General features: G+C 37.8%; 8 protein-coding genes and 1 non-coding gene across 10 annotated transcripts; 6 read left to right on the top strand and 3 right to left on the bottom strand.

Moving 5' to 3' along the window:
• Positions 1 to 2148: 2148 nt before the first annotated feature.
• Positions 2149 to 17981, top strand: mocos (molybdenum cofactor sulfurase). Its single transcript, XM_059323882.1, has 15 exons — positions 2149 to 2584; positions 3780 to 3869; positions 3967 to 4033; positions 4141 to 4785; positions 4901 to 4977; positions 6544 to 6743; positions 6851 to 6967; positions 9289 to 9654; positions 9759 to 9921; positions 10037 to 10124; positions 10495 to 10619; positions 16436 to 16532; positions 16676 to 16817; positions 16915 to 17019; positions 17130 to 17981. Exons 1-15 carry the CDS (start codon positions 2473 to 2475, stop codon positions 17226 to 17228), a joined length of 2493 nt encoding a protein of 830 aa, XP_059179865.1. The 5' UTR covers positions 2149 to 2472; the 3' UTR covers positions 17229 to 17981.
• Positions 17982 to 21180: 3199 nt separating this feature from the next.
• Positions 21181 to 35544, top strand: LOC131993939 (lysophosphatidylserine lipase ABHD12-like). Its single transcript, XM_059360018.1, has 13 exons — positions 21181 to 21450; positions 25391 to 25503; positions 25599 to 25704; positions 26420 to 26539; positions 26681 to 26711; positions 26816 to 26861; positions 27171 to 27300; positions 31002 to 31039; positions 31120 to 31199; positions 31289 to 31371; positions 31624 to 31702; positions 32838 to 32959; positions 33058 to 35544. The coding sequence occupies exons 1-13, from the start codon at positions 21359 to 21361 to the stop codon at positions 33077 to 33079; spliced, it is 1062 nt and encodes a 353-aa protein (XP_059216001.1). The 5' UTR covers positions 21181 to 21358; the 3' UTR covers positions 33080 to 35544.
• trnas-uga (transfer RNA serine (anticodon UGA)) lies at positions 34440 to 34521 on the bottom strand. The gene has a single exon. It is a non-coding gene; the product is annotated as a tRNA-Ser (tRNA).
• A 3200-nt stretch (positions 35545 to 38744) lies between the features above and the next one.
• tm9sf3 (transmembrane 9 superfamily member 3) lies at positions 38745 to 55477 on the top strand. Its single transcript, XM_059359611.1, has 15 exons — positions 38745 to 38929; positions 40281 to 40476; positions 40599 to 40721; positions 43473 to 43633; positions 43752 to 43829; positions 44617 to 44748; positions 45001 to 45167; positions 46472 to 46566; positions 46673 to 46803; positions 47951 to 48090; positions 50810 to 50878; positions 51603 to 51749; positions 52161 to 52244; positions 52363 to 52439; positions 53805 to 55477. Exons 1-15 carry the CDS (start codon positions 38837 to 38839, stop codon positions 53870 to 53872), a joined length of 1761 nt encoding a protein of 586 aa, XP_059215594.1. The 5' UTR covers positions 38745 to 38836; the 3' UTR covers positions 53873 to 55477.
• Positions 55478 to 57058: 1581 nt separating this feature from the next.
• On the bottom strand, positions 57059 to 66509 carry prdx3 (peroxiredoxin 3). The gene is made up of 7 exons (XM_059323808.1): positions 66459 to 66509; positions 62729 to 62834; positions 60885 to 61026; positions 59150 to 59285; positions 58847 to 58950; positions 57466 to 57631; positions 57059 to 57236 (listed from the first exon to the last, which is right to left on the bottom strand). The coding sequence occupies exons 1-7, from the start codon at positions 66492 to 66494 to the stop codon at positions 57186 to 57188; spliced, it is 741 nt and encodes a 246-aa protein (XP_059179791.1). The 5' UTR covers positions 66495 to 66509; the 3' UTR covers positions 57059 to 57185.
• A 927-nt stretch (positions 66510 to 67436) lies between these two features.
• sfxn4 (sideroflexin 4) lies at positions 67437 to 76457 on the top strand. Of its 2 annotated transcripts, none has more exons than XM_059359667.1 (14): positions 67437 to 67654; positions 67786 to 67851; positions 68644 to 68700; positions 68788 to 68817; positions 71232 to 71286; positions 71988 to 72013; positions 72092 to 72145; positions 72229 to 72291; positions 73339 to 73407; positions 73503 to 73593; positions 74449 to 74564; positions 74657 to 74742; positions 75596 to 75713; positions 75790 to 76457. In XM_059359667.1, exons 1-14 carry the CDS (start codon positions 67616 to 67618, stop codon positions 75865 to 75867), a joined length of 948 nt encoding a protein of 315 aa, XP_059215650.1. In that variant the 5' UTR covers positions 67437 to 67615; the 3' UTR covers positions 75868 to 76457. The 2 variants fall into 2 exon arrangements, with proteins under 2 accessions (XP_059215650.1, XP_059215649.1); XM_059359666.1 differs by having other exon boundaries at positions 73336 to 73407.
• Positions 75996 to 86449, bottom strand: dennd10 (DENN domain containing 10). Its single transcript, XM_059359665.1, has 10 exons — positions 86321 to 86449; positions 86187 to 86241; positions 85749 to 85945; positions 84451 to 84530; positions 84209 to 84357; positions 82881 to 82992; positions 81468 to 81568; positions 81229 to 81336; positions 81043 to 81137; positions 75996 to 78967 (listed from the first exon to the last, which is right to left on the bottom strand). The coding sequence occupies exons 2-10, from the start codon at positions 86230 to 86232 to the stop codon at positions 78800 to 78802; spliced, it is 1056 nt and encodes a 351-aa protein (XP_059215648.1). The 5' UTR covers positions 86233 to 86241; positions 86321 to 86449; the 3' UTR covers positions 75996 to 78799.
• Positions 86450 to 89487: 3038 nt separating this feature from the next.
• On the top strand, positions 89488 to 100393 carry eif3s10 (eukaryotic translation initiation factor 3, subunit 10 (theta)). The gene is made up of 22 exons (XM_059359645.1): positions 89488 to 89660; positions 90819 to 91009; positions 91102 to 91238; positions 91418 to 91581; positions 92033 to 92232; positions 92420 to 92628; positions 92716 to 92887; positions 93094 to 93198; positions 93315 to 93413; positions 93531 to 93647; positions 93795 to 93980; positions 94144 to 94491; positions 94581 to 94685; positions 94765 to 94878; positions 94990 to 95112; positions 95313 to 95466; positions 95635 to 95816; positions 96210 to 96325; positions 96426 to 96892; positions 97434 to 97554; positions 97644 to 97861; positions 99497 to 100393. The coding sequence occupies exons 1-22, from the start codon at positions 89612 to 89614 to the stop codon at positions 99661 to 99663; spliced, it is 3744 nt and encodes a 1247-aa protein (XP_059215628.1). The 5' UTR covers positions 89488 to 89611; the 3' UTR covers positions 99664 to 100393.
• A 2984-nt stretch (positions 100394 to 103377) lies between these two features.
• emx2 (empty spiracles homeobox 2) lies at positions 103378 to 107268 on the top strand. Its single transcript, XM_059359886.1, has 3 exons — positions 103378 to 104110; positions 105293 to 105477; positions 106765 to 107268. The coding sequence occupies exons 1-3, from the start codon at positions 103723 to 103725 to the stop codon at positions 106930 to 106932; spliced, it is 741 nt and encodes a 246-aa protein (XP_059215869.1). The 5' UTR covers positions 103378 to 103722; the 3' UTR covers positions 106933 to 107268.
• The last annotated feature ends 28976 nt before the right edge of the window (positions 107269 to 136244 follow it).

Raw genomic sequence — 136244 nt, 5'->3', positions numbered from 1 at the left:
TGTAAATACATAGAGAGGAGGTGAGAGATATTTGCAGCAAAGGGATGGTTGTAACAGCACCACTTTCACCAAGAAAGAATGACCTGAAAGAGTGCCATCAATTTCACGAATGACCACTTCCTTCCTGACCTTGTAATTTTCTCAAATTACAGTTGAAACACTACACTGAAATGTGTTTCTGAAAACATTTGAGGCAAGAAATGGGAAGAATCTTGATTCACATTTGACTGGCGCTGCCCGGTTTGACAGTTTGAACCCAGATTCATGAGTTGCACGCTGGACGCCAGCCATTGTATCAAACTTGCCCCTTACGAGATAAATGGTTGTGATTGGCCAGGCAAGGGTCAGGCCGAGTGGAAATGGCTCTGAATGGGAGCGGGATCAGACGCATCTGCCAGAGCAAATTAAGCATTAGCTGGGAAGATTCGACTGGTTTTCCAGGCAAGAACTGTGCAGATCTTACAGCCAAAACATGGACTGATTTGTTGGACCAAGTCTAAATTTTGATCAGTGCAGATACTGTTGAAGTTAAAAATATGTATCTGTATTAGATTAGAGAGGAGCCTCTTGGGTAAAATGGGAGATATTTCATCCATGGTAAATTTAATATATTTAATTTTGCAATAGCTACACAATGGCTCACAGCAGTGGGGATAATTGTAAGACCTTTTTAAAGTGTTTCATCTAACCCCTGATGGCACAAATGCATTAAATAAAGATACATACGAATGTAGAGATAATCACATATAGTGCATTTGTTCTTGAGGTATTTTCTTTCAACCACAGCTCATTGTTGTGGAGTACAGTCATTTGTAAAGTGATTTAAAAGTCAGTGGTGAGTGCTTTTTGTTCTTTGTGAACCACTAAACAAAGTCTCATCATTGTCTCATTTTAAATTCTTCATTGTTAATGTTACAACTTCTACTACAAGGCTGCGTTACAGGATGTAACAATGGAACTTCTTATATATTTGACAATCAATCAATTATTTAATTATGTGAAATTATTGGAGAAGTTGGACACATTTCTATTTGTACTAGAAAGTGTTGCAAACATCTCTGCATTGAACAGTACACTATTCATATACACAGTTGGTCGCCCATAAAGTTTGAATAAAATATATTTTTTTATCTCCTTCCATTATTCCATTAAATGATTGTGACAATGTGATTTATTATTGGCAGATAAAGTGTATATCTTCTCAAAATGTTATTTCTACCAAACATATCATAATGAAAAGGTGAAGGATTGTGTCTGAAACCAAAATTATTCAAATTTTATGGAATGTTATCGACTGTGTACTAGAAATATATAGATGCAAGACATATTATTGTGCAAAACCAAAATTCAAGTGTTGAATACATATTTGGGCATGTATTTTGACATACTTATCAAAAATACATTCCCATATAGGCTGTGCAATCATATATAGTGGGCTATTTTTTTTGCCTAGGCTATATTTTTTTTGTTTTTTTAGAAACAAGAAAAAAGAAACATGTGCAGAAAAATTGGTAATTTGTCTCTCTTTTTGGTAATTTTGTGTCTTTATTTAAATAATTTAGTGTCTTTTGGGGTAATTCTGTCTTTTTTTGGTCATTTTGTTTCTTTTTGCATCATTTTGTGTCTTTTTTTGTAATTTTGTGTCTTTTTTTGGTCATTTTGTGTCTTTTGTTGGTCATTTTGTGTCTTGTTTTAGTAATTTTGTGGGGTTTTTTGTCATTTTGTGTCTTTTTTGTGTCATTTTGTGTCTTTATTTAAATAATTTTGTGTCTTTTGGGGTAATTCCGTCTTTTTTGGTCATTTTGTTTCTTTTTTGGGTCATTTTGTGTCTTTTTTGGTAATTCTGTGTATTTTTTGGTCAGTTTGTGTCTTTTGTTGGTCATTTTGTGTCTTTTGTTGGTCATTTTGTGTCTTGTTTCAATCATTTTGTGTCTTTTTTTTATTTATTTTTTTGCAATTTTGTGTCTTTTTTTGGTCATTTTGATACTGCCTCCAGCAGCCCCCAGATAATTTGAGTTTGAGACGCCTGTGCTAAGGTTTCTTCATGTTAACTAATGTTCACCTGACTTTAGTTCACAGTTGTAGGGGGAGGAGTTAATCATAAACCAGCTGCTTGTCACATGATTACAAAGCAGCTATGACACCCAGCGGTGTCTTTGAACGCAACTGTAACAACCTAGTTTCGATATTGACCGCCCGGTGTTTCTTGTAGCTTTATAACCAGCTCACTGACCACTTCGACGATAAAAAACAAACACTAAACTTTGAGGGAGGTGGCGACATAGCTTCTCATATGTCAACATGGCTGCTTATGAGACGGTCGTAGCCGTCAGTAGTGTGTGAAGGCTACAAGGGGAGGAAGAGCTGCCGTCCAGCGGACTTAGACCCTGCAGTAAACATGTCAATGAGTATAAAAGAAGTTGTGTTGAAACGCCTGTAAACTACAGCAGCTGTAGATCTCTCCAGCGATCCATGGATTTCCAAAAACTTTGCACTTTTGACACTTTTAACCAGCTGTGGAGTCACTACGGTTATGGGGAAAAGTTACAAGACGTGATTGAGCAGGAGTTCACACGGATTAAAGGTAATGTTTTGGTTCAGTAGTGACGTGACAGGCTTCAACACTTAAACTACAGCAGTGGCGGTTCGAGACCAAACAAAAAAAAATGGCAAAGATGATATTTTAGCATTCAAAATCTTTATTTTATCTCATTTAAGTATGTTTGGAAGATACAAATACATTGATTTGAATAATGAGACTCACCAACAATAACAGTTGTTTTTTTGCATGACAATGACATTTCTCATTTTTGTGCACAATCACTTTTTTATTTTGAAAGTGCAGTAAAAACAAAGCAGACCAAAAAAGACACAAAATGACAAAAAAAAGACACAAAATGACAAAAAAAAGACACAAAATAACTGAAAAAGACAGAACAACAACAGACACCAATGACAAAAAAAGACACAAAATGACCAAAAAAGACACAAAATGACCAAAAAAAGACACACAATAACTAAAAAAGACACAACAACAGACACCAATGACAAAAAAAGACACAAAATGACCAAAAAAAGATACAAAATAACCAAAAAAGACACAACAACAGACACAAAATGACACAAAAAGACACAAATGACCAAAAAAGACACAAAATGACCAAAAAAAGACACAAAATAACTGAAAAAGACACAACAACAGACACCAATGAGAAAAAAAGACACAAAATGACCAAAAAAGACACAAAATGACAAAAAAAAGACACAAATGACCAAAAAAGACACAAAATGACTTACAAAGACACGTAAAGACATGAAAAGGGTTCAAAAATGGACAAAATAGCCCAATAAGACTCCATAGAGTTAAACTATTATACAATGTACACATTCTGTGTTCACACAGTTGAGAGTTATTTGGGATTTTTGTATCCAAACTCTCAAAAGCCAAAGAGCTAAAGTGAATAATGCAAATTGTTATTTGTTTTTTACTTTTACACTGAAGTTGTGACTCTTCCAAATCTCCTCAACCCTAAAACTCCTTCTCTTTTGTTAACATTTATTCAGCAATGGTCTGGTAACATCAATCTATATAAAGCTAAATTGAGGAAAATGGAACTCAATTCAATTCAAAGGAACTAAAGTCTGATCATGCAGTAAACACATCCAAAAATCCAAAGAATACATATTGGTTTTTAAGAAAACCGTTGTGAACAGAAAATTTAAGTTGCTTCCAAACTTTTGGCCTGTCGTGTACATGTCTGCTCTTTCATTGTAAACAGGCATTACATATCTGGATCATGCAGCAACTACTCTGTACCCTGAGTCTCTGGTCAGGGACTACTTCCAGGACATTTCAAGAAATGTGTATGGTGAGAGCAGTCACATAAAAAGCCCATCATGTGTTTATGTGTTCTTTAGCTATTTAGTCATAAAGCTCATTCACAGCATTGTTATATGTCCCAATAGGAAACCCTCACAGCCATAACCCCAGCAGCAGATTGACACATGACACAGTGGAGAGGGTCAGATACAGGTAAAGTCTATTCATGCACTCAGAGACATTGATAATGGGCCCCTGTGAGTCCTTTGAATGCTACTTTGCTGGATCAAATGAGTAAGAAACTGAACATTTTCTTACAGGGTATTGCAGCATTTTAACGCCACCCCTGAGGAGTACTCGGTGATTTTTACTTCTGGTTGTACAGCCGCACTCAAATTAGTGGCTGAGAGCTTTCCCTGGAGGCCACAGACTGAGAGCGAAGCGGGGAGTCGCTTCTGCTATCTCACAGACAGCCATACCTCTGTAGTTGGCATAAGAGGACTCGCTTCTGTCCGGGGGGCAGTTGCCCTGCCTGTCTCGCCGCAGGAAGTGGAAAACAGGTCAAAGCGTGAGGCTCAAGGTGAAGATGTTATTTGCCACACGCCGCACCTCTTCTGCTACCCAGCACAGAGCAACTTCTCTGGGAGGAAGTATCCCCTCAACCATGTGAGAGGCATCCAGGCGAGACGTCTTTACCCAGCATGTGGCCACCAAGGCCGCTGGTTTGTGCTGCTCGATGCAGCCTCTCACGTCAGCTGTTCTCCTCTCAACCTACAGGAGTGCCCCGCTGATTTCATTCCCATCTCCTTCTATAAGATGTTTGGCTTCCCTACAGGTCTCGGGGCCCTTCTTGTCCATAACAACGCAGCAGGCATACTAAAAAAGACTTATTTTGGAGGAGGCACAGCAGCGGCTTACCTTTCTGGAGAAGATTATTATGTGCAGGCGGCAAACATTTCTGACAGGTAAAGTACTGTACAAGCATGCCAAATACTGGATTTCTTTCTGAAAGCTCACAGTAGTTCTATAGCTGCTACATCCCTATTCTAAAATATATTGTTTTATTTCCCCCTGATAAAGATTTGAAGATGGGACTGTGTCTTTCTTGGATATCATCGCTGTAAATCACGGTTTTGAAGCTCTTCACAGGATCACAGGTACTGCATCAGAGCATGTTCAAAGAAAAACATTGCTTATCATTATGAAGTAAATGTTGATTCCTCTATGTAATGGCTATAGAATAATGAGACTATCAGTGTTCAGATTGTTTATAAGCCTGGTTTTCACTATGCAGTTCTGTCTGCCACCAGGTCAGCAGAATAAAGACTTAATGCACAGCACGGAACAAGTGCTTATGAGTTCTGCCTATACTTATGAAGGAAATAAAAATAATAACACAGATGCTTTGTAGTTGGAAAGCAGATGGCAAATTGTCAGCATCGCAGTTTCACAACTTGCGTTGTGTTCCTTCACAATAAAAGCTTATCAGAGAGCATATCTCTCAGAAGCAACTCAACAAAATAGCTTAAAACTAAACAAAATAAATCAAAACCCTCAAAATTGAATTCACATTTAAACTGAAGGAAAGTTTATTTTATCAGCTGATTGAGCCATGTGACACTGCGGTCACAGGTTCGAGTCCCAACACACACACACACACACACACACACACACACACATTTTTGTACTACTATAATTGTGAGGACACATTTACAAGCCTCCTCGACTGCAGAAAACTCCTGATTCTATCTGTTCACATTTAGTCAAAGCATTTCTATTAATTATGAGTGATGTGGATGATGTTTGCAATGTACACAACTTCATTAAAACTTTTCCAGAGATAATCATACCCTTAAGAAGTGGAAGTCACACTTAAAAATATGTTTTATCTGTACCCTGTGTGACTAAATGTAAACCCAACATCCCTAAACTGAATGTAAAGCTGATCCTAACCTCAAACTGAATCATCACACAGACATTTAGTTAAATAGTTTACAGTAGCTATCCTCAGGTAGCAGAAATGACAAACAACAGAATCTGAGATCAGGGTTCAAACTGGGATTTTTGTGAATGTTTCTTGCTTTATACAGCAGCCAGTCTGCTAGCTATAGCCCTGTTACTAATGCTAAAACAAACCAGGAGCTCCAAGAAAGCCAGGACCAGCTGATAATACTCGTCCAACAGCATGAAGACCAGCTTGGTGTCTGTCTCGCGGCGTTTTATTCTTACAAAGCTCTATAAAAGCCAGTCCAAGACACTTGCAGGAGCACAAATCCCTGCAAAGAGTGATTCATTGTGCACTTGCCTTAAGGAACTTTACTCCAGGCGCCGCGAGAATAAGGCTAGGAGAATCATTAAGGATCCCAATGACTCGGATAATGGCCTTTTCTCCCTGTTGAGGTCTGGAACAAGGTACCGGATACACCAAGCAGCAACTTAGAGGCTCAGGAAGAGCGTCTACCCCTCAGGCCTCCAGGATCCTAAATGAGGACACTCCCTAAGACTGCCCTCCCCTTCTCACCACCATCATCATACATATATTTATTATCAAACTATTTTTATTGCACAAATTGAATGAGGTGACAAGATTACATTTCACTGAAATTGCTCCCTGTGTGATTCATGTGGTAAATAAATGGACTGATTGATCGTTGAAATGTTATTCATGATTTGCTTCAGGTTAACAACAACAGCATCTCTTTCTTCAACCCTTTTTCCTTCAGGGGGCATGCACAACATCCAACAGCACACATTTGGCTTGGCACGCTACACTTACATGCTGCTGTCAAGTCTTTGCCATGGCAACGGGCGACCAGTGGCTCAGATATACACAGAAGGGCAGTTTGAGAGTCCAAGCACACAGGGTGCAATCCTAAACTTTAACCTTAAGGATTCTCACGGGCAGATAATTGGCTATTCACAGGTAAGTTCAATAAACAGGATAGCTTTCTGTTTCATCCCAGTTTAGTTGCTGTTAGTTTATTCATATAGCGCTGCTGATTATTAAAACAGTTCCTCTGTTGCCCTCAGGTGGACAGAATGGCCAGTCTGTACAATATCCATGTGCGCACAGGTTGCTTCTGCAACACCGGAGCCTGTCAGTCCTTCCTCGGGATCACCAATCAGCAGATGAGGAGAAACCTGCAGGTCAGAGATCAGGGAATAGGAAAAAAATGTCAAATGCTGATTTTCAATCATACAGTCAGCTTTTAGTTGCCTTAACTGTAAATATGGTTGCCATTTTTATTCACCCTATATTTTGAGTCATTAATGTGCTATTTAGTCATAGTTTTATAATGAAAATGTGACATGATCGAATAAAAGCTTGATTACAGTAAATATTAGTAAGTACTGCAGTGTGCTACTTTAAATTATTAACTTATTGTCACTTAATGAGGTTAATGACGTATATGCATCATTTTTTGGTCCAGCTCAAAAATATTTCTCCTCACAAATATCCATTTTTTGTTTTTCATTCTGGTTCATCTGCTTTTTTTGTCAGTTGTATCAATTTTATTGTATTTATTTGTAATGTTGACAGCTTAGAAAAATGTATTTTCCTCTTCACTGTCTCTAAAATAGATGCCTGCGTGCATATCAATCTAGTTCAGACTATACAGCTACTTCTGTGGCTAAAATATTAAGCCCAAAAACTGCAGTTCCTTGAATGGCCACTTGAGGTCTTGCTCTAAAAGCAGCAATCACCATAGACCCTCATGTTAAAATGTCCAGCTTTATAGCAGAAATACACATTTACAGCCTGGTGCAAAAACATTTTTTTGGTCTCTATTGCTAATTTCCCCTGTTGATGACAGCTGTAGGATGGGTGAATTTTATATAACTCACCTGTTTAAATTACATTAAGGCTTCAAGTTACACATAATTAAGGACATGGCGACTTTAGGTGACAGGTGGATGATGTCACAGGTGGCAACCAGGATTAATTTGACCCACCTCAACTGAACTCAACCACTTAGCTAATTTTTGGATTAGCTGGGTGCTAGGTGGGGTCAGTCACTGCCAAGATGATGACAGCCATAGCCACTATGCTGGGTGACATAGTTCACAATGGGTGCCATAAAGGAGACTACTTCCATGTGTCATAACTTGTATGTGACCAACACACCTGCTGCATTGTCTGTTTCTGGTTCAGGTCTTTCTCAACACCAACACAGGATAAATTAATTAAAATGTGCAATAAAACTGATATGTGCAATACAATTAATACACTGCAAAAAAGAAAAGTTGGGTGAACCCAAAATTTCAAGGCTACAAACTTCGATAGAATTTTAAGTTAGACAATTAAACTAAATATTATAAGTTTTGTTTTTTAAATTTTTGCTCAACTCTGAATTTCTCTGGCACGATTGTAACGCCGCTATGAAATGTCAGCTAATGTTGTGACCACAATTTTGAGTTAGCATTGATAAGCTAATGGCTACTCTTGTAGCTGTAACAAGCAGCGCCGCTAGCATCAGTTAGCCGCTAGCATCAGTTAGCCGCTAGCTTTCGCTAATGACCGAATTTCACAACAAAGAAATAAGAGTTAGCAGAACTATTGTCCCTTGTTTTGAACCCCAACTTAAAGATATAAGTAACAACAACTCACAAACTTGTTTTTGAGCAGACAACTGGCTTCCTTTGTTGTGCTAACTTACATTATTGCCCTAAATGTCAGTAATTTATATTTCCAAGTTTTACCAAATTAAATCACTGTTTTAGGCCAAAAAATACATGTTGGCTTTTTTGCAGTGTATGTGCAAGACATACTATCTACCTCTTCTATGACTTTTGGAGCATTTACAGTGTTTTTATACTTATTTATTACATCACACGTCCTTGTCCTTGTTTTAGCTCAGTGTACAAAAAACATATTTTTTAAATGTTTTACTCATGTTTGTTTTGTTATTATGATTGCTTTAACTTCTCAATTTTGTATAGTTGACTATATAATAACAAAGGCGATTTGATTTGAGGTTCTCACTATAGGAGCAATATTTAAATATCCCTCACGCAACAAAAATTAAAAACAGCATCACCCTTTTCCTTCAGTTTCTTTATTTTAATGCCTAGTACAACTAAAGGTACATTTGTTTGGAAAAAAATAATATGATCTAGCCATTTTCTATGTTTTTTTGATAATGATTTTGTTTATTATCAAGAAAACGGCCAGACATCAGCTCTTAAATTAAACTCTTATGAGCTATTTTTGTTGCTATCATTATATTTTTTCAAACAAATGTACCTTTAGTTCTACCAGGCATTAAAATGAACCATAAAATGAAGAAAACAAGGTCTAATCATTTTTTCCATGACTGTATTATGCTGCAAGTGACGTCAAAGGCCAATAAATAGTTTCCAGTCTTTAATAATTGTATCCAGGAGCAACCTGGCAACTGTTGCAGTCAAGCCCTTTATGGTGACAGGCATGTGTAGGTAGAATAAAAACATGTTTTTTTCTCTTCAAGGCTGGCCACGTCTGCGGAGACAGCATCGACCTGGTGGACGGCCAACCAACCGGATCTGTACGAGTGTCCTTCGGCTACATGTCCACACATGAAGACTGTCAAAAGTTCCTGAACTTTGTTGTGGAGTGCTTCGTAGAGAAGCCAGTCACCGTGGACCAAGTGAGACTAGAGAGGCTTAAAACAGCCACAGCGACGTCCCAGGGTGTGAATGAAGATCCTCCAATCCAAATCACTAATGGAGACTTATGTAAAGTAGATAAGGAGAAGGAGAAACCAACAGAAGAATCACTGAAAGTCTCACACAGAGAGGCTTATACACTCACAAATATCTACATATATCCCATCAAATCATGCGGAGCCTATGAGGTTTGAGGATAGCCCGAAACTTTATTACTTTCACAATATTCTGTCCCCGTCTGTCCTATTTCTCTCCCTCGCTCTGCTTTGACTTTGTGCTGTTCTTCATGCAGGTCCACGACTGGCCGGTGGGACCGCTGGGTTTACTGTATGACAGAAGCTGGATGGTGGTGAATGGAAACGGCGTGTGCCTGAGTCAGAAGAGAGAGCCACGGTTGTGTCTCATTCGCCCACACGTCCACCTGCCCTCAAACAAAATGCACCTGCAGGCATCAGGTATGACAGTCAGCTGCTCACTGGAAATAAACACACTGATTAACTCAAAGAAATTTCAATCAGTTGGATTTTTTTTTAAGTTGGAGGATTTGTATGTTTTTCCACTGCCCTGCAGGAATGGATACCATTTCAGTTCCCTTGGAAAACAACACTCAAATGCACACGAGCCATCGGGTGTGTCAGAGTAAAGTTTGTGGTGACAGGTGAGCCGGCAATGTTGAAAAGCAGCAGCTGCAGGAAATGCTTTGACACATGTCATTTGTTCCATATTTTTCACTCATATCACTGCGTTCTCTTTCCTTCCATTGTTGTTGACGTATCTACAGTGAATAAGATCTCCTGCTCTGTTTCACGGGCACAGCAGGACATTTCTGTTATTTACCGCTTTTAATGGAAAAACAAACAATGAGCAAAGTGATATTGATCTCGTCAAATGACAAATCACAAGTTAGAGAAAAAAAAGCTATTTATCCACTGATTCTTGGATTTGATGGTGCATCAAATAGTAAGCAGCATCAAACTGTGTAGATTTCCCTCGGGGCCTCTAGAACATAATCTTCCCCCTTCCCCCAGGGTGCAGACTGTCGACTGTGGGGATGAGGCTGCCTCTTGGCTTTCAGACTTTCTTGGACAGCCATGCCGCCTGATAAGACAAAGTCCTGATTTTACCCGAGACATGAAGAAGAAGCCTTGTGGAGGTACTAACTGTATATAAACATTTGCTTGCTGGGTTTTTTTTTCATCTCTGCACCCTGGATTTATCTGTAATACTGTTCATGAGCAACCCAAGGTCACATATCCTGCTAATACTGGATGGTTGACCTTGCATTTCCTTCTGCTAGCCACTTGCAGTTTAGATATTTCATCTTTTTTTTTGCTTTTTTTTTCCTGTGTTAGAAAACGGAACATTGATATGAACAAAGGATATGTAATAGGTTGTAGGTGTATAGGATGCACAATATGAGTGTTTTATACCAATAATGTTACTACTCATGGTTTGATCATTTCATATTTTGTATTTTACAAATAATTTCAGAACTTTTAGTTTATACACACTTAAGGGTAATAGATGTTTAAATGTAGAGTGAAGCTGGATTATTTTATATTCCATAGCTCTGACCAAACTAAACCTAAATGACATCACTATTGTTCACAATACAACAACAACAACAACAACAACAACAAGTTCTAACCCTTAAATGTTCATTTATCTTTTTCTAGTGCATCAAAAATGTCAGTACTTTGGCTTTTAGAGTGTTTTGCATTCAAAGTATTAAAATTAAATCATTTCGTAATCTGTCAAATCAGACATGTCAATTTATTAAATCTAGTGCTGCATTATTTGGAAAAAATATATCTAATTGTGATTATGTTTGACTATTTTTTATATTTTTTAAGCAATATGATGGTAGTTGATGGAGAAGTCTAATACAAGAAAAGAAGAAAATTACTAACTGTGATTAAATAATGTAATATTATTGCTTGAGATTTCACTAATAGAACCAAAGATTCACAACCTAATTTGATGTAAAACAAACAAAACCCTGCAAACTTCACTTTTTATATATACACCAATAAAAGCTAAGTTTTATTCAGTTCATCACACTCAGATGAGTTTATTGAAAGATGATCTGATGTCTGTGATGTCCGGTTGAGTCTGTCTGTCTGGCTGTGGAGGGACTGATACCTGATAACTTAAAACAATAGGGATTTATTGAACAAGACTTGGTATTTCATTAGTTTTACACATGTAGTTCTGGTTCAGAGTGTTGGATAGCCTGTGGAGTAGCTCTGCACTTCTAAGCTTTTGGCTTTGGGACAGATTTTCAACAGAAAGCCAGAAAGCTATTCTGGCGATGAGAAAATTGAAAGACGTGAGAATTTACCAGCCAGGGAGGATCTGACAAAAAGATACTATTGGGTTGCATTATGGGAAGTGTTGGCTCTGGTGTTTTTGGAGCTTGTCTCAAACTCAGGATGTCTCAGCCTGTGCAGTACAGACCAATCTTTGTGAAATCTCTCATGAGTCTACAAAACTCCCTGAACTTTAGTCCCTAGTATGAGTCAAGTTAAAAAGTACTGGATCCTACCTTTCCCATATAGATACTCTTACATCTTTAACAACAATACCTGACTGTTTTTTTGTTAAATATTTGTAGACTCCGAACCCAAGCTGAGGTAACACTGATGACATCGAGATAATTCTCTCCGCCTTTAGAAAGCTCCACAGAGCCACAGATACTACGCAACTATTTTCACAGTCTGAGTAGTACTTTTCATGACAAACAGTTCGTGAACCTCGTGTGTAGATAGAGAGAGGTCCTTTAATGCAGCTATTCTCAACCTTGGGGTCCCGACCCCAATTGGGGTCACGAGATGATTTCTGGGGGTCGCCAAATCATTTTGGAAGTCAGCTCTGTCTCCATTGTGTTAAAGTGTTCATATGTTAATGTGTTTTAGTCTTTTTGGTCATTTCATGTCTTTTTTGGTCATTTTGTTTCTTTTTTGGTCATTTTGTTTCTTTTTTTGGTCATTTGGTGTCTTTTTTTGGGTCATTTTGTGTCTTTTTTGGTCATTTTGTGTCTTTTTTTGACAATTTTGTGGTCAATTTGTGTGGGTTTTTTTGGTCATTTTGTTTCCTTTTTTTGGTAATTTTATATCTTTTTTTTGTCATTTTGTGCCTTTTTGGTCATTTTTTCTTTTTAGTGCCATTTTGTGTCTCTTTTTGGTAATTTTTTGTCATTTTGTGGTCAATTTGAGTCTTTTTTTGCTTAATTTTATGTAATCTTTGGTCATTTTGGTCAGAGAGACGTTTTAGTTGTTGTCTGCTTCATTATTTGTGAAGCAAACTGTGCGTGTGAGATTGTGTTCAGTAAGTGGGGGTCACAGACAACATGCATGTTAAATTGGGTGTCGCGACTCAAAAAGGTTGAGAACTACTGCTTTAATGTCCAGGACTGTCCTTTTGCTGCTAGTGTTGCATGAAAGAGCTGCACTGCTTTATGACATTATTACTGTTTTATATATATATATATATACTATTATCAATATGATGAACCATCTTTGTTGTCAGTGGTGGAATGTAACTAAGTACACTTACTCAAGTACTGTACTTAAGTACAATTTTGAGGTACTTGCACTTTACTTGAGTATTTCCATTTTATGTATTGCAAATATTGTACTTTTTTACTCCACTACATTTGGCTGACAACTTTGGTTACTTTAAAGGTCAAGATTAAACATAAAAACATGATTAAAGTAAAGTGATTAGACTTTTTTTTAGTTGAACCTCATAACAGTATATTAAGTAGTTAAAATGAGTCCTTCCTTGATGAATTAAAACACTGCTTTCATACATGCATCATTTATAATAATCCAATAATATATTTGGAATATATAGCAATCTGAGTAAGGCCGGTCTGCAGGATTTTGATACATTAAGTCCATTTTGATGCTGATACTTTTGTACTTCAGTAAGGTTTTGAATGCAGGACTTTTGCTTGTAGTGGAGTAATTTCACAGTGTGGTATTATTAATCTTATTTAGATGAGGGATCTGAATACTTCTTCCACCACTGTTTTCCAGGTTTCTCATTCACAAATCTTGGGACCAATTGGCTATCAGTCTAACAACAATCTAACCTCTGTGGGCAAGTGTTAGTATACTGGGATCTGGTGTAGCTGCCGGATATCCCAGCCAAGACTTCCTTTTTTTGTGCGCAGGTTATTATTAACAGTCAGTTTACCAACTTGACATGTTGGAGTTCAGAGACAAAGTCCGCAACCAGATTGTTTCACAAATCGCCAGTTTAACTAAGTAAGATAGGCTACTAGAAGGCGAAATCTTTCCCAGCCATTGGTAGAGGTGTGAATCAGTAGAGACCCCACGATACGATTTTATCCCGATACTTGAGTCACGATACGATATTATTGCGATTTTAAGCATTTTGCAATATGGTGAGTATTGCGATACAATATATCGCGATTTAACTATTTAACTGCATTTTGTGCCCACAAAATTAAATTCAATCAAGAATTGTTTTGTCAAATAAGAGAAAATTCTCAGTCTATTCATCTCACTTCAGTCTTTTTATTTTTCCACAATGAGAGTCAAACCCACAGACTGACCAACAAAGTATTCAGTTGAACTGAACTGATATCAAACATGTATGGACGACAACAACTGCAGCATTTTATCAAACTTTCCTCAACTTTAAGCTTCACTGCTCTGCATTTTTTTGAATTTTTTTGAGTTATTTCGATTATTAACCTCCCGGCACAATATCCTGACATACAGTGGCCCTCATTTATCAAACGAGGGTACGTCAGAAAGTGAGCATAAAGTGGACGTAAGATCATTTCTACTCAAGCCTCGGCATTTATCAGTTTGGACGTGAGCGGATGGTACGATCAGATCTCACGTCTGCTCTCAGCTCGTGTACCCAAATTAGAGTCAGCGTGTAGTCCACACGTCTGAGTCGGAGAATTGATCTTAGACTACAGTATCGATGCCTGGAGCTGATAAAACTCTTTGGTGTTTTGATTTTTAATGGTGACAAACCAAAACATGTTTAGACTACATCATTTATCATTAAAACATAATTTAAAATAAATACACCCTGCGATCCTGAAATTCTTTAAACAGAATACTAGCCGAGGATATTAAATGTTGTTGTCTTCTGCTGTTTACTGTTATTATTATTATTATTATTATTATTATTATTATTATTATTATCCAGCTCCGACACCGGAGCATCAGCGTCTCCTCCACCAGCGGTTCTGCCCGAATAGAAACATTTCCAATCAGCGCTGCCACTCGCTCCTCTGACTAGGACATCATTCTTAGTAAATGTAAAGAGGTGAATAATATGTCTCCATCATAATAATAGCAATATTCAGATATTATATAGATTATTAGGCTTTATATATCACGATGTATAAATGAATTACTCAAACCTCGCCGGGAGTTAAATGGTCCGCTACTCTGCTGACAGCACCACTGATTTCCTTCCTTTTCATTTTTTATGCTGCCAAATAAAACCAGCTGGTTCTGTTGGAACTGTTGGACGTCAGCGTTTCACTTTCTGACTCTGAGAAATTCCTCTTCTTTTTGAATTAAAACTAACTTTAAAACATTGTTTACCTCCCTCAACCAAAAAGCTGTGAAAACCTCTAAGTCTGTGCTCCAAATGTAAAATATTCACTGAACTTGTTTGAGTTTATCACCATAAATACTTTTATTTCATAAACCTCAGTCGCTTCGTATTTCTGTAATATGTCTATATTGCTCCTTTTGTTATTTGTGACGGTGCACTTTGCTCCTCTTTTTGGCCGTATTGTGTAAACTCTGGAGGCGAGCCTTCTGAATCGGGTATATATTATATATATATATATATATATATATATATATATATATATATATATATTAGGGCGTGACATTTAAATGACGCTCGTTTCGAGCCACCACTTTTATCAACAGCCGATCATTTTTACGCTGTGATTGGAGAGATACGATCGTTTGATAAATCACACGTGAACCCTGTCATAAGACAAAATATACACCTTAGATCTGCGCTCGTTTCTACGCTCGTTTGATAAATGAGGGCCATGGTGCCGATAGATTCCTTAGATCTTCTCGTTTCATATGATACCAGTATCTCCAGTTCATCACTAAAAGTGAGCCCGATAAGGCCTCCAGAAAAGAAAAGAAAAGAAAAACGGCAAAAAAACTGACCGACTTCCAGCCGTTGGAACGCTAAGTATTGGCGGCCAGGAATCAATATAATAATGCCATACAAAATATTGCGGTACTATGCTGTATCGATTTTTTCCCCACCTGTAGCTGATGGGTTAGTTTGCTTTTTAGCCAACTTGATTGGTCAATACAACTCAGAAGGCTTCCGATGCCAAAATCTGGTCCTGTTGTTTACAGATTCTGCTTCAATATGCAGAATCAGTTCATAAAGATTATTAATTCATTGGATGAGCCTATTCCGATCCGGCTGTTTTAACTATTAACAGAATCTCTAATTATTTTTTTTGAAAAGATTGTGACATTTAATAATATAGTGTATATTGCAACTTGACAAAGTAATCTCATCACAAGGTCCAGCAGCTGTTCTGGAGCTTTTTTTTGTATCACACAATCTTTCTCAGCAGATAGAGTTCGCCAGGTTATCATTGAATTGTAGATGTTGAAATTTACATTTTGGGAGCAATTCAAGGACTTCTTGATGGACTGAAAATTGAGATTGATATTGCTGTATAAAATTATATACACAGTGATAGAAGATCTTATCCATATTGCATATTACTGGTTCATCTACGTTCAAATGTGAGTGTGCATTTTGATTGATTCTGACAAATTTACTTGAGTCACACATTCTCCACCTCTGTGTTACAGCAGAACCTGAGTATTCATTTGCTTCGAGTATGCAGGCTGCGTAAAAGAGATCAGAATGTTTTCCCTCAAATTGAACAAATCATTGGGGTAATATAAAGTCTTTCCTTTCTAGCTGCCACGTCCACGTCCCTCTCCCTGGTGAATGAAGCTCAGTATCTCATGATCAACCGTGCCAGTGTGGAGCTCATTCAGAAACTAATGAGTAGCAGGTTTGAACCCATGATGTGTTATTCAAAATATGATGCTCCAGTGGAAACCATCAGGATCCGTCGACGCCCGTACATTTACATTACAGTGGATAATTTACGTAGCGCTGCGAAATAACATGCAATTTCCACATTCCCTTTCTCAGGCAGGACGACTCCGAGGGCGATCAGCTCCTTGACACACAGAATGTCATTAGCCGCTTCCGAGCCAATTTAGTCATCGCTGGAGTAGAACCATTTGAGGAGGATAATTGGCCACACTTGATTATTGGCAACACTCGATTCGTGGTAAGCTGACACTTTGAGATTCATGATGAAATCTTCAAATGCATTAAAAGCAGATTCGTCGAAAAAGTAACGTTCTCCCTGTGTGATTAACACAAAGGTCGCAGGTCAGTGTGGAAGGTGCCAGATGATTGGAGTAGACCAGGAGACTGGGACCAAAACAAAAGAGCCTTTAATGTCTCTGTCAGCCCACCGCAATGGGAAGGTCAGTCAGAAACAATTACTGCTCATCCTCATAGATGTGTGTGTTGTGGCAGAAGGGGGGAGGGTGAAGTGCATGAAAAGATAAATCACTGCCTGTTATTTCATTTGTAGTTCACTTTTGGTGTGTACCTGACCCATCAGCTACCAGAGGGCTCCACTACAGCCAGTGTCCTCTCCGCTGGTTCCCTGATACAGCCACACAGCTCTTGAAGTAGTCATCTGCACCCTCCCTTATTTATTTATTTAATTATCTTTGATCCAAAGTGACAATTTCTGCACTGCACAGCCTAAAGATCACCTGTCAAACACTGTGTGGAGTTTCTGTAGATGCTGCCTTTTTATTTGTCTGTGAAGCCCGGGTGCCTTTTATGCTCTCAAGTGTCCTTTTCAAACCAGGGCATTCAGATTTTATCTGTTTTGACGGTAAATAAGTGAGATTTCTGAATTTCTCCCTCAATAGTAACATTTTTAAAATGAGTGGCTGTGAATCATTAATTGCATGATGAAATTAAACTTGAATGTATTACTGTTATTAGAGTCAAAACATGTCAGGCTTGATGCAATAATAACTGCTGCTCATGTTAACCTCCCAGACAGTTCTTCCTCCTGTTTATTCCCGTGGGGGATTATATTGCTATTTATTCCAAACACACCGCTGCTGTTACTGCCGCTACAAATCTATAACATATTGCTCTCTGTAATGAAAAAACCCTACCAGACACTCGGTGCTCACTATGTGCTCTCAACGTGGTTCGCACTTGAACATCAGATGGCAGAAAAAGTAATAATGTCTTGGCCAACAGAAAATCTGTGTTTGGAGTGACATACTTGTAAATAAAGAATACGTTCTGTCAAGATGTGGCAATAAAATTATCCCTGTATATTGCCTACCTGTCGTGATAGTGAGCAGTGGGTGGCTGATGTGTGTACTAAGGTGTTGTACTGCTTGTCGCATGTATGCCAGTATACGGGGGTGTATGTTCCCACATGTCAAATTGAATGGAACATAGAAATTACATGTATAAATGTATGGACAGATTGAACAGCTCACCTGGGAATTCCAATTATAAACTTAATATATTAATGTATGACAAATTAAAGGTATACTATAGAGTATTTTTCTTAAAACGTATTTAGACAAAAGTAACCTCTTTCAATAATCACTTATGACCAAGCTCTATCTAGGCCTGATGAGTGAAGCCTTAAACCTGCATTCTTTGTAATAACCAGCAGGGGGCGACTCCACTGGTCTACATACAAAAGAAGTCTGTTTGTATGTAATTAAATGGGGAAAACGAACATATAGTAACTGTATCACACATCGGACACCATTTGTCGCTTATATCCCTGATCGGACACATCTGCAATGCTGCACTGCAATGCCGGTGTTTCATGGTCATTTCGAATAAGATCGCTACCACTAGTGTAGGTGTAATTGATTTATACATATTTAGCAGTCTACATGTGGAATCAGTGGCGGACTCAGACTGTTGAAAAAATAAAAAGGGCACATTCTGCACAACATGGGGCCCCACCAGCAAGCAAAAAGCTATGATGCATCATGTATGATGAAATATTAGCATTAAGTTAAAAGGAGATCCAGATCAAAGTAATTAATGATATGGTACTGACAATTAAAAGTATCGAACCAAAGCATCTAGGGGGGTCCGGGGGCATGCCCCCCAGGAGAAATTTTTGTAAATTTTTAAGTAAAATGCATCTATTTTGTGCATTTTGAGAGTTAAATGAGACATTATTCACAGTTGGGTGATACCGTATTATAAAAATCTCTAGAGGGCACATCATCATAATTTATTGTATAAAGGGGCACCCTAGAGGGCAATCAATACATTACAATTACAATTTTTTCATGTGTAAAGGGCAGCCAATAAGGAACTTTCTCTTATTTTCACCACTCTAGAGGGCACTTTCGCACGCTTTTTCAACCACGGAGGCACCAAACAGGAAAAAGGGCACTAGAAAGGCACTCATTAAGGCACGTTATCGAATTTTCTTGCACTAGAGGGCACATCATCATAATTAACTGTATGAAGGGGCACCCTAGAGGGAACCCTATCATTTTTTGCACGTTTAAAGGGCAGCCAATAAGGCACTTCCTCTCGTTTTCACTAGTGATGGGTAGATGAAGCTTCATGAAGCCTTGAACCTTTCCAGCCAACTGGTTCGAGAAAAGGTTCATATCTTGAGGCTTCATGTGCTCACAAACCCCCTGCTGGTCCAAATCGTCATTGACCTTTGAGCTGTTTGTGAGGCCTCTTGGTGCATGGGAATAATCACTGCCAACAGAAATAAAAACACCTTAATTTGATTTTGTGTGGACTTTATTTATCTGTTGTTTTGATTAATATGTGGGTAATGCTAATAGCAGTGTATTAGTAATTATTAATAATAATATATAATAATCATTATTATTTACTTTACCAGCATCATTTCAGTCAATGATAAAATAAATCCAATAGGACATGAGGTGTTTGTTAAAAATGTTACAGTGTTTTCAAAGCATGGGGCAGAGATTGGACATCTTGTGCTTGTGACTTTATTGATTGCAGTTTAAAAACAACAATTTCTCCACTGTGCTTGGACTCAATCGGTTTCTATTTTGGAGACAACCTCTCCAGCTTTCGAAAAAACTTGTTCGCATGGGACTGAGGAGGCAGGGGTGCACAAGTCGAACCATTTCCTCAACCACCGAGGCTTTGAACGTCATCAATGACGTCACTCGCCCTAAACAACACAAGCGTCGATACGCGCTCCACCAAAGACTTCCGGGATTTCTCGACACACGCTGCTCCGAAGCATCGGCACGATCCGACCCATCACTAGTTTTAGCGCGCTTTTTCAACCACGGAGGCATGAGGGGGGGCGGTCGCCCCTCCTGCCCCCCCTCTGAATCCGCCACTGTGTGGAATTTAGTTTATGTACATGGAGATTTACATGTCTAATTGCAATACGAAAGTAACTGATGAGAGAAAAGAAGTAGCAACGCTCCTGCGACACTAGGGGCAATCTTAAAGTACACCTGTATTTTTTTCTGTACTGTATTTTATTGTAAAGGGCAGAAGTAAAGTCCGGGCGTTTTGATAACGGTGATATTTATTTGGCTTACCAAGAAACATCCAATTTCCCCCAAAAAACTCCTGCCATTGTTTTACAGCAAAGAGATGGAAGTGTCCTATGTGGGATACAGATAGCACACAGCTAATTCACCGGCGTTAGCGTCCTTTAGCCGACTCTGGTAAACCTGAGGCTAACGTACACGGTTAAAACAATAAACAGTCTGAAAGATAAGAAGTTAGACTCTAGTTTCACTCCACTTTATTAATTGGAAACATAACATGATCATTTATATAAGTAGTTAATGTGAAATTTTGATAGAATATTAGCCAAAAGCTGCCTGATGTGGGATACAGTTACGTTACATCTCACTTTCATCATTCTCATGATGAGTTTAAAAAGTAGAAAATGACTTTAAGGCACTTTTAAGAAGTTTGTTGTTCATTTTTTGGTAACAATGCTAACTTGCATACCAAGCTAGCTAGCTAACATTAGGGTAAGATGATGTAAATTTAGCTCAAGGTCCATTCTGCACATGTGCTGGTTCCAAAAAAACAATATGGCAACGACCAAAATGGCAATCTTGAGGCTTCAAAACCGAAATCCACAAACCAGTGGATGATGTCAAGGTGAGTTTGTCCTATATATTTAATACAGCCTATGCTTATGACCCACTAGTGGTGTCTGTGTCTGCAAAGACCCTGCCCTCTGCCTGTATTATCTGTTTGTTTGTGTGTGTGTGTGTGTGTGTGTGTGTGTGTGTGTGTGTGTGTGTTTTATGACTATAATAAATAAAAACAGTTGAGATTGCAAAATAAAAATGTAATTAAAAAATGTATCTGTCTCACAGCAGACTATAATCGAGGCATAAAATTTAATAGGTACTAAATTTATAATGTAATTTGTCTAATGACACATCTGTTTAGCTGCATTGCAAACCTCCATGGATAATAATGACAGGAAACAGGCAGGCTGGTTCCCGTTTTCAGCTTACTTTTCCCTGTTTAAGGTGGCGCCAAGTGTTACCTGTTTTGTGTATTGTAACAAACTAAAGAAAATCCGTGCTACCTTAATAATCCCAGGTTCCGCCTCTTCCGCACTGTTGAAGTGTACTTTGATCAAACTTTTAGCCGTTAAACTTTAACCAAGTATCAGAACCAGAGACAGTGACAGTGCAATTAGGTTCATTACTGCCAAGCAGGGCAAGAAGTTTATATTATATTAAAGACTTTTTTCACTAAAAAAAATATACTGGAAACCGTTGCATGATGAGAAAAAGGGTCAGCAAACAGGGTGGTTCTTCCTCCGCAGCCAGCAAAGTTCAGAGGTCTGCCAGAGTCCAGAATGAGGGCACACCGTAAGTTATTTATATGCAATATATGGTTACAAACCTTAACTTCACTTTATTCAGCTTACTTTCGCATATGCATGATTTGTAATGTACTAATCTAACTTCATTAAAGTACGTGTCTGCATCTGGTATCACCAGTAAGTTCCGCATTAGATATTTTGGAGATACTGAAGTTGACCTATAGCATGACCATGCTATAATAAATAATGAGTGACCAGGTGAAAGCAGGAGTGACTCCCTCCATTGTCTTCTGTTGTGGATAATGCAATAAAAAGTTGCAGTGCGAGAGCATGCAGCACGTAGTAATAGCAAGATACAAAAGATGTAGATAAATTAGATGGAAGAAAATATCTTTTAACATTCAGATCCTAAAATACCCTTATGGGAATTTTGTGGGAAGGAATTTGTCGGGGGGAACGACAAAATATAGTACAAACACTGAGATATAGTCAGAATATTATTAGAAAAATAGCTCATACGAGTTTGATTTCAGAGCTGATTTCTAGCCATTTTCTATGGTTTTCTTGATAATGATTTTGGTTATTTCCTTTAGTTGTACCAGGCATTTAAATGAACAATAAATTGAAGAAAAGGGGTGGTCTAATACTTTTTTTCCATGACTGTATTCATTATCCTTAACCGCTTATCCGAACTCGGGTCGCGGGGGGGTGGAGTCTATCCCAGCTGACATTGGGCGACTTTTGTGGACCAAAAGATGTATCAAATTTTTAAAAATGTAAGAAATGTACATTTTTAAACAGGGGAATTACAAAATATAATGCAAACATGAATGAAATTTATGCAATGCACGTTTTTTTTTTGCCTGCAGTGTCTTTCCTTTTAAAGATTACAGATTGATTACTTGTAAAAATACTACAACAACAAAGACAAAAAGGAAAGATTTTCCATTAAAACTAAGTTTGCATTGCATCAAACTGCAGTTATACATTAAAAAAAATGTGATATTTGGACATCTTGAGAAAAAAAAAAAGAACAGCAGTAACAGCTTTATCTCTGGACAGATGAGGCAACAGTTGGATGGCTGTTGAAGTAAATGACCTCCTATATGTTTCCCTTGAGCAGTGTGCAGACATCAGTCTGCAGCTAAAAGGGCTCTTCTGGCTGATTAGAGTGTTAATGGAAGGGGTGGGATGTACAGTATTGTCCATTAATTGGAAATAGTCTGAACAGCATCCTCTCCTCTGCTGTTGCCTCGGGGGAGTCAAGGCTGACTCCAAATCACAGCCTGCCTTCTTGATTAGATTATTAAGTTCTTCTTACCCGTATTAATGTTTCATGTTCATGCTGCAGCCACAGACTGCGTGGACATGTGGGGAGCAGCTCTGTACATGCCAATGGGCTTGAGTGTGCATCCCCTTGTACATCTGTTGTTTGAATGGGAAAGTGTTCGCTCACTGAAGCACATTTGAGCAGTGAATGAACTACAGTGGATGAGTCAGTGAGTATGTCTGAATTGTGATTTGAATCAGCAAAGTGATTTGTAATTTTACTTATAACACCTCACAATTTCTAAATCATCCAAAAACGTGCAGCTGAGGTGAAGCAGAGTTCTCCAAAGAGCAGCTTTAATAGTTCCAATCCCCTTTATTTATAGAGCACAATTTTAGCAAACACAAGGTTTCCAAAGTGCTGCACAAACAATAAATACATAACACAATAGAAAGATATGTAGTAAACAATAGAACAGTAAGATGCAATAAGATAAAATAAATTAAAAATGGGATAAAAAGAAATAAAATAAAATGTAAAATGTACTTCCCGCACAAAATAAAATATGCATGAATACAATAAAAACAAAAAATCATAAAATCATGAAATCAACATAAAATCGACACTCTACGTGGTGTTAAAAGCCAACGAGAAGAGGTGGGTTTTAAGAAGAGATTTAAAATGTATCATCAATAACCAATATTTACTATTAGGGATATTGATAAAATGTATACAAATAATGGACAGAGTCCCAATAATGTCTTCTCTAACGTCCTCTTTTGAACTCTTTTGAACACAATACAAAGACACAAACTGGAACAAGGCACATTAATAAGTACAAGGCACTTGAAGACATTTTAAATATAGATGTATTAGTGGCATGTTTTGCTGTTGTGGTAACCGATTGTTTCTCATCATGGCTTAAAGGAAAGGAATAACAAAAGAGGAGTGACAAACATGTACATGCACAGATGGACTCAGAATGTATCCCACATACAGAATGCTCCAACACTTCATAACCAGTCATCTTAATGAGAAAATGGATAGATAAATAAATAAATATATATAAAAACATCATAAAATATAAAGACAACAGACTACAAAGCTGCAATGAAATCTTCCCCCTCCAGAAATTCCATAAATGTGCCCCAAATCTTTACAAAAGTGTTATATTTCCCTTTCACAACCCAGAGTCGCGATTTTGAACTCTTTTAAAGCCTAGAGTGCCGTCTTGTTTTTTTCCCCCCTATGTATAAACCAGTGTTAATCCTAGCTAACTAGCTTGGCAATCAAGAGGCTGTGGTTATTAAAAATGTACAGCCGAATCCTTAGAGTATCTTTTAGACCGACGGAATACTGAACAACACATTTTTAAGTGACCAAAATTTTACAGGGAAGGTTTATGAACTATGAACACATTGTGAAAGGGTCAAAGTTCTAAGACGAAACACAATGTGGACTGTGTTGGCGACATGTCAATTATGAGGTAGCTCCGCCCTAAAGCATGCCCTGCTTTATCTTTTATTTTTATTCTAAATGGGACAATTTACAAAATAAGCATCATGCTGTGTTAATGAAGACATGAAACTAGCTTAGTCTGTACTCAATGGCACAGCCTTCAATGCTGAAATGTGTTTGAATGGAAAATTAATCTAATCAGGAGCTTAAAATCAAAAGTTAAACTGAGTCGTGGATTTGGAGAATGATTTCGGTTGATTTCAGGGTGAATCAGACCCTGATCTTCTGACTGATCGTCTTGTTAGCTTATATAGGTCATATAAAGGCACCAGTATGTCTGTTTCACTACCAGTTAAAACTCCCTCTGGTATTTTTGAATAGTGATTTAACAAACATGGTACATTTGTGACAGAAATGATAGAAATTAGTCCACAGCTGCAGTAAACTGTCACTGTTAGGAATAGTTGGAGAGGAAACTGTTAATTCAAGCTATAAAAAAGAACTGAGGACGTTGCTCTTCCATGCAGAGTGGCCACTAACACTGCAGTTTAAATGATTGAGAAACGTACAGTACAGGCCAAAAGTTTGGACACACCTTCTCATTCAATGCGTTTTTCTTTATTTTCATGACTATTTACATTGTAGATTCTCACTGAAGGCATCAAAACTATGAATGAACACATATGGAATTATGTACTTAACAAAAAAAGTGTGAAATAACTGAAAACATGTCTTGTATTTTAGATTCCTCAAAGTAACCACCCTTTGCTTACTAGAATATAAGACATGTTTTCAGTTATTTCACACTTTTTTGTTAAGAACATAATTCCACATGTGTTCATTAATAGTTTTGATGAATTTACAATGTAAATAGTCATGAAAATAAAGTAAAAACATTGAATGAGAAGATGTGTCCAAACTTTTGGCCTGTACTGTAGGTTTTGCTGAATTTTGACGTAAAGAAATAAGAGGAAAAATTTCCAGCATCTCATTCTTCTCATTCCTCTTGTTTTCAGAGGAGAGGGACTCTCTTAATAGCTACTGTTAAATCAGCAAATGTTGAGGCATTTAGTCGGAGCGTTTTCTTGTTTGGCTTCGTTATAGAAACTGCAATTCAATAAGTATTTCAATTGAGAGCCTGGAGACATTTCAAGGGCCTTTAGAAGGTCATCTGCTTTTATTGACACAAGTTACGTAAGATAATGGACGGATGATCAGTCTATGCTCAGCTGTCACATATTTCTCTCTCTGCTCTCAGGCCCCGAAGGTGGCTGAAAAGAGGCTTATTGGCCCTCTTTGTTATCTTCATTTCTGTGCCTTTCTCGCTGAGAATCCCAGAATTAATCCAGCACCTTGTTTACACTCAGAGAAGTAAGTGAATTCCCCCTCCTGCCTCTGGGAAGTACTGTACATCTTCAAGTTGCTTACAAAAAAGGACCCATCTCTCTATATTTTCCTGTTTGCAGTCAGGTTGCCGTTCTTTGTTGACCTCAGCCGACCTGCTGAGCTCTCCCTTAATCACACCATCAACATGTACTTAACATCAGAGGAAGGAATCTCCCTGGGAGTTTGGTGAGTATTAGCCAAGTTCAACTAGGGCTGGGTGATATGGCCCTAAAAGAATATCACGATATTTCAGGCTATTTTTGCAATAACGATATTCTTGACAATATTACGAAATACTTAAAAAGATATAGAAAATATTTTTTTTTTTTTAGTCTGTATAAATAAATAAAAATCTAAAATGTAATGTGAAGTGCAAATCTCAACAGTTGCCAAATACAAAGAAATTTACTCTTGACTCTTGAGTATGAGAAAATAATAAAAAATATCCATTTAGGGGTTTCTGGGGCAAATTTTAATGACATTTTGTAAAGGAGAATAAAGGTTCTTGTATGTTTTATTTAAGGCATCTTATTTTGGCAGTCCTCTTGTAAGTTCTGTGGTGGATTCTGTTATCACACTGTTCTCTTATTTTGAAAGCTGCATGTGTTTAGCGACAGAGAATAAGTAGCTTTTTGTGATTAAAACAACTTTAATTGTTAGCTAATATTAACCTACCCCACTACATCAAGAAGTAGGAATGTTGCCATTATCATGATATGCATTTTTTGTAACCATAAAAAAAAAAACGATATTATCGTGAACGATAGGATATGGCACACCCCTAAGTTCAACATTATTTTAGTTTTCTAGCATAGATATAAGAAGGCTGAGAGCTCGTTTTCTTCATGATCCACTGATTGGTTTTGTCTCAAAGTTGGTATATTGTTCTGAACTGTTCAAGGCACACTGTCCCTGAAAAGCAGTGGAACGAGGCCCAGGGGAAGGACTTGGCATGGTACCAGAACACTTTAAGGGATGGAAGTCCAGTTTTCATATATCTTCATGGGAACACAGGCACAAGGTATAATAAATAATGCATTTGTATTTTAGTTTGCTTCCAGAAGAGGCAGAGGATAAAAGTTCAACACAGCCAGATATATTTAGGTTTTTTAAAAAACACAAATTTATTGGCAATTGTGATGTGTGTGAATCATTCCAACAGGGCAGCCGCTCATCGGATTGGAGTGGCAAAAGTGAGTGATTACCAACACAAACATATTCATCTTTTCAAGGTCTAATAAAGATATGAAAGTCTCAGTAGCTATTGTGATGACAAATAAGCGTTATGTGCCAACAGGTATTGAGCGCACTCGGTTACCACGTGCTGGTGCCTGACTACAGAGGTTAGAGAAAATTAAGATTTATGACTCGTCTCCTAAACATATTTTCTATCTCTACGCTTCTTTGCCTTCTTATTGATTGTAATACACAACCTTCTCACATTGATTTAATATCATATGCAGGCATAATATTATTATAGAGTAATGCACTTGTGCTTGATGAGGTGTTTGTTGTAAGGCAGTCAAAAGACAGCAGTTCAATGGAGGGTCAGTGTCTAGTGCAGGTTCCCCTCTGAGTGGCTGCCACCTGGTGGCCGTGAAGAGAATCTCGTGTGTCAGTGAGCAGTTTTTGATGGAAGAAACTCTTGACAGGGTTTGGAGATTCCACCGGGGAGCCGACTGAAGCCGGTCTGACCACTGATGCCCTCTATTTGTACAACTGGGTGAAAGCACGCAGTGGAAACAGCCTGGTTCTCGTCTGGGGACACTCTCTTGGCACTGGGTCAGTAAGGAAAGACTCCCAATACACAGCTTTCTCCTCAAGCAGAAACACTCTCAGTAAAATGATTCAGCTCTTTGTTGTAGCAACATTTTTGGATGTGCATTCCATGCTCCTCTTTTTTGTAAAATGATTTAAGCTACAGTTGTTGTCCTAGTCCAGCGGTTCCCAAACTTTTATTATTTTTAACTTTTATCCACGCACCCCCTTCTATGTCCCAACCGGGTTAAAGCACCCCCAATCCCCCACACCTTAAGAAAAAACACAAAATGCAATAAGCTTTTTCATAGCCATATTAAAGGCAGCATGTTAAATCATGCCAGACACACACATATAACAAAATAATCACGATCACAACAATGTGCTCTCGCATTTGAATTAATCTGAAACACAGTTTCAATATAATGTAACAAAGTTATGCACAAGCTTACACTTTTAAGAGCAAAGAGGATGATGACAGGCTCAGGATCAGAGGCAGAAAGCACATAAGTTGGGAAAATGTTATAATATTATGAGCCGCGTTGAGCAAATATTGCAGCAAGTTAAAATGAGCGTGGAGCTAAAACAACCCGTCATCATAACACAGGCTGGAAAAAATGGAAGAAGATAACTTCTACGCTTCATTTTAAGATGAAGTGCATTTTGAATAGCCTGCATTTATTTATTAATTAATATTACAGTTTTTGATTTGACATTTTACAAAGGACATTTATTTACACGTCTTTATTGTGTGGGGAAATTTTTTTTATTGTGTAATTATCAGACCGCCATTAAATTTTTCATCTCGCGCACCCCCTAGCGGCAGCTCGTGCACCCCCAGAGGTCCACGCACCACACTTTGGGAATCCCTGTCCTAGTCAATGAAACTGTCACTTAATCTTGACAGTAGTCAATGTAGTTAATCTATGAAAGGAATAACAATGTTCCTCTGCCCTATGGATGTATTAAGAACTGGGTAACAACCAAAAGATGGCGCCTATAGAGAGCAAACAAAATTACCTATTTCTGTAGGCCGTCCTGGAAATAGCATCACCATGAGGTCTATTGAGAATTTGCCTATGGGATTTTGGATTATTGCAGAAAAAAAAAAGCTCTGTGGCAAACACACGTTTCTTAATCTTTCGTTAATCTTCACAAATGAACACCACTTTTATTATGTTTTAAGCGTTAATGCAGTCGACAAAAGTAAAAAGCTAACATCATGCTTTAGTGAACCACGGTTGCATGACTTCTGTGCCACTACCGTTACACTTCAGATGGTCACAGTGGTGGAAAAAGTATTCAGATCCCTCAGTTAAGTAAAATAAGTAATACCACACTGTGAAATTACTCCACTACAAGTAAAAGTCCTGCATTCAAAACTTACTGAAGTAAAAGTACAGAAGTGCCAGCATCAAAATGTACTTAAAGTGTCAAAAGTAAAAGTACTCGTTATACAGAATGGACCCACTCAGATTGTTTTATATATTCTAAATATATTATTGGATGATGATAATTGATGCATTTATGTAAGCAGTGTTTTAATTTTGTTAATGTTGGGCTCATTTTAACTACATAATATACATTTACGTGATTTAATTAAAAAAAAATGTCTAATCACTTTTATTTTTTTTATTTTTTTTTTTTATGTTAAATCTCCTGAAAAGTAACTAAAGCTTTCAGATAAATGTAGTGGAGTAAAAGTACAATATTTGTCTTGAAATGTAGTGAAGTAGAAGTACAAAGTTACATAAAATAGAAATACTCAAGTAAAGCACACATACTTCAAAACTGTACTTAAAAACAGTACTTAGTAAATGTACTTCGTTACATTCTACCACTGCAAGCTATCCATCGTTTTTGACAAGCTAGGGAAACTGGAGCCTAATAAATTGTTTATTAACCTAATCTATAATCTACAAGAGTTTGTAACAGCACTGAAAAACATGACTAGAGGCTGTGAGGCGGACTAGTGAGAGAGTCGTTGTCCGTGTCAGTCTTGATGATGTTTAATGTCCCCGGAAACCACTGTAGTCTCATTTAGCCACTTGTTAGCAACCGCCTTTTTAAGGACGTTTAAAAAAACGTCAAAATTCACAAATGGGGGTATTTACTAACGTATTTTATGACGTTCAACCACCACACACACATTAAAAATCTTGGTAACGCTTTATATTAAGGTCCTTGTAATAACCATTAATTAACAAGTGATAAGGCCCTTGTAAGTCCTTACAAGATGCTTATTAACATTATTGTGTGTTTATAAGCTTATATAAGTGTTAATAAAGGCATTACAAACACCCATGACCCACCCATTATGTCTTTGCCATGCCTTTATTAATCTTATTTTGTTTGCTTATTGATATTAAAATATACTTTATTGCTCATCTATTATAAGTTAACTATGCTTTTTGCAACTACCGGATCTAAAGTGAGAACAGTGCCTTATTACTTATTAATTAATGGTTATTAAGGACCTTATTATAAAGCTTTATTGAGTTTAAGGGGTTAGACCCTATGGTGCTACAATGCTAATTTACTTTCGGGTGTGGCGCCCTATTCAGGCCACTTAGAATTCACAGACAATATCATGTCTCGGCTTGGCGACAGTTTTTCAATATAACATCTAAATGAGTCATAAGTTTTCGCTCTTTCCATGAAATGATTGTGACAATGTCACAATTTATCATTGACAGATAAAGTGTATTTCTTCTCAAAACTTTATTTATCACAGCCGAGTAGTCTCTAGCAGCTGTCAAGATTCTGTGACTGCTCTGCCTATTTCTCACCTCAAATGTTTTCCAAACACTTATTTTAGTGTACTGTTTCGCTGTACAATGAGAAAGTTTGTGAGAAACCATTCTCAGCAGAGAGGGGATCTGATCCTGCCCCAGTATCAGCCATAACCACAAAACACAACCTCAAAAATAAATTTATCTAAAGAAAAATCTCCCCCTGCTTCCTTTTAACTGCCTAACATACGACTCCCAGTGAAACTTTGCCTGAGAAAATGTAAACATAGACTCTTCTCATCTGCATTCTGTTTAATTATTTCATCTGATTTCACAGGGAATTTGACCCCGGGACTGACATTAAGAATAACTATATAGAAATATCCAATCTTCTCACTGATGGTCTTGTTTGCTTATATACAGTACAGGCCAAAAGTTTGGACACACCTTCTCATTCAATGTGTTTCCTTTATTTTCATGACTATTTACATTGTAGATTCATCAAAACTATTAATGAACACATGTGGAATTATGTTCTTAAAAAAAAAGTGTGAAATAACTGAAAACATGTCTTATATTCTAGTAAGCAAAGGGTGGTAACTTTGAGGAATCTAAAATACAAGACATGTTTTCAGTTATTTCACACTTTTTTGTTCAGTACATAATTCCATATGTGTTCATTCATAGTTTTGATGCCTTCAGTGAGAATCTACAATGTAAATAGTCATGAAAATAAAGAAAACGCATTGAATGAGAAGGTGTGTGTCCAAACGTTTGGCCTGTACTGTAGGTCATATAGAGGCATCGTTAATAAAACAAATCTGTTTCATCACCAGTTTAAAACTCCCTCTAGTATGTTTGAATAGTTATCATTGCCCACTTTTACATTTAAATGATTTAACAAAAACATTTGTGACAGAAATTCTAGAAATTGAAGAAGAAACTGTAAATTCAAGCTATTAAAAAAACTGAGGATGTTGCTCTTCTGTGCAGAGTGGCCACTAACACTGCAGTTAAACTGATTGAGGAAGGTAGGTTTTGCTGAAATTTGACAAATAGAAATAAGAGGAAAAAATTCCGGCGTCTCATTCTGATTTCCTCTTGTTCTCAGGGGAGAGTTTCGACGCTGTGATTCTGGAGGGTACATTCAATAGTGCTCGACAGAAGATGCCAGGTCATGTTTTTACCTGGGTAAACTCATTACTTTCTTTGTTTATTTCACGTGGCTGCTACTACATTTTGCATAACTTTACACCGTTTTATTTACTGTCCGTTTAAAGTATTACTGGAAGTTTCCGGGCCATGGATACTTCTTCCCGGAGCCGTGGGCAGAAAACAAGGCTGTCTTTCCAACTGAAGAAAAGTAAGGTTGCACGACATGTTTTATTTATTTTATTGTCTCTTGTTCTGTTTGTTTATGTACAGCACTTTGTTGCGGCTGTGGTTGTTTTAAAGTGCTTTACAAATAAAGTTGAGTTGAGTTGGGTTGAGTTAATATGCTGCTTATGCACAGTAGATAAATATTAAATGATGCGTACATCAAACACTGATGGGCTATTCATTTTGTTATCACCAATAATGTGCAATGACTTAATATGTTTTTGTTATTCTGCAGCTTGAAGAAAATGAGATGTCAAATCCTTTTCCTTCATTCAGAAGACGATCACTTGGTTCCCATTCATTTTGCTCAGCAGGTACCCGCACAGAAAGCTACTTTCCATATGATACAATGTAAACTGAAGTAGGATATAAGGTGTTTTCTTAAGGATAACCTTTTGTTTTATTCATAGGCTGAACTAGGGATGCAAATCATTAATCAATGATCGATAAATGGTCGTTAAGAATTTGGCCAATCAAGTAGAATTTTTAATCGATCTGTGTATTATTAAATTTAATCTATGACTGCATATAAGTAGACAGAATAAGCCAATGAGCTGAGAATCAGGGTGGATAAAGCTACAGTTTGCAAACTGAAAATGGCAATTACAACTATAAAACACACAGAAATACAAGAATATGAATTTGAGCAAAACTAACCTACTGTATCAAACCTTGCTAGCATTAGTTAATAGGTTTAATTTGATCCAAAACTTATTTAAACACAAAAAAAAACAACACTTAAATATGCAAGATTAGTGTGAAAACTAACCTCAATCCTCTTCGGGGGCTAAAACATAAAACATTAAACTCCTTGATATTATCTTTACAGTTTAATCTCACTTGAGTTGTCTTTTCGTCCTTTCAAAATAAAAGCGTCCGTTATCAAAAGAGGCTTTTGATTAGTACTGTATATATATATATATATATATATATGTATATATGTGTATATATATATATATATATGTATATATATACATATATATATATATATATATATATATATATATATACATATACATATATATATATATATATGCTAAAACATCTTTTTGTCCTTTCAAAATAAAAGTGTCCGTTATCTAAAGAGGCTTTTGATTAGTACTGTATATATATATATATATATATATGTATATATATGTGTATATATATATATGTATGTATATATATACATATATATATACATATACATATATATATATATATATATATATATATGCTAAAACATCTTTTTGTCCTTTCAAAATAAAAGTGTCCGTTATCTAAAGAGGCTTTTGATTAGTACTGTATATATATATATATATATTATTTTGCCCATGTATGCATGTTTTTATTCTTACTGGAGTATGTATAAAACATAGTGATTAATCGTTAACGTTATAGATGCTTGAGTTGGCAGGTTTCTTCCAAACGCCCATCCCTAGACTAAACTTTTTTGCTTTCCTTTCCCAGCTGTATGAGGTAGCAGTGAGTGCCCAGGATGCAGAGCAAGTCAAGCTAGTGCAATTTGACGGTTCTAAGGGGTATCTGCACAACGGATTATACAGAGACGCCAAGCTCCCGCACATCATACAGTGAGAAAACATGTCACTAATAACGCTTGAGGTCATTATATTCTGGCTCTGTAAATATGTTTGTACATCATGTACATCACATCGTGTCTCCTCTGCAGGGAGTTAGTGCTGTCACTGTAAAATGGGAAGACGACTGAAGCAGGAAAAACCTCGGCAGACTTCAGACGCAGAACGCTGGTTTTATATGATCACTCTCTATGTTCAGATTTTTTGCTTCACGTCTGCATATATGCTGCATAAATATGTGATTTAATTTAAATGGGATATATTATGCTAATTTTCAGACAATTATTTTGGGTTTCTACTAAAGCATGTTCACGTGCTTTAATGTAATAAAAAACACATTATTTGTCTCATACTGGATTCACCTTCTGTCTGAAACGCTCCGCTTTAGCGCCTGTCTATTTAAGAAAAGAAATTCCTGTCTGTCAAGCCCAGTCTGCTCTGATTCACTTGCAAGAAAAATTGGACGCACCTTTGATGAGCCATTCCTCCAGCTGTGGATGGATAAAATCAGAATATTAATAAGCCTAAATGTGACATAAGAAGGGGAGCTAAATCTGAATGCCTCGTTGATCGAGTCAGCCCACAAAAAACTGACTGGGTTGTTTTATTTTTCAGTTTGTGGGTTAGTAGGCACTCCAGACATCCAAATGCATGTAAAAAGTAAGTAATATGTCCTCTTTATGTTTCTGATTTTTATCAATACAAAATGTTTGTGTTTAATATTTATTATTTTGAGGCAAACTGATATTAAAGCTGGGGAAGGCAGTTTCCTAAAACAGGAAAAACCTGCAACTCTCTTAAAATTAAGATTCCTTTAAGATTATAAATCCTACAGTGGGGAAATTCAAACTCTGCATTTAACCCATTTTTTTACACACCAGTGAATACACCATGATTAGGAGCAGTGGGCAGCACATTTCTGCGTGCCCGGGGAGCTATATGGGGGGTTAGGTGCCTTGTGTAGCGGCTTAGCACTCTGTCTGCGTTGTGTTATTAAGTTGAGACCAGGACATCGGATTGGCATCCAGCCATTTATTTTGATGACATAAAAACAGGTGCATCCCTCGTTACACCACAAGGTCCGAATGCCCCACAATAAACACAAAATACAAAAATCATACACAAAATACAAAAATCATACCTGATGACATAAAAACAGGTGCATCCCTCTGAAAAATATAAAATTAAAAGACACTGTCAAGTTTCTACTAAAATAAAGTGAAATTAAAATAATATATTAAAAATAAAGACGGCGCTCATAGCCCGTAACCTTACCGTTACACCACAAGGGCCGAATGCAGCTGCCCCCAGGGTGCTGCGTACAATACCTGTGGTTATTTAAAGATGGCAAGTGGAATCACTAATTACCTGGTTAACTATGTTACACTTGCACTCAAATCCTGGGATTGGAACTTGTGATTCTCCAGTTACAAGCATGATTCATAACCTAGAGGCAATGAACTGCCCAAAATTTCGCTGCGAGCAGGGTTCGAACCTGCGCGGGAAGATCCCATTGGATTTCAAGTCCAACGCCTTAACCACTCGGCCATCGCAGCTGGTGTATATTTCCATAAATCATACACTAAGCTGTACAAGTTGTACTTCATATTAATTATCCCAGTTTTGCTAGTGATTTTAATGATGCTATATATCTGCAATTATATCAGAATTACCGTCAGGTTCAATTTGAAAACTTTGGCTTGATGACATTTTCTCTCAGTTTCTGAAATGCTTTGCAGATATCGACAAGTTTCATTGTCAAACTCTCTTTTAGATGCTCTTTTTTTTGATGAGCCTGACTACCTTTTTTGGGGGGTGTTTTACAGCGTAGGCAGTTGTTGCTAAAGCTGGAATAGCAGCATTTTTCAGGATTTTCCACCACTGAATCAAGCTGTCACCATCTGAAGGGACATGCATGAGCAGCTGCACTTGAAGAACAGCCAATAGGAACGCCCTCTCTCTGAGATGACCTGTGAAAGTCTCTCCTCACAGGCAAGATTTTCTAAAGCCTGAAGAAGTGCCAAGAGGATGTGCAGAAGTCTAGTTTTCTCTTAGACCACTTGAATTACAAAGTGCCAAAAAGCAATTATGGGATTTTTACCCAATTACACAAACTGCCTAACCCAGTTTAAAGATTACTTTCTAGATCAATTACAATACTTCAAGGTAAGATTCACTTGTTCCGTGCTGATAATTTCCCCCCTATCTGTGGGTGGTTTATTCTGAATTATCAGAACCAGAAATAGCAATTCCCATTGGAAATGCAATTTGGATGAGCCATTGTTGCAGTAGGTGCCCTCTGCTGGGAATTGTTGTGTGGTGATAAGGCTCATCTATAATACTGGATAATGAGTTTGTTAATCCCAGGCTTAATATGTCTATGTGTCAGTGACATTTCAATACAATACAAGGAGAGTGTGGAAAATGTCTGTGGTTTTAGAAAAACATGACATCTGGAAATTCTCAGTTTGACTGCAACATATATTGTTCATTAAGATTAATTTAAATAATCTCAGATCAAGTGCCAATGCAGTTTACTTACAATAAATGTGACGACTGTCTGTGTCAACCAGCAATGCATTTGTCTGTCTGTTTTCTACTTTTGCTCCAAGATAACACACACATATATGTATTGGTTTCAATAAGAAAAACTACATCTAACTCTCTCATTATCTCTCTCTAAGGATCTGTTGAACCACACACATTCTTCTATGACCGAGGAAACTTGTAGTGGCTAAAGAGTGCTTACACTCAACATTGAAAACATCCATGTGCTTCAAAATGTACTTGACTATGTGAAATGTCCACAAAGCTGTGTTTTCTTCTGAACAAAAATATTTTCCCACTCTCAATGTCAGGGACACCTTTAAGCATACTTCACCTTAGTTACTCACAGTGTATATTGAATATACTGTATTGTTAACACATTTTTATTGAAGCAAATCCTCTCTGAAAGTAATAGTAGATATTATAATCAAGGCCTTCCAACTTCATTTGTACTGATACACCTTTTTATACTGTATACTGATGCCAGCTGATGTACTGATCTCTTTTCTTTGATAAATTCCAATCACAGTAGAATTCAGTTAAATACCACATTTTTGGTCAATGTTAAATTACTTTAAAACTTGGGATGGCGTCAAAAACAAATAAAGCATTGTGATCAATTGCTAATCCTTTTGGACATGAATTTAATTGAAAACTACAAATATTACATTTTTAATCTTCAAACTGATAAATGCTATGGTTTATTGCAGTGGTGGAAAGTAACTAAGTACATTTACTCAAGTATTGTACTTAAGTACAATTATGAGGTACTTGTACTTGAGTATTTCCATTTTATGTAACTTTATACTTTTTACTCCACTACATTTTGAGGCAAATATTGTACTTTTTACTCCACTACATTTAGCTGACAGCTTTAGTTACTTTTTTGGTCAGGATTTAACATAAAACACACACATACATTTAAAGTGATTAGATTTTTTTTTTAATTCAATCTTACAACAGTATATTAAGTAAATAAACTAGCCCTATCTTTACAAAATTAAAACACTGCTTACATAAAAGCATCAATACAAATAATGTAATTATATATCTGGAACATATCTGGAACATATCAAACAATCTGTGTGGGTCCCTTCTGCATAACAAGTACTTTTACTTTTGATGCTTTAAGTAGGATGTTGATACTTTTGTACTTTTACTTCAGTAAGTTTTGAATGCAGGACTTTTACTTGTAGTGGAGTAATTTCCCAATGTGGTATTAGTACTTTTACTTAAATAAGAGATCTGAATACTTTTTCCACTACTGGTTTATTGTAACAATACACTCATTCTGTAAAAGTTGAATAAGGCGTGTAAAGGCATGATTACCACCGTGTTACATCACCTCATATTTTAACAACACTCAGTGAGAGTTTAGGAACTGCAGACGCTACTTTTAAACATTTTGATTGGATTTGATAAAGCTACAACTGAAGTTGCTCAGCAGTCACATCCATGATTAACAAAAATAATTTGAAATGTGGACTCTCAATCTCAAGATGAGCTCGGGCATTTCTGGATGTTGTTGATAAATGGCTTCCACTTTGCATGGTAGAGTCTTAATTTACATTTGTTGACACAGTGACAAACTGTCTTTGCTGACAGGTTTTCTGAAGTGTTCCCGAGCCTGTGTAGTAATGTCCTTCAGATAATCATGTGAGTCTTTAATGGCATGTCACCTGAGAGGTCAAAGGTCACAGGTATTCAATGTTGTTTTTTGGCCTTTCAACATATGTGCAGAGATGTCTCTGAATTCTCTAAATCTGTTAAAGATGCTATTGATTGTAGATAGGGAAATCCCTAAATTCCTTGAGATAAGATAGAAATGTATTAATCCCGAAGGAAATTCTGGTTCCAGATTGCTCCAAAGCCTCCAAAACAATTACAAAAACAATCAAAACATAGGATAATATAAGAAAAACAATGGAACAAAATAGGTAACAATAACAATATATAATATAAATATAATAATAAATGATATATGCAATTGTATGTTGCGATTTATTTTAACTGTTTGATTATTATTTACTATTTTTTGGCATGACATTAAGAATAAGCATGTATTTACAAAAAAGCCATGAAGTTGATAAGGCAAAACATAAATATATTATATTTGTACTGTTTTCAATTGGAAGGATTAGCAAACTATTGCATTCTGTCTTATTTACATTTTATACAGTATCCCAACTTTTTTGGAGTAGCCAAGGAAGCTGGATCAGTTTCCTTTTAAAGAGAAGGTTTGGCTTCTATTGTCCCACATTTGCAGAATGTTATCTAGGAAGATAAATAAAAGGGTAATACCTTTGAACTACTGCTGCAGATGGAGCATTGTTTAAAAAATAATACAATTTTATTATACGTGGGTGCTGTGGTTCTGATAAGAGAGTGCAACAAACTTCATTTATAACTCACTTATTGTTGATGTTTTATTTTTTAAATGTATTATTACTCTTTTTCTTTTTTGTGTGTGTTGTTTGTTTGTTTGTTCATTGTTGTCTCATTGTGACTACATGGGTGCATGTGTACTTATGTGTGTGTAAGTTAATAACAAGTTATGTTTGTTAATAATGGTAATAATAAGTTTATATACTACATTACTTTGTGTTATACAACACAGTAAGTGTTGAGTCTTGTTGTTGTTTCATTTTGTGTTGTATTTATTGTTTTTCGTTTGTTTTTAATTGTTCATCTTTTATTCTGTGTTCAAATAAATTCTCAATCAATCAAAAAAAAAAAGTTAGCAGTCACAGGTTCCTCATTATGTCCTCAATAATACATGGCTTAATGGAAGTTCTTAACCTGTGGTATTCATTTAGCCGCACTCAGAGGAAAATTATAATGCAGGCCCATGTAATCAAGTGATATCTGAGGTTGTTGTGAATGCTTTAAACTGCTCATATGAATGCATGAAAGGTGATATATTGTCCAGACCACTTCAGGCCCTTCAGGAGGCTTCGTCTGACAGTGAATAGACCTGTTTGTTGTGAACGCGGATCATGTTTCGTGCACCAGCTCTGTCAGAGGAGAGCTGAAGCTCCAGTCTTGGCAGTCAGATGACGTGGCTGAAGGTTGCGGACGAAGCGCCGACTGAGTTCCTTTCCTCACCGATTGATTCATCGCTCTCCACTGTGACTGGAGGCCGCGGGTCATGTGACTCAATCCAGCCAATCCCACGTGCGTTCGATGAGCGCTGGTGAAGCGCTTACGCCATATGCGCACGAGAGCATCCCTAAAAAACTGCCTCTGTCATACAACCAGGAAGAAGGTGGGATAGCCCTACAAAGCTAACATCCCCTATCTTTCTGCATACTTTCTCCGAAAATAATGGCATCTTCCAGGTGGAAGGTGGCAGCGGCGGCCTTTCTCGCTATAGTGGGCTATTTATTACCTGTCGACGCAGACGAACATGAACACACGGTAAGACGGCGTTTGGAGAGGCCGATTGAAAAGGGGGAGCCTTGAAAATAATGGACGTTTGTGCTCTGTGTAACATGCTAACTGTAGCTGCACACACGAAAACATTATTACAGACAGGACAGAGAGTGTGGCTCGGCCTGTTTGGGTTATTTATTAATACTGGTGAGCTATCAAACAGACAGACAGACACTCAGTTAGCTAGCTAACTTGTCACCACTTATCGGCCTATAAGTGCTTACGGCTAACTAGCATGCTAGCCTGCTAGCACGTCTTCCACACTGGGCTTCACAAGCTTTCCCTGGAAACTGCGCTCAACTTAGGCTAGTTAGCGTTAGTTAGTTAGCTAAACAAAATCAAAACCAAACCCGTAATGAACGTGTGGATCTTGTAGCCCTAAGGCAATTCACACAAACAGGATTTCCTAGAAGTGATGGCTGCGATAGTTGGGAAATCAGCTCACGTTAAACACCACCAGGGCCTGTCGGTGTTTTCTCTGTCTTCTTAAAGACAGTTAAACTTGCCACATCAGTAGCCATTTTTAAAAACAGATTAAAAACCTATCTTTTCTCTACAGCATTTGGTTGAATTGTGTGCATGTGTGGTTGTGGGAGTGGGTGCACATGTGTGAGTAAGTAAGTGTGTATGTGGTGAATATGGCATAGCTTGTCTACCTGCACTCTTCAATTCATTTGTAATCGATTTGTTTGATTTTTCTGTGTTTTTTGTTGTTGTTGTTGTTTTAAACTGTAATTATGTGTATTGTGAAGCACATTGAGTCTGCCTTGTGCATGAAATGCGCTCTATAAATAAAGTTGAATTGAATTGAATTATTTTATTACACTCAGACACCATCATTACAATTAATTACCCCTTTAAAAACGTGTATTACACTGTTTTCTCCATGTAATGCAGCTGCCTTATGAAACTGTTGAATTAGTGGAACCGGATATAGCATTGAAGTTAACATGCAAACATGGTTAACGTGCAGCACTTTTTCTAGTGTCACACTATCAAACACTTTTTATAGTGTCACGTCACATTCATTCAGTGATAATGTGAAGCAACATTTACATATGTTTGCATGAATTTAAATGCATTAGATAGTTAGTTAACGTGGAAATCTGATTACGTTTCTTTACACAGGTCATCTTATTTAACCCCCAGTGTCTGAATCAAATGTATCTGTGGCTGTTTTGTGTGTAACATGTGGTTGAACATGTAAGCTTATTTATAAGTCACTCACATTTTTAGAAAGAAATGCCTGATGGCAACATTATGAAACCAGTAAGACCAGAAGAACCTGCAAACATTCTTGAATTTTACAATAACAGTCCTTGTTTTTCCTTTGCAGTACGTAGATAAGGAGGAGGTAGTTTTATGGATGAACACAGTGGGGCCTTACCACAACCGACAGGAGACATACAAGTACTTCTCTTTGCCCTTCTGCGCGGGTTCTAAGAAGACCATCAGTCATTACCATGAAACACTTGGAGAGGCTCTGCAGGGAGTAGAACTTGAATTCAGCGGCCTCGACATCAAGTTCAAAGGTATTCTACTGTTAAGACTTTCACTTGTTGATCACATATGAACTGATGAGAGCATTGAACTAATAATCTGTTTTACACATCATTTTCTAACATAAATATTGTGGGTTTTATGATTCCTGTAGATGAGGTCATGCAGGCAACATACTGTGAAATTGACCTGGACAAAGCCAAGCGGGATGCCTTTGTCTATGCCATAAAGAATCACTACTGGTACCAAATGTACATTGACGACCTGCCCATCTGGGGTAAGTGATACTTACTTAATTTCTTTAAGAAAACAACAACTTTCTGTTGGCTTGACAGATTACCAGATGCTGAATACATGTCTGTGTTGTCAATTGTTCTGTGATTTGGATTATTACTCTAGTATTTCTTGACTGTCTGTCTCCGTTTATGAGTTACTTACTTGCTTATTAGGTTAAAAAAGGTTTGCAGTGACACTGGTTTCTGGTGCTTTTCCTGATATCAGAGAAGTTTAACCAGTTCTTATTAGTGGGCGGGACTGCCATTCATTCTTGGCCAACCTACTAGAGGTGTAACAATACACTTGTATCCTGTATGAAGCGGCTTATTGAAAGGCACTCGTTCAGTGCGTGTGGCAACTTTTAACAATTCAACATGTTCTTTTGATCAGAAATGTTGAACAATTCAGTGCTTTAGTTGATTAGCTGTTGTCTTGAGTTAATATCATCTTGTCTGGTTGTTGTTATTGTCGAGAGCTGTATATATTTTATAAATTTGAAATGGCAATTACTTTAAAATGTAGTTGAGATGTATATTGTAGGGCACTCTTTAATACTGCGTGGAGTGGATGAATTCATACATTTGCAATATAGCGCCTGATATTTCTGATTTGGAATAAGAAGAAAAAAACGACCCTTTTTAATTGGATTGTGTGCTGATATGACTCTGCAATGGTACTTGGAAGGCAAATTTTCTGATGAAATCACTTTCTTCAAGAATATCTCACATTTTATTACGTTATACAAACAATGTAATCATTATGAACTACAATAGCATCTTTGAGGAAGTAGTCAGCCTGTTCGCTGTTACTTTTCAGCCACCTGTAGGTAGTAAAGTATGGAAAGTTTTATTGGGCCTTACTGATATGCTGATATTAGGGATACCATAAGGATCATTTCCCACCGGTTCATAAACTTTTGACAACACCAGTGTTGGAGTATACTAAACATTTTACAAGAACAGAGTCTTGTCTGTGCCTCTCAATAACTGCAGATTGCTTATTTTAATATTTTATGTGAGATCTTTAGAAGTCAGACTTAGATTTTAGATTCCCCGTTTGAACAAAACTGTTCAGGAAAGGCTGCTGTGGCTGTAGATCCACCTGCGGTTCTTTTTAAGTAACTTGCAATTTTTTTTTCCTATGGGCTCTCTCCTCCTGTTTATCTGCAGTGTACTGTAGAGGATGAGCACCACTGCCTGCTTCTTGTATTATTATTATTTGTTATTATTGTTTATGATCATCATGAGGGGATGTGTTAATTTTCTTTCTTCCATTCTCTGCACAAATCTCACATGTGCCCGCCTGTTCTCATCTCCGGCTGTCTGAAGCTCTGTGTGCCACTGTTGCAAAAATGAATTAAATGTGTTATATCTTTAACAAAAAAAGTAAAATGATGGCGGTAGTAGTGGGCAGCTAATGTAATCGGTGTATGGCCTAACATCATGTAACACCAGTAAGCACCAATTACTGTGACAAGCCTAAATCAAACCTTGAATTTTATGACTAATTTTACCCCTTCAACTTTCAGTAGAAGCCTATTAACGAGCCACTGTCTTTACAGACTCTTCTTAATGCTGTTATTCTTACAAGCTGTCAGTGAAGTCACTTTGCATACGTGTTAGTTATAGTTTGTACAGTGGTGCCACTCCTGCAGTTCCTCAAACATAACTGTTAGCTGATGATGTTGGGAGTGGGTGTGGCACTGGCTTTAACTCATGTTGTATGTTGCATTCTCATACCTTAATCGCAATAAATAAATATGGACTTTGACCTCAAGTCCGGTTAGCCAGCGTGGTAACTGAACCAGTTCACTTAATAATGTCTGAGACAATGACGTGTTCATTGTGATGTTCAGTGTGTTATCCATAGAAAGCCTGCCCCAGCAGGTCTGAAGTTAATCACTTTCACACTGGCAGCACCACATACTACATTGTCTTAAATTAGATTATTATTATTGAATTATACATTGATTGTTTCTCTTTTCTCTGTAAGTCGCTTTGGATAAAAGCGTCTGCTAAATCACTAAATGTAGATTTAGCTCACCTGCTCAAGGTTGGAAAACTTGTCAAAAAAATGTGCCTGCCAAGATTAATTTTGTATCCAGAATAATGTGCATTTTGCATCAGTATATCACCCTACCTGCTACCAAAGCTATGCACAGAAACAGCTGCTCTAAAGAAGCCATATATATAGGAGCTTTATAGAAAACTTTCTCATTAATGAAACTTTTTTTCCTAGTGGCCTCACATCTGCTACAGTATGTGTTTTCACAGGGGAATAACACAGAATTTCTATCCTAACATTAAATGTACCATGTACCCATATACTGGAGAAACAGGAGGATAATTATGCATTTTTAAAGACCTAGAATAACCAGTAGCCAGTTGGGAGTAGGGTTGCAACACTGTTAGATTTTCACAGTCAGATAACCATCTGAGGAAATGTACTAAATAGTATGATACAATTATCAATTTCAGTGACCCTGAAAGGAAGGAAAACGGAAGGGATTGAATTTAATTTAATACAGTGGATAAGCAGATGTCCACAGTAGGATAATTATCAAATATTTATTGTTTCAGGGTGACAGGTCTCTGTAACAGCTAAAACCTGAATGTAACAGATGAATACAGATGTGGCTGTTACAGAGTTAATCAGCAGTGGAGAAAGTGATTTTGTGTTTGTTTCACACTGTTTTTTGAACCCCTCTGTAGGGACCAGACCTCTAATTTAATGCATGTCAATATTTTCAAAGGTATTGTTGGTGAGGCAGATGAAAACGGAGAGGATCATTACCTATGGACGTACAAGAAACTGGAGATCGGCTTCAATGGCAACAGAATTGTGGATGTAAATCTGACCAGTGAAGGCAAAGTCAGACTCGTGCCGAACACAAGGATCGCAATGTCGTACTCTGTGAGTACTGAAGGGTCCTCACACTGGTCCTTTTTATATGATATTACTCATGCGACTGGGGTCATGTAAACATGTACGTTTATAGAATAAATATGAATGTAAACCTTTCCTATCACAGGTGAAGTGGAAGAAGTCAGATGTGAAGTTTGAAGACAGATTCGACAAGTACCTTGATCCATCCTTCTTTCAACACAGGGTGAGTTGACTATTATAGTTTTAAGAGATTTGTGCTTCATTATGCAAGCCTAGAACGCCAGGCTTGTTGTAACAGCACACCTGTGTTCGACCTTTCAGAAGGTATGACTTGAGCCTTGTACCATGCAAAGCACGGTGTAATTGACCCAGTCTGCTAACTTTTGGCTGACTCTTTGACTCCACCTGCCACTGTGGGCAGGACTCCAGCTGGGCCCTCTCTCAAAGCGAAGTTTGGCTGATTTAGGAGTCTGAATTTTGGAACCCAGCAGCTACTACAGCCGGCGGATGAAATCGCCTGTTTCCTGCCCTGACTTGTACAGTCAAGCTGAGCATACTGAGAGCAAGGGCCTTAACAAACCATTCAGCAAGACTAATAACTAACTGTCTGTTCAGAATGTGCTGAGTGTCAGTCTGAGGTGCTGCTGCTTTAGTTTTCTCCACAACAACTCTTCCAAACAATGTCATACTTGGGACTGCTCTGTACATCTGGGGCCTGTTCCATAAAGCATGTTTACCAAATAAGCCAGGTTTATTTCAGTTGGTCAGACTCTTTTTTTTTTTTAAGTTTATTCAGGTCCATAAAGAAAATTCATCATCATTCAAGCTCAGTTACTATGGTAACCTATGCTGGGATGTTGAATTTATTTTATGGACTATCTGAACTAAGCCTGGCTTACTTAGTAAAGTAGCTTTATGGAACACACTTTGAATATTTAATAAGCTTTATAATATGGTCACTTCTTCAAAGAATAGTTTGTTTTATTCATTCTTTTTCTTCATTTCTTTAGATTCACTGGTTCTCCATCTTCAATTCATTCATGATGGTTATTTTCTTGGTGGGTCTGGTGTCCATGATTCTGATGAGGACACTAAGGAAGGATTATGCCAGATACAGCAAAGAGGAGGAGATGGATGACATGGTACGTATTTTCTGACTTTAATAGTTTGCTCTTAAGCATGTTGTTGTTTGCTGAATATAAAATTGTGAGTAAGATTGATAATTTTTCTCATCATTGTTTTTTTTTTTTTTTTGAGTTTCAGTGGAGATTTAGCCTTTAATTTCAAGTCTTTTTTTTAACGTTTTATTTTGTACTTGGACAGCTTGACTTTAAGATGTGCAAGGAATTTTGTGTTTTCCCTCACATTTTCATTTTGTCACCCCGCACCATCAGGACAGAGACCTGGGAGATGAATATGGGTGGAAGCAGGTACATGGAGATGTGTTTCGGCCGTCAAGTCATCCTCTGATCTTCTCCTCTCTCATCGGCTCCGGCTGCCAGATCTTCTCAGTCTCCCTCATCGTCATCATCGTCGCTATGGTCGAGGATCTGTACACAGAGTGAGTAGCTGGCAGCTTACTGCTTACATCACACAGCTTCTGCTTTGGATTTGGTTTGTAAAACAGGCAGATGTGTTAATCTCTCATCAAATATTTTATCTTCTCTCAAATAATATATAACCTAAGAACACTATTAAAATCCTTTAGCTAAAAAACAATATGCAATCCATCGATTTTTTCCCCCCACATGTATAATTCTATATAAAAAAATCTATATAGACACAATCTATATAAGCACAATAATCAAACTCGATAGAATTTGGATTGTGAACTTTATTGTCAACCAAACAATGCAACAGGTAGTTTAGTTTAGGATTGAAATTGCGTTTCCCCACATTCAAATGTGCAAGTAAAATATAACACAACATATAATATACAACAAATAGTGCAAACAGACAACAACAACAGACAAAACATATACAAACAATGGACCTATAAGTTATATCAAGAAAATTCACAGTCTGCCAGAGTGTAGTCAAATTTTGAGGTATGTTATTGACGTGCTGTAATGAAGATGCAATGTAGAATCCTAACTCTGTGTGATTGACTGGATAAAATGTAAAAGTTCCAAATTACTCCATGTGCATCACTTTTGCACCACTTTGATTTTGTGATAATTTTGGCTGTTTTAAACGGACAACTTAATGCATATTTGCTAATGATGATCAGGACTGAAGTAGGTCAAAAGATGGAAAATTCTATAAATACATATTTGATATTTGGCAGACAGATATTTTTGTCCTCTCATCAGACATCAGAGCAACTTTTAAGTGAGGCACGGGGGTAAGAACAGTTTCTGTATACAACTGGGGCAAAACACAGAGTGGATGGTGCTTAAAGGAAAGGATTTTATTTTTTGGAGTGTTTTTATGAAAAGTCATTTGCATGTGTGGTTGATGTTCAATGAAATTAAAGCTTCCTATTGAAATTTAGTTTAAAAATATACAGGTGCATCTCAATAAATTAGAATGTCATGTAAAAGTCCATTTCCAGTAGTTCAAGTCAAATAGCCCCAACCAAGTACTGAGTTTTGTACAGTGTTTCTGTATACAACTAGGGGCAAACACAGAATGGATGGTGCTTAAAGGAAAGGAAATTGATTTTTTTTGTGTGTATGAACAGCCATCTACATGTGTGTGCTCCTTTGGGTAATGCCTATTGAAATAAAATGAGCTTAAACATATATTATTGGACGCTAGCGAAGAAAAACTATCGATACCAGTTTCAAAGGGAATAAAGCCCAGACACTGCCTTACTGTGGAGTGGACTTCACAGGGCTCCACTCATATCATTTTTCTCTGCAGGAGAGGATCCATGCTGAGCACAGCCATTTTCGTGTATGCTGCCACCTCCCCTGTCAATGGCTACTTTGGGGGAAGCTTGTATGCAAAACAAGGAGGTAATAAAAAAAAATGTCTATACATCACATTCTCTTTCCTGGATGGTTTTTATTCCCGATCAGAAATGTCTCACAGGATGCTGTTTGATTTGTCTGAATAAAACAGGCAGAAGATGGATTAAGCAAATGTTCATCGGGGCCTTCATGATCCCAGCGATGGTGTGTGGGACTGCGTTCTTCATCAACTTCATCGCTATCTACTACCACGCCTCCAGAGCCATCCCATTTGGCACCATGGTGGGTTTGACACAGCAACAACACCTCCCTCAAAACCACAGAGTTATGAAGAACATCCTCTGAGTCAGCAGCTTCAGTTTATATGTGTGGATGTGCTCCACTGTGCTAAAAGTGATATGATCAAGAGTAACGGAGCTGTTAGACAGCTGAAGTACTCAGAATAGTGTAGAAAGTATTCAGTCGCAAGTGCTTAACCCATTGAGGCCTGAAAAACCGCTGGGCGATTTTAAAATAAGCCTCTAATTTTCTGGAAATTCTGGAAAAATTCTGGAAAAAAAAGTGTCAACTCTTCTACTAAATAATAGATTTTTCAGCCTCTGTAGCAGATAGAAATGATATTCAAAAAGTATTTGAGAGCTTATACAAATACTACAAAAACGACGTATCCGCTTTCCAGGCTTCAATGGGTTAAACTGCATCTCACATGCTGTATATTGTTGAATATAAGTTTTTTTTTTTACTGATGGAAAAGGATTCTTTGCCTCATCTAAAGATAATTAAAAGCAGATCACATCCTATAAAACATATTCCATGACACTGGTTGCCTTAGCTTAATGCAGTTTCTCAATTCTGTTGGTTTTACTTTTGCATTTAGTGCCAAAGTTTCCAAACCAAACAGTTAAAAAAAACAAGAATGCTTTCCAGGGAAACTGCTCAGTTACTTAATTGCAAACAGCTGAGCAACACTCCAGAGTTGTCTGTCAGCAGCACATGTGATCCATCATAAGTGTCAAGTTACCATCTTGAAATCAAACCATGAAAAGCGATGTGCCAACTGATTCAGCCAATTTACTTCTTTCAACAGACATGGGGAAACATTTGGGGCAGTTTTAGATTTTTCTGGCCAAACCTGAAGGTCATCAGTTAATAACCACAAGCTTGGATGCATTTGTTATCCATCTCATTGAATGACCACTAGTGTTTTGGCATTAGTAGGTTGAGATCCGGCTGTGAGGATTAGTTATGAAAGTCTGGGAATAGAAGAGATCCAGCACCTCTTTAAACTGCAGTTTATAAAATGCCATTGAGCTGAATGAAACATTCCTGGGACTCAGTCAGAGGACAACTGAGATAAATGATAAGGGGATCTAAAAAAACATCTCAGATGTAAGACCTCCCAGTGTTACAAATGTTTTTTTTCCTGCAGGTTGCTGTCTGCTGTATCTGCTTCTTTGTTATCCTGCCACTAAACCTTGTGGGAACAATTCTGGGGAGGAATCTGTCTGGACAGCCCAACTTCCCCTGCCGAGTGAACGCCGTGCCGCGACCGATCCCTGAGAAGAAATGGTAGGTGTGGCCTGACACAGACAGGGTCAGTTTAATCCGTTTAGTGAGTATGGTAACTGTAGGAATTTGCCTGAGGGAAACAAATTAAGTCAGAGGCAATTGAACGTGTTGTGAAGTACAAAAAATGCAAATTAAAACTGCACCTAAATTAGACGACACGTGTTCTAGTAACTACTGCATAGTAGTGCTCGGACAGACATTTATTAGTACAGGAAAGATGACTTGATAATAACAATAACTGACTAAATGCTTGTTACATAATTTAAAAAAAAAAAACAGTAACAAGCCAAATATAATAGCTTTAAACTGCATATAAAACACAATGATTTTACACTGATAAAAACAGCAAATACTCAAACAAATTTAGGTTCTTTACAGGGTTAATAAATTAAATACATTAGATTAGATTATACTTCATTGATCCCACAGCAAAAGCAAAAGGTGTGAATATAAATGACAGTAGTTTGAATGAAAAATCAAAAATATAAATAGAGATCATATATAAAAGCTATGGCGAGTAGTGTAATAAGTGCTAAGTGTGCATAAGCTACACTGCTGTTTAAAAGTTTGGAATCTCCTGCCACAAAAGCTTAACTGGGTTTTTTATTCCAAGTCTTTTTTATTGAGGTTTATGCATATGGTAGGATACAAAGTACATACATTCAGAAATATAGATGATCGGCAATAATACAAATACAATATAAACATAAACATCACCTCCCCCCTCGCTCCAACAGAGCCCCATCCCTGCAACATTACTGTACCATTCGACAACTTAGTATTAATTGAACTTGTGTTCAATTAAAAAAACGAATAATAAATAAAAAAATAAAAAAACTACACTAATACAAATATTAAAATTTCAAATTATATATATGTATATATAAATAAATACATAATAAAGTAAAATAATAACAGATACATTAGTTAAGATGGCGGTTTTTGTATTGTAGAAAGTCCTCTTTACAAACAGGTGTTATTTTGTATGAGTTGAGGCTTACGGTTGTAGTCTGTGTTGTACTGTGTTCAGGCATAGACTGATTTCATTACTTGTCCACCTCCCGCAGCATCATTTAAAAAAAAACGGAAATAAAATCCATTTAGCTCATTTTTGCCCATGTTCATCAAATACATGAAAAGAAACCCTCTAATTTGCAGAGTACAAGTGTGTTATCAACACCGCTCCAGCTGGGGTTTGTTCAGTCCTCTGCACAGCTTCATACTGCACCAGGAGAGTTTCAACGTTTTCCCTGTCTAGAGCGGCCGCGATCAGCTCCGGTGGCTGTGTCGCAGAACATGATTGCGCCTGGTGGAATTAATTATAAACTGAAAGTGTCTGCTCCCTACAGCAGCAGCAGCAGAGTAGCAGGAGTGCCGTGTTCAGATAGAGAGTTGACCAATAAGACAAGGCCAGAGGATTTCCTGTCAAAGTGATAAGCAAAAGTGCCTCTTTGGCAATATTGCAGATTAAAACCAATCGCAATGAATATCTTGTCCACAGGAGCTGATCGCGGCCACTCTTGGTAACAGCCGTAACATTTCACAATGGAAAGTGGAAACGACAACAAAGACTAAAAAAAACCTGTAAGCAACAGTAAAATAAGAAAATAATAAATAATCAGTCGAATCTCAAAGCTTGGCATCAAAATGCAGATTTAAACAGGAACAAGTTCCTGTTTTAGTGTCAGGTGCACAATAATGCTTCTAATAAGCTGGAATTAAAAAATGTGTTTCTTTCATTCAAGCTTTCTTCAGGAAATTTTAACAGAACATACTAAGAACTGACAAACCAGAGTTTAAACCTCTTCAATCTAACCACTGAGTCATAAAATGGATTACTGTACTGTGGTTCATTAATGATTGATGGTCAGTTACATTTTTATACACTGGAGAAGATTCAAAACGGAGTGAAATGGTATTTGGTGGGAAAATGGTCACGCAACACTGTTGAGACATCGACCAAATGGAAGCACGTTTGGAAATTAGCACCAGCCAAACGCTCGTAAAATATGCAAGTTGCTGCGAGATTTGCCTCGGCCAAACAAACAATGGTAATTTATTGGGTGACTGGTAGATTTTGGATTCCACCAGCCACAGTAGCAGGTGGAGAGAGAAAGTTCATTTTCAACTCCTGAGTGTAAGTTTTAATAATTAAATTAGAGAGAATAGAATAAAAAGGAAGGAAAAACAACAATATAATGGGCAATTCCAAACTTCTGAACAGCAGTTTACTGATTAGTACTCATCGGAGTACTGCTGTGCAGAAACCATTGTGCATTCAAACATGGCATGCAGTGTTTTTGTTGTTGCAGAGGGAAGTGTAATGACTCATCAGTGGGCATTGAGGAAGTTGTACTTAAAGCATGAAATGAATCCCAAGTTTTGTAGGGCTTGTGCTAAGACGAGTAGACATTGGCTTTGCTGTCTAAACAAACTCTTTGGGTAATAAAAAGCAGCAGAGAAATAAACTGAGTGTATTAACATTTCCAACCTTCTGCCAAGCACTGTGGCCAGCTGCCAACAGGAACAGTAGATGTGACTTTAGGCCACTGTCAGGCTTTGCTAGAATTTCCACTCTGTCTCATTTTTTCCCCCTTTTTTCCTTCCTATAACACAAATAGGCATGTACTCTTGCCCTGCAGGGGGGGTTTGATGAGACCACTTGAGTTCAGTGTGAAATGTATATAGTCATATTCATATGTTGAACTTTGTGTTTCAGGTTCATGGAGCCCGCTGTCATCGTCTGCCTCGGAGGAATCCTTCCATTCGGCTCCATTTTCATTGAAATGTAAGTTATAGCTGTAATACTTAGAGGTGTAAATCAGCATTGGCCCCAAGATATGATTTTATCCCATCACTTGAGTCACGATACGATATTATTGTGATTTTAAGCAGTTGCCGATAGTGAGTATTGCGAAACAATATGTTGTGATTTAACAGTTTAACTGCATTTTGTGTCCACAAAATTAAATTCAGTTAAGAATTGTTTGTCAAATAAGTGAAAATTCTCAGTCTATTCATCTCTTTTTATTTCTCCACAATGAGAATCAAACCCACAGACTGACCAATAAAGTATTCAGTCAAACTGAACTGATATCAAACATGTATGGACGACAACAACTGCAGCATTTCATCAAACTTTCCTCAACTTTAAGCTTCACTGCGCTGAAATTTTTAAAAAAATTTTTTGAATGAAGCATAAAAAAAGCCGAACTTTGCAGTGTTATTCTGACAACTTCCCGACACGATACCTCCAGTATATTCCTAAAAGTGAGCCCGCTACAGCCTCCGGTTAAAAAAAAAAAAAAACCGCAAAAATACTGATGGCCTGCCGGCTGTCGGAACACTAAATATCAATACTTGCCGGCCATGAATCGATATAATATCGCCATGCAAATTACCGCGATACTATACTGTATTGATTTTTCCTCCACCTCTAGTAATACTGAGGGGTTAGTGTGTTGTACCTATCTTTGCAGCAGGTGACATGTTTTCTTTCCTCGTTTTTTCAGGTACTTCATCTTCACATCATTTTGGGCTTACAAAATCTACTACGTGTACGGCTTCATGATGCTGGTCCTGGTCATCCTGTGCATCGTCACCGTGTGCGTCACCATCGTGTGTACGTACTTCCTGCTCAACGCCGAGGACTACAGATGGTGAGTGTCAGACACAGTCTAGACTTTTCCTGCACAGTTTAACCCATTGAAGCCTGGAAAGCAGATACGTCATTTTGTAGTATTTGTATAAGCTCTCAAATACTTTTTGAATTTCATTTCTATCTGCTACAGAGGCTGAAAAATCTATTATTTAGTAGAAGTGTTGACACTTTTGTTGAATTTCCAGAAAAACTTCAGGTTTTAGGGGCTTATTTTAAAATCTGCCAGAGGTTTTACAGCCGTCTTAGGCATCAGTGGGTTAAAAAATGTCTGAAGAGTTTAGTGGTGGAAAATCCTATATTTTATTTGCTGTGAAGCTCATGTTCTCTTGCCTTGACCCCTAATCGAGCTGAGAGAATTATTAAAAAGTTTTCCTGAACTGCTGGTTAACCGTTCTCTTCTCTTTTCCAGGCAATGGACAAGCTTCCTCTCCGCTGCGTCCACTGCTGTTTATGTTTACATGTACTCCTTTTACTACTACTTCTTCAAAACTAAGTAAGTTTTAGACTAATTTTAACCTGTGTCCAATTATAGGCAAAAAGCATTTCAAAATGTATTTTTTTTTAAATCTGCAACTGCAATCCTTACATGTTTTATGTATGTTGTTTTTCAGGATGTACGGGCTGTTTCAGACGTCCTTCTACTTTGGCTACATGGCTGTGTTCAGCACCGCTCTAGGAATCATGTGTGGTGAGTCCCCCATCTAAACACTTTGAGAATGTCCTGACCTAAAGAAATGAATGACTCGTATAACTCAACACATAATTGCATAGTCTGTTGCAGTACCAATGTATGACATGTCATTGTTCAGTTTATTTTTGTGACTGGATGTCTGTGAAAGATAATGTGGCTAACAGACAATGTAACTGATTAGCTAAGAGGCAGAGCTCTTGAATATGTTGTTACAGTTTCCAAAAGATTGAGCCTAATGCAAAGATGTTTGTGAAACATCTTAAACCTCTTACTTTTTTCTTTGTGGGTTTGCTTGGTGTTCCAGGTCAAACTGACCTCATTTCACATTAGGTCAGATACTGAATTGGTGACACTAATTCTTGTTGCCAGGTTGAAGATGTGTGTGTGAAGCATCCACTTTTTGCAATTTGTAGCTTCATTTCAGCAACATATTTGAAGCATTGTCTGCTGTCATGGCTGCATACGAGCCTGGATGTTAACTGCATGGTAAAGGCAATCTACAGATGCATCTCAATATATTAGAATATGATGGAAAAGTCAATTTCCAGTAGTTCAAGTCAAATAGCCCCTGAAGTATTGAGTCATATAGATGGACATACTTTTCAGAGGCCAACATTTCCATATTAAACATACTTTTTAAAATAGTTTTGTTGTAATATTCCATTTTTTTGAGACACTGAATTCTAGGTCTTCATTAGCTGTAAGCTATAATCATTATAATTAGAAAAAATAAATCAATTCAGACATGAAATGATTCATTCTGTGTGTAATGGATCTATATGTTATTTCCACTTTTTGAATTGGATTACTGACATAAATAAACTTTTTTATTATATTCTAATCTTTTGAGATGCACCTGTACATGACTCCTGCAAGGAGACACAAACTGTAAATAGGAATGAATGCTAAAATTTCACTGATATCAGCCTCTTATGAATGAATCTGTACATACAAACAGCTCTTGTAAGAAAAGTCCATCTTTTCATGGCAGCCTGCACGGTTTTTCCACACTGGTTCTCCAGCGTGACGTGCAGTCAAGTAGACGTTTCCTCAGCAGGTGCAAGCCAAACTCATTTTTCAGCTTGAAGAGAAATAAGCCAAGGCTGGCACCTTGCACCTCCAAAGCGTGTTATGTGCTTCCTCTCTGTGCATCGACTCCTACAGGGTGCCTTCTGGGTTTGTTGGACGTCTGACTGCTCATCTTGTAGACACAGGATGTGCTTTTTCTTGCTCAAACTTTTATTGGATACCTTCACGAGTAATCGTTTTCATCCTGTGATGGATTTACCGGCATGGTGGGAGCAGAGTGATAACTTGTCTAACCACTTATAAGAAATTCACAGGACGTTTGTTTTTTTTCAGGTGCTGTTGGATACATGGGAACAAGTGCCTTTGTGAGGAAGATCTACACAAATGTGAAAATTGACTAAGAAGAGAAGCAGCAACACAGGGATAATAACAGATTTGCCTACATGTATCCTGAAAAAGACGGCGGGCACAAGTCATTCTTTATTACTTTTCTTTTTTGCAAAGAGATTGTGAGAATCTCACTTTGTACAATGTAGTTTTTCCATTTTCTGAATGAATTTCGACGCCGCAACTCAGAACAAGCAAGCAAATCTGCGGAAGAGATCTCAAAACACAAGGTTCTGTTTTTATCAGTTGCTTTCAAATTTAAAAACGTTGGGGCAAATGTTTAAGGCTGACATGGCTTCTCTTTTTCCAACCCAGTCCCACCTGAGACCAGAGAACATAAATGTTTATTGATGGAATAGTGTAGCTCTCTTCAGTGAAGAGGCCTAAGTGTATTGAAAGCCTTTTTGTTGTATTGGGTCAGAATATTTGGAGAGTAGGGTTTATGCCCGTGTTCTGACTCGATTTCTATTTTGTATTCTTGAAGTCACGCGTTAACACAGTAAAGTCGTTTGTTCCGATTTACTTCCACTGCAAAAAGATATAAAAAAAAAAAAAAAGCTGTCGTCACTCGAGAATCATTCCCCCATTTTTGACGATTCATTACTCCGTTACAGTAGCAATCCATCCAGTTGTTGAGGGAGGTTTTAGTCCTGCTGTAGTTTACTGTACAGACGAGAACAGAGGGACTGATCAACGGTTGAGGTACAGTAAGAACCGATTTTTAAATGGATGTTTGATGTGATCCCATTTTCCCCGTTTGGTCGGGGTTTTCTTAATGTTTGGGTTTGAATGAAGTCTACTTGTAAAGATAATATATGGATGGGTGGGAGTGTATATAACCTTAATAATGTACCTTTAGATGTAGATCCCAAATGTATTTTCGTTGTACAGATTTACTACAGGGTGTTTTTTTTTTTTAAATGAATCATTCAGTTTAAATTTCATTTTGTTTGGTGCTTGGGATGGGGCTGGTGGCGCTGTTACATCTTGCCTGAAATTGCATGAAGTTTTCACCAAACCATCTGCTCATCAAATTCCACTTCAGTCAGCGCTGTCAGTTTTTATTTTTTCCTCTCTCTCTCTCTCTCTCTCTCTCTCTCTCTCTGATTGTGAGAATCTTCTCGGTCTCAAAATGTAAATCGGTACATTTTGATGAGCAGTAAGGCCTGCTTATGGACATTATTTAGATTTTGTTTTATTATTTAAAGCTTTAAAAAGGCTCTACATCTTCTGGTAAGCCATTTCCCTCATGTTCTTTCTGTTGCCTAACCTGAAACATCATTTGTGAATGTCAGAAGGAATGAGGCGATTGCTTTGTTTCCGCAAACATACTGTACAAAGTGAAGTTTATGTACACTTAAAAAAACTAGATGTTTTCATAACCACACACAGTGCTGCGGAGTGTTTCAAACGCTTTTTTCCATTTTGTGTAAATACAGTATGTACCCTACTTGTATGAGAAGTGGCAATGCCTTTTTCTTTTTCTAATTTCCAGTTCTCCCCCACTGAAGTTGATTTTGGCACCTCATGTTGTGTACCAATGTCTGATTAGACATTTTGAACCTGCATATTAACTTGCTGTAAAAAGAGAAAATAAACATGTTTATGTACAGGGGTTATTAAGTGTGGTTTTGAATTTGAGGGTAAATATTTTGAACTGAATTATTAGATGATGTACTGTTGATGTGTATTACCATCACATTGACCATACAGGTGTCAGGTCAATTATGTAAATCCAGTAAATCCACCAGGAAAATAACATATTAGACCACTACACAGTGGTGGAAAAGTATTCAGATCCCTTACTTAATTAAAAGTACCAATACCACACTGAAATTACTCCACTACAAGTAAAAGTCCTGCATTCAAAACTTACTGAAGTAAAAGTAGAAAAGTTTTCCTTTTGCAGAATGGCCCACTGATATAGTTTTATATACAGGTGCATCTCAATAAATTTGAATATCATAGAAAGGTTTTTGTCAGTAATTAAATTAAAAAAGTGGAAGTAACACATTATAGAGATCCATTACACACACAATGAAACATTCATGTCTTAATTTATTTAATTTCTTCTAATTATAATTATTATGGCTTACATTTAATGAAGACCTAAAATTCAGTATTTAAAAAAGTATATTACCAAAAACATTTAAAAAGTGTTTAATATGGAAACGTTGGCTTCTGAAAAATATGTCCATCTATATGCACTCAATGGTGTTGGTGCTATTTGACTTGAACTACTGGAAATTTACTTTTCCATCATATTCTAATTTATTGAGATGCCCCTAAATGAAAATCTACCTCTGGGTACAAATAAAGTAATAACAGATAAAAAGATAAAAAACTTGATGATAATGAATTTCATTGCCTTAAGTGTTATTGTGTGGCCACGGTGCCAAATATTAAATTAGACTGCGACCACAGTGCCACCTAGGGGCCGATCAATAAAACCTTCAAGGGTTATCCTCAGGAGGGCATTGACAATAAGTGTACCAAGTTAATCCGACCAGCCGATTTGGAGATATAAAATACTTCAATTTAAAGAGCGCCACCTAGTGTTCATCGGCCAAAATTTTGCACAGAGCCTCAGGGGCTCATGGGGAAGTAGTTACCTGAGTTTCATGTCATTCAGACTCACCAATGTGGAGATATGCAACACTTCCTGTTTTTGTGAGGGTCCATAGATGCTGTGTGCAAAGTTTGGTGCAAAACGATGAAATTGCCTAGGGGGAGTTCGAAAAAGTAGGTTTACGACATTTCGCGAATTTGCCAACCTTTGCCAAAAACCAACCTCATGGCGAAAATGGGCGTGGCCTATATCCCGAGATTCAGCACAACTCAGTGAACACGTGGATATAAGTTTTTTGAATGTGTGATAAAGTATGTGGGAGTTATTAGCCAAAACGCACTTTCCTTTATTATAGCGCCACCTAGTGGTGGAAATTCAGGATGACAATAGATCATAAACATTTTCGCCAGGTGTGACTTATATTTAAAGTTGCATGAGTTTTGGGGTATGTTCAGGCAGTGAAAAATGTGATCATTTGGGAAGAAAAAAAAAAATCATTCGAAATACAATAGGGACCTCTCAAGTCGTTGCCTGCTCGGGCCCTAAATATGAGTTACAGTAATACTTGAGTTAGTTAATTTCCACCACTGCCACTACACCACAATCAGGCACAATAATTTAAACAAAGAGCTACCATTTAAAAAGAATATATTTATTTTGTGTATTCAGCTGTGTACGAGTAAATACAACTTGACTGTAAACTAAGATTGTACATTTATTTCTTAGGTGTACGAGTTGTGAACATTTTGTTTATTTTTTCAGTTGACTTTTTCAAAGTACTCCTTGGATCCTTCTGGAGTTGGTTTGATCTGAAAAGCAAACAGTTACACAGAATGAGTTTCCCCTGAGGCGGACTTACAGAGGACTGATGTACCTAATGCATATTTTAAAGCACAACTGCTTCACACACGTACTCTACTAGTAAACAACACAACTCTACTAAGAAAACTCAAAGGCAGTTGACAACACATTAGGTCTGTACCATTCACTTTCAGTACAGGATTTGCTTAAAAGCTCTTTTCTGTGAGCTGAACTCACCGTCGGGGACTCGGGGGTCCAGCTGGCTGGACACACCTCACCGTGGGTCTCCACAAACTGGAACGCCTTCACCAAACGAATGGTTTCTTCTACACAACGGCCCACTGGGAGGTCGTTCACACTCATGTGTCTCACCACGCCGCTTGGATCGATGATGAACAGGCCTCTGAAGGACAGGAACAGAACAGAACTGTCAAGCATCTTTCTAAACTAAAACAAATTGAGATAAAGCAGATTTAGTAAAGACCATACAGGTTGTAGAAAAGGACAGCAGCACAATATCTGTATCTTGAGTATAGAAAAAGCAACAGTAGCAATGTATGTTTTGACACAGTATATGATAATGACTGTTCTGTAACACAGTAGTTCTCAACCTTTTTGAGTCGCGACCCCCAATTTAATATGCATGTTGTCCGCGACCCCCCGCTCACTGAACCGAATCTCACACGCACAGTTCAGATCACCCAAAAGAGAAACAAAATGACCAAAAAAAGGAAACAAAATGACAAATGACAAAATAACTAAATTGACCACAAAATGACCAAAAAAGACACAAATTACCAGAAGACACAAAATGACCAAAAAAGAACTATATTTGGTAACTTCAGGTAATATTTCGAGAAAAAAGTTGCAAATTTACTAGATTAAAGTGGCAAATCTACAAGAAATAAAGTCGCGGATTTACGAGAAAAAAGATTCACCACTTTAAATCTCATAAATCTGCAAAATTTTTTCTCGTAGATTTGCCACTTTAATCTCGTAAACTTTTTTCTCAAAATATTATTTTCGTATGTTTTTTTTTTTTACACATTCTGGCAGTATGTAATATCCTCCAATATTCTCTAGGGTTGAAATTTGGAATTTGCAAGTATTTCAATGAGTGCCCTATTAAGGGTTAAAGTGGTGAATCTGGGAGAAAAAAGTTGCAGATTTACAAGAAAAAAGCAGATTTGCCACTTTAAATCTCTTAATTCTGGGACTTTTTTTCTTGTAGATTTGCCACTTTAATCTAGTAAATTTGAATCTTTTTTTCTCGAAATATTACCTGAAGTTACCAAATATAGTTCTTTGCCTGATAAAGGGTTAAGGGTTTGAGTGTCTGTATTTTGGTTACGCTGTTTATTATAAACATATTACAGCAGGTTGAACTTATCATGTTGTATGCCACATACACCAACACATTTAACTTCACTGTATTTTACCAGCAAGTGATAATAAAGATGCATCAGTGTGCAAATAAACTATGCAAATTAATACACAGTCAAGACAATGATACACCTGCAAATTGTGTTCAATTTTAATATTTAAAAAATGTGAAATATTAGCATTTCCATGTCCTGTAGTGGCAGCTGTGAATAGATGACATAATGAGTGAGTGTACCTCAGAGCGATGCCCGGACCCTCCAGCAGCACCCCGTAGTCTCTGGAGATCTGCTTGTTGAGGTCAGACAGCAGAGGGATGTGGATGTTCCCCAAACCTCCAGTCTGACAAAACACCCAGAAACAATAGATCAACACTGACACAATCACTGCTGCTCATACTGTTAATGAGAACACATTTCAGAAGGTCGTTTTCTGAAAGCTCCTTTATGGCCCGCATCAAAGCATTAATGAAAAAAGTAATGAGTTGAACTTTGCACAGTGTGTGTGTGTTACTGAGTAATCATTAAATGAGGGGGAGCACCTTGCGTGGCGTGTTGATCCAGGCCAGGTGGGTGAAGTGAGAGTCCACAGACACTCCCACCACCTCACAGTTCACGTCGTGGAACTCGCTGGCCTTGTCGCTGAAGGAGATGATCTCTGTTGGACACACGAAGGTGCTGCGACGTGACAAACACAGAGAGAAATTAGACTGTTAAAAATGGATCAATTATACTCTGTTGATACCTGTACTAGTATAGTTTGTCCAAAAATTTCGGGAAAACACCATATTATAGGATGTCCAAAAATGAACCCCGTCAAACAAAGTCATACTATAGTATGTTGATTTTTGTCAAAATGGTCAAATTCTAAAATGCCTAAAATACTTCAGATAGGTCAGTTATACTCTATTGATACATGTAGTAGTAAAATTTGTGCAAAAATAGCTAAAGGATAACACCATATTGTAGGATGTCCAAAAATGACCCTCTCAGAAAAAAAAAGAGTCATACTATAGTGTTGATTTTTGTCTAAATGGTCAAATTTTAAAATACCTAAAAATGTTTAAAATTTATAAATTATAGTCTGTTGATACATATTAGAGCACAATATGGCCAGAAATGCCAGAAAAACACCATATTATGGGATGTCCAAAAATGACTCCATCAAAGAAAAGTCATACTATAGTATTTCGATTTTTGTCAAAAAAAAGGTCAAACTTTAAAATGCCTAAAAATGCTAGACATGGGTCAATTATAGACTGAGTTTGTCCAAAAAATGCGAAAAAACACCTTATTATGGGATGTCCAAAAATGACTCCCTCAAAAAAAGTCATACTATAGTATGAGGATTTTGTTCAAAAATTGAATACATGTTAAAAAAAAGTTGATACATGTTAGAGCATAATATGGCCAGAAATTACAGAAAAAAAAACACAAATTACAAAAAATAACCCACTCAAAAAAGTCATACTATAGTATGTCAATTTTTGTAAAAAATTGTCGAATTTCAAAATGCCTAAAAATGCTGATGTTGATACATGTGGTAGTCAAGTTTGTCCAAAAAAAGCGAAAAAAACACCATATTATAGGATGTCCAAAAATAACCCCCTCAAAGAAAAGTCATACTATGGTATGTCGACTTTTGTCAAAAATTGTCAAATTTTAAAAATGCCTAAAAATGCTTTAAATTAGTCAATTATACTCTGGTGATACATATTAGAGCATAATATGGCCAGAAATGCCAGAAAAACACCATATTATGGGATGTCCAAAAATGACCCCCTCAAAGAAAAGTCATACTATAGTATGTCCATTTTTTTCCCCCAAAAAAAGTAAAACTTTAAAATGCCTAAAAATGCTAGACATGGGTCAATTATAGACTGAGTTTGTCCAAAAACAGTGAAAAAATACATTATTATGGATTTTGTTCAAAAATTGTCAAACTTTAAAATGCCTAAAATGCTTCAAATGGGTCATTTATATGTCTGTTGATAGGTGTTGCAATGTGAAAAACAGAGGAAGGAGAGAAAACATGAGAAACAGAGGAATAAAAGAGGAATAAAAGTGTGGTTAATGAAACATTCACTGATGCATTTACAATCTGTACAACTACAGACGATCAACGACATGCCGTTGAATTATTTTACTCAACATCGGGAGGAGAGTGTGACTTAATCTGATCAGTAGAAGTACAAACATCTTAGATGACTCGATGTGTGTTTCAATCAAAGGCAGGAGAGCCATCATGTTCTCATTATGCGTGTCACAAACACTCACAAGTCCAGCGGGTAGAAGAAGAGGACCAGGTATTTGCCCTTGAAATCAGCCAGGCTCATCTCCTTGAACTCCCCGTTGTGGACAGCTGTGCCTTTAAAAGCAGGAGCCGGCTGAGTGACGGCAGGGGTCCATCTGGAGGAGCCTGATAGAGAAAAGACAAACAATTTACACATTCATGGTATTTGCTTATTAAAAACCGAGGTGACTTACAGCGTGAAGCACAGAGACGTGACGACTCTACACATCGATGTGTAATCTCTCTTTACAGCTCAGGTGAAGATAACAGTGATGGAGCACGGAGCCTTTTACACTGACACCAGAGAGGGTGTGAAATGGGACATGAAATCAGTTGGAAATTACGTTTTTAACAACATGATCCATCATACAAAGCAAGAATATAAATATTAAGTGCAGCATACCTTTAGTGGGGCTGTAATAGGATGATATGACTATATAATATCAAGTATAAATAAGGAACTAAGCACATGAGTTACTGAAGGTTTTGTTGTACGTGTGAATGAAGTTTTCTGCCCTGAACATCGATGTGAATATTTTATGATAATGCATATAGTTGCCTTATTGTAACTAAAAATATAAGGTAAGGTAAGATAAGATAAGATAAGATAAGATAAGATAAGATAAGATAAGATAAGATAAGATAAGATAAGATAAGATAAGATAAGATAAGATAAGATAAGATAAGATAAGATAAGATAAGATAAAACTTTATTAATCCCAAAGGAAATTCTGGTTCCAGGTTGCTCAAAAGCCTCCAAAAACAATAACAATATAGGATAATATAAGAAAAAGAATGAACAAAATAGGTAACAATAACAATATAAATATAACAATATAAAAAAAATGTCTGAGGAGTAAAGTGAGGATATATACAGATATATTGCACATGATGATGATAATGATTATGAATATATAATGTATATATATGAACATATAAAGGATCTATAATGAATATAGATTCTATTGTTACATTTTTATACATCTGAGGTTGAGATTTATAACCACATAATCAAACAATAAATAGTCTATTTTAGGGCTTCAAAGCTTTAACTGACATTTGAATACAGATTTTTTAAATTCTGCACAATCACAGCTAAAGATTAAACTACACTAATACACTCTGTAGCCACATAGCATACAATATTTTCACTTTGTGTGATCCAATTTCAATAACTCCAGAGCGTTATAAATGTATTTAAAATAGATGGATGTAATAGTTTCTGTGTCCAGCTTGCAGCACATAACAGAGACACACATCTGGATTAACAACAGCAACCTAACAGCACCATTAATTACATTTACATAACAGAAAATCTATTTCAGCTCTAATGTTGCTCTATACCGAAGGTACCGTGATTATTATTATTATTATTACAGTATCTCATCATTATTTTATACCCTTATTGGATTAGCCTGCTGCCTGCATGCATTCATGTTGACAAATCTGACACAATATTATTATTAAATCAACTTTTTTAATGAATAACTAACTTAATCCAATTAATCACTTTATTTAAATTGGGGAATTTAAATTGTTTTTAGGCTGAAAACATGATTATGGCAATTCAAAAACCTCAATAGAAGCTTTGAATGTAAAAAAAATGACATTCAGTTCAGCCCTGCTCTACTTTATATTGTAAAAAAATCCACATTTGGCAATTATTACTGATGCATCACTCGGTCTATAAAATGCCATTATCAAAATTGTTAGACTAATTAAGATTTTTTTTTGTCAATCAGTTAATAATTTAGGCTCTGGCCTTTCTCTAGTATGTTTACATTATATTTTATATATTTATATGGTGTGCCTCTGGTTGTGAACGTACCGGTAGAGAAACAGGCTCTCTGCAGAGCGGCGGCGCTCAGGATTCTTGCAGATGCTCCACGCTGACACGCTGCTGGGACCTTCAGTCCTCCTGCTGCAACCTTTGCCTGAAAAAAAGACAGAAACTCAATATTAATGATCCACAAATATACTGATAAAATAATATACGTTTGGTGTGCAGCACTTGGGTTTTTAGGTCAAGGTGAAAAGATGTTTATAGTGTTATTTTTGCTGCTACCACTTCAGAGTCTAGAGAGCAAAGGTCTTAATGTGCTTTTTAGAAACATGAGTGAATGTGAGCTCTAAGTGAAGCTGTAGATGAGGCAACAGACAGAATATCATCACGTTTAAACCAGCAGGTTTTTCAGGCTGAAAAAATATATACAGTACTGTGCAAAAGTCTTAGGCAGGAGTGAAAAAATGCCTAGAATTGATGCTGGTTTATATTTCGTCACACTGTCAAAATAATCGCCTATGTAATTTTTTGTCAAAATTGTTTTTTTGCCTAAATCATCTCCTCATAGCCACCTATGGTAAAATCGCCTACATCCTCAGTTGATCAGATCATGTGATTTTACCCCTTTAAGATAATGGCCTATGTCAAGTGTGTGACTTAAGCGGATTTTTTACACCTAAGTCAAAATAAAATGTGACTTAGGCAATTTCTTGAACATGCCTTTGTGACTTAAGCAAGATATGGTAACACTTTATTTTGAAGGTGTCTACATAAGAGTGACATAAGCGTGTCGTAAACATGACATGGGATGTGTCATGAACATTAATGACACTTTGAAGTAACATTAATGCTCATGATACTTGTCATGTTTGTGACAGGCTTGTGTGAGTCTTATGTAGACACCTTCAAAATAAAGTGTTACCATATCTTGCTTAAGTCACAAAGGCATGTTCAGAAAGTTGCCTAAGTCATTTTGTTTTGAAATGATTAATAAATGTCATATGTTACACTTTTGGTGAAGTTTTTTGTGTTTCCTGCAAAACTTGAAAAAATAAGTTAGGCGATTATTTTAACAGGGTGACGTTAAAATATATATATATATATATATACACACCCCTCATCCAAGACCTGCAGCTTTGAATATTATCAATTAATTACATTTTAGATAACATTATTTGATAAAAATGGCATTTTATGCCACAGATGTCCTGAATTAACAGCATTAGTAATTACCAAAATAATTTTTTATGTTTCTGTAATGGTTAATAAACAGGTAATACGTAGAAGCTCTTAATCCAAAATGATATTTTTAATGCCGAAATAAAATTATTATTATCCATTAATTTTCTAGCGTACTGTTTTAAAAAAATAATAATAACAAAAATAGTAAAGCACATAATTTTTTTCTTGATTAAGAGTGAAATTGTAGTTATTTTCTTGCATTCCTGGACAGTACAATTAGTTTTAGTGGTTAGCTATTTGCAGCTTAAATGCTGATATAAAAAGGTGAATTCAGTTTATTTGCCAAATAAATAACAATAACATTTTAGTTTTAAACAAGCTTTTGAAAGATTTCTAAAATATTTATGTTTTCTCGTTTTTATGACAGGTGGTTTAATATATTTTTTTTAAGCACTGTATATAAAGTTGTATTTGTGCAACTACGAGAGGTGCTTTTATAATGTACACCAAAAAAATATTAGGCTGATGGCTCCAGTATTAAGAGAGATTAGCTGATACACACACAAACACCAGATCCCCTCCAGGCTGATAATAACACCGATGCTCTCTGTGGGTTTAAACGTCAGCCATGCAGAACCTGCGACCGCAAACAGTGATGTCACAGCAGGTGGCTTTCACCAGCTGCAGAGGGCAGAACACCTGCTGGGACAACACTAATTGCTGTTACTAACAGGAGCAAAGACAAGCACACTATAAATAGTCCTGCAGGTCTGATGTGGATTAAAAAAACAGTATGTGGTTCTGAGGAAAATACTATAAATGATAAGTTAAATTAAATGAACGACAATTTTTTGTCATTATAAATATAATATTATTCGCTTGTAAGATATTCTGCACCAAGAATAGTGGTGACACTATTTAAAAATGCTGCCCAAAAAATAAATAATTTAAAAAAAGGTATTGTGATGCCTTCAGGTGCTCATGTGCTCCTCAGGTGTTAAGAAAACTATTTTAAATCAAGCTAGAGGTTCATTAATGACAGAAAACAGGTCATACTATAGTATTTCGATTTTTGTCAGAAAAAAAAGGTGTATATATATATATATATATATATATATATATATATATATATATATATTTTATTACTTGTTATTGTGTTATTATTTCTCTGTGGACACTTTTGACTTGTCATAGTAGGAAAAGCAAAGCTGTTACTAATACAGTTTACAATGGCTCTGTTCTGTGTCCCTGTAAGTCATGATAGTGTGACAGTGAGCCAGTATGCACAATAAAAGGACACTGGGACAATGCACTGCATGTCAGACTGTCCGGTAAATGGGAGTGGCAGCTCTGCAGCTCTGTCTCCAAGAAATGTTTATCTTGTCAATACGCCTGCTGACCAACAACGCAGTACTTGTATGATTTTAATGCCATAGACAGTTGATGTCATTTTTATTTTTCCACTGATGTTGGGTTTACTTTAACCTGAAAACCTGCAGTTATGATAATAAAAATATACGCCTACTAAAGGATGTTGCACACAAAACATGAGGACATTTTCACAGTAAACATTTTTACTTTGTTATTGTCGTTTTAAATTCATTAATAATATATTAGAGAATAATATGGCCAGAAATTACAGAAAAACACCATATTATGGAATGTGCAATAATTGAAAAAAAATGTTGATTGTTGATTGTTGATTTTTGTCAAATTTTAAATACTATAATCAATATACGGTTGATACATATTAGAGCATAATATGACCAGAAATGAAAGAAAAACAGCATATTATGGGATGTCCCAAAAAAAGTCATGCTATAGTATGTCAATTTTGGTCAAAAATGGTCGAATTTTAAAATGCCAAAAAATGCTTCAAATGGGTCAATTATTAGTCTGTTGATACATATTAGAGCATAAAATGGCCAGAAATGACAGAAAAACACCACATTATGGCATGTCTCAAAAAGTCATACAATAGTATGTCAATATTAATATAAAATGTCAAATTCTAAAATGCCTAAAAGTGCTTCAAATGAATCAATTATAGTCTGTTGATACATGAAGTAGTTTAGTTTGTCTAAAAATAGCGTTAAAAAAGACACATTATTATAGGATATATATAAAAAATAACTCAAAAAAGGCATACTATAGTATATTGATTTTTGTCAAAAATGGTCACATTTTAAAATGCCTAAAAATGCTTAAAGTCACACTGAAAATCGCTGATGAAATATGGCATCAACTGTTTTAAAATGGTGAATAAAACAATAATGAGTAAGCTACCAAGCAAACATACTTCCTGTTGTTTTGTTTATTAGTCTACTTACTCTGCACAATAGCTTTAAAGAGTATTAAATGAGTATTTGTAGTGAACCACGTCGGTCCCCAGCAGGGCCGCGGACCAGAGGTTGGTCACCGGCGGCAGATGGTTTAAATATGCGACACACGAGACATGACAGCGGCCCAGCGCGCAGGAGAAACACGCATCATTACTGCTGTCAGCACCACATAATTAATGACTAATAGATACAATAACGAGCAGAAAGCGTCGATATGAAATGTTATGATGTGTTGCATGAAGTTTACTCACAGAGGTCCTCAGTAGTCTCCCGATGGTGGCTGCCATTTTGGATTATGTCAGCAGGGAGGGCGGGGTGGGCAGGTTGTTGCGTCATTTACGCACGTGCTCGACGTAAACTTGACTTTAGAAAAATGTAAATATAATATTATTCGCTTGTAAGATATTTTGCACCAAGAATAGTGGCAACACTGTTTAAAAAATGCTGCCCCAAAAAAAATCAATAATTAAAAAAAGGCATCGTGATGCCTTCAGGTGCTCATGTGCTCCTCAGATGTTAAGAAAACTATTTTAAATCAAGCTCGAGGTTCATTAATGACAGAAAACACCATATTATGCGATGTCCAAAAACTGAAAAAAGTCATACTATAGTATTTCGATTTTTGAGCTCTTTATCCAAAATTATATTTTTTAATGCAAAATGGGTCAATTAAAGTCTGTCGATACATATTAGAGCATAATATGGACATAAATGACAGAAAAACATCATATGTCCAAAAATTACCCCCTCAAAAAAATGTGTTTGTAAATGTATGTTGATTTTTGACCAAAAAAAAGGCAAAATTTTAAATCCCTAAATTATATCCCTGCTAGAAATGGCCCAATCATACTCTGTTGATACATTTAATAGTATAGTTTGTCCAACACACGCGACAAAAGACCATATTTTGGGATGCTCAAAAATAACCCCTTCATAAAAAGTCATGCATGTTGATTTTTGTGAAAAAATACAACATTTTAAAATGTTTAAAAATGCTTCAAATGGGTCAATTATAGTCTGTTGATACATATTAGAGCATGATATGGCCAGAAATTACAGAAAAACTCCATATTATGGGATGTCCAAAAATTAATTATATGAATTATATGTAAAAAAAAAATAATAATAAAATAAAATAAAAAAAATATTTCATTTTAGATGTCTAAACGTAAAGATACCGATATAAAACAACGACACTTGGATATGACAGAGGTATAATCTCCGACACTTCTGAAGTCCGCGAATGTAGCACACACCCGCCCACAGCTGAACACGTGCTTGAAGGCGGAAGTATTTTCAAAATAGAATTTGACCTCAAAAGCATGAAATACATGCCGGTAAAATGTGTACTGTAGTCGTGCGATTGTAATTTATTTAATTTAAGTTAGTTATACTTCTCATTGTTGTAATGGATCCTAATCTGCTGTTTTGGAAGAGCGAGGGACAGGTAACTGAGCACACTGCAGAGTTTTATTTAACATGCAGAGCATCTTCACTCAGCAGAATATGGCATATTATATCCAGTACTGTAATGAAATTCTGTTTAATTCTCTGATATTTTTCCTTTCCTCGTCTCAGACTCTGTTCAGACGCCTACAGATCTGGTTTGATGTGCTTGATCCAACCTTCCTGTTCTCCTCTGATGTCAGTAGTTACATGCATGGCAACTGTTTTAATTAGAAACTATGTTTATTGCATTATCTAATCTAATCTGAATTATTTTGGATTACTTCTAAACAGTGGTGGAAGAAGTATTCAGATCTCTTACTTAAGTAAAATAACTAATACCACACTGTGAAATTACTCCACTACAAGTTAAAGTCCTGCATTCAAAACTATTTTAAATAAAAGTACAAAAGTATCAGCATCAAAATGTACTTAAAGAATCAAAAGTAAAAAATACTCGTTATGCAGAATGGCCTCACTCAGATTGTTTCATATATTCTAAATATATTATTAGATTATTAATATTATTATTGATGCATTTATGTAAGCAGTGTGTGATTTTTCTCAAGATAGGGCTCAATTTAACTATTTAATATACTGTTCTGAGGTTACAATTGAAATTGAAGTGTCTAATCACTTTAAATTGATCATATTTTTCATGTTAAATCTCGACCTGAAAAGTAACAAAAGCTAAATGTAGCGGAGTAAAAGGTACAATATTTGCCTCAAAAATGTCGTGAATTAGAAGTATAAAGATACATAAAATGGAAATACTCAAATAAAGTACAAGTACCTCAAACTACTTAAATAAATGTACTTAGTTACATTCCACCACTGCTTCTAAATCACACATAAAAATGTTGCACCTTATACTAAAAAACACATCTTCAATGCAAATAAAATGAATTTACAGTTGGTCAAATGTAATGATCCTTTCAAAAACAGTCGTGATGTTTGATGATGTTAAACTGCTGATTGTTTCCTCCTCAGGCTGAAATACAGAAAGCTCACAGTCGTCTTGGAAGTGGAGAGAAACTAAACGAAAAGGTCAGACGATGTTTAAGAATCACTTAGTCATCTTTATGAATCTGCTGCATCTGAATTTAAACCAGTTTGTTTTGTTTGTTCCTCCAGGATGGACAAGCACTGACCTATCTCTCACTTGTAAGTCTTGCAAGAAACACAAAACTGTAAATAACACAAAATTAGTCTCTGAATAAATCAGAATTCACCTTTATATCTCTGCATAAACACCCACTGCTGTAAGGACCGCCTCCCCTTCCTGTGTGATCAAGTCATATTGTAGATGTTTGTCGTAATTTGGCTTTTTGGAAAGACATATTTAGCTTTAAATATTTGTATAAACAGACGTCTAAAATCCAATAATTTGAATTTAAGGCCTTAAAATGTCAAAAATTCTCTTAAAATTTCATAAAATGTTGTTTTTCAAAGGTCTTAAAAATGTATTAACGTTACTTTTATTTAAAACAAATGCATAAACTTCAGTCTCTCTTTTAAATGTTTTGATTTTTGAGGAAGCTATAACATAACTACAAAATGAAACTAAGTAGCTGTGCAGCCCGGTCACAATTTGAGCTGTGAATAAATTCATATACTTTGCAAGTAATTCCAGGCCTCCGATTTTCCTTCATGTCTTTTGTACTTTTTTGCCAGTATGGATGTGAAATGGGTCTTAAATTATATTCATTATGGTCTTCAAAATGTATTTAAAAGTCTTAAATTTTGTCGTGTTGGACCCTGAACAGAACTTTTTCTTAATTAAGAACTGATTTCTATGTGTCGGAGGTGGAGGAGGCATTAAGATCCTTAACTGCAGTTAGAGTTCTGATACTCCACTACACATAAAAGTCCTGCATTCAAAACCTTGATTAAGTATTCTAAGCAAAATGCACTTGTAAAATAATTTATTGAGCATTAAAATGCTTCTCTGTCAGTGTTTTACGATTATATCTGATGTTTTTGGATAAATATAACTGCAGCATTAATGTGTATGTTGAATTTTACTGCTGTAGATGTTGCATGCAGTAGATAGTAGTCGATTTTTGTCAGAAATGGTCAAATTCTGAAATGCCTAAAAATGCTTAAAATGGGTCAATTATACTTTTTTGAAACATAGTAGAGTGTAATATGGCCAGAAATTACACAATATTATGGGATGTCAAAAAATTACCCCCTTAAAAAAAAAGGCATACTATATAGTATGTTGATTTTGGTCAAAAATGTTCATTTTTTAAAATGCCTAAACATGCTTGAAATGGATAAATTATACTCTGTTGATACATGTGGTAATATAATTTTTCCAAAAATAGCGAAAGAAAACACCATATTATGGGATGACCAAAAAGTGATACGAGTGATACTAGTATGTGGATTTTTGTCGAAAAATGGGTCAGTTATACTCTGTTGAACCATATTAGAGCATAATATGACCAGAAATGACAGAAAAACACCATATTATGGGATGTCCACAAATTACCCCCTTAAAAAAAGTCATAGTATGTCGATTTTGGTGAAAAAAGGTGAAACTTTAAAATGCCTAAAAATGCTATAAATCGGTCAATAATACTCTGTTGACACATGTGGTAGTATAGTTTATCCAAAAATTGTGAAAAAACAGCATATTATGGGATGTCCAAAAATTACACCCTTAAAAAAAGTCATAAAATAGCATGTGGATTTTTGTCAAAAATGGTCAAATTCTAAAATGCTTCAATTATAGTCTGTTGATACATATTAGAGCATAATATGGCCAGAAATGACAGAAAAACACCATATTATGGGATGTCCAAAAATGACTCCCTTAAAAAAAAATGTTTGAGGTTGTGCTCATACTGTTTAGTAGTTTAATCCGGTAGTTCTCAACCTTTTTGAGTCGCGACCCCCAATTGAACATGCATGTTGTCCCTGACCCCCGCTCACTGAACACAATCTCACACGCACAGTTCAGATCACCCAAAAAAGAAACAAAATGACCAAAAAAAAGGAAACAAAATGACCAAAAAAGACACAAATTGACCACAAAATGACCAAAAAAAGACACAAAATGACCTAAAAAGACACAAAATGACCTAAAAATGACCAAAAAAAGACACAAAATGACCTAAAAAGACACAATGACCTAAAAAGACACAAAATGACCAAAAAAGACACAATGACCTAAAAAGACACAAAATGACCAAAAAAAGACATTAAGTGACCAAAAAGACTAAAACACATTAACACACGCTGACTTCCAAAATGATTTTGCGACCCCCAGAAATCATCTCGCGACCCCAATTGGGGTCCCGACCCCAAGGTTGAGAATAGCTGGTTTAATCTACAGCGTCATATTCAATTAAAAGAAGAAAATACATTTCCTACCTGTGAGATGTAGTGCAGTCGAAATATTAATGAGTGAATGTATTTAGTTACATTCCACCACTGCAGCGTATGTATATCTTTAAACGTGTCCAGATGTTTGGTCCTCTGCAGGCTGTGGTGCCCAGATGTTGTTATTTGATTTGAAGGCATTTAATGTGCTGCTTTGTGTGTGTGTGTGTGTGTGTGTGTGTCTGTAGTCGTCTGTCCATGCTGACTCTGGAGCTGTTCTTCCAGTCATTTTCCGTCCTCCAGGTACAGTCACATCTCAACTTTCACACATGTTTAACACATTTATTATTAAAAATCACCTTAGAATCCTTCTTCTAATTGCTAAGAAGATGATTACAATCTCCTGTCTGAGCCCGCAGCCCCCCACAGTAGCACAGTGGAGAGAGAAAGTTAAGGATGTTTACTATATGGAAAATCTAACCGCAAGGTTACACTTGAAAACTGATGTATTCCTGACTAAATGGTCCCCAATTATTTCACATTTTATTAACTGATATGACTTTTGATCTGATTGATGTGTTCTATATGTGTGTGTTTTGCTTTTGTTTGATTTATTTATTATTCTTTAACTATTTTATTTTTTCCTCCCTCGCCATTCAAATATGAATAATGAATGTTTGTACACTGTATATTAATCTTCTAGCTTAATGAGCACCTGGAAAAAAGGAAATAAAAAGAAGTAAAAAAAAAATCACCTTAGGACATTCATATTATGTCAAATCAATAAGTATTAAACTGAAATCATACATGATTAAACTGAAATCATACATGATTCTTCAAGAGATTCTACCAGACTAACTGAATTTCCCCTTGGGGATGAATATATAATGTAATTGTAATAATAGTCTATATAATGTATGTTTTTAATGTCTAATTGTATCACTTAAACAATGGATTTGCAAAAAACACACTGATGTTTTCACCTCCTGTTGTTTTCTTTCCAGCTCTGTTCACAATATCAGCTCCTCTGGTACGTTCAGCATCAATCAATATAAACTATGTTCTTGTTCATGGTTGTGAAACTAATATTACCTCTTTTTTTTCCCAGATGATTGCCAGTCTTTTGCCACACAAGGCTGTCAGCCACGCTATGTTTTGGCAGGTATGAAAAATATTCATTATGTTTATTAAAAATACGGTATATTACATGTGGCTATAAGATAACAAAAAAATGCATTATTTCAGTTTTTTGGGCAGACTTACAGCGCTGGGTTCAACTATGCCAACAGAAATTCTTCATCAGAGAAGGTAATATATTTATATTTATGTTTAAATACTGCAGGAATCCTTAATTAACCCTCCTGTTATGTTCGTTTATCAGGAACGGCAATAATGTCCGGGGGTCAGTTTGACCCGGGGCATGTTTAATTATCTAAAAGTGTCAGAAACTTAAAAAAAATCCCAATAAACATTGATTATATTTCATCATTAACTCCATAACTAAACATTTCAATCAATATTTAGTGCAATGGTGTCACAGATCATGATTAAAACAGTGGTGGAATGTAACTAAGTACATTTACTCAGGTACAATTTTGAGGTACTTTGAGTATTTCTTTTTTTTAATGTGTAACTTTATACTATTACTCCACTACATTTTGAGGCAAATCTTGTACTTTTTTTCTCCACTACATTTAGCTGCCAGCTTTATTTACTTCACAGGTCAAGATTTAACAAAAAAAACCCATAATCAATTAAAAGTGATTAGACACTTTTAAAATTTAACCTCAAAACTGTATATTAGGTAGTTAAAGTGAGTCCTGTCTTTACAAAATGAAAGCGCTGCTTACACAAATGCATCAAAACAAATAATCGAATAATATATTTGAATATATATAACAATCTGATTACTTTTGATACTTTAAGTACATTTTAATGCTGATACTTTTGTACTTTTACTTCAGTAAGTTTTGAATGCAGGACTTTTACTTGGGTCCTCGAGGGTTCATAGGATAAAAGTAAATCAGATAAATAGGCTGGACTAAGACCATTAACAGATTTATAAACCAGTAAAAGAATCTTTAAATTGATTATTTATTTTATATTTTCACCTGAAGAAAAAACTGATAGCCTACTAAATTGTTTGCAAACAAAGGCGACCAAATCAAATTAACAACAAAAAAATGCATTTAGGCTCCTACAACGAGTAACAATTGGAATCGAAAGCCAAACACATGTGGATGGCAAAAGAATGAGCCGTCCAGTCGAGTGATTAAATGTTCTGTTTGCCATAAACTCCACCTTCAATCTTCAGTGTGTTTTGCTTCACTGTGTTCTCTTTATCTCCTCCAGCAGGGTCAGCAGACGTCTCTGAAGCAGCTTCTGCTGATGGCTGGAACAGTTTCCTATGCAACATGTGCCGGGGTGTGTACCTCCTGATTGTACCAGTGCCAGCTGTGCCGCTGTAATGCTTCAAGGACACTAAACATTTCATGTTTTTTCCTGTATCTGTTTTTCAGGCCCTTCCTCAATTTTTAATTAACCGACTTGGTGTAACAAGTGCACAGGGTCTGGCTTTCTTCAGGTCCGTATTACCGTTCCCAATATCAGGTAAATTCTCAACTATGAAGAATAATTTATTTTGCATGTCAGATGCTCAGTGGTGGAAAGTAACTAAGTAGATTTACTCAAGTATTCCCATTTTATGTAACTTTATTCTTCTACTTTACTACATTTTGAGGCAAATATTGTACTTTTTACTCCGCTACATTTATCTGCCAGCTTTAGTTACTTTTCAGGTCGAGATTTAACATAAAAACATGAAAAATGTTAAGTCATTACGCATATCTTTCAAATTAAACTTCAGAAGAGTATATTAAGTTGTTGAAATTATCCCTATATTGTTGAAAATTCAACCACTGCCTACATAAATACATCAAACATCATAATCTAATAATATATTTAGAATATATAAAACAATCTGAGTGGGTCCATTCTGCATAACGAGTACTTTTACTTTTGATACATTAAGTACATTTTGATGCTGATACTTTTGTACTTTTACTTCAGTAAGTTTTGAATGCAGGACTTTTACTTGTAGTGGAGTAATTTCACAGTGTGGTGTTAGTACTTTTACTTAAGTAAATGATCTGAATACTTTACAATGGTGGCTATTCTGAAGAATCTAAAACATTCTTGTTTGTTTAACACCTTTTTTGTTTACTATATAATTCCATAAGTGTTCCATCATAATTTTGAGGTCTTTAATATTAATGTACAATGTAGAGAATATAATAAAAACAGAGAAAAACCTTTTCACTGGTGCTGTACACAGGCACAAAATGCTCCATAATGAGCTTATTTTGTTGTATATTGATGAATAGATGATGTATATATTGATTTATAGTAAGTTAACTGATATCAGGTCGGATTTTTTAAACTCACGTATTGTGTGACTCTCTCCAGCTGCTCTGGCCTTCTTCAACGTGTTTACTGTCAGAAGTTTGGAGTCACAAACTGGGATCCAAGTGTTTGATTCCAATGGAAATCCTGTCGGCCTCTCTAAAGCAGCAGGAGAAAAGGTGAAAAAAAAAAAAAAAAAGACGAGCAAAAGCAACAAAACAAGTCTTTTCACTGAAAACTTGCCGTGTTAATATTTTCTCTCTGTGTTCAGGCTGTGAGGGACACGGCGATGTCAAGAGCAACTCTGTTTGGAACAGCCACCGCTGTTCCTAATATCCTGATGTTGTTCTTACAGAGGTCAGTCACTTTTATATTAACTCCTGTTTACCTGGTTAAATCATCAAACTTCACTAATTAATAGAGGTGTGAATCCCCAGAGGCCCCAAGATACGATTTTATCCCGATACTTGAGTCATAATACGACATTATTGCTATTTTAAGCATTTGTGATATGGTATTGCGATACAATATATTTAACTTCTCAGTCTATTTATTTATTTATTAGGATCCCCATTAGCCATGGGAGTAATGGCTATTCTTCCTGGGGTCCTCAAACAGGACACAATCGAAATACATAGTAAAAGCATACAGAGTAACAATTAGAATCTAGAATCTCTGGCAGTTGTTAGAAAAAAACGACAATATTAAATTCAATAATTTACCAAAAAGATGAATACCGATTACTATTTATTATTACATTTTATATTATATATTATATACTGTACTATTATTATTATTATATACCATCTAGTCACTATAGCATTGTTGCCATCATATCATTAGTATAATTATAATTACCATCATCTTGCCAACCAACCTACCAACTGATCTTTTTTTTTTAACTTCTTAAGTGTCCTTGTTCTATTCTGTGTTTTTTTCTATTGTTTTTATTTATGCTCCTCAGTATTTTAGTCTATTGTATTTTATTGTACTTGAATACCGGACTGCTGTGACAACCGAATTTCCCTTCAGGGATGAATAAAGTAATCTATCTATCGATCTATAAGTGAGCCCGCAAAAATGGCGAAAAAATACTGACAGGCTGCCAGAACGCTAAATATCGATACTTTGCGGCCATGAATCAATATAATATGGAGATACTATGCTGTATTGATTCCCCCACCTCTACTAAATAGATTTTCCTTCACAGCACCAAACTTTTCCAGAGGAATCCTCTGCTGGCGTCTCCGCTCCGTTACTTCAGTGGTGTTGTGTGTTTTGGCTTGATGATCCCAATGTCATTCAGCCTCTTTCCACAACTGGGAACGGTAAGATCGAGCATCTTCCTGTCCTCTAATGTCTTCCTTTGTGTGAAACTCAGCTGACATTGATCTTGCTTTGCAGATAGAGAAGGAAAACGTGGAGAAGGAGCTGCAGGCTGCAGTGGATGGCAGTGAGTTATACTACCACCGAGGACTCTAAAGGGACTGTTTCAACCAAAACATGTTGCCGTACCTGGATAGCATGATAATAAAATGTCTTTTTTTAAATGTCACCCGGCTGAAAATGTGGATGAAGCTTTTCTCCAAGTGTAAATCACAAGCAAGAAGCTATTTTTTGATAGTAAATTTATTTAGTTTGAATATTACATGTGTTCATAGATAGGAAATATTACATCAATTCATGAAAATACATTTAGTTTTTAAAGTTCTATGAGCATTTCTGTGTATTGCACTCTGTGTCTGATCTGAAATACTGAGGCACTGAACCATTCTTTTGGCAATGTGGTTGAAAATGTACTCAACTGTAAAATAACAGCGCTAAGTATACATCAATATAAAATAAACCTGAACAGTGAGACACATGTAATGCAATATGGATCAACAGACACGGAAGCACCAATCGTACTTTGATCAGTTTGCAGATTGACGAGGATCTTTTCTATCTATAATCTTTTTTATAAAACTGTGAAAAAGCCTCATACAACACAACACAATTTGCTTGTTTTAAGTCATTAGTAAAATACAAAATGTGGCATTGTTAAAGAAATAAACTCACATGTTGTGCAATGCCTATTGCAGTTGTAATCTGATGCCGTTTCTATCAACAAACGTATTAATTATAATAACTGCTTGTTAAATCTGAGTCATTTCAGCTGCTGTTACTGCTTTTATATATGTGTGTGTATATATATATATATTTATATTTATCTGGGTTGGACTCTTCACAGCATGTACCCAATATTTTGGACAAAGGAGCGAGATTTGCCGTTTTGCACTGTGGAATCAGATGTACCAGCTTATTTATCTCCATTTCACAAAGTTAGAGATAAATATTTTAACTCCTTATTCTCCAACACTACTGATGTTAAAGGACAAGGCCAACTTTGTTTTTCTGAATGTCACCAAATCTCATAAAAAGACCAAAATCAACAGCAAGTAAGTCCATCTGTAAGGGCACAATTTTTTTTTTAATCATGCAGAGAAGTTTCTGGCTGACAGTATTCTGAGTCTGAAGCTCAGGATGCTAAATTCTCTTGTCTGGACACAAATATGATGCCCAATAGACTGAAGATCATTAAACTGGCAGGCTAATATAATGTTGCTGAGTCGGAGAAGAGGGTCAAACTTTGAGTGTTGTTTACAAACCACAACTGACAAATCCTACTTATCCTGTCTTTAATACTTTGACTCTCCTCCTGTCTGTGGCTCTTGGCTCAGTCATGGAAAAATTATTAGACCACCCTCGTTTTCTTCAATTTCTTGTTCATTTTAATGCCTGGTGCAACTAAAGGTACATTTGTTTGGACAAATATAATGATAAAAAGAGTTTAATTTAAGAGCTGATATCTAGACATTTTACATAACCAAAATCATTATCAAGAAAACCATGAAAAATGAACAAGAAACTGAAGAAAACAAGGGTGGTCTAATCATTTTTCCATGACTGTATATACTTACATTTAAAAAAGAAAAAGGAAAATTCCTAATACAGCCGGGCACTGTCATTTTTTAAAAAAACAATGTGAAATAAGAGCAAATAGTTCACATGTTTTTTGAACTATTTATAATTATGCATACAGTTATAAAACCACTTGAACAAGGTTAGGGTAAAAGAACAGGGTTCGGCTTAAAAACAACTACTTCCACACTGAAATATGGGTGCAGCTAGGGAGGTTGATTCCCAATAACAATATTAACTCTTGGTTTAACTTGAGACAGAGTCTGGGGTTTATGCAACTCATCCACCAGCACTTGCACTCTTCGTATTACGTCTGTTACTATAAGTCAGCTATTCTCAACCTTGGGGTCTCGAGATGATTTCTGGGGGTCACCAAATCATTTTGGAAGTCAGCTCTGTCTCCACTGTGTTAAAGTGTTCATGCATCAATTTGTTTAAGTCTTTTTTTGGTCATTTTGTCTTTTTTTTTTTTGTCATTTTGTGTCTTTTTTGATCATTTTGTGGTCAATTAGTGTCTTTTTTTCGGTAATTTTGTGTCTTTTCTTTTTAGTAATTTTGTGTTTTGTTTCTTTTTTGGGGCATTTTGTGGTCATTTTTTGTCTTTTTGTGGTCATTTTTTGTCATTTTGTGGTCAATTTGAGTCCTTTTTTGTTTAATTTTATGTCATTTTTTGGTCATTTTGTGTCTTTTTAAAAAAAAATCATTTTGTGGTCAATTTGTTTCTTTTTTGGGTAATTTTGTGTCTTTTCTGACAAATCCCAAAGTATCAAGTTCTTACTTTCCAAGGAGTCTCTGGCTTGAAGCTGACTGTTACACACTCAGGAGGTCAGAATGGACCTTTAAACTGATAGCAAAGGACTTAGATTAAAAGTAACAATAAAATATAAAAAAAACCATATAAATGCAACGACAGAGAGATGTTTTAGTTGTTGTCTGCTTCATTATTTGTCCGAAATTCGTCTTGACAACATGCATGTTTAATTGGGGGTCGCGACTCAAAAAGGTTAAGAACTCCTGCTCTAAGTGTCTAATATTGCAGCAGACGGGTTTACATTAGAGTTGATGGAAAGCCTGATGCGTCTCATACAGATGTGTGTGTGTGTGTGTGTGTGCGTGTGTGTGTGTAAGACACCGTGGGCTGGACATAGTGTTGAAGGTGAGACTGGGCTGGATACACAGATTACTGATTGGATCACTTCATTGTTGGTTTTGGTCTTTTATACACAACCATATAACTCTATGATAAAAAACATCCTTGTGTGTTGCACAGTGCTAGTGACACGTTCCTACCTTACAGATTACTGTGAGAAAGAGTGTTGTGCACAGTCTCATGATCACAGTGAGAGTGTGCACAAGCCTTTCATTATCCCAACACACACACACACAGAGCAGCACAGCCAGAGTCCATGCTGCTGCTGCTGCTGCTGCTGCTGACAGTAATGTCAAGTGTCTTTTATATCCGTAAGAGTTGCTCTGCAGCTGCCAAATGAAAGAGGAAGTTCTCTGTGGCCGGAGGGAAATGATGCTGCTTTAGACCTTCCAGTGTGATCTTTGAGTCTTCACACTCATCAGCCAGAGCCACCAGGTTGGCGAGGATCTCTTTAGTCTTGATGGAAATATCCTGCGAATTAACGAGTGGCTGTCATGTTAAATTCAGGACGATTCAGGTGGACTGAACAACAGTGGTGGAAGGAGTATTCAGATCCCTTATTAAAGTGAAAGTACTAATATCACACTGTGAAATGACTCCACTACAAGTAAAAGTCCTGCATTCAAAACTTACTGAAGTAAAAGTACAAAAGTATCAGCATCAAAATGTACTCAAAGCATCAAAAGTAAAAGTTCTCGTTTTACAGAATTGACCCACTCAGACTGTTTAATACATTCCAAATATATTATTAGATGCTTAATATCGACGCATTTATTAATGACGTCAAGGTCAGGCTCATTTAACTACTTAATCCACTGTTATGTGGTTAAATTTATAAACATGTCTAATCATTTTAATTGATATATTTCTTCATGTTAAATCTGAACCTGAAAAGTATCTAAAGCTGTCAGCTAAATGTAGCAGATTAAAAAGTACAATATTTACCTTAAAATGTACAAAAGTATCAGCATCAAAATGTACTTAAAGTATCAAAAGTAAAAGTACTCATTATATAGAATGGGCCCACTCAGATTGTTTTCACTCAGATTATTATTATTGATGCATTTATGTAAACAAATTTTAACTTTCTCAAGATAGGGCTAATTTTAACTACTTAATATACTGTTATGAGGTTTAATTTAAAGGTTTAATTCAAAGGTTTGTACACTTTAGCAGTGGTCAAATTCAAGCATTTTTCAAGGACTTTCAAGGTAAATTTCCAAGCTTTTCTAGTTTCTTACACCTGTTGTAAGTTGGATGTTTTAGATGAGTACTTACATACTAAAAGGGAGATTTCACTACCATACCAACAGTGATGGTATTACACTTTTAAGAGGAACGGTCTTCATTTCAGATAGGCTACTCATTATTTTTTACATTGAACATGTGATTATCTATAGTCTATAGATGGATATAGTCAGATTGCAAGAGAAATACAGTAAGAATTTCAAGCATTTACAAGCACTTTATCCAAAATCAAAGCACTTTTTAAACCTTGAAGATACATTTAAATTCAAGCATTTTCAAGGATTTCAAGCACCCTGCTAATCACTTTAAGTTTATCATGTTGTTTTAAATTAAATCTCCACCTGAAAAGTAACTAAAGCTGTCAGCTAAATGTAGCAGAGTAAAAAGTATGAAGTTGCATCAAATGGAAACACTCATAATTGTACTTAAGTACAGTATTTAAAGAGTAAATGTACTTAGTTACACACAGAAATACAAGAGTATTAATTTGAGCAAAACCAGCTTACTGTATCAAACCTTGCTAGCATGAATTATTAGGTTTAACTTTATCCAAAACTTATTTAAACACAAAACACATATAAATATGCAAGATAACTGTGAAAACTAACCTCATGCCTCTTCGGGGGCTAAAACATAAAACATTGAACTCCATGGCGTTATCTTTACAGTTTAATCTCACTTGATTTAGTTTTACAATAAATAAAAGGTCTCTTTTCGTCCTTTCAAAATAAAAGCGTCCATTATCAAAACAGGCGTTTATGTAAATACATATATGCATATAAACTGTTTTGATAACGGACGCTTTTATTTTGAAAGGACGAATAGAGACTTCCTGTCGATCGTCAAACTAAATATATACAGTACAGGCCAAAAGTTTGGACACGCCTTCTCATTCAATGTGTTTCCTTTATTTTCATGACTATTGACATTGTGATTCATCAAAACTATTAATGAACACATGTGGAATTATGTACTTAACAAAAAAGTGTGAAATAACTGAAAACATGTCTTATATTCTAGTAAGCAAAGGATGGTTACTTTGAGGAATCTAAAATACAAGACATGTTTTCAGTTATTTCACACTTTTTGTGTTAAGTACATAATTCCATATGTGTTCATTCATAGTTTTGATGCCTTCAGTGAGAATCTACAATGTAAATAGTCATGAAAATAAAGAAAAACGCATTGAATGAGTAGGTGGGTGTCCAAACTTTTGGCCTGTACTGTACTATATCTTTTATTTTAATTCTACATTCCACCACTGCTGAATAGACCTCTGTGCTCCGGGGGAGACTCACCTTTATGACCTGGCTGTCCGACCTTTCAGTGTCCTCTGCAGACTGGACGATCAGGTGGCCGACGTCTTTGTGCAGCTTCCCCATGGCCATGGCCTCTGTGGAGGGACACTTCACATCAGTCTCACAGTCTTTCAAGAATCAAAGCGCTGTTTGAAACACTCTGCGCTCTCTTTGAACACACTGTACCTTTGGCACTCTGGGACACTGTGATGACACTGTCTGGGAGGTTCACGTACACATCAAACAAGTCCGATCTGTTGCTCACTTCCGGATCTACAAATCCTGCTACATATCCTGCGGGGATATGAAACATATTGGTGCATAAATAATTCATTTCCCCACCGTGAGATCACAGTGCAGATGGTGGCTAATCACCAGCCGCGAGGAGGAGAAATCAGAGGGAATAAAGCAGGAGGCAGCCTCACCCGGACATTTCTTGAGATCCTCCAGTTCAGTTTCAGTCAGGTGCACGTACGGGTGCAGGATGGACCAGTCCTTCCTGTGCCAGGTCAGAGTCGGCAGAACTCTACAGGGTGAAAAGTAGAAGGAGTGACAATGTTCTCCACTACAAAGGGTTAATTTGTGTGCATGTGTGGTTGTGGGAGTGGGTGCACATGTGTGAGTAAGTAAGTGTGTATGTGGTGAATATGGCATAGCTTGTCTACCTGCACTCTTCAATTAATTTGTAATTGATTTTTTTTAAATTGTTTGTTTGTTTTGTTTTGTTTTTTAACTGTAATTATGTATATCCATTGTGAAGCAATGGATATGCCTTGTGCATGAAATGCGCTCTATAAATAAAGTTTAATTGAATTGAATTGAATTAATTCCATCAAATTATATTAAATATTTTTAATTTGAGCCTTAAACGCACTAGGGATGGGTGTTTGGAAGAAACCTGCCAACTCCAGCATTTATAAAGTTAACGATCAATTAATCTTTATGTTTTTATACATAGTCCAGTATGTATAAAAACATGCATACATGGGCAAATAAAAGATATAGTATATATTTAGTTTGACGATCGACAAGATGTCTCTATTCATCCTTTCAAAATAAAAGCGTCCGTTATCAAAACAGGTTATATGTGTATATCAGGCATGTCCAAACTATTCCAGAAAGGGCCACGTGGCTGCAGGTTTTACTTTCAACCAAGCAGAAGCACAACATGCACAAGTCATTCAATCAACTGATCTGAGGGTTTAAACAGCTGATCATTTGAATAAGGTGTGTTCTTGGTTGGAATAAAAATCTGCAGCAGCATGGCCCTTTCTGGAATAGTTTGGACATGCCTGGTGTATATGTATTTATATAAATGCCTGTTTTAACGCTTTATTTTGAAAGGACGAAAAGAGACCTTATGTTGATTGTAAAACTAAACCAAGTGAGATTAAACTGTAAAGATAACATCAAGGAGTTCAATGTTTTACGTTTTAGCCCCCGAAGAGGCATGAGGTTAGTTTTCACAGTAATCTTGCATATTTAAATGTGTTTTGTGTTTAAATAAGTTTTGGATAAAGTTAAGTCTAGTAATTCATGCTAGCAAGGTTTGATACAGTGAGCTGGTTTTGCTCAAATTAATACTCTTGTATTTCTGTGTGTTTTATAATTGTTATTGCAACTTTCAGTTTGCAAACTGTAGCTTTATCCAACTTAATTCTCAGCTTATCGGCTTATTGACGCTCTGCCGTGTTTCAGTTCAGTGATACTGATACTCAGTCAGAGATAAAGTTCAAATTAAAAAATACACAGATCGATTAAAAATTCCACGTGATCGACCAAATTCTTAACAACCATTCATCGATTATGGAGTAATAATTCCCATCTCTAAAATGCACCTTGTAAACTCCAACAGTGCTTCAATCCGAGGGTGATGGACAACGATCCTCTTCTTCAGCATGAGAGCCGTGTACAGGATGATGGTCTCCATCCCAAACTGAGACACCACGTCTGTCGGTGGAGAGAAAACGCAAACATGGAGGAAAACTGCATGAATCACTTTTACTCTTACATTGTGTTTCAAGTGCATTTTTGTGAACCACAATCATCTTTAGTTAGTCATCAGATCATTAGAAGGAAAATATCACCTTCTCAGCTCTAAACAATGTTTATTTCGGGGTTCAAGGTTGCTTTTATTGTTTCACTACAGAGAAAATTGTAATCGACTATAATGGCACAAATCATAATCACCATAATTATGGTCAATATCGAGATAAAAATTATTTGACTCGATTGTTTATCGTCTTTGGAAACATCATGCATTTATTTACATTTTTTAGGCCTTCTGTATTTTTTCAATCATATCTCTTATATTTAATATATTTTTTGTGTTTGTTTGTTTTCCTGAGAGTACTTTGCATTGACAGATATTGCACATTGGAGAAAATATATTTTAGCATGTTAAAAAGGTTTAATAAGTTGTTGCATGTAGTGAATAAATAGATTTAAATATATGCAGATATATACACAGTATAGTATAAGTGGCATATGACAAATACAGAAGGCCTTATATGGACGGATGTTACAAATATAGTTGATATTATACATTTTGATCCAATTTATTTTTTATCTACTATATATTGCATTTTAAGGGTTTTTCAGTAGGATGGAGAAAAGTACTAGTGTTGCACCATAGTTAATCTTATTTACATATGTTTATAAATGTATGTATAGGTCTTATTTTTCTATATTCTTATTCTGTTTTTTATATCCATGTGTTTGTATCTTTAGCTGCTGTGACGACTAAATTGCCCCACTGCGGGATGAATAAAGTCAAATCTTATCTCTTATCTTAACATAAGTGCGCTTCCACAACCTACTGAAAACAACGAGACAAATATTAAAATCAATAAAAATAAATCATACCACATCAGATCAGGTGTGTGTAGTAGTGCACTGCCACAACTCAAAGCTCCTAAACAAATATTAAACATTTCTGTAAACTATATTCAACATATTCAAGTGAGACACTCAGTGAAAATTATGCAGAAAAAAGAAAGAAGAAAAACTCAGAGTATCATTAAGAAACGGAATGCAGCACGATAATAGTTTTATCTCGTTTATCTTGTTTTCATTATCGCTGGAAGCCTAAATCAAATTAAAATCACAACTGGATTAATCGGCCAGCCCTCGTGAGCGTTCCTGTTCAACAGCTGTGATTTCTCACCTTTGACTGAACCGGCCAGGAACGCTTTCCGAGCGTCGTAGTCCTTAATTAGAAAAGAGCCGTTTTCATCACTCTGGCAGATTCCTTTGGTGAGGACGGTGACGTAAGCCTCCATCATCTTCACCGGGCTGCCGTGTTTGATGTACATCCTGGATAACAGACGGAAACACACCGCATCAATGAAAAAAGGAAAAAAGAAAAGAAAAGTGTAGAAACGGTGGGATGTGAGCTGAACACTGTACCTGCAGAGGATTCTACTGAGAGCTGCATACTTCTCAGGGTTGAAGTCTTTTGCTGTAACAACTATTGAGAAATGAGTGACCTGGACGGGAGAAAACAGAGACGGATTATTTTCATTATTGATTATTCTCTCCATTAATGGTGAATAATAATAATCAGTGTTTCCCAAAAGCCCAAGCTGACGTCTTCAATAGTCTTTTTTGTCTTCAATTCAAAGATATTTTGTTAACGGTCATTCAGAAAGCAGAATCTGGAGTCAGAGAATGTTTACGTTTTTTGTTCAAAAAATACTTAAACTGATAGAAATAGAAATAAGTCATCTAGCTATAAATGAGTAAACACATGAAAATAACTTTTCTTCTTCAAACAAATTTGACAATGGGATTTCAAATATTAAAAGATTGTTGGTTTACACCAGATTATTCAAATTAAGCATTTTTCAAGGAGTATATTCTGATTTAAGCACATTATTTACCTTGAAAACAATTTCAAACTTCAAACCCCGAAAAAAAAATCAAGATGTAAAAAGTGTATAGAAAAAATGTGGCTTAAAATAAAAATAAAAAGTACATTTATGACAGCTTTAACCAATACACAGCACAGGTGCACAGAGAATATGACACCTTGAATAAAATAACAGATTTCTCTAACGTAAGTACACAAATGTATAGCATAGGTCAAGTTTTTCCCAGATATTTTAATGTGTTAAAGGTGGGGGAAAAAATCGATACAGTATAGTATCACGAAATTTTGCGTGGAGTTATAATGTCGATTCATGGCCGTATTTTTGCCATTCTTGTTTTATTCCGGAGGCTGTAGCAGGCTCACTTCTAAGAGTATACTGGAGATACTGGTATCATATGAAACTAGAAGATCTAAGGAATCTATAGGCATGTCAGGAAGTTGTCGATATAATGCTGCAAAGTTAGGCCTTTTTTAATGCTTCATGGTGATTTTTTAAAGCGGTCAGGTGACCTCTGACATCATGCTTTCTCAGTGAAAATAGGTTCTCTGGGTTCCCACAAGTTGACTCTCATATTGGAGAAATAAAAAGACTGAAGTGAAATGAATGTACTGAGAATTTTCTCTTGTTTGACAAAACAATTCTTGACTGAATTTAATTTTTTGGGACACAAAATGCAGTTAAAACAGTTAAATCGCAATATATTGTATCACAAAACGCTTAAAATCGCAATAATATCATATCGTGACTCAAGTATCAGGATAAAATCGTAACGTAGGGCCTCTGATGATTCACACCTCTAGTGGAAAAGTGACATGTTATCCCTTTACACTGTACCTTGTTCAGAGCTGTGGGTTCCTGCACCTCCACTGTGGTGATGTAGTACCAGGTGCGACAGAACTGACCGAACACAAAGGTGTGAAAGTCCCGGCTGTCCTGTGTCAGACAGCACTTGCTGAGCAGGACTTGTCTCAGGTCTGAGCCCACGGAGGGGTAGCACCAGACCCACAGAGTGTCTCCATTCACATCTTTCTCTGTGCAGAGAAAATTAAAAACAACATATATGAATCAGAGCATAACAGAAGGTGGACTTCCTGGGACTAAAGCTTCATCACATGAGGGGCGTTCAGGAACCCATGCATGACATGCAGGAGCCAATGAGGGACATGGAGCTCTGCTGAGGAGACACTTTGGGTCACACTGACATCACGTGATTGTCCTGCAACTTCGCTTCAAAAATCAGGAACAAGAAATCAGCAGTAAACTGAACCTTACCGATTAATCCGACGCTTAACATAAGCTGCGTTTCAGTTGCTGCCATATTCCATACCTGCAAGAGTTCAACAACAAGTTAACTGGAGACAAAACCAGCAGCTCCCTCTGTGGACACTGATGTGATTGTGTTGTACCTCGAGAGCTCCTGCTTCGTCCAAAAGTGCAGAATGCGACGCAGGAAATATTTAATAAGACAGAAACTGAGTTGGAACTTGTCAGTGGCCTGGGTGTGATTTCTGCTGTCAAGAGACTTTCATTTCTTTGCGAAATCTCTTCCTTCTTCCGGGACAGAAGGAGGAGACACGCTGCTGACAGCCAATCAGAGCTGGCGATACTTCCGCGCTGATGCTGCGTTCACGGGTGTTACGGAAATTAAACAACTATACATAATTACTTCACGAATACCTACAGGCATGGTAAAAAAAAAATATTAGACAAGCCTTGTTTCCTTCAATTTCTTGTTCATTTTAATGCATGGTAGAACTAAAGATACATTTGTTGGACAAATATAATCATAACAACAAAAATAGCTCATAAGAGTTTATTTTAAGAGCTGATATCTAGACATTCCCATGGTTTTCTTGATAATAACCAAAATCCTTGTCAAGAAAACCGTGTTTTTTTAAATGACTTTTTTTTTTTAACTGAAAAAGATTATCTTAATTACTTGCGTTATATAGTTTGTGGATTAAACCTTTTTGTAAAATTGTATTGAATTTATATGATCCTTTTTTCTTCTTCTCTCCTTGTTATTTTATGCTGGTTTGAATTGTTATTAGGTATGTTACACAATGAAAATGCAAGTTTGTTATTTGCAGATGATTAATAAAGGTTAACAGAGACATAAAACCATGTGAGATGCAAATAAATAATGACCCTACACTTCTGATTGGATCAGTTTTTGTTGTTGTAAAAAAGTAATCTAACTATATTTTGGTTATGTTTATTTATGTAATTACTTATTTATTATTATTTGAATAGCACAGGCTCAGTTAAAAGTAGGGATGTCATGATGGTTTTTTTTTAACGCGGTCTTTCCATTTGGATTATCTGTTGATAATCTAATCCGCAGCTAAGTGGGAAGGACACACGGTTTGATAGTTTACATTTAACAAGAGTTACCTGAACACACCATCGGTGGAGCGCATACGGGAACTTTACGCACCCGGAGTTGCCAGGTTTGTTGAAAACCGTTTGTACGTTCTAGGACGCTATTTCTTTGATACTAGGCATATTTATTCAAACTTTTATTCGAAGTAAATGATATAGGTTTAGGCTATTCAGAACAGGTCGACCTACCTTATTCCACTCACTTATTTCTTTTGATACTTTATAATTAACACCAGTGAGTTACAGGCATTATATATGGTAGAAAAATAATACTGGGCTCAGTCAAAGTGTTTAACAATGTTTATTTTATGTGCCAAAATCATTTTAACTGTATAGTCTGTATTATTATATAGTATATTTTAAAATGACATACTTATGTTATCTTAGGTTTATGGATACTCTATATTTTTCTTTTTCTTTAAATACTACACACCATATGTGTATAACAATTACCCTGTAGATTTGTAGATCCTATGCGATTAACTATTTAATTTGCATTTTTGCTTTGTTTTCATCTTTATTTACTTTTCGACTCTAGAGGTGCTGTAACAGGTGAATTATTATCTCTGTTTAACATATGTCCACATAAGGCCTATATCAAGCCTTCTGTATTTTTCTATATTATATATGTCATATTCCACTTATGCCATACTGTGTATATCTCTGCATATATTTCAATACATTTATTCATTGATGTTCATACTACTACATGCAACAACTTTTTAAACCTATTGAACATGAATATCTGTAAAATGCAAAATACTTTTCAGGAAACAAACAAACACAAAAAATATATATTAATAACAAATGTATGTCTTATTTTTTATATTCTTATTCTGTCTTTTATATCTATGTGTTTGTATCTTGAGCTGCTGTGACAACTACATTTCCCCACTGCAGGATAAATAAAGTCATATCTTATCTTGTCTATCTCATTAATGTAGGATCAAAAGGTTCATCTTAACTTAACTTATCTTTTCATACCTGTGTGATAGTTTAGGGAGCTACAATGTGTCAGTGTTTTCAAAAACACATCCAGAATCACCAACAAAAATGGAATTGAAATACATTCAAATCTGATATATTTTTTAAACATTTATATATTATGGATATTATTTTGTTCATTAAACAAACAGAGAACAATACAAAACAGCATAGTAAGGCACATATAAAAAAATAAAAACAAGACACAAAAAAGGGGAATTGCAATAAAACATAGTAGGTATAGCATCCAATGGTTTGCATTCACACAAAACCCAGTAAAAAGATTACATTGTTTATACCTCAATAAAGAATAAAATAAAATAAAATAGAATCAACAACTCAGTCACATTCGTCATAGAGACATTAAACACAGTGCATATGTTGGCAGTCTTCACAGCTTTTTTGTTTTGTTGACAGGAGAGAGTTGAGATATTCTGTTCAAACTCTGACTTCAACAAAAAGAAATTTGTTTTTTTACTTGAAAACTTACATTTGTGTATGTGGTATTTGGCAAAAAGAAAAATGTAATTTATAAGAAAATATGCATCATCCCTCTTTTTGTGATCAAAACAGCCAAATATGTCATCTTTATAATGCAAAGTAAAACCAATAAAAATATATACAGTCCATTAACACTATAAAGTCTTGGGCTATTTTGTCCATTTTTCAATCCTTTTCTTTCTGCCTGTATACACCACTTACTTGTTTAAATGCCATGTTGGTATATTTTTTTCAGCACATCCTCCCCCATATAACCTTATAATAATTATTTCATCCTGACTTACTGGATCAACATTTTGAACCCATAAGAAACAAAGAAAAACGAACACATTTTTTTTTTAAACTTCCAAATCATGATCATGCTCAATGAAGAATTTTAAATGTTGCAAATGTGAACAAATGTTGCAAATATAATAAATAAATGCGTTACATCCAGTTCTATCATTTTATACAAAATATATTTGAGTTTGTCTCCAGTTTTACTTGGTATATCATCATCAAACTGAAACTGGCCTCATGGAGTTTACAGCCAGAACTTTAGCGGTAAATTTACAGTAGGGCTCCACGCTGCTTTGTTTTCTAGTCTGGATGTGATGAAGAAGTAAAGCTTTGGCGCTTTTGGTGACTCCAGATGGTTAATGAGTGTAGACATCGTGGCGGGGGGGATAGCGCACCGCGCAACTGGCAACCCTAGCTAGGCCGCTCACGAGGTTCTTCCTTTCTCAGCCAGCACCGTAGCAGCGGGTGAGTGCGTGGCGTGGATGGACTGGTGAAATCTGTCAAAATTCACTCAAGTCAGTCAATTTGAGTTTCACTAGCGCGCCACCAACATGCCGGCGTATTTCCAACGGCCCGAGAATGCTCTGAAACGAGCGAACGGTGAGTAGAACCGCAACCTGCTGTTTCACCTGATGTCAGACATTCATGCTAACGGCTAACGCTAGCTTAGCTGACTTTAGCCTCCCTCACTACAGCTAACCGGCTAGCTGCTAGCTTGAATGGCGGGGAAGCCATGTCGCTTTCTTACGGCTGTTAGTGTGAAGCTAACCGGCTGAGACATTATTGTGGTACTGACTAATGACTGGAGGTGTTGCTAGGCGTCTATTAGAGCCGCTAACAGTCATGACAGCTGTTGACGTTGTTTACAATGCATCATAGCTGCTGTCAGGTTGTTAGCGCTGTCTATTCTTGTAGCCTGTTAATGCTAAAACACGGTGGGCCTCACGCTTTCAGGCAGATTTAGCTAATCAGCGTTGTTGGTGGATGGTGGTGTGAGACTAAGGTTTAGCTTTATAACGTCACCCTGTTAAAATAATCGCCTAACTCATTTTTTAAAGTTTTGCAGGAAACACAAAAAACTTCACCAAAAGTGTAACATATGAAATTTATTGATCATTTCACTCAAAAAGGATGTAACAAAGGATGGCTATTGGCATAGTAATAACACTGTGTGTGAATTATGTAACTTAAGAGAAATAAATGACTTAGGCCATTTTTGAACATGCCTTTGTGACTTAAACAAGATATGGTAACACTTTATTTTGAAGGTGTCTACATAAGAGTCACACAAGCCTGTCAGAAACATGACATGACAAGCATCATGTGCATTAATGTTACTTCAAAGTGTCATTAATGTTCATGACACATCCCATGTCATGTTAATGACATGCTCATGTCACTCTTATGTAGACACCTTCAAAATAAAGTGTTAGCATATGTTGTTTAAGTCACAAAGGCATGTTTAAAAAATTGCCTAAGTCACATTTTATTTTGACTTAGGCATAAAAGATTCGCTTAAGTCACACACTTGACATAGGCCATTATCTTAAAGGGGTAAAATATCATGATCTGATCAACTGAGGATGTAGGAAATTCTACCATAGGTGGTCGGCATCATGAGGAGATGATTTAGGCAAAAAAACAATTTTTTTTGACAAAATATGACTTGGGCGATAATTTTAGCAGTGTGACGTAATGCTATACGCAAAACTTTGAATTGTGACTGAGCTTTATGCTGGTCTGTTTGTGTTTACACAGAGTTTCTTGAGGTCGGCAAGAAGCAGCCAGCTTTGGATGTTTTGTACGATGTCATCAAGAGTAAAAAACATCGAACATGGCAGAAGATCCACGAGCCCATCATGCTCAAGTACCTGGAGCTCTGCGTGGATCTTCGCAAGAGCCACCTGGCCAAGGAGGGTCTCTACCAGTACAAGAACATCTGCCAGCAGGTGCGTGAGGAGAAATCTATCTGTGTTATCTGTTTGCACAGACCACAGGGAGTTGGTTTGAGTCACAGTGCAATATCTGCCTTTGCTCTCAGGTGAATATCAAATCTCTGGAGGATGTGGTTAGAGCTTACCTTAAGCTGGCGGAGGAGAAGACTGAGACGGCCAAGGAGGAGTCCCAGCAGATGGTCCTGGACATTGAGGATCTGGACAACATTCAGACTCCTGAAAGGTGAGGATGTTAGATGCAGTAATATGTGTCTACCAGATACGTTGGATTTCCTTTAAGTTGATGCAGAATCTAAAGTGATATCTTATTGTAATCATATTATTGTTTTATGCAGTATATTGATGTCACAGCTTGATAAATTTAAAGATGGATTATTAACACTGATCTTGTTGTGACTTTAGTGTTCTCCTGAGTGCTGTGAGTGGAGAGGACACTCAGGATCGTACCGACCGTCTGCTGCTCACTCCCTGGGTGAAGTTCCTGTGGGAGTCCTACCGTCAGTGCCTGGACCTGCTGAGGAACAACTCCAAGGTGGAGCGCCTGTACCATGACATTGCCCAGCAAGGTAGTGACACACACTGAACACCTTATTAAGAATGTTCTGAATTCATGTAATCTCTTATTTTCTGAACTGAGTATAATATATGAGGCTGCTTACAGCCTTGACACGAAATATATAACAGTAACAGTAACTTTACTGCTAACAAACTGTTATATATTTTGGCTCTTTTCATAAAGGTAGATGTGACTAAATTATATATGTCAATGACGTGGCAGTGGCACCATTTTTACAATGAACACTTCCATTTTCATAAGAGGATTAATGTCTAATCGGTCCAGACAAAAAAAACCTGATCAACTTGTTATGTAAATATTGCTTTTATCTTTAGTTTGTTTTAAAAAGAATATACTGCATTATAACATCCTTAGTGGAGTTATACAGATAAATAAAAGTCCTGTTCTGTTGAATGTTATTTACTAAATACTGTAAACATTATTTGCTCATTTTTCTGCAGCATTCAAGTTCTGCCTTCAGTACACCCGTAAGGCAGAATTTCGCAAGTTGTGTGACAACCTGCGTATGCATCTGGGTCAGATCCAGCGCCACCACAACCAGAGCACAGCCATCAACCTGAACAACCCTGAGAGTCAGTCCATGCACCTGGAGACGCGTCTGGTGCAGCTGGACAGCGCCATTAGCATGGAGCTGTGGCAGGTCTGTTCACTTACACTGAGTCTCTCTAAAGGACAATATTAGCATGCATGCATGTTAAAGTCTACTTATAAAATTTGTGCATTGTCATACTTAAATGTCTCCCAGTGTAATTAAATATGTGAAACATGTTCAAATGAGGATGACATTGTTACTGATTTAGTACTCTTTGGGTTTTTTTTCCTCCCAGGAAGCATTCAAGGCTGTTGAAGACATCCATGGCCTGTTTGCTCTTTCCAAGAAGCCCCCAAAGCCTCAGCTGATGGCCAACTACTACAACAAGGTGTCTACCGTGTTCTGGAAATCTGGAAATGCTCTCTTCCACGCCTGCACCCTCCACCGGCTCTATCACCTCTCAAGGGAGATGCGTAAGAACCTGACCCAGGATGAGATGCAGAGGTATTTTATTCATTATCTGTAGAAAGGTGCACTAGTTTTACTCTGCAAATGACCAAACAGTTAATGATGCTTACTTTCGATCTTCAGGATGTCTACCAGAGTCCTCCTGGCCACACTGTCTATCCCCATCACCCCCGAGCGCACCGACATCGCTCGGCTGTTGGACATGGACGGCATCATTGTAGAAAAGCACCGGCGGCTGGCCACCCTCCTGGGCCTGCAGTCACCACCAACCCGGCAGAGTCTCATCAATGACATGGTACATTATCTGCACAAGAAAGCTTCATAGGTGTTTTAGGTTGCAACAGTGCTCCCGAATATATATTTTGAGTTGGTACTGAAAAGCTTTTCCTGTTAGGGAAAATTGGTTTGATATTTGGCTTTTAACCTTATCTTGTAAAACTGTTCAACAATATTTGCTTTTCAATGTTTTGACAGATTTATATTTTATTGTTTGCATTTCAGGTGAGATTCAACTTGCTGCAGTATGTTGTGCCTGATATCAAAGAACTTTACAACTGGCTTGAAGTCGACTTTCATCCCCTGAAGCTGAGCGGAAGAGTGACCAAGGTACGGATATGCAGTCTGTCTTTGTAGTTTATGTAATGTTTCTTTGAGTTATTAAAAATATTTTAGCCGTTCATGTCTCCTCCCAGTGTATACTAACAAACTTACTCTCCTGCTAGGTGCTGAACTGGGTGAGAGACCAGGCTGAGAAGGAGGCTGATCTGCAGCAGTATGTCCCTCACCTGCAGAGTAATACCATCCTGAGGCTCCTGCAGCAGGTAATTCTTCTTCAGCCTTTTTCACTCCTCTGAAATACTCTCCTGAATCGCATCTGCAATCTTATTCTAAAACAAAAAATGTCATTATTTTCATTCTCATTGTTTCCAATATCTTAGGTCGCACAGATCTACCAAAGCATCGAGTTCACCCGTCTGGCCTCCCTGGTTCCGTTTGTGGACGCCTTCCAGCTGGAGCGCTCCATCGTGGACGCTGCCCGCCACTGTGATCTGCAGGTGAGGTCATGATCGGGAGAGTTTATGCATTATGGATAGATTTGCTAGTTAATAAATTAGCTAATAATACACCAACACAATTGTTATTGCAGAGAGTTGATTATACTGTTTTACAAAACGTATCTAACATTTCCTTTTCCCCTGTAGGTCCGTATAGACCACACCTCTCGAACTCTGAGCTTTGGCTCTGACCTCAACTACTCGACCAAAGAGGACGCCCCTGTTGGTCCTTTCCTGCAGAACATGCCCTCAGAGCAGATCAGGAACCAGCTCACCGCCATGTCTGCTTCTTTGGCCAAGGCCATCCAGGTCATCAAGCCTGCCTCCATCCTGGTGAGGTCCCCCTCGTACTGCGCTTCCATTTATACACATGGACACGTGATCAGGGACCACATACTGGAAGTTAATACTAACAGACAAATACGCTATCTTCATGTGGCATTGAATTGTGATTCATGACTCTAAACTGCATTTTGATGTTTTCGTCTCTTCGCAGCAAGAGCGTGATGAACAGAACCAGCTGGCCATCGCCGCCTATCTGAAAAACGCCCGCAAGGATCATCAGCGCATCCTGGCTCGCAGACAGACCATCGAAGAGCGTAAGGAGCGCCTGGAGAGCCTCAACATTCAGCGCGAGAAGGAGGAGCTGGAGCAGCGCGAAGCCGAGATGCAGAAGGTTCGCAAGGCCGAGGAGGAGCGTCTGCGCCAGGAGGCCAAGGAGAGGGAGAAGGAGCGCATCATGCAGGAGCACGAGCAGATCAAGAAGAAGACAGTCCGTGAACGGCTGGAGCAGATCAAGAAGACTGAGCTTGGAGCCAAAGCCTTTAAGGATATTGATATTGAGGTAAAATGTAGATTAGTTTATGAGGTTGCAGAAATGTGTCATTGTAATATGAAGTTCAAATGTGAGACTAACTGTTGTGTTTTGTACAGGACCTTGAGGAGCTGGATCCCGACTTCATCATGGCCAAACAGGTGGAGCAACTGGAGAAGGAGAAGAAGGAACTCCAAGAGCGCCTGAAGAACCAGGAGAAGAAGGTAACCCAATGATACAGTAATCAGTTAAAATCTCAGTCACCTATGTGTGAATTGGACACTAATGTTTCTCTCTCTATAGATTGACTACTTTGAGAGGGCAAAACGTCTCGAGGAGATTCCTCTCATCAAAAAGGCTTATGAGGAGCAGCGTGTCAAGGACATGGAACTATGGGAGCTCCAGGAGGAGGACAGGGTATGTAAATAAAAAAACAGATTGAGAAATGACATGCATAGATCAAGAAAATGTAACACAACCAGGTGTGTATCTAGAATGGTTAGAATTTGTTTTTCCTTTTTGTTTTAGATCAGTAACATGAAGGTTGAGCGGGAGAAGGCTCTGGAGCACAAGAAGCGCATGTCCAGGATGTTGGAGGACAAAGAAAACTTCTTGTCCAAAATAACTGCTGCCCGTAGCTTCATCTATGAGGTGAGACCATTTAGAACTGAAGCTGACTTGCTGAGTGGTCGCTTGTTTTTACTGCCACTTTGCTCCTTTGTCTCCTCAACACATTTCTATTGCTGACATGTGGAGATGTACAATCAGTGTGAATTCTAAAGGCTTTTTATGGGCTCCAACGCTCTCACAGATGCCACCTAATGGCCCAACTTTTGATCTTGTCTTTGCAGGAAAAACTGAAGGCTTTCCAGGAGCGCTTGGTGGAGGAGAGGAAGAAGCGCATGGAGGAAAGGAAAAAGCAGCGCAAAGAGGACAGGCGTAACACTTTCTATCGTCAGAAAGAGGAAGAGGCTCAGCGTATCCACGAGGAGCAGCTCAAGAAAGGTAATTGTCTGTTTGCAAATGTGCACTGGGACAACTGTAGCAGAGGGAGGGCAGTTGGGTTAAAACGGCCATTTTGAAGGGCATAAGTGTGATAGGTGTAGTTGGACATTGTTTTTTAGTTTTGTTTGTGACCGTAGCTCCACGTGTCTTTTTCCCGCTATTGTACAGAGCGTGAGGAGCGTGAGCGCATTGAACAAGAGCAGCGTGAGGAGGAGGAGAGGGAGTACCAGGAGCGTCTGCGCAAACTGGAGGAGCAGGAACGGAAACAGCGCGCTCGCCAACAGGAGATCGAAGAGCGAGAGCGCCGCCGTGAGGAGGAGAAAAGGACCGTACCAGAGGAGAAAGCCAAGGTACTATTTATTTTTTCACTGGCAGTCAGATTAGATTTTATGCAAATATGAAAGGCTGGGAATCGGAGATTATTCATACAAGATTTTATCATGTAAAATTGTAAAATCATTGTTCCTAGAATACAATAAAAGAAAATAAAAAATGAACTGAGAGACAGTTACAGAAACATGGTTCATGGTTCCTTTCTATCACTAACATAATGCCAGACAACTTATCACATTAGTTTATAATAAAACATTGTCATACATAACATTTGTGTCATCCCAAATGTGAAGGTGTGAATCAAGAGAGCCCGGAATATTGTCTTGTAAGAACAAACAGGTGTACATACCTCTGATTGATACTGATGTAATGGCATCAGGGAACCTGATCAATATGTTTTACTCATACAGGATTGGGGCGAAAGGGAGCCTGAAAAGGAGGAAGGGGGAGGAGGAGGAGGAGGAGGAGGATGGAGGAAGCGCACCGAGGGAGGTGACTCAGAGTGGCGTCGTGCTGTGCCTGACAGGTACGTGTGGTCACTCTGTTTAAGAATAGTTTTTTTTTTTTTACTGTAAACCCTTTTAAACCATGAGGAGCTCCTTCAATAATGCCCATGCTCTTTCTAGGGATTCTAGACAGGAGGGCCGTGAAGAAGACCGAGAGGAGGGCTCCTTCAGGCGAGACGGTCCTCGCAGGGGCGGAGATGACAGAGGACCTCGTCGGGGCTTCGATGATGACAGAGGCCCACGCCGTGGCGGTGATGACGACCGTCCTCTACGCAGAGGGATGGATGATAGCCGCGGTCCACGTAGAGGTTTTGATGAAGACCGTGGTCCCTGGAGGGGTGGAGATGAAGACCGTGGGCCAAGGCGTGCCTTCGATGATGACCGCGGGCCCCGGCGTGGCTTTGATGACGACAGAGGTCCCCGTAGAGGCATGGACGACTCCAGGGGTCCCAGGCGTGGCATTGATGACGACTCCTGGGGTCCCAGGAGAGGAGGAGATGATGACAGAGGTGGCAGGAGAGGCATGGATGACGGGCCACGTCGTGGTGGGGATGACCTCAAACCCTGGAAGCCCCTGGGCAGACCTGGTGAGCCTGGAGCCATTTAGCTGCTAATAAGTGATGGAAATGTCTTCTGATCCTCCTGAAGAATGGATTATTCGTTCATTAGATAGATAGATAGACAGATAGACAGATAGACAGATAGACAGATAGATAGATAGATAGATAGATAGATAGATAGATAGATAGATAGATAGATAGCTTTATTCATCCCCGAAGGGAAATTCGGTTGTCACAGCAGTCCGGTATTCAAGTACAATAAAATACAATAGAATACAATACTGAGGTAGCATAAATAAAAACAACAATAGAAAAAAAAAAAAAACACAGAACAGAACAAGAACAAGGACACTTAAGAAGTTAAGAAAAGAACATCATCAGTTGGTAGGATGGTTGGCAAGATGATGGTAATAATTAAACTGGTGATATGATGGCAACAATGCTATAGTGACTAGACGGTATACAATAATAATAGTACAGTATATAATATATATATAATATAATATTAGACTGCTCAGCAACTCTGTGTAGTGTCTAGCAGAATGATGAGCTAATGCTTGTGTTGCAGGTGGTTGGCGTGAGCGTGAGAAGGCCCGAGAGGACAGCTGGGGTCCTCCCCGCGGTGAGACCCCTGAGGAGGAGGACGATTCTGAAGAAAGAAGAGCCGGTGAAGGCCGTCGTCCAGTCAGGTGGGCCTGATCAAACAACTGCAGAGGAGAGGTCAAAGTTGCCTTTTTGAATGAGCAGTCAGTTAATCAGCGTCACTATCTATTCACAGAGAGGAGAACAACTGGAGGAGAGGAGGCACAGAAGAAGGAGAAGGAGGAGGCAGAGGAGGAGGAAGCAGCGGCTGGAGAGACTCTCGCAAAGAACAAACGGACCGTCGTGATGCTGATGGTGATGATCGTCGTGGTGGTGAACGCCGCCCTGAGCGCCGTGACAGAGATCGTCGAGATGAGCGTGAAATCAGAGCCCCACCAAGAGAGCCTGAAGAGGGTAAGAGAGTGATGACGGATGCAGCCATTACATGCAAATCAGGGAGACAGCATAGGATGCATCATAGTTTTGACTTTCACAAAATGGAAAGGTGTAGGAAGTGTTCTTTTTTTCTGCCAAAACATCTGCAGAGTTTTTAATGAATTGTAGCTTAAACCTTGAGCAGCATTTAGACTTCAGATTTATCTGAATCATCAAAACCGGTTCAGTTATATTGATAGGCTTCAAAAACTAAAGTCTAGTGTAACAGGTGGTAATGACTCCTTTTCCAAAAATAAATTTATTCTCAATCTGAAATGTTTGTTCCCAGCTGGAACCAACAAATAGCAGGTTTCCTTGATTTTGGATTAAAAACGTGTGGGTCAAACTCTACAGTTCAAAAAGAGAGAAGCCTTTCACGCAATAGTCTTTAACGTCTTATTAATATTTGATCCATGCTTGTTCTATGGATAAAAACAAATACTTGTAACGACAGAAAAAAAGCTTGCATGTAATCAATGTGTTCTGTCCTGCTACTACAGTTTACTTCTATTGTGCAACTGTAATCAGCTTGATTCATAATGGTTCTGCTCAAAGCTGGTGGACACACAGTCTGGTTTCCCAGATAGCACCAAGGTCCTAACAATCCTAAATATAACCAGTTTAAGGAGCCGAGCTAATTCGATGAGAAAGGGGTAATAATGGGGATGTTGTGTTGAGCCAGCAGAGGTCACTGTCTACCTTTGATACAGCTGCAGCAGGTGTCTTAAAGATACTCACCAGGTTGGGTAAATATACAGTCATGGAAAAATTATAAGACCACCCTTGTTTTCTTCAGTTTCTTGTTCATTTTAATGCCTGGTACAACTAAAGGTACATTTGTTTGGACGAATATAATGATAACAACAATAGCTCATAAGAGATTAATTAAAGAGCTGATATCTAGCCATTTTCCATGAATTTCTTGATGATAACCAAAATCATTATGAAGAAAACCATGTAAAATGTCTAGATATCAGCTCTTAAATTAAACTCTTATGAGTTTTGTTTATTTTAAAGGTGGGCTATTACAAACTTAGCATGGGCTATAAATACTGTGGCTGTAGTCATTGGTCCATACTACCCTATAAATATAATGTAAATATATATATATAAACACATATGTATATATATACACATAACTATATATATATATATATATATATATATATATATATATATATATACACACACACACACACGTGTGTACAGTCATGGAAAAAAATATTAGACCCTCCTTGCTTTCTTGATCATTTAATGCCTGGTACAACTAAAGGTACATTTGTATTTGTTTGGACAAATATAATGATAACAACCAAAATTAAAAGCCATTTTCCCATTGTTTTCTTGATAATTATTTTTTTATTATCAAGAAAACCATGGAAAATGTTTAGATATCAGCTCTTAAATTAAACTCTTATGAGCTATTTTTGTTGTTATCATTATATCCGTCCAAACAAAAGTACCTTGAGTTGTACCAGGCATTAAATGAACAAGAAACTGAAGAAAACAAGGGTGGTCTAAAAGTTTTTCCATGGCTGTATAAAGTAATCTGGCTACACTTGATCACCATGTGCCTCCTTCAACATGTCTTAATGAGCATCTTTGTTTCCTCAGGAGGTTCTTGGCGTCGTGCAGGTGAGGAGAAGCGCGAGGAGCCCAGAGAGAGAGAGCGGGAGCGTGAGCCTGAAGGAGAAAAGGGCGGTTGGCGTACTGACAAAGATAATCCTCGTCGCACCAAGAACGAGACAGATGACGATGGCTGGACCACTGTCCGCCGCTGAGCAACATCTACATCTAATTGGCCCAATTAAAGATAAAGACGAGATAAATTGGTTTTTGAAAATTAATACTATTCAGTATCATCAGCCAGTGGTGAATTAATGGCCATAAAACTCCTGATACTTGTGCGTTATTCCTTTTGGATTAAATATTTGTAGACAGTAGTTTTCCTGGGATTTTTTTCCTTCTATCTTTACTTTGGCTTTCAGCAGTTTTGAAACAGAGGCTCCTCGCCACCAAAACATCATCAGCCAATGAACTTGTGTGCACTTAGGCCTCATGCAAACCATCAATGTGAACACGACTGCCCCCAGTGGTTAGGAGTGTTATTACCTTACATGAAGAATTCAAACTGACTAAACTGAAAACTAATACCTGCTCCGACTTTCAATGCAAACTCAGTACATCACCAACTGCCTCTTTTAAATAATTGACCTCCGCATAGATGTTATATAACGTCACAGATCCACAACTCTTGTAATGGCAATGACTATGAAGTATCTGTCATCTGCTTCAGTGATCTCTGCTCCTCATCTATTATTTCAGATGCTTCATTACCTGTTAAAGAACTATAGTGGAAATAAAAATTTGATGTGCATGCTTAGAGTATTCAATTGGTCTCGCTTGATATCCAGTGTGTGGTTCTATCTTTACTGCAATCAACGGTATCAAACCAGTTTGCATGTGTACAGATAAAGCCTTTATTAATAAAGATGTTTGCTCACCAATTAAGTGTTGATGTGTCAGATGTGTCATTGTTGAAGGTTTTAGCACACTTAGTTTAAGGTCATTAAAACACTGGTTCCCATAGAGTAGCTGATTATATTTATCTTGCAGTATCTATCAGTCCACATTAGAATTTAACCCTTTTAACTACATCTGATGGACTAAAATATGAAAATACAATTTGATAGGGAACTGTGTTGGTAGCCTGTTTCCACTGAATGTGCTCATTAGATTAGATGATACTTTATTGATCCCACAATGGGGAAAATTCACTTGTCGCGGCAGCAAAAACAAAAAGTGTGAACATAAATAGTAGTTCTAGCGCAATCTTAGATCCTAACAGCTGTTATATTAGCTCCAACTGCATAAACTTCTAGACCGTGCAACACTAAACTGTTCTTTTTAAGAGTTTATTTATTGATTTACAAAGACAATCAAGAATGAAGGAGCACGATACAAATATGCACCCTCAACACTTAGTATATTTTCCACACACAAGAACCAAAAATAAATTAAATCATTAAAGATAAGTGAAAATATAAGATAAATATAATAAATATGTATAACATTTCTCATTCATCTTTTCCATATGGTCTTTATTATCATCGATATCAATATTTTTAGCGTTGTGGTGAGATTCAAATTAATATTTTAGAGGTGTTGTATATATGTGTGTGTGTATATATATATACACACACACATATATATATATATATATGTGTTGTCTGTATATATATATATATATATATATATATATATATATACACATATATATATGTGTGTGGTGAGGCAACACCTCTAAAATATTCATTTGAATCTCACCACCACAACGCTAAAAATATTGCTATCAATGATAATAAAGACCATAAGGCCAAAATCTGGTTTTGGTATACAAACGGGACACATAAAAAAATACATAATATTCAACATTACAGAAGCAAATTTGTGCAAAAATAGATATATATATATATATATAAAATAAAAATGCATCTTATTCTATTCTTATTCTATATATATATATATATATATATATAAAGAATAAGATGCATTTTATACAATATAAGAATATTTTATGCAATTATATGTTCATAATATTGGGGACTTGCAGGATCTCCGCTTTAAGTCCCCTAAAAGCTCCCCAGACTCCAGTTGTGGTACCAGTTTCTTGCAGTACCAGGATGCCGCCACTAGAGGTCAGTAAAGCTCCGTGGAGAGCAGCGACACGCTTCGCCGTGTGGGAGCAGGAGGTGAGCTGCTTCATGTCCATGATCAGCAGTTAACTCAGTGTAAAACTCAGGAAAATGTGAACATGCAGGCAGTGTTCAGCATGCAGTCGATTAACAAACCACTAACATGGTGTTAGAGTTGGAAAAAAACAAAAACAAAGCAGCCAACCATGCTGAACTTTTCCTTTAAACATATGCTGTATGTTCCGTAAAAACAAAAAGCTTAAAATTTGTCTGAACTGGTCCGATTTGTAGCTACGATGGCGTACTATAATAATGATTATGCTAATAATAATAATAATAATAATAATAATAATAATAAGTTATATTAATTAATACTTAAACTGATAATAAGTGTGTAATGAGTAAGACACTGACTGGTATTTATTACCTGATATTACAAAACTAAAGGTTTTAAAATAAAACATCTGAAACAGACAACTCCCAATGTTTCCTGACAATAATGTTCTCTGGATGAACACATTTTTACGATGTTAAATCAGTCGTATTATGTGTTGCACAGCTGTTGTAGCTCTGACACCTTTGCGAACCACTATTTGTCGTCAGTTTCTATTTTATTTATTCCACAAAGAAAAGCCTGATTAACCCAGCCGCACAAATAAAACTTGTAGACTCGCCCATAAGCTCTGTGATACATCCTGTCGACAAGTTAGCAACGATAATAATAATAATAATAATAATAATAATAATAATAATAATAATAATAATAATAATAATAATAATAATAATAATAATCCCATACTTAGTTTTAAAAAAATACCATTCAGGGCCAAAAAAGGCGACTTATTAAGTCATAATAACCGTATTATGAGCATATTAATCCCATCCCAAACACTCAAAAAATGCAAACGGAAAAATATGAATTATATATATATTAAAATAAAAAAATTATAACACTATACAGCATTATTTATTGCATCTACTCAGTTGGGCTCATGACTCCGCGTGCTATTAGTGTGTATCATTTGTGTGTGAGGCCCTCGGTGCGCCGCCATGGCTGCAGCTGATCCACACACACTGACAGCCTGCATTCACAGGTATAGCTCCAACACACTCCTGAGCATTTTTTGCATTGAATAGCAGTGACTGACACACAGCGACTCATCAGTGGGAAGACCTTAATGAATTCTGAGGACTGTCAGTTTTCACGTAGTGTCCCGTATAGTTGACAAACAGCTCTAAATCTATAACTGCACAGCTTGTTTGTGTCTTCCAGACATCCAATCCAGCAGAAATTAAGAGTCTTCAATTGGAAACTTATCCTAATAGAATCTGAAGAAAAGTGAAAACGCGCAAAACCAGAACAGTTTCTCTCCATAAATCCAGTTAGAAAACTAGAAACAGAATTGAGAAATAAATGAAGGCCGACTGATAGCCAATTAAGCTGCTGCTGCTGAATATTATCCGCGCGCACAGCATCGACAATAGACTTTAACAGAGCTGACTGGATGTTTGCGCAACATTGTTGTGCATAATTAAAAATAATCACTCGCTGCTACGAACACACACACCCACCTTAAAAAAAATTCAGTTTAAAGGTGTCCTTAAATGCAAATAAGCAGGCTACCTAGAGCTTTACTACTGCTTCAGATGAGTGTGTTAAATGTCCTGGAGATATGTGCGTGTGAGTATGTGTGTGCAGGCGCGCGCGTGTGTGTGGGGGGCTCCTCTCTGGACGAATCCGTTCCGTGTTGCGCGTTCGAGTCCGCCTCTCCGCGCCCCTGCTTCCCATTGACGCACTTTTTAAGCGTCTTCCCCTTCTCCACCTTAAGGCGAGCAGCAGCGGCAGCGACCAATCACCATGCCATTACAGCCTTCAGAGGAAGCTGTTTATGGGACTGCAGCGCTAATTAGGCTCATGAACTAACAAATCTGCCTGCACGAACCCGGCGAGGAAAACGATCACATCCATGGATTAGTCTGGGAGTAGCCGAGCACTTTTTATTTTGGCTTTCTCGACGCTGCCACCTTTTCCCAACTTATTTACTGCGCACAAACTTTCCCCCTTTTCTTGGGTGTGGAGTATTTTTTAAGCGAGAGCGCCTACGACAACTTTAACTTAAACTGGGGAATCTGGACTATCAGACCATGTTTCAACCTACACCCAAGAGGGGGTTTACTATAGAGTCTTTAGTGGCGAAGGATAATCCTGTACCGGCGTCCCGCACCGAGGAGCCCATCAGGCCAGCGGCGCTCAGCTATGCAAACTCCGGCCAGATGAACCCCTTCCTCAACGGCTTTCACTCCGGCGGCAGGGGCGTCTACTCTAACCCGGACTTGGTGTTCGCCGAGGCGGTCTCTCATCAGCAAAACTCCGTCCCGGTGCATTCGGTGGCCCCGCCGCACGCTCTAGCCGCACATCCGCTTTCATCCTCACACAGTCCGCACCCTCTTTTTGCCAGCCAGCAAAGGGACCCCTCAACTTTCTACCCCTGGTTATTACACAGATATAGGTACTTGGGTCACAGATTTCAAGGTAAGTTATCAGAAAATGTTTCGTTTGGCTCTTTTTTACGCACGAAACGCGCCGAGCGGCTGCAGACTGAGCTCTCACTCCATCAATAAAGACAGCAGCATGCATGAGGAATTAAACATGTTTGAAGCTGTAGCACAGCAGTTTTTAAGCCTGTCAGCTCCAATTCACAGGGCAAAATAGACACGTATTTAGTGGATTATTTTGGGACGAAAATGTAGGTAACAGGCTATAATGTTTTTCTTTATTTACAAGAAGAAAAACTGAAGAAATCTCGAGTTTAAAAAATAATATTTTAATTGGCTTCTTTAGTTCTCTGCTGCCCGGATTGTCAACTCAGACAGAAAGCTAAAAATAAAAAAAAGACCAGTAGAAATTTTGACTTTTGTTCTTTGTTGGTCCTGCAGGTTATATTTAGCAGTGGACATATGATCTCCATCCATGCGTAAAAACCGAACTAATGCATCTCGCTGCTCTGCAGTTTATCGTAAGACTTTAAAAAAAAGAAAAGGCAATTTAAAAAAAAGATACATTTTTGTTTTCAAACTAAAATAATACTAATAATTTGGGTGGTTATTTTACTAGCCTATTGCTAATTTTCTAAGGCTGACGTGAGTAGAATTTTGGGTCATTTAGATTTTATTAGCTAAATTTACTTGTTTAGACTAAGAAAATTCGTTTGTTATTTTTGCTTTTGCTCGCTAATTTTGTAGTATTTATATTTGTGGTTAATATTTTTTTCTGACAAATAAAAGCTAAATGATTATATTTTAATGGGAATGCATTCGAAATTAATTTTTAAGTGTTATTTGGCTGCTGCTTATTTAATCGTCTTCATGCTGCTTCTATTTGTACCTGTGGTTTTGTTTACAAAGAGTGTTTTGAGCTAATTTAATTAGGCCCAGGATTAAACCTCTGCTTTGTGTTGTTTCCTGCTCCATTCTTTCCTTCGGTGCTCTCACCAATGTTAGACGAAGTGTGCAATAATTTTAAATACAAACACGTATTTTATTGACATATGCCCAGCTTCTTCTCACATTACTATCACACCGTATTTTCAGTCTGCCCTCACTTTATTATTCTAAAGCTGTACGTGCGCAGGCCTGCTGCTTGTTCTGGAAATGTTTAAGTGTTATAGAATAAAATAAAGGTCATTACAGATCCTCGTTTTCTGCTCGTTTGCAGGTAATGAAACGAGCCCAGAGAGCTTCCTTTTGCACAATGCGCTGGCCAGAAAGCCCAAAAGAATCCGGACAGCTTTTTCACCTTCGCAACTCCTGCGGCTCGAACACGCGTTCGAGAAAAACCATTACGTGGTGGGAGCAGAAAGAAAACAGCTCGCCCACAGCCTTAGCCTCACAGAAACTCAGGTAAGAAACACATCATTTAACTTCTCATCCTGTCGTTTTATTTCACCTCAACAATACGCTCATTTTATTTTGGAATTTAGCCCATTCACTGCTTGTTGTTGTGTAATGATCTGGTTATGAGATCAGGCCTGCGTGCACTTTATTGTCATTCTGTGGTTATTATAAAAACAGTTGTCTCTCATTATGGCTGATAATTGTTGTGTTTTTTCTTTAACGTGGCACCGTGCGTCATGCAGCATTTTTAAAAACCAGGCCGCTACAAAATAAAAGTGTGTTTTAACATATGACAACAAAGAATAGTGAGCAAAACAATGATTTTAAATAATGAGCTGCCCGAACTGTTTCTACACACCAGGGTCCATAAATGCATGTTGTCAATCGAAGGCTTTCTGCTGGATCAGATCCACTGTCATTGTATAGGCCTAACCTCATTTTAGGAGGGGTTGAATTACTTTGTTTTGGGGGGAGAATGTTGCCTTTCAAAATGGAGGGCAAATTAACCAGTTAACCATTTTATGGGATAGGCGATACAAAGAGCGAGGCGGGTTCACTGAATTCCCCCTGCCATATTTAAGATGCTGTTTGAGCCCATCAGCCGCTGTCTTTTGTCCGCTGTGTCTCCTTTTTGGACGGCGGGGCCTTTGGAGGGACTGAAGGGAGAACTGAACCATCACCTACTTTAATTAGCCCACTGAAGGCTTATTAAATGCACCTCAGTTGCCATTTAAGAGCTAAAAAGGGGCTGTAGAGTGACAAAGCAAGAACAGGCAATTTATCGATTTGGATGTTGTTAACTCCCCACGGTAGCGTTTAACACAGCTGAGTGGATTAAAACCAGTGTGTGGAAATATATGTTAAATATGTGGTACTCTTATTGTGAAGAAAAAAAAAAAGATCTGACCTACTTTACATGAAGCGTCAAAAGTTTTTTTTCCAGACATCACGTTTGTGAAAATTTAAAATAACTTTATTTCCATTGTTTATGTTTAAGGGCACATTGCGCACCATTTATGCGTAAAATAAACATTATATATTATAGTTTAAATTATAATTTGAGGATTTAAATGTGAATATAATTGATCTTTGTTTATTCTGGCGGTTGTTTGTTCTGTGATCACAGTTTTTATTCTCTGCTGCACTGCTGCTTGTATTTAGCCCTGCTACAAAAACAATGTGTGCCTTTTTACGCGTGCTTTTACGCACTGGCCAATCGCGGTTTATCTCGTGATACTGATACACCTTTTTTCTTTTCTCTCTCCTCTTTTTTTTTTTTTTTACCCTTCTCAGGTAAAAGTGTGGTTTCAGAACCGGAGGACGAAGTTCAAGCGACAGAAGTTGGAGGAGGAGGGCTCGGAGTCTCAGCAGAAGAAGAAAGGATCGCATCACATAAACCGGTGGAGACTGGCGACTAAACAGGGCAGCCCAGAGGAAATTGATGTCACATCGGACGATTAAAAAAAAACACAGACTATATAAGCGTCTGAGTGAAGGAGGACATGGATAAAGGATGCCGTGTAGAGACAGTGAGGGGGGTAAAAAGCCTATGTCACATTTCAGATCTCCGGAGATCGGCAGCTGAGGGTGAGAGAAACCCGACTGGTGGCACTGCTGTCACCGCGTGGGTCTGTCAATCCAAATGTGACTGACAGTGTCTCAGTGCACCCACCTGAACCACCACCACTACAATCTCCCATCTACCACCACCTTTTTTTCTCCAATTCATTTTGGACGTTTGCACTTCAGAAGGTTTTTTTTTTTTTTTTTTTTTTTAGAAAAACAAAAAACGTTTCCACTCAAGATACCAAAACACCAAACTGCTTTTGTAAAACTTGAATTGCATGGTATAGTTTTTTCCTGGTAGTTGTTTTAATTTGACAAGTTTTCTCAAAACCAAGAAAAAAATCATTATTTTTTTTTTGTTTTTAACTCTATTTTCCAACAGAGATGTCGTGCTTCTTCCTTTTTACAAAGTGTGCAGTCTTTAATTAATGATTCTCGTGTAAAAGTGATTGTGAAAACATATGAAGTAGCGGTGCTGCGTTATAGTGATTTTTTTTTTTAAGAAAATAGAACAAAAAAAATTGAATTTCAATTTTGGAAAAAAGACCTTTCTAAAAAGTGAATCAGACTCCAGATCAAGTACTTAAAGGGAAGGTATCAGGACATTCCTTTAACCCAAAGCTTTACCAATGTGTCGCTGTGGCCCCACGCAGCCTTCTGTCAGGACTTGACCCTCCAGTAAAAGTTGCCACGAAGGACTAAATGCAAGAATTGAGAGTTAAAGAGAAAAAAAAAAAAGAGAAAAAAAAAACTTCAAGCACTGAGCGTATTCCATGTACAGAAATGCTAAAAGTTAATGTTTCTGTTAAACCCTCTTTTACAGAATGTAAATAATTTTTGTGTTTGTGTTAAGTTTGCTACAATTTTAACACAAAGTATACTTCCAAGAAGTATGTAATTGTCAATATTTTGTCAATAAAGTTTTATCAATATGTTGCGCGCAGTAAAAGTATAGACTTTTGATTACACAGAGCAGCTGGATGGAGGCCTCTGACAATCTTTATTCTTATTTTGCATGTACAGTGAGGTTAGATTTGTCTCTCAGTCTGATACAGACGGCATTAGTTTGATTTTTGAGGGGCTGCAGCGTCTGCTCCGCTGCAGCTACAAAGAGTCCCCACAAGCTTTTGTGAAAGTGCAAATCAGTTTGGGCAATTATCATGCGAGTAATATGAGGGGGGAAAGGGGATGCATTGCCCAGTGGTCCACTTTAATCTCTTAATCCACCGATCCAAGGGGGCTTGGTTGGACATAATTTAGTACAATCTGACTACCCCTCACGACGCGATAAGGGAAGGTTGCCGCAGAATGGGATCTTTGTTTCAAATCTTGTCTTTAAGGCTCCATCATGCTGCTGTTTGAGACTTCTTCTGCAGGAGCCTGTGGGCAAAACTAAAAAAAAAAGAGGAAATTATTCTGTATACACACAAACAGCAAAACAATGGGAAAAAAATCAGACAAATTTAAAATGGATTATGATTTTTTTTTTTCATGTGAATACACAACAAGCCCAACTTGAGTGTTTTCTGGTGCGAGGTGTTTGTTTAATTGTTTCATAAACTAAAATGGTTTGGGCTGGGAGGGCATATAGGGAATTCTTAATCGGCCCATAGATTATAACAGCAATAAAAATCTTTAGAGAATACCATTAGCTTTGAAAAAAAAAAAACCTAAAAGCTTTATTACAAACCCAGCTTTGAAATAGGGGGGATTAGAGGACTGAAAGGGTCCCACAATAGTTAGAAGAAAAGGTTTCATGCTAATGAGGTTAATGCCCTTTGTATCTCCGGACTCCACAACTTCATTACTCCTATCTCGGGCAACACCGAGCGGCTCAGAGCTTCACAATCCACTCGAGCTTTTCCCTACCCTGCCTCTAAAGAAGGATTTGATAGCAGTCCTGTTCAAACTAGATAATTATATCTTTTCAAGTTGGAATTAAGATAAAGAAAGTGCAGTGGAGGCGGTGAGCCTTGATCCGCCGCAAACAAATTTGGCGCACTCTCCCCCCCTCTGTGCGCCTGTATGGACACACAGGAGACAGGACAGGCTTCTCATTAGAGCCTGGCACTATTCGATTAATTTAAACGCATTTGTTTTTCACCTGGAAACATCCCCGGTTTTTTTTCCTTTTCATTTAGCGGCAGCTCTGTTTATGGAAATATATATTTTTTTGCGGATATGAGAATGAAAATGAAGCATGTTGAAAATTTAAAACCCCCAAATTAACAAATTAAGAGCGCAGTGTCGTGGTCGGATGTATAAATATTTAAAATGGCTAAAATGCTTCTTATTCTGAATCATCCTTATATTTAAATAGGCTAAGAAAAATAAAGTTGTGATCAGGTATTTTATAAATGAATGTGTGCTGTTCTGTAAAATAATCAACCCGGTTTATCATCCAAAAATGATCGAAAAAGAAATGCATTGCGCATGCACGCTGCTTAAATTTTTTTTTTTTTGCGTCTTAAAAATTCACCGCGCCATTCTTCTTTTCACATCTTATTAAAGGACGATCAAGCGCAATTTGAGACTAAGGTCACATGGATAGAATCGGCCCGGTCACAATTCAAACTGTGTGTGTGTGTTATGATGTGAAGTGGGCCCTCACACATCAGATCCCTCTCGCAGACGCTCGTGCTGCGCGTTAAGGGCCAGCTGTGGGGACCTTTGGTGACCCGCTTATCTTAACTGAAGCCGCCTCGCTCCGTCCAGAGGCCAAACGGCCCATAAATCATCACAGCTCCTGAACACTTGGATTATTCCTTAAATATTCACGACCAGTTTGGGACATTTTGGACCTAAGCCCCGCTGCATGAAACATTTAGTCAGCAACGTGAAATGATTATCCGCCATTGAAAAGAGGAGTCGGTCCTATCAAGTGACCCCACTGACCCAAAACCTCTAATCTGCAATTAGTAGGTATAATTACGTCCGCTGACACCACTAATGTGGATAGTGGCAGAGGGAGGGAATAGGCGGAAGACAGGCTTCGTATTAGTGCTGAAAGTCAATAATTGATCGAGCTGAAATCTCTTAAGTTGGGAGAAGTGGCTTTTGAAAAGGCATGGCTTTGGATAGTTTGTCAACATGCTGCATGCGGGGAGCTTTTCCAGTTTGATTTCACAGAGCATCTCACGAGGATAAAAGAAATGCTTCTGAGGTGGCACCTGTAGGCCGGGCCTGTCACAAAAACCACGTCAGGACTAACTTGATCTGTCCTGTTTCACAAATTGCCTCTGAAATTGATCCTTGAAACGAGAGAATGAGGCCCACACAATTCCCTTGGCCTTGACATAAGGTGCAGCGATAAATATACAAGACTAATGAGCAATTACTATACAATCACCCTTCAAATAGCTTACATAATAATAAATTAAACATCGGAGCCTCGGATTCAGTTTCTTTCTTTATTATTAATAACGAGGGTGAGATGTGCTCTGATGATTGTGTTTTCCAAACGCAGCAAATTTCCAATTCGCCATCGGGAACAGTCAGCACTTATCGACTCGGACTGACTGACTAGTCCACCGACTTTCTACTGACACAAACACAACTGCGCAGACGCGGAAATAATTTTTATTAAGGCTATGTGTTCTTTTTTTTATTGTTATGGATTTTAATTTATTTCTAATTTAGATTTTGAAGATGTGGCGTTTAAATGTGCGACTAAAAACGCTGATGTTAAACGCAGCATATCGGTCTGCTGCGTTCAAAGACAGAACTCTTTCACGTTAAAGCCTAAACTCTTAACTTAATTGGGTTAAACAATATATTATAGTTAATATTTTCTCTCAGAGCAACTTAAATTAAATCATAGCATTAGTATGTAAAATAAAATATGCAAGGTTACATTTAAATGGTTATTTATCTGCTGTTCCTGGCCTGATTAGCCCGCTAAGTGTCCCCTTGTTTTCTTTTTTTTTAATCCTCCATCTCAATTCATGAATACAGCGCAGGGTTACAGCTTGTAGACACACACACACTAAGAGGCTGGCACCAACATGGGATTGTTAATAGATGACTGAAACCAAGAGCCACATTACAAACTGACAGAGCCATTTCACTCAGTAGGCTTTGGTGCTCCATTGCCCATGTTCACTGAGGTCACCACACAGACAACGCATAACCAAGAGATGTCGCAGACCTACAAGAGACAAATGGCCATTTCACGATGAAATATTCATTGAGAGCTGCGATTTAGAAACACTAAACTTTTTCCACCTGCACAGACGCCTCTTTCTCCTGTCAGGCTTCTTCTCGGCCTCCATCCCATAATGCCCCAATCTGCCTGAACTCTCAGCTCAGTTTGGGGGAGCTTTGGAAAGTTTAAGGCCTTGATTAGCTGTTTTTATATCTTAATATTTTTGAATGACTACAACTGTAAACATTTATTTTCCATTTGCATTAATATCCTTATGACCTGCTGCTAGCCCATACATTCCAACATTTTCTTTAACGATAGGGGGGATTTGGGTTGTAATGTGATGCAGTTTCATTTGCATATAAGTGTTTCCCACATATGCAGCAGCTCTGAAGAGAGCAATTGTCGACCCCCTGTCCTCTGAAGTTCCAAACTCCAAACATTTTATAGGTTGTATCTGCAACCAGCATTCCCCTCAGCGCACTAATGTGTAACACATGGCGGACTGTACACCTGATAAAATACCTCAGGGGCCCTGCAGTTTGGAAAATCCTCAATTCGCTCCCTAAATAAAACAAACAATGGCCTCACTAAATATATCACATGTGCCTGCTGAGCTATTTTGTGTCTCTTGACCTGCGAGTCCCCTCCCACATCATCAGCACTGATACAGGTCTATCTGCTCGCTGGACGGTGCCATGGCACAACCAGCAGGTACTTTTCAAATAATACCACAGATTTTAGAAGCTCCTGCTTTTACCTGCTGCAGGCTAAACAGGTTGTGGGAGTATGGCTTGTACAGCCGAGCTACATTGCTCTTGTGTCTGATTCTTTTAAACCCACATGAAGGCTACTAATTCTTCTGTCCATGTTCTGTGTCATTATGATCACATCCAATGAAAATCTAAAATTGGAGTCCACTTCTCTAATGCGGCGTCATCTTCGTGGAAGTGCTGCAAATGTGGCTACAATTAGAGCTGAAATGTAATATAGCTGCTAGTGTGTGGGTTATTGAACAGACAGGTGAAATTGTGGGCACCTGTTCTTCTGTCCCATCTTTGCACCCGTCTGAGCTTCGCTGTGTCTCCCCCTCTTGGTAGCTGGGAGGGAGAAAGATTTACCCCCTAAAAAACATGAAATATCAAGTTTCTGTTGGCTGAGTCTGAAGGCAGTTGAGTGCTTAGTGTCTGGAAAGTGAGGCAGCACAAAATACTAGTGGTGGACTTCTTGGACGGGACCTTGTGTGCACTTGGATAGTGGATGGTGCATCGCTTTTCCCTATTCTTTTTCAACATGACAGTCAACTGAGCCTGTGACACATATTTAAAATGCAATTTTAGACCTTTGGATATTCATTAAGTGCTTTATAATAGATTGGTGTTGAGTAGGTGAAACATAAAACTAAAATAAACCCCACACAAGTAAATATTTATCTTAAAGCCTTACAGATACTTATTTATTAATTCAATAATTTGTTTTTGTGATAAGTTATGGGCATGCTTTTGCAAAAAAATGCATTGCTTATGGTTTAAATGCTGCAATACAAACTGATCTTCACTAGGAGCTTGTTCTACAAATTATTTAGTACATGCACTTTTCTGTTTAATTTTCTACACATTACTATGGCATCAATTTGTGTCCCATATTAACACTAAAATTAAAAGGAGCACTATTTTTTGCAATGGACTAAAAAATATTAGACCATTGTTTTCTTCAATTTCTTGTTCTTTTTAATGCCTGGTACAACTCAAGGTACACTTGTTTGGACAAATATAATGATAACAACAAAAATAGCTCATAAGAGTTTAATTTAAGAGCTGATATCTAGCCATTTTCCATGGTTTTCTTGATAATAAAAAAATAATTATCAAGAAAACAATGGGAAAATGGCTTTTCATTTTGGTTGTTATCATTATATTTGTCCAAACAAATGTACCTTTAGTTGTACCAGGCATTAAATGAACAAGAAAGCAAGGAGGAAACAAGGGTGGTCTAATATTTTTTTCCATGACTGTACACATGTGTGTGTGTATATATATATAGTTATGTGTATATATATATACATATGTGTTTATATATATATATTTACATTATATTTATAGGGTAGTATGGACCAATGACTACAGCCACAGTATTTATAGCCCATGCTAAGTTTGTAATAGCCCACCTTTAAAATAAACAAAACCTAACAAAAAAGAAACATATAAAGGATGGCAATGCACAAAAAACACAATAAGAAACAATACTACAGAAAAAATAACTTAGCACAAATTAAAAAAAAAAAAAATATTGGCCACTGTTTTATGTTTAAAAAATATTTTCTAATTTAAAATTTGGATCAAGAACTACCTCGCTGTATAAACTTGAAAATGACAAATAACACTGACCAGAAAAACTGTATTCTCTCTTGAAGCCTAATTTACAACAGACAGCATTCATAAAACACAAACAGGGGTTTCATGACTTGACATGATAATTTATGAAGTTTCAGCTTCTCCACAGTTTCATGGAGCGTCTTCATGAATGCTGAGCCAACTCTTACGCCAACCCTCATTAGCTTTTCATACAACACTGAAGTTATTTGTGGCATCGATGAGAAGTCGTGCCAATTCTCTGGTCAATTCTGTCATAATAACCCCCTCCCACACACACACACACACACACACAAATCAGCCGCCTGAAGTTGGTTTTAACATGACTAATATTCGCAAACAATATTTTCCGTAGGGGTTACGTGGGCATCTCTTGTATGTGTGCATATTCATTTGTGGGTAGGAAGTGGGTATTTCTGCATTCTCTCCGCTCTTTGTAGCGTAAAAATGCTGTTCGACAAAATAGTCTGTGGGTTCGTTTTGAGAATTGGATGCCCTGGGTTGTGGCGACTAACATTTTGATTGTATGTTCAGCACAAACACCTAACTAAAGAAGTGGTTTTGTCTCATGAAGCCTGAGGACTGAAGGCTGCAACTCCAGCAGAGATGAAGCACAAGTTGGATACAAAACATGGAAGTAATATACAGAACATGAGGTTAGAAAGAAGTAAGAGAAGGTTTATGTTTGGTACTTCTCTCCCCAGATGTTCTTGAATTTTCCCATCATAAAAAAGTGCAACCATGTGTTTAAAATGTGTTACAGCGTGCTGATGTGTCTGACATCTAAACACAGCGAAGAAGAAAGCGTCGAAAAGCCGTTTCTGTTGTTTGCTCTGAGCGTAAACACGGGGGTTTCAATATGGCTGCTTGGAGAGTTGGAGCATTGCTTGACAGGCGGTGTAAATGATTGGTAGTAGTAATTCAGGTTGTGACATCTATTATGGGCCAGTGAACACCTTAACACCTCCACAGAGAAACTAACCCAAATTATACTTGCTAATCATTCACTCTCATTCACTCATAATGTTCTTCCTCCACACTGCAGAGCTTAGCCATTGAAGGGGAGGGATGCTAACATTGTCTAGCGATCTCAAGTGGAGTTTCCGAGAGCCGCCTTCTAATTAATAACAAGCATAACTTCTTGCGGAGGGTTTATGTAAGCTTAAGGTGAAATAATTACTCTTCCAGCAGCAGCAGGAGCCGCCACACTCCTCGTACACCGAGGGACTTTGAAGTTGGACCAGCGATGGTTGGGAACTCTCCAACATGGACGGCTGTGCGGCACTCCATTATGCATTAGCAGCAACTGAGATGTGCTCTGTGCCTCACCTGACTCTAACTGCTGGTAATGCTCGCTGGCTAAAGCGCTGGCTACCCTATAATTGGATGCAGTATGAACGTATGAACTCTAAATGCATGTAACCCACAGAAATGACTGGCAGGTGACTTTGATGATGTGTGATGATCTGCACTGGTGTGCATCACATTCTCAGATTAATAATCCTGGATGTAAAACAGCAGTAAGAAGAAACAGGTGCAACACCGAGTGTAGAATATATAAACAAGGTAATGGTAATAGATGTCTTTTCAAGTCCAATTACTGCAAGAGCCAAAGCCACCACACATGGTCTTGCTGGAGCTTTTGTCTTCCCCTCCCCCCCACGGGCAGTCCTATGTGTTTAAAAGTGAGGTATAATGGTAGCAGGGTGTGTAAGTGCTGCAGGTTATTTTGTATTTGGAGGTGAGGACATGGCAAATCAGACCACTTCACACATGAAAGGCAGTAGTAGGTCCATTTAATTCTCTGTGCCTCGCTTACCCTGGATCTCGCTGTCCTTTTAGGTGGACTCCAGAGGCTAGTTAAAAGGTGTCTGATTCTCACCATGAATCTAATTAGATCTCTGACTGAGGTCTTAACATCTTTGGAGGAAAAAAAAGAAGAGGAGAAAAAAGAAATGCATGGAGGAATAAGGTGCTAAAGCCCCTACCCCTCGCCTCCACTGCACCTTGGCCCGAGCCGTCCCCTGCGTCCCTCCTTTTCTGCAGAAAAACAAAGTCCTGCAGGCTAATGAAGTTTGTAATTAAGGAGATTCTGTCAGGCTGAATGAGTAATTAGAACGTGGTCTCTCAGGGGTGTTAATGGTGGTCAGGCGGAGCACAGGCTGCATGTATGGCCAAAGAGAGCACCCTTTCATACCTCACCAGGAAACTAGAGGGAAAGAGGAGGGCTTCTCTCACAGAAAATAGAGCTGAGGAAAAAAACACAGAGAGGGTACATCTTGTTGTTGTGCACTTGCTGTATCGTAAAATTCATGTTATATATCTACAATATAATTTAAGCTCATAAACAAATGCTAGAGGTTGTCTTTGTTGCTCCCAGATGCTCATGTTTATGTTTGTGTATAGGAAACATCACTGCATTTATTACCCCACTAATTTGCTATAGATTTCTGATGTGTTGTGAAATCAGATATAATTTGAGGGAAATGGCTGCGGGACAGGACCACGCTCTGTTCTTGGTGAAGACATCTCCGTTCTAATTATCACATTTACTTCAGATTGGTTGACTGTGCTACTGATAAAGAAAGTTCACCTGGCCTCAATTAACTATATTTATCTCAGATTATCCCTCCATGAGATTTCTGCTCTGGCAAAAAGATTAGCGTTATTAAGAGTCGCATATGCAGGATGAATACATTTTCAGACAAAGTGACATCTCTTAAGGATGAGAAATTAAATCAATGAAATGGGAATCAAAAGGAAGTAGCTGCGTGTTCTTGGGATTCTCTGGCAGCGCACATTTTTTTTTCAATTCTGCTGTAATATCACAGTTTACATCCACTGATATGCTCTTTTCATTCGGACAACAAATTGAAAATTAAATGTTGTAATTGTTTAACTGTTATCTAAAGTTATCTAGAATTAAATTTCTTCATCAAAACATTGTAGAATAGGTGAGATTTACTTAAATTTGCAGTAATCTCGTGTATATGAGAATGTACAGCCGGTGTGTTCAAGCGCTAACAGAGAGAAAATTATTACCCCTGATGTGAGGACACCAAATAACCACACACACACAGGAGCAGATTAGTGTGTTTACAAACTGATGTCTTTGACAGATACAGTAGAAGGATCCTCTTCAGAGCTGAATCTCTCTCTGATCTCGGGTTAACCTCTACATTCTCTAAAATCATTTACACTGTTTAGACTGGGAAGTGTCCTGCTGCGAGGCACAACACCTGGGCTTTGAACCCATGACCTCACATCTGAGTGCTCTCGCTGAAGCCCCTGCTGCCTCCCGGTCAGCTGGAGGATCAGCGTGGACAGACAGGCCCAAAACTATTCATTTCCTGTTTCGCCTGCAACCAACCTTTCCCAAACTACAAGAAAAAAAAAATTCTACCTGTGTTTCAGGTAATATAATCAACATAGGTATGACCTTTGTGAGGACAAGTCATGTTTTCACTGCAAATTCACAAACCAGTTTTTTTTGGAGCGGAAAGCGCCAGACATGGGAGGATTTTATAAATTCAATTTAATAGCTTTTGATGTTTTGATGTTGTTCTCTCAATTTAAGTTTTTTTTTTTTTGAATAATCAAATACGACCAACAGGAGTGTTTTCAAAAACAATGCCCGGGGTTCAACATGTCCTCATAAGTAAACATCAGGTTCGCTGTTGTTAGGTTTAGGCCACAAAACTACTTCCCTAAGGTTAGGGGTGAAACAACAGAGTTAGGTGTCATAAAATATAGTAAAATAGTAGAAAGTAAAATAAAGGCACTAAAATGCTGGAAGTGAAGTCTTGGTTGGTGAAGTAAAGGGACGTTACCAACAACCACTCCTACCTCCTGCCCTAACGACACAATTTTATTCTTTTTATTCCTCCGTAACATCACTTCCGCCTTGGCGTCCTAAAAAAATGACTACTACCACTAGAGGGCGCCACTAATTACAAACATAAATATGGGTCATAATAAGGTGTAAATGACACATGGGATCATATTTTTGGGGAGGACAATCTCTTATTTATAAGTGGGGGGATTTGTTCCTCATAGTCTTTCCCTTTTATTGCCGTTTCATGTTTCCTTAGGATTGCTCCCACAGACAAAAACAGACAAGACAGATCTTGGTTGCAGACTCATTACAGGTTAAGTAGAACAGGTGTTTGTCAGCTTCAGGCAGACCTACGTGGACGAGGCCTTTTCATGTTGGCTACTTCCTCACACATTAGTCTTCAGCCAAATTGCTCTGAGTGGAGGCTTTGCCCAGCCCATCCCTCACCGTCCAACCTGACCTCTCTCCCCTCCGCGCTGCAGGCAGGGCTGGAGATAAAAAAGCTGAAAAACGGCTCTAGGAATCCTAAATATTAGTGGTTGTAAATCAGCCCCCAGTGGCCTATGAATAGCAATTATCTTTTTCGCACTAATAAATCCCCCCAGTCAAAGATAAGATGGTTTTCCTTCCTAACCTGCAGTAAAAACAGCTAAGTATTGAGCAAGCAAAAACGGGAGGGGTGCAGCAAATAAATGAGGGCTCTTTAACTGTGGATTACACTCAGTCATAAGAGAAAATATGTAGTCTTTTGTGCTTGTGCTGTGCAGTATATCATGTATGGACCGAGAGGGGAAACAGCGTATGATCACAGGACTTTGGGAATTCAGATGATATCAAGAAGCAGGCTAGAGCTCTTATCAGCCTTATCAATACCTTCTAAACATGATTCACTTCAGTGCACAGTGACTTTCAGCTGTTAGAAGTGCTGATATTTCTTGAAAATGTCACCGGGAGGGGGAGTGGAGGCAATGTGGTGAATGATAGCGAGGTTATATTGATCTGATAGGAGCATTCTTTGATTTTTATCTATAACAGGTCAACATGAAGAAGGTTTATCTATTGTAGAGCGCAACTTTCAACCGATTAAACTGACCATCCTTCAACCAGAACCACAAACTAACTTCCTGTCTCCTGAGCTCGGTGTTACCACTGAGAATAAGTTCACTGTACCTCTACACTCCGCAGGGATTTACAAGGCGGCATGGTCATCATCTATATAGGAGAAAAACACAGCAATCAGCAGCAGTGGGGCTTTTTTTTCCCTCTATAAGGTGACTGAACCCTTATTCCATGTAAAGACTTAAGTTAACCTCATTAAGCTCGCTCACACACTAGATACATAATTATCCCTGAGAGGATAGCCGGTGCTAATACAAATTAGAAAGATAATTAAGCTACTGAGACTGGCCATTGCATCTCCCAGAGCATTGGACCCATAGAACCATTATGGTGTATTAGAGCCTTTGTTTACAGTCACAACAACAGCCTTTTACCAGTGGCCATGTTTGTCAAAAGTCCCACATAACCTGGGTTCACATTTACTGCTCTTCATTTACTCACCTGTGATTCTTCAGTTTGGGAACATACCTCGCACAGGTGTTAAAGTTATAACCGCACATGAAGACATATGATCATGAGAATTCCTTTCTTTCCAATGGCAGGGAGGACGACTTCTCAACACCTCACCTCGCTGAAAAGAAAGAAACTTGAGTCAGTTTGAGAGAAGTGCCTTTGGGCACTCATAAAAAATCAATCTAAATGACAATTCACCTCTGTAGTGTGCAATGAATCTGGCCTTCTCTGTAACAAGGCAGTTTAGGGCCCTGAAAAGTCTTACAGCTACTTCAAAGATGCCTTAAACGCCTCCTCAAGCTAGAGGAAACATTTCTCTCTTTGCCTTTGCAAACACTCAGTCAAACAGGAACAATAAATCTGGCTGATTTCTACATTCCTCTTTAGATCATACGATACCTGAACAGCGGAGTAAAAAAGTCAAACTGCTCCAGTCTGTGCACAACAAACATACATACATGTGCTCGGTCTGGTTTCTCTGCAGCGTCATGATTAGATCAGGGCTGGACGTTTTGGTGAAAATATGTCAGGAGAAAAAGATAAGTACACACAGCTGGATGCATTTTAGAGTGCAATTCCCTTTTGTCATAGGAAGAGCACACACTGTGTAAGGCCCAAATGAAAATGCTGTTGCGTTTGAGTGCACCATAGCAATTGCAGGGAAATTGTTGCACTGACTTTAAAAATGCAGCAATACAGCTTGTGATGTTGAAAAAGTTTTTGGCCGTGCACAGAGGAGAGTTTTCTTTTTTTCTCGGGCTTCATGGTGAGAGGAGTACGAAGGAGAGGAGCATGCTGCTGGTTGTGTGCCAGCTCTGCCTCCTGTGGTTTCACGCATAACAACCTTGCATGTGCACAGCTCTGAGTAAAGCATTGATTTAAGAGGGTACTTCTTCTTTCCACAGCTTTAGCAAAACAAGCCCCTATGTTTGGATAGACCCGGTAAGCAGCTCACTGACCTGAGCAATGGGTCAGATTAAGTTGGACCCCCCCGCCCCACCCCTCTTCCCCAGCCTCCACCTCCACCCCTCCCTCCCTTCTTCCCTGCCGGCCCGATGCAGAATGAGGAAAGGGAAAGTGCTCTTCAGGGCAAGCAGGCCTGCCAGCCAGGTCAGGGGAGTTGCTCAGGAAAACAGGAAACTGACAAGAGAGACAAATGATAGGTCTCACCCAAGCATTCTGCCACAAAGGTTGATCATCCATAATTGCTGCAAGAGTAATACTTAAAAGCGTCTTTAAATGATACATGTCTTATGAGATTTACTTTTAAAATGGGGCCGTTTTTCTTGAGCAATTACCACAGCTCTCTACTATATTATTCTCTTTAACTATTTTTAATTGAGACTAATTATATATAAAACATATGACACATTGTAGGTGAATGGAAACTGGTTAAAACAAGTAGCAACGGGACAATTCAATAGATACAGGGTGTGCACACATTTTCAAAACTGTTCCATGACTTTTCAAGGACCCGTAATACATTTTCTTTTTGGTTTGGAAAAAGCAGCAAAAATGCAGCAACATATATTATGTAAGCTTAAAATCAGACTGTTGTTTAAAAAAAAAATAAAGTTACTTAACATTTCTTTCAAGCATCAGGTAAATTACATCTCAATGCATCTTTGTCAACTTGAAATGGAGCGAAAGACAGAAAATGAAAAAATGTACATGAATGTAAATGTAATACGTTCACAGATTGACGGAAATTAGTACCACATTAAGTTACGCCAATAGCTATGAAAAATATTTTTGCCATTATGTTACACTACATGGAAGGTAATCTGTGGATGATCACTGTACAACAATGTATTTCATTAAAATGACAAAATTCCATGACTTTTTCAAAACTCTCAAGGATTAAACTATTTCCACGACTTTTCCTATGCATGGAATATGAGATTTAGACTTGACTTTTTGGTTTAAAGAATTATAATAAAAATATATAACAAGATAAATAATTTTATCAGTGTAAAGTTAATTTTAAATCAGTGTAATGAGGTTCTAACTGGGCCCAACTGGCATGGGACCAGCACCTCGGGCCTGGGAGCTCACCTATCTACCCCACAACACTCAACACTCATATTAGTTATGTTGAGATAGTACCTGCACACATGCACATATAGTGAAGCGACAAAGAAACATGCAAATTTCAGCCCCCTGGTATTTCATCGTCTATCACTGAGTTAGGTAACCGCTTTGTTCGGAGTCATCCGAGTTCAGGTAAATCTGTCACCACTGCAGCCAGTCTGAGATACCGTGAAATAAGTCGATAAAGGAGCTCTTACAGTTTGTCATCTGTTTTAATCTACAATTAAAAGAAACATTAACTTTGAGTGTGTTTTCGTGCAAAAATCACAAAGCAAACATTGTGACATGGCAACAGTGCGATATTATCTATTGACCCTGCTGTGAGACTGTTCACAATAAGTTAGTTACATATTTTCTCTGGACAAGCTGGAGGGAGGATTGTGTGTGTGTGTGTGTGTGTGTGTGTGTGTGTGTGTGTGTGTGTGTATGTGTGTGTGTAGTAAGGGGAGGTGGGTTCACAGTAGAGAAGCTGCTTTTGGCCAAAGGCAAAGATAAGCGAAGGGGAGTGGAGGTGGCGGGGGGGACACAATGGATTGAGCCAGGCAATCAGTGAGCGATCTGGGGCGGTGTTTAGTGGTGCTGTAAGATCTGCTAAACTAGCCCTAATTTCCCCTGTTGTAGGAGATGTGTGAGTTGAGGTGGAAAGGGGCAGGAGGAGGGGAGGCCTTTGGTCTGTCAGAGTGGAGTTAATCTGAACCTGGGGCAGCACGTTCACTTTTGATGGAGGCCAGAGATAGGACGCCTAGGCGGAGGAGGAGGAGGGCTGGGAGGATGAAAGATCACCCACACCTGTGAGGGGCTGCCGAAAGTTACAACTCACTCAAAGAGGCCTTTCTACTGCTGCTCCATTTGTCAAGGATGATGGGGGCAATAGCAGCGAGAGCCTCACTCCATTTCTGTTTTCACTGGTGGCTCATCATATGCACTCACAGCCATGGGATAAAGATTACACTGATTCATCTTTTTAGCAGTAAATCTTAAATGCAAATAAATTGCGTAGTTTTTTCATATATCTGTCTGTAACACAGCTGCGAATTAAATCCCATTGAGTTCTTCACTCTCCAACCCTTATCTATTTAATTACACTACAACAAAATAAATCTAACACACCATCAAAAAACTAACCAAATATCATTTTTCCCCACAACTCCATATTTGATTCACCGTGGCCCCTTTTTGGTTTAGAGAGGTGTCTGTGTACAAAATCCCCCATAATCCTCTTGGAGAGAAATATGAAGCACCACCCCTTGAGGTTTGCACTTTTTGGCCATGCGTCTTCCTTTCATGCGCTATAAGATTCATCTGTGCCATCACGAGCATTCATGGAACTTATAAATCCAGACTGATTAAAGCTCCTTGCACCATAAAACACTGAGATCTGGAGCAGTCAGCTCCCTCTCCGCAAACCACAATATATCCCAAACAATAATCATAAACAATAATTTACTGCTGCAAGGATTTAGCGCAGATTTTCATCAGCTTTGATATGGGGATGTTGTCTAAATCAATAATTGTGTCAAAGCTAGAAACACACATACTTTTTGGTGTTGTATTAGCATGGCATAAAGAGTGTTCTTTATTAAAGTCAGCTTGTTTGTAATGCTCTATGGGGCGGTCACGCTGTTTTGTGGTGGGTGGTTGCAAATGCAGGTTCCCAATAAAGATGGGAGGAGAGCATTAATCCCCCTCCTCTGTCTGTTTCATCTGGCCTTTTTGCTCTTTGCCAGGGTAATGCTCTCGCCTCAGCTGGCAGCTCAGACTACGCCGGGAGCGCAGCACATCTGGATCCGAGGCTGAGGGAGGGATAGTGTGCGAGAGTGTGTGTGTTACGTATATAGACGGAGAGCTTGTGTGTCTGTGTGTGTTGGGCAGGTGGGCAGCGCTACATGTATGGGCATATCCTCTAAACTATGAAGAAAATGCCCTCTGTGTCCCAACATGACGGGGTAAATTCCCAGGGAGAGGTAGCTGCTCATAAACAAAAACATATGGAGGAGCAAAGAATCATAAAGATTTTGTTTCCGCCGCCCCAGAGTCCCACTGAGACTTAAGTATCAACTTGAGTCAAAGAACGAGTGTATTCTGTGAGACAGAAAATCTGTAAATTATTACCCAGACAAGAGGAATAAGTATCTCCCTTCCTGCAAACAAGGGCCCAGTTGGGTATGAAACTGATTGTGCTCTACATGCGTATATTTTAAATGAGTCACATTAATCGTGCACTCATGCTAACATATTGAGATGTTTTACAAGTACAACATGTTTGCTTTGACATTCCTGCTACACACATTCAGGATCTGTGACGCTGCAAAGTGTTCTTTCTCTCCATGAGACTGCTATGTGGAATATTTTTGTGGAGTGTGGTTTGGATTTCCATTCTTTTGAATTTCACTTGCAAATCAATTTCCATATGTCTGTCTGTGCTTTGGAGCTGCGACGACTAAGAATTTGAGCGTGATGCACATGTGTGTATGTGTGGTGAGCAGTACCAGAAATTCAAGTTCTTTCTCTCAGCTATTCTAATGAGACTCTGATCAAATATAGACAGGAGAATTGCTCGTGCCATATGTAAACAAAGCCGAATCATTGCGTTTGACAAGTGGACTAAAGGAGGCCTCTATATGTACATCGCTAGTGTTAGCTGCGGCTTGAGGCTCTTGTTGAATAGATGCTAGAGGAAATGTAGAACAGAATTCCTGGCAAAGTTAACAGGTCAGGAACGATCCACTCTATAATGGCGTAGTGTTGTGAAAAGAAAGTGAACTAACAGCTCATAGATCACATTTCACACTCCGGGCCAATTAAGATTGCTTTAAAGAACGTCAAGAGCATCTGAACACGACCAAAGGTTAGAGATGGATCCGTCTCAACCCTTAACACTACAACCGTGGAAGTATGAGCGCTCATTGGCCTGCAGTTTAGCAGCATGTGGCCCACAGCAGTCATACACAGGAGAGTTTTGCAGGGAAAAATAATAGGCACATCTTTACTCCTTCTAGTCCTTCACACCTGCAAGCCATGTCTTCAGTTATAAGCTGGATGGATTGGTGGTGTTAACAAAAAACAACAATCCAAACAACATGTTTCAGACTGAATCACCTGTGAGAGCCAGCTCATCATTTCTTTTGTCAATGTTTTTCAGAGAGGCACCATTTCGTAGTAATTGTGAACAGCTAACTGGTGATGCTGGGTGTGAGAAAGTGTTGCTGGGATATTTCGCCACATGGAGGGCAGACCAATTGTGTGTACAGCAGCGTCTCTGCAGGGATTAGTGGTACCATTAAGTGGCGATGAGTTGCGGTGGGGGGCCACATCCCCTGCTCCCTCATTAAATCGCCAGCAGCTGCCCTTTATCACAGCTCTGCTCCACCACCGTACTGTACCATCAGCACCCCCTCAGCACCCACGGTGCCAGTCTAGGACCCTTGACCTTCGTGAAATCTCTTTTGGTAGGTTTAAGAAACTTTAATTGCATGCTATTTTGAGGCTTTCACTGATTTTGTTTTTATGGTTTGCATGCATATACACTTTTGGTGTTTTTCTTGCTGCATGTCGCGATCACAAAGCAGGAGCTGTGGGTGAGAAGAGGCAGAGTTAGAAAGGGTTTATTAAAGCCGAGAACTGAGATGAATGGTGGTGCAAAAGCAGTTGAACATCAGTACAATAGTTGAACTATTTTAAACACTGTGTGGATGCTGTACAATGTCTGCAGCCAAGGAAGTTATGCTCCCAAGCAGTTTGTCTGTCAATCAGCAGGATTATGGAAAATCTACTGGCCTGATTGTCATAAAACGTGGTGGAATGGTCTAGCAGGGGGCCAAGGAAGAACCCATTACACTTTGGAGTGGATCTGAATCAGGAACTGAATAGTTGGGCGTTTCTGCTGCATTCATGTGGTGTCGGAATTATCTGAAATATAAGTGAACATATTTCATGACACACCTGATCGGTTTTCTTTGCTCTTTGTTGTCACGTAAATACTGGAAACAGTTATCAACACACCAGGTGATGTGTGAACATAGAGAATAGGATGGATTTGTTCTGTTCACACCACGACATGACAAGGAACTGCCTTGTAATAATTTCTTGATAATGTAATAACCATAGACTGTATAAAATAGGTAATAACGCCTGAAAATGTAATATAATTTGCACTTATTTTGATCAAAAAATGTAATAAAACCCAATAATGTAATAACTTCACCAATAATGTAATAAAATATCCTGATTGATATTTGATTATTATATCACTTTCAATGTCAAATTGACATCTTACTCTATGCCAAGTGAGATAGTGGTCAGCTGACATACTGTCATACTTATAGTATATTATGAGATTACATAAACAAAAATGTCAGCATCAAAATGACAAAACTTGATGACAACTGACATGGTTATTTTTCAAACTCCTTTTTGGGATTTATACAGGGTGTCTGAAGTTGTATGTTGTTTCTAAGATTAAAAATTTAAATCCAGTTTTATTGATGTAACATTATTTCTGCAACGCTACCTGCTGGTAATGTCAGTTACATATTATATCGGATTTTCCATTATACAGTCACTAGTTTCCTTATAAAATTATGCTTTTGATATGTTAATTTATTGTATTACATTATTGGTAAAAGTTATTATATTATTGGGTTTTATTACATTTTCCATTGAGTTAACTGCAAATTTTATTACATTTTTAGGCATTATTACATTATCAGGAAACTATTACATTATTGGGTGCTACAAGCCTTTTCCCTCTTATAGACACAGCGCTCTAAGAGCTCTTTAATCTATTGCAAACATTTATCCATTGACTTCTTTTTTAAGTGTGGATGAAAAAAAAGAGTGTTCGCACCAGCATGTATGTACCACACAACGTTACTGTATATGCAAAGGTATCAAAGGGATCCACAAATATTCCTGGGATCTAAACAACTTTTGAACAGAGGAGAGAGGTGTGTTCATACACCACCCAGAATGCCTTGCCTGAGGCTGTAGCCGCGGGGCAGAGATGGGCTGCTCTGTAGACAGAGGGGGAAAATAGTAGGTGGGACAGACAGTAATGACAAGCTCCACATGTCTACCCAAAACGCCCACTTTTGTGAAGTTTGTCATTTCCTTAAGGCATAATTCATTTCTGGAAACATCAGGCCATGAATTTTATTCCACTTAGGTTAGAATTACTTTGGGCATGATAAATCACCTAGATGCATATAATGTCTGTTCCTGGGGGATCTTTACAAAAGAAAATTCAACGTTTCCCCTGTAATCCTTAATAAGTACCGTAATAAAGAGGCAAGCAGTGAGTCAGAGGCAGTTTTGTTTCAGTAGTTACAGTGTTAAATAGTACAGCAGCCCTACCCCAGTCTCTGCCCCTGAGGCGAAGGAGCCGAGGTGAAGTCTCAGAAATACAATCATACACACATGGATTTGGGGAAATTAGAGTTTCACGTAAATGTAAGCATTTACAGGTGGTAAATATCCTGTTGGATTTCACGAATGTAAAAGCTTAAGCATTACACCCGCTGTGCCTACGGGGCAGAGGAGACAAGCACACACACACACACCAACACACACACACACACACACACACACACTTTAGTTTTCAATATTAAGCAATTCAGTTGTGTTTTCGTTTCACACCTTTAGTTGGATAATCTACTACATCTTGACACAAACACAATTTCACTGATACGGTGTATGAAAATACAAACTATAATATGCAATCTATGGCAATCACCAACTCAACTGGTGGATAAATAACTGAAATCTCTAACCTATGTCAATTTCTGATATCTACACCATGGAATATGAGTCTAATTTCAAGGTAATTAAGATGATCTCTTTCCTATTTATTTTTTCAATTTACGTGCCTTTTCAGTAATATCGTTTTCCATACATCACCCCTGGAAATAGTTAAATCAAATTTGTATCCCTTGAATTGGGTATATCGCAAACCTGATTGCATCTGCAAATCCACCTATTTTCTGGGGTTTGACTTTAGTCATGCTTTGAGTAATTACATGGCGACGACGGCGACGACATTCGAGACAACAGAATTACATCGATATTGGCTGAAGTAATCGCTCATTCACAGTGTTAAAGTTTCTACTGCCTGAATTTTGCGACTTTTTCCTTGTAGTGGAACAGAGATTGTAAAGGTGATTGCTGCCACTCAGCCCCTCCAATTTGTTATTGAGTGTGTTGCCATTACCTGGAGAGCCGTTGTAGTTAAAAGAGAATAACAGCCATAATGGAGATCTCTATCCAAGGTTACATATCTGATCGAGGGGCTTTAAAGATCAAACAGTCAGTCAAACATTTGGCATTCCTCACGGAGTTTCTTTTGATGTTGTGGACCGCCTCTCTTCAAAGGTGTTGTCTTCATACCACCATGAAGATGTAAACATTATTACTGTTAATCCATTTGGCCATATTCTGTTTGCTTTCAGGGCTAAGGCCATATTCATTTTACGCACAATAGCCCAAAGAGCGGCTCAGATAAGGGACCATTTGTAACAATGTTTAAAAAGTGAAAATGTATTAAATGTGTTGGAATCACAAGGTGTGGCTGCATTGCTTAATGCCATTCGCTTCACTGTAGCTTTTATAGGAAGCAGTTCCAGACCATAAAATAATGTTTTTCATTAACTCACTTTTGTAAAGTTATCCAATAAAAAGTTATCTCTTCCAATCTGAGAAAAACCTGCACACGTTTGACAATAAAGACTATACTTTAGTTGGATTTTTCCCCTTTTTTTCCCTTTTTTTTTACATGCAAATGTAAGATTATTATCACAGTATCCTCTATATAATTAATTTGTAATTTGTGGGACTTTATTTTTTACACAAATATAAATAAATGAAATTAATTGCAATGGACAGAAATATGTCTTATCTTTGACTTGGCTTGCATCACCTTGATTCTGTTCAGATGGAAGCAGCTACTCTCTGGCAAATGGTGTCTGAAATGTAGAGAATATTAATGATGACTGTAACGCATGCCCAATCACTTCCCCGGGAAAAATTATAGAGGATTATTTCTGAAAGGCAGAAAAACATGCCGCTTATTAAATAATTTCTCCCCCCTCCCTTCTTCATGCTTTTCATGGGTGGTCAACAGTAATCAGTTTACCGTCTGGCTCTTTCAGGGTGTTAAGACATCCACTTTTCATTTGCACAAACAGTATGATAGTTTCAAGCACCCATTTAAATTAATCCCCCTTAAAGTTTTGTGCAGTCCCTCTAGAAAAAAACAAACCACCCACTTTTAATCTGAAACCTATGGTGTTTTTTTGTGAGAAAGGATTTGGCCATAATTCTCATTGCCTGCATCCCTTCCCCCCACTTACAGAAAACACATCTGCACCCTTTTTGCGCACATGCATGCAGACACACACACACACACGCTGACGCACACAAACACACACTGTATAATTTATAAAGCCTAAGCTCTTTCAATACTCCAAAATGCCAGATAAACTTTTCTCATTTGCTCCTAATTTGGTCACGCAAGATAATGCCAACATCTGAAGGCTTTTTAAACTGCTTTTTAAAATGCATTCCTGAAAGGAGCTGGCACTGGCACCTCTGCACCTTGTCAGCTCCAATAATTATTTCCAATCCGGAGCTAGCCCTTAATGTGCTGATTAATCCAGCCCTCTCCTTGCTGTGAGATGCATTCAGCTCCATTAATTTTTCAAAAAGGCCTCACTCTCTTTTGCTGGGAGCCCTGCAGATGTCAGGGCTGTGGCAGAGAAAGCCATTAGAAGTTAACACCTCCCACTCCCCAGAGACTGGCATGGACTTTCCCCTCCCTCATTCTAATGCCAAGCAGCCGCATTAAAGACGTCAGCTGCCAGGCCTGGCATTCCCTGAACTTGGACATCACCATCTAAGCACCATCCCCCCAAAAAGAAAACAGCCTTAATAAGAGTGGTTTCAAGAAACCCAACATAATGAGAAACAAGGCTATGGCGAGCTCATTCTCTCACAAGCAGTGTCAACATCTTTTCGCTTTCGCTTCTTGGGAATATTTAGTGGAGATCTCATGTCGTGTGTCACTGTTATCCAAACTCTCAGCTCAGAGATTCCCAGCCAGGTTTCAGATCAGCCTCTGTGAAAATGTCCTTTAGAACAACTCGCTCGCCAGTGTGTTCGAATTCAAAGCGATTTGAAATCTGTGCTCCAACCTCCTCTCACTCCAGAGCTTTGTGCGGCTCCCCCCTTATGCAGACTGGTTACAAGCTGTCTCAATTGAGGAAATCCCCCCCTTCAACCAGCTTTTATCTGCCGATAGGTAGGTGAATGGTGGAAATTAGGATTCCTGGAGAGACTTGGGATGGAGAGAATAGAAACAAAGACTTCCCCATGTCGGGAACCGATGTCTCTTTTTCCACTGCTTTTCCCTTTCATCCCAAGGGCTCCTGTCAGACAGAGGGAAGGAGAACGAGAGCACATATAATACCTTTTAAGAGGCTGCCAGTTCTCTCCCATGCGATAAGCTCTGCTCAAATCACAATGGAGTTTCAGGACCCTGCAGTCACCCCACTGTAGGCCTGAGAACACACTCCAGCATACACATCAACACCGATATGCAAGCCGCATTGAAATATAGCACTGTAGCTAATTAGACATACAATGTTGGATCCAACTTACAGTAAAAGATCGCTTTTCTGGTAATCAATTCTTCTAAATCATCTTTATGGTGTGCCTCTTAAATCATGATTTAGCAAAGAATCATTTTAAACATTCAGCATTGGTGGGAAAATCATCTGTCTACACCACAATGCTTAGGTTGCCAATATGGAAGTGTATAACGCCACTCAACAGTGGAGATACTATGTATACAGTATTCTGTATACAATCCCCACTGCAAAGTATTCAAAAATCTGTATAAACAGAGGCAGTGTCAAAATCCCAGCCCTTTTGAATGTTAATGAAACGGAGGTGTTAGGATGTCAGAAATCTGTCCAATAATGATAACAGTACAACTCCTGTTTACACTGAGCACGCTTCAGCTCCCAAAACCCAAAGTGCAGCCTCATTTACGTGCTAATGTGGGGAGGCAGATAAAGGACGGAGGAGCGATCACATGCCCTGTCAGAGAGTCACCCTTTGAACCATCCCTCATGCCGGTGAAGAGGGGGGAAATTAAAGAGCCTCAGCAGGTTTACCACCTTTCAAACACAACTCACACTCCACTCAAGTCCTCACATTTGTGACAGAGAGAAAAATAACCGCGTGTTACTGCCGTTATACACACTTATACACACAAACACACACACACACACACACACACACACACACACACACACACACACACACACAGAGGCTTTCAGGGCAGGGTTCACTGTCGGGTTTGTGTACAGGAGATTTTCTTTGACAATTAATCCAAATGATTGTTTGGATGGAACAGAATTAGGTTGAGGTTGATGTAATGTACATGACAGTGCCAAACACAGCAATACTTTGTATGCTGCATTAAGTATACACAACTATAATAAATACTTTTTGCTGTCATACAGATTGTTGGACAGTTTGACTTGCTAGCAAGCTAAACTTTCTGCTTACCTAAGTGACTGAAATTGTAAAACACGGATAAGGTAATAAGGTATAAGGACATGGTTTACATTGACAATGCCCAACACCAAAGAGCAGACAAACAAAGTTAGTGAACATAGTGGAACATGTAGCTGCTGAGTTAGAAGTGTTCTTGGAACCCATCAGTTATCAATCTGACAATGATTTAGCTTCTGAGGGCAAGGGCTGATATTCCTGGAGTTCAGGTGCAGCCAGCCGATATATGAATAACAGCTAACGCATATCTGGACAAGACTTCCTCTTCCATGCAGTGTTCATTGTTTACAGGCTGATTAGCAACTTGAGATGCAAGAATGGAGTTGAGAGACGTCAACTGCTGGATTGTTTTACAAGTAGCCAGTTTAGCTAAGTTAGCTAGGCTACAAATAAGTGAAATTGTTGTCAGATAATAGCCTATGTGTTCCGCCTCTTTTGCTCTTCAACCCGACTGCCTACTTACAGTCAACCAAAGCCTATGCAAACGTTAATAGTCAATTCTACTCAGACTACAAATTCAATACACATTTCAGATACCAAAATATTATTCTGTTCCCTATAGATTCTGTGTTCATATGCAGAATCTCTTTATAGAGAATATGTTAGAACACAGGACTAAGGGAAGAGCAAATTTGGACTTGCATGTGCCAGAAAGTCCACATAAATGCTAATGTTGTTCTGTATCATAACAAAACAAACAATACAAAACATAAAGACCACTCTTCATGATCCATCTTGCTGATGCAGGCCTATTTGTTTCAGAAGATCGGTACACTGGCCAGCAGCTTCCTCCCTTGACTGCAGGGTTCTCACCTGGTCCTTTATTATCGCAACCAAGGGGGTACCAAACTTTCTGCTTACCTAAGTGACTGAAATTGTAAAACACGGATAATAAGGTATAAGGACATGGTTTACATTGACAATGCCCAAGACCAAAGAGCAGACAGCCAAAGTTAGTGAACATAGTGGAACATGTAGCTGCTGAGTTAGAAGCGTTCTTGGAACCCATCAGTTATCAATCTGACAATGATTTAGCTTCTGAGGGCAAGGGCTGATATTCCTGGAGTTCAGGTGCAGCCAGCCGATATATGAATAACAGCTAACGCATATCTGGACAAGACTTCCTCTTCCATGCAGTGTTCATTGTTTACAGGCTGATTAGCAACTTGAGATGCAAGAATGGAGTTGAGAGACGTCTACTGCTGCTGGATTGTTTTACAAGTAGCCAGTTTAGCTAAGTTAGCTAGGCTACAAAAAAGTGAAATTGTTGTCAGATAATAGCCTTTGTGTTCCGCCTCTTTTGCTCTTCAACCCGACTGCCTACTTACAGTCAACCAAAGCCTATGCAAACGTTAATAGTCAATTCTACTCAGACTACAAATTCAATACATGTTTCAGATACCAAAATATTATTCTGTTCCCTATAGATTCTGTGTTCATATGCAGAATCTCTTTATAGAGAATATGTTAGAACACAGGACTAAGGGAAGAGCAAATTTGGACTTGCATGTGCCAGAAAGTCTATTCTAGTCTAGTCTATTTGTTTCAGAAGATCGGTACACTGGCCAGCAGCTTCCTCCCTTGACTGCAGGGTTCTCACCTGGTCCTTTATTACCGCGACCAAGGGGGTACCAAAACCATGGCATTTTCACACCATGTCTCTGTGTTCACCCCAACTAGCTCACTGCAGATCCAGACCATGCCAAAAATATGAAACTGAGAAATATATATTTGTAGTTTCCATACACAAAATGTACTTATTTTAATTTCCTGCCACAATGGAAGGGGTGTGAAATTGTACATACTTTACTTAAGAAGTGTACATTTTAATCAAAAGTGGATTCTGTAAAAGGTTTCCAAAACTGTCTACCACAGAGAACAATACAATTAACAAAGAGGATGAAACGACGTGCACACTCCCAAGACTTTCTTAGTTGTGGTGCTGAAAGTGATGTAGCCTCTAAAATTAAATATTTACTACGGCACACACATAATTGTAGACTATTCTAGTGTCAATGTTTCATTTTCTGACCCTTATGATGACATTTGTCTTGTCTTGAAGGCCAGATGAGGTGAGAGATGAAACATTAACAATGTAATAGCAAATAGTTTTGACTATAATCGGAAAGAACAGTCAATTAAACACTTTGTGACGCTGTCTGGACTGTTCCAGTGGAGTAAACCCCACCTATCTGGGGCTCTCAGATTGTTAAAACAAATGAACTACTTGCACACTTTATGACCCTGATCTGTTTAGGGTTAAAATGAGGTAACAGAGGAGTGATGGAGCATGTGCGTTATCCCAGCTGTGCTGCCTTTTGGAGGAGTGGCTCTCTCGGAGCAGGAAGTGAATTCACCAAATCCTCATGTAGAGTTTAGGTGCGCTGAAGTCTTGAACAAATAGGCCCGGACGTTCTCCGTCGCCCTGCTCCCCTCAGCCATCCTGCTAATGAGAGCAGCCAGCTCAGCCACATTAGTGGTGCTGCATTAACTGTTCCCACATGCTGCTGAAATCTAAAGTAATGCACCTGTAATTTTTCCTTCGTTTGTTAATATTTTACACGGGGTTTAAGGTCGACGTTACTGAGTCTAAAAGGTGGCCGCGGCTCTGCGGTCACAGATTGAAACTTCTGTTCAGTTTTCATTCACACCTGCTTACAGTTTTACAGACACTGACTGCTCTAACTTATAGGTGGTTGTGTAATGTGTTCACATAACTCATAATAACACCCACATAAAAGCACAGAGTCTGACTCAAGGTCATTTCATGGTGTAATAATTTCCCATCTATCTGATTTTGTTCAAAGCTTAAATATATGACTGATTGAACATGTCTGTTACATTCAAGGCATTTTTACTTTCACCCAGGTATGCATGTTTGCTGCAATTGGCGTAATATGAAACAGTGTGGCTTTGGAAACATGGCTACTGACTCAAAAGGAAACTGACCACATGGTAAGATGAAGGTCTGATTTGTAAGATATTAGTTCCTCTTCCTGTAATTCCTGGAAACGGATCAGTCTCTAAGAGGCACAAATGCTGAATAATATTTCAGTGTAATTATTCAGGGGAGATTTGGAACAGTGGAACATTTAGGCCTTTATCCCATGTATTATGCAGGGAATTAACAGCTAGAGAGCTATCTGCATTTGGCAAGAGGAACTAAGTAAACACCCCAAATGGATGAACCAGACAACCTAGAATCTCACTAAATGCAATCATTAAACTTCCCTGCATTTTCATTAACTTTTGGGAGCTATGTTATTGCTCAGGTTCAGTGTTGTCCCTCTGGGCTCCTGTAAGTGGTAATGTGAATCCAGTACACATTATACTGCTATGATGTATATAACTATGCTGTAAAAAAAAAAAAAAAAAAAAAAGCGAAGGTACCATGACTTTAATTTTCCCCTTTCATTCTTTTATTTGGAGATATTTTGGCGGGGACAACAAAAAAAATGAACCCCCAATGGCTTGAGTTCAGAGAGGGGGCAGGCCAGATTGCGAAAGAATTGCTTTGAGTGGTGGATCGGCATTGCAGGAATTTTTTAATTTCCTGTTACTCAATAATTCTGCTCTAGTTAGGTCCTTGGACAACATCCTGCACTGTACCTTGTCTGATCAGCTCAATCCATTGGACAGATGCAGGGGAAACATGCTTTAATCCTTTATCATTGGTCCACGACATGGTGGCCCTGTGCGACTGGCCTGGCAGGTAGAAGACTGGGTGGAGTTCTTTGGGAGGAGATCGGACAATGTGGTCAGTCCCAGTGATGTCACACACTGGGGACACACCTCAACTCCCCCCACCCGCCCCACTGAACAAGTGATTATTTTATCCTCCAGGCTTTTTATGAGCTCATGGTGATAAACGGGAACGATTCTGCCGTCTTTTACTGGGGAAATAAAGAAAACAGTCAGATGAGAAGCAGAACGAAGTGAGCAGTAAGTGCTTTACAGTGGGGGCGTTGACTTCCAGGCCTCCAGGGCTGTGGAGCTGGTTTTCTGGTGAGGATCTTCCCCTCCTTAACCTCCACCCCGCCTCCCTCCCCGACTGTGCGTTCGTCATGGCTGTTCAGGGTCAAATAAATCACCTGCCATCGCAGGTGCTGACCTGTTGTTTATTAGTAAATGTCTAAAGGACAAGCTTTGAGAGGGGGTGGAGTTGGAGAGAGGTAGTCAAGGGGTTAAAGCACTAGTCTTAGGTCTTAAGGTTGATTTAGCAGCCCCTCTGGGAGGCTGCTGTACTACCCTGAAGAAATGAATGCCAATAAAGCCTGCAGTGACTGATGTTTGAGAACGTCTTAATTGTCTTGTTAAAAAGAAAGACTATGGTATGTCAGGAAGAAAATGTGCTCTGGGTGCTGTGCGTTTTCATAGCAAAAACAAACTACACATTAAAGTGTTATGAAGACATTACGGCTAAAAAAACGCCACGGCCAGACAACTTTTATATTTCACCACAATGGCAGAATAAAACCAGTGTTGTAGTACAATGGACAAGTTTAATCTCACATTTCCAATGGGGCTGCCAAAGTTAAAGTGATAAAAAATGAGATTGTGCAAATTTGTTTTAACGCCGCTAATTGCTTTGACACACTAATGCTGGTTGTGCTACAATAAGCCTTTGCCCAAAGTCAGATGGCAACTAGAAAGCAATGGATAGAGAAAAAGGTACTTTGAACAACAAGTTTAAAGCCCTGCCAGATGGGTCTGTTGTCAAGACCTCAGTTATTTGCAGTTAGTATTGATGTGAATAGAGTTGACATCAGAGTACAACCAGTCCTAAATGCCATTTGCTTGTCAAGCACACAGCTGATGCAGACAATCCTGTTACATTTAGCTTGCTGTGGACGATACAAAACTTGTATGAAGACCGAACATGTAGCAGAGGAGCTGGGAAAAACTGCACTAACCAGAGACACATTTTTTTACTATTACTATCACTATTTTTATGTTCTCTGTTGTTTTGAAATGATTGTCTGTAACTAACTGTGCTGCTGCCTGTCTTGGCCAGGACTCTTTTGTAAAAGAGATTTTTAATCTCAATAAGACTTTCCTGGTTAAATAAAAAACAAATAAAAAACAAAACAAAAGGACTTACTTACTACTTTACAGTAATAAATCTACATACATTTGCATAAAGAAAGCATATTTGTCAACTCCGGTGTTGATAAGAGTATTAAATACTTAAATATTTATGAATAATAAATAAATATTTTCACAGATTGACAGCCCTAATATGAACTTTAATTGAAGATATTGATAGCTTTCTATGGGTTAAGAAATCTCTCCGTCTCGGGTTCATGATCACTGTTAAAAACCCAGCAGATAAACTCAAACCACAGTGCCTTTTAAAAAAAACCTAAAAGTTGACAGGAGATACCTGGTGTTCACCCAGCAGCAATATTTTCTATGAGAAACTATCCCACACCATTTAATCATGTCGTGTTTGAATGGTGGAGGATTATAAAGGATTATTTGATGAGAATGCTGACTGTCAGAAATGACAGACACAAAATTACTTCCATCATTGCTTAAGAACTGAAACAATAAAGGTGTATACAGTATAACCTTTGAGACAAGCCAGGATTGACAGCAGAGCCTGATCTTCTGCTATCTAATA

The sequence above is a fragment of the Centropristis striata genome, chromosome 20 (assembly GCF_030273125.1).
Source record: "Centropristis striata isolate RG_2023a ecotype Rhode Island chromosome 20, C.striata_1.0, whole genome shotgun sequence".
NCBI lineage: Eukaryota > Metazoa > Chordata > Actinopteri > Perciformes > Serranidae > Centropristis > Centropristis striata.
Note: the sequence above shows the minus strand (reverse complement) of the source record. Positions and strands in the feature narration are given on the sequence as shown.

Bases quoted from the DNA above. Each gene is read 5' to 3' on its own strand.
- mocos (XM_059323882.1), top strand. From the start codon at position 2,473: ATGGATTTCCAAAAACTTTGCACTTTTGACACTTTTAACCAGCTGTGG. The intron at 16,533-16,675 runs GTTTGAACCCAT...TCCCTTTCTCAG, and splicing joins CAGAAACTAATGAGTAGCAG to GCAGGACGACTCCGAGGGCG. The intron at 17,020-17,129 runs GTCAGTCAGAAA...TTTCATTTGTAG, and splicing joins CAGCCCACCGCAATGGGAAG to TTCACTTTTGGTGTGTACCT.
- LOC131993939 (XM_059360018.1), top strand. From the start codon at position 21,359: ATGATGAGAAAAAGGGTCAGCAAACAGGGTGGTTCTTCCTCCGCAGCC. The intron at 25,504-25,598 runs GTAAGTGAATTC...TCCTGTTTGCAG, and splicing joins CCTTGTTTACACTCAGAGAA to TCAGGTTGCCGTTCTTTGTT. The intron at 31,200-31,288 runs GTAAACTCATTA...GTCCGTTTAAAG, and splicing joins CAGGTCATGTTTTTACCTGG to TATTACTGGAAGTTTCCGGG.
- tm9sf3 (XM_059359611.1), top strand. From the start codon at position 38,837: ATGGCATCTTCCAGGTGGAAGGTGGCAGCGGCGGCCTTTCTCGCTATA. The intron at 40,722-43,472 runs GTAAGTGATACT...ATATTTTCAAAG, and splicing joins TGACGACCTGCCCATCTGGG to GTATTGTTGGTGAGGCAGAT. The intron at 43,830-44,616 runs GTGAGTTGACTA...TCATTTCTTTAG, and splicing joins CATCCTTCTTTCAACACAGG to ATTCACTGGTTCTCCATCTT.
- prdx3 (XM_059323808.1), bottom strand. From the start codon at position 66,494: ATGGCAGCCACCATCGGGAGACTACTGAGGACCTCT. The intron at 62,835-66,458 runs GTGAGTAAACTT...TCTTTTTTTCAG, and splicing joins GGAGACTACTGAGGACCTCT to GCAAAGGTTGCAGCAGGAGG. The intron at 59,286-60,884 runs GTGAGTGTTTGT...GTCACGTCGCAG, and splicing joins TTCTTCTACCCGCTGGACTT to CACCTTCGTGTGTCCAACAG.
- sfxn4 (XM_059359666.1), top strand. From the start codon at position 67,616: ATGGATCCTAATCTGCTGTTTTGGAAGAGCGAGGGACAG. The intron at 68,701-68,787 runs GTCAGACGATGT...TTGTTCCTCCAG, and splicing joins GAGAGAAACTAAACGAAAAG to GATGGACAAGCACTGACCTA. The intron at 73,594-74,448 runs GTAAATTCTCAA...GACTCTCTCCAG, and splicing joins ATTACCGTTCCCAATATCAG to CTGCTCTGGCCTTCTTCAAC.
- dennd10 (XM_059359665.1), bottom strand. From the start codon at position 86,232: ATGGCAGCAACTGAAACGCAGCTTATGTTAAGCGTCGGATTAATCG. The intron at 85,946-86,186 runs GTAAGGTTCAGT...TTCTCTGCACAG, and splicing joins GTTAAGCGTCGGATTAATCG to AGAAAGATGTGAATGGAGAC. The intron at 81,569-82,880 runs GTGCATTTTAGA...TTCACCCTGTAG, and splicing joins GCACTGTTGGAGTTTACAAG to AGTTCTGCCGACTCTGACCT.
- eif3s10 (XM_059359645.1), top strand. From the start codon at position 89,612: ATGCCGGCGTATTTCCAACGGCCCGAGAATGCTCTGAAACGAGCGAAC. The intron at 94,879-94,989 runs GTATGTAAATAA...TTTTTGTTTTAG, and splicing joins AGCTCCAGGAGGAGGACAGG to ATCAGTAACATGAAGGTTGA. The intron at 97,862-99,496 runs GTAAGAGAGTGA...TTGTTTCCTCAG, and splicing joins ACCAAGAGAGCCTGAAGAGG to GAGGTTCTTGGCGTCGTGCA.
- emx2 (XM_059359886.1), top strand. From the start codon at position 103,723: ATGTTTCAACCTACACCCAAGAGGGGGTTTACTATAGAGTCTTTAGTG. The intron at 104,111-105,292 runs GTAAGTTATCAG...GCTCGTTTGCAG, and splicing joins CTTGGGTCACAGATTTCAAG to GTAATGAAACGAGCCCAGAG. The intron at 105,478-106,764 runs GTAAGAAACACA...TACCCTTCTCAG, and splicing joins TTAGCCTCACAGAAACTCAG to GTAAAAGTGTGGTTTCAGAA.